Source organism: Nelumbo nucifera, chromosome 3 (assembly GCF_055504915.1).
Source record: "Nelumbo nucifera cultivar China Antique chromosome 3, China Antique-T2T, whole genome shotgun sequence".
Lineage (NCBI taxonomy): Eukaryota > Viridiplantae > Streptophyta > Magnoliopsida > Proteales > Nelumbonaceae > Nelumbo > Nelumbo nucifera.
The window spans coordinates 37,857,877-37,990,656 of NC_142651.1; the positions used below are offsets into that span (position 1 = coordinate 37,857,877).

At 36.8% G+C, this 132,780-nt stretch overlaps 2 protein-coding genes and 2 long non-coding RNA genes across 16 annotated transcripts; 2 read left to right on the forward strand and 2 right to left on the reverse strand.

Annotated features, from left to right (window-relative positions):
- Window positions 1-6,774: 6,774 nt before the first annotated feature.
- Window positions 6,775-73,007, forward strand: EMB2191 (Cytidine/deoxycytidylate deaminase family protein). 12 transcript variants are annotated; one of them, XM_010253952.3, is made up of 9 exons: window positions 6,775-7,197; window positions 10,077-10,141; window positions 10,241-10,299; window positions 31,139-31,233; window positions 35,218-35,255; window positions 44,778-44,844; window positions 46,845-47,004; window positions 47,119-47,215; window positions 72,753-73,007. In XM_010253952.3, the coding sequence occupies exons 4-9, from the start codon at window positions 31,168-31,170 to the stop codon at window positions 72,952-72,954; spliced, it is 630 nt and encodes a 209-aa protein (XP_010252254.1). In that variant the 5' UTR covers window positions 6,775-7,197; window positions 10,077-10,141; window positions 10,241-10,299; window positions 31,139-31,167; the 3' UTR covers window positions 72,955-73,007. The 12 variants fall into 12 exon arrangements, 11 of the variants coding, with proteins under 11 accessions (XP_010252254.1, XP_088757186.1, XP_088757185.1 ...); XM_088901060.1 differs by lacking the exons at window positions 10,077-10,141; window positions 10,241-10,299 and adding exons at window positions 11,200-17,086; window positions 18,059-18,334; XR_016084017.1 differs by lacking the exons at window positions 10,077-10,141; window positions 10,241-10,299 and adding exons at window positions 48,969-49,072; window positions 49,375-49,476 and having other exon boundaries at window positions 6,780-7,197; window positions 72,753-72,978.
- Window positions 7,535-10,115, reverse strand: LOC104593913 (uncharacterized). The gene is made up of 2 exons (XR_734656.3): window positions 8,262-10,115; window positions 7,535-7,864 (listed from the first exon to the last, which is right to left on the reverse strand). It is a non-coding gene; the product is annotated as an uncharacterized LOC104593913 (long non-coding RNA).
- Window positions 73,008-99,056: 26,049 nt separating the features above from the next.
- On the forward strand, window positions 99,057-99,739 carry LOC148801128 (uncharacterized). The gene is made up of 2 exons (XR_016084677.1): window positions 99,057-99,444; window positions 99,555-99,739. It is a non-coding gene; the product is annotated as an uncharacterized LOC148801128 (long non-coding RNA).
- Window positions 99,740-102,852: 3,113 nt separating this feature from the next.
- LOC104593938 (cytochrome b5) lies at window positions 102,853-108,896 on the reverse strand. 2 transcript variants are annotated; one of them, XM_010254043.2, is made up of 4 exons: window positions 108,821-108,896; window positions 108,556-108,659; window positions 103,723-103,789; window positions 102,853-103,566 (listed from the first exon to the last, which is right to left on the reverse strand). In XM_010254043.2, exons 2-4 carry the CDS (start codon window positions 108,640-108,642, stop codon window positions 103,319-103,321), a joined length of 402 nt encoding a protein of 133 aa, XP_010252345.1. In that variant the 5' UTR covers window positions 108,643-108,659; window positions 108,821-108,896; the 3' UTR covers window positions 102,853-103,318. The 2 variants fall into 2 exon arrangements, with proteins under 2 accessions (XP_010252345.1, XP_010252353.1); XM_010254051.2 differs by having other exon boundaries at window positions 108,556-108,655; window positions 108,821-108,876.
- Between the last annotated feature and the right edge of the window lie 23,884 nt (window positions 108,897-132,780).

The window sequence follows — 132,780 nt, forward strand, 5'->3', positions numbered from 1 at the left end:
GAAACCTAAAAAATAATGAAAGATCTCACTATCAAGGATTAAAGTGTCAGTATCGGGTATCGTATCAAATGACTCAGATACGGATACGTTTTGGAAGACACATGAATACGGACGAAAAATATAAAGACACTTGGATACGCTAGAAAAATGAATATTAATTCCATAGATATATACTAACAATAGGTATAATGTCAAAATAGATACAAATAATGTATAAATATATAAGAATTGTACATTTTGGCGGTATATATGAAGAAATATATTACGATTAATATAGCAGGATGTGTACATATCATACAATTTTATTGATATGCGTTAATCAATATTTCAAAAAACATATTATATAGATTTTTACAAATTAATACACGCACAAAGCCATTATTATCTTATTTTATATTAAAGTCCAAGGCACAAAACATACACAACTATTATATTTCAATTATTATATCATTTTTCTATTTTACTACTTATAACTTTTAACATTGACAAAAATGTTAACTAAAAATTAATTCTCAAAATTTTGGTAACCAATATTTTAATTTTTGTAAACAATAAATATGTTATTATAAAATGAAAATCAAAATAAATTGATAATTTATCAAAATATATAATCCTAACTTAAAATATATCGAATCTATTTAAATTTCAAAGATATATATTATATGAAAATTAACAAATTTTAATTATTACAATAGTTAGTTCATTATTAATATTTTTATTTTTATAAATTTCTAAAATAAAAAAATATTTTTTTAATATAAATATAGATTAGTGGATTTGATAGGTTAGATTTATATTACATTTTTAAATATTTTATAAATAATATTTTTTATTTTTTAAATAATAAATACATGGTTATTTAATGCAAATTAAAATATTAATTAATAATTTATAAAAAATTCAAGATATATATATATATATCATGTGCAAATTAGTGAATTTTAAGTATTAAAATAATTATTCTATTATTAATATTTTAAAATTTATTTAAATTAAAAACCAACTTTTTTATATAAATGTGGATTTGGTAGATTATTTATTCTATTGGTTTATAAAATATTAATTTTAAATATTATTCTTTTTAATTTTTAATTGGAGTTGTTGAAGATAAGTGTATGTTGGTTGTTGAGATTTTATGTGAATATAGGTGATAAAAGGTAATATATTCCAATTATTAACATGAAAGAAATGTTGTCTTAGTGGCTAATGACGGGTCACTAATTGGCATTAGGTGAAATGCGGTCTTGGGTTAAAGTTGCGTTAGCTGCAAGTTTTTTTTTTTATATCGAAATTGCCAAAAGGAGGATCGATACGCTTCCGTGCATATAGGACTGTATCGACCGACCGATATTACATGATACACACCGATACGGTGCCGTACAACTGGAAGGATACATTTACAGTCCTAGCGTATCCCGTGTCGGTATGACCCGATACCGATACGATACATCCCATATTGGGCATATCGTATCGATATTTTAATCCTTACTCACTATTAATTGAAAAAATAGAAGAATAATAAAGAAAATATTTTTTATTATATAAAATATATTTTTATTATATAATACATTATCAAGTTGGACTTAGGATTTTTTAAGAAAGCTTGAGCTTGACTCGAAAAAAATGTCGGTCCCGATGTTTTAGGCCCAAGCCCGAGCTTGTGGGCCTGAAATTCCTTGATTTTACTATTTTACCCCAAGAATAGACAGCTTGGTAATTTTGAGCTCAACTTGTACTATTTCATATAAAATAATTTATCAAAATCAAAATAATAATTAATAATTAATAAAAAATTGACAATTAATGATAATTAATTATTAATACAAATAATTAATAATTAATAAAAAACATGAATACAAATTTATAAAAAATAATCATCAATTAATAATAATAACTAGTAATTAATAAAAACAAATAAAAATTAATAAAATTAATTAATAACTAATAAAGTGCATTTTCACATTTAACCACACCCTGACAACCCATTCAAGTGCATTTTCACAATTTGTTGCCAAAAGAAAACTCAACCACCCTAAAATGCTACAAAAAGAATTACAAAAATAGAGGAAAAAAATCAGCAAAGACAATTAGGTCCTTCAATTTTGAATAAGACCACCAAATTATCTCCTTCAACCTTTAAAAGTTAAACAGATCCTCTACATCATAGCTCTTGAAACCACCAATACTAGTTCCTTTTCAAAAAAAGAAAAAATATAAGCAAATTAACCATAAACAAATAGAACAAATTAAACATAAACGAACCAAATGAATATATTATTATCAACATATCAAAATATTTAAACATAAAAATATCAAAATAAAGAAGAAGATACCTTTCGTCATTTGAAGAATAATAAGAAGAAAAAGATGATACATTCGCCACTCGTTAACCATTGACTAAGCACCCTGCGCAATAATGATCCTAAAAAATGAAGAATATAGGGAAATTAGATGTGTGCAAACGAAGAATAAGAAAGTGAGATAAGAGAAAAGACTTGCGGCCATGAAAACATACCTGGAGCAATCTGAAGCAAAACTCTTCTTTCCCGTCTAGAAAACACATATGTCTTAGGTTTTTTTGTTTGGGGTTAAATAGGGGCAAAACTGCATCATTTCGAAAATATTGGGGAGGGGGTATTTTCGACCTTATACTAACTCTAAAAATGCGTCTAAGCGTGTCAAGAGCTAGTCCGTGCACTTTCGATTTCAAATCTAAAAACAAAATTCATATCGGTTTTCAAAAGCAACACCAAACGGGTCTGGTGTCTGAAAACACTAGACCTCTAAAAAGTGTTATCAAATGCCCCTAAGTTAGAAATTTCAAGGTTTGGGAGAATTCGAGCTCTGGTGACTTAGTGAGTAAGCTGGGCATTGAAACCTCACCTGTGGGCCTAGGGCTATAAGCATATTAGATTTAGCAAAATCGGAGTTTGATTTGAAATTGATCAGACATGTGACAAATGCATTCGAATTCACATTTGTCGAATTGTCAGATTAATCCAACTCCAATTAATGGTTACGAACTTAGGGGTATTCTACAATGTGAATTGTAGACTTTTTTTATAGGGTATATAATTGTATTGGGATTAACTAAACGTGATAGCCGCTTAGGGCGTTATGAAACCAAACATAACAATAAAGTAATGGGTCTCGATGTGAGAGGTGTGGGTCCCATCTATTTATTATTGTCATGGAGAGATATCATTTGTTTCACAACTTGGTGAATAGCTATAGTGTTTAGACTATCATTTCTCATATGATGACAACTTATGGCATTTGACACCCGAATCAAACAGAGATATGTCTCAAAGAAGAAGCTTAAGCCACACCATTGCAAAAGTCATTCAAAAATAAAGTCGGTTGTTCACTGTGCACAAAGTAAAAAAAAATCCATAAATAAAAAAGAAGAGATAATAATAATAATAATAACAACAACAACAACAACAACAACAACATAAGTAATAAAAATAAAAGTGCAAAATGTGGTAAAAATGTGGAGAATTTATTCCCAACAAAGAGAATGATCAAGTGAGAAATGACAAGTAATCTAAATTAGACTTGTTGATGATAATAATTATTGAGTTTTTATTTTTTATTTTTTGCATTCATTACAACTGGCGTATTATTGGCTTTTTTGAATTTTTAGTATTGCCATAATTTCACCAGTTTTGTGATCTTGTGTTAATTTAATGTCTTCTTTCTTGTGCAATACATTTCAAATCTTGGGTTTAATCATAATGATTACATTATTCTCATCATGAATCGTAGTTTTTAATTACATCAACGACTTTGTTGTTTAATCGGGTCATTAGTTTTTTTCCGCTATTGCATATTATAGCGCATAAACCTATTCGCGTTATTGTACATTAATTTTTTTGCTTTATAGCACATAAGTTTATTTGCGCTGTTGCACATAATTTTTTCTGCTCTTTAGCACAAGTTTATCTGCTCGCACATGGTTTTTCTGCCTTTAGCACATCCTGAATAAGAATTTTTCGCTCTTTAGCACATGAGTTTATCCGCGTTATTGCACATGAATTTTCTTTTTCACTATTACATATGAGTTTTTTTCGCTCTCTAGCACATGAGTTTTTCAACTCTATTGCATATGAGTTTTTCCCACTTTATAGCATATGAGTTTTTCTGTTGCACAACACATGGATATTCTGCCTTTTGGCACATTAGACATCAGAATTTTTCTGCTGCGTAAGACATAAATTTTTTATCATCTAGCACATCATAAATCGGGTTTTCTGCTAAGAATTTTCCACTATCTAGCACATAAGTTTATCCGCGCTATTGCACATTAGTTTTCTTTTCTGTTATTGCACATTAGTTTTCTTTTCTATTATTGCACGAGTTTTTTTCGCTCTCTAGCGCGCGAGTTTATTTGCGCTATTGCACATGAATTTTATTTTCTGCTATTACACATGAGTTTTTTTAGCTCTCTAGCATGTGAGTTTATCCGCTCTATTGCATATGAGTTTTTCCCGCTTTATAGCGCACGAGTTTTTCTGTTGTACAGCACATTAATATTTTGCCCTTCGGCACATCAGAAATCAGAGTTTTCCAATTTTTCGTCATCTGGCATATCGTAAATCAGATTTTTCTGTTGCATAGCGCATAGATTCTCCGCCATATGACATGTCATGAATCAGATTTTTCGTTGTATATCACATGATTTTCCACAACTTTGGCACATCACAAATTGGTTTACATAACACAAATTTTATGTTGTCTAGCACATTGTAAATCAAATTTTCCACTGTGTATCACATAGATTTTCCGTCACTTTGGCACATCACAAGTCAGTATTTTCTGCCATTTGGTACATCGTAAATCAGATTTTCCATTGCATAACACAATTTTTTTGCCATCTAGCGCATCGTAATCAAAATTTTCTACTACATAACACAGATTTTCCGCCACTCTGGCACATCGTAAATTTTAATCAAGGCTTTATCGTTGCTTTCATCACTGCATGGTACATTATTGTTTTCAATTTTATGCCTTTCTCACCTCACTGCGAATAGCTGACCTCACTCCACAAGATCATCCCATACTTGCTAGAAAGTTCACTATTGACAAAGTTAAACAAACTTTATACTTTGAGTTGTTCTTATCGTTGTTTTCAATTTGTTTTTAATGCTTTTCTTTACAACAAATGTACCCTGATTCCAAGGGTTCTCGATACAAAATATGTCACTTTGCCAATGATAAAATGGCTTGAACATGATAGAATGGTGTTGCATGGAAATTCCTCTCATTCGCTTTAATCCTCCTCCCTCATCTCATTCTTTTGGTCTTTGTTGTTTTGTAGTCTTCTACTTTACAACAAAGACGGGTAGTTGTTAGCACCCGATTTTTGCTTGGTCCATTGTTTGAACGCCAATTCACCCCAAATTCTTGATCAAACCCTTCCAACCTCTCCGAAACACCTAAAAGCCACAAAACCCAACTTCCAACCCTTAATCCACCGTTAAATATACCGATTTGATGGCCCCAATTGACCCCCATTTACACCTCAAACCATTAGGTCAGACACAATCATCAGGCTCAATACCATATAGAACATATGCCCAAAAAATTTAAACCCCAAATCCCTTCCATTTACCCTCTTAATAAACAAAGATTTCATTTCGACTCATATCGTAGACCTAAAGCACCCACAACACATATCCACTTGATCCAAACACATCTAAACCAATCAAATCCTGACAATCACCACAGAATGCCAAAAGACCCCTACATATGAATTTTTAGCTCAAAATTCATTCATTTACTCTCTCATAAATTGAAGATTCCATTTCGATGCCTATCGTCAACATAAAACACCCGCAACCCGGATCTCCTTCATTTTAACACATCTGAGTCAATCGGACCACACCATTAAAGTCCAAACACACCAAAACACATGCCTACAAAATTTCAACCCCAGATTCCCCCATTTGCCATTTCATTAAACCAAGATTTCGTTATAGAACATCCTATTGACCTAAATTTTTACAATCTTGACCCTCCAAGACTAAGACTTTACTAATCACCTCAAATTACCCAAAAAACCTATGCTGTGTAATTTCACCCAAAATTGCCCTTGTTTGCCTTGCGATCACACCTAGATTCCATTTCAAGGCTCTAGATTGACTAGATTCTGTGCCCTTCCGATCCAAGCCTAGTTGGCTAAATCAAACTTTACTAATCACCTCAAACTACCCAAAAACTCTACCATGTGAAATTTCACCTAGAACTGTCCTTGTTTGCCCATCCATCACACCTAAATTCCATTTCAAGGCTCTAGATGGATCGGATTCTAAGCCCTTTTGATCCAGGCCTAGTTGGCCTAATCAAACTTTACCAGTCACCTCAGACTATCCAAAAACCCTTCCCTGTGGAATTTCACCCAAATATGCCCTTGTTTGTCCCTCAATCACACAAAGATTTTGTTTCTAAGCTCTAGATTGGTCGAACAATGCCCCTTTTAGATCTACCCAATCCAGATTTAATTGGGCCAATCCAACCCTTCCAGTCAACTTACCAATTTTCAATAAAAAATCCCCCATTTATCCATTAGAAAGATTTCATTTTGGCCGATCTCATTGGCCTGCATATGCAAGATCCTTCTCTGCACTCTACCTATCTCAATCATTTCCATTTTGGCCCAAAAATTTCGGCCGTCAAGCCAAGACCGCCGGTTTAACCTCCTTAGACCCGGCTGGTCCAATTTGACCCGGACCGCAAATTGCCAAAAACCACCCCTCCCCCTCAGAATCCAAAAAACACAGCTCTTATTTGTTATTTTATTCGAATGGGAGAGGAGAGAGGGGACTGTTCACTGTCTCTTACATTCGGACCAGCAGGTAGCGGCGGACAAGGCCTCCCATTCTCAGGTTTCCTTCGATTCCTTCCTTTTATTTAATATTTACTTCTCCCTCCTCTTCCCCTTCATCTCCCTTTCCGTCCGTAGCTCCTCTGTTCATTCTCCCCGCCGGTTAGAGAGGAGAAGTTGCAGTACCGGCGCATCTGGTCTGACCTCGCCAAGTCTGGAAAATAATCGCCCTCACCCTGGACGATATTCACAATTGAAGTCTCCTATCTAAACCGGCTCTCATAGACCGTTCTTCAACCTCATTTCCACACTGAAACGGACTGAGATTCCCCTGCATCATCAACCGAGTGCCGACCAGACATTCGAACAAGGTAAAACTCGCACATAATTTTTTTTCTCTACTTTCTTCTGTGATGATCCAACTCTCGTTGCTGGGTATGCTTACTTCTGAAGCGAGGTCGAGCTCCCGTATATCCGATGTTCACCCAAGGCCGATGTAGCCTGCTCCAGAAATCTCAGTAGTTGCGTGGAAATTTTAATTGAGAGAAGCCTGTTAAATTCTTGAGGATATTTTATCATTTAGATTCCCGCATAGCAATAGCAATACCACCAGCCTTCTGATGAGGGAGGGAGGGAGAGGGAGGGAGAGGGAGAGGGAGAGAGAGAGGGAGGGAGGAGAGAGAGAGAGGGAGGAGAGAGAGAGAGAGATTAAAAAATAATTACCTGAACTTTTTTGATCAGTAAAACAATTAGCATACTTAGTCCACAAAGAAAAGGGAAAGAAAAAAAGAAGAGTTTGAGGTATAATTGGACAGGAAAAATTGAGAAAAAGCAGAAGGCAAGAAAGAATCCAAGTTTTGCCTCCAATTGTCTGCTTCTACAGCCACTCAGAAACTGCAGAATCATAAGAAGCAACATGCTGGAAAGCCTTCCAAGCAAGTTTCCCGCGGAATTGCTGGTCATCTTGGTTTCCTTTCAGAATTCCAAAAGTGCAGGATAGTCACTTGAGTCAACAACCACCAAAATATCCTTGTGATTCTGTTGAAAATAAATAGAACATAAAATATGAATGTTACTAAAGGAAGCATTATTTTTTTTTAAATGTTTTCGTTATATTTCCTTGACAAACAAAGCACATTAAATAATTGACATCAAATACTAGGAGGATAGTATAGACTACATAGTATAAATATGTACAATCCATTTTGCAGATGGTTGAACTCATTAACATGGATTCCATCTTGATGAGCTTCAACTAGGAGATCTTGCTCCAAAATCATCCTGATAGAATAACTTTCTGGAAATTACAGTCCAGGAATTCCTACTTGTAAAATGGACCATTGAGTTTTGTATATTTTGGTTTAGGAGTGGGTGATTTGTCAGTCGTAGAGCATATATGTTGTGCCTATTGGAAAATTACCAGACATTAACTTACCTCTCCAATATAATGTCATTATTGTGTCTCAGAAAACAAACTTTGCAGTGGCTCTGATCATGCCAGGGCCACCGATGTCGATGCTTTCTATTCCATCCTCAAATGATATTCCACTAGCAGTAGAAACCTTGTCATAAAAAGGACACAGGTTGTCAGGTTCACCACCACTATATCAAATATCCCTGCAAGCTAAACAGTGTCAACATCAAAATTGGTAAACTGACATGCACTTATATACTAGATCCAATCTACCAAGAAAAAGAATTAAAGGACATTGACATGTTTCTTTGCAAGCCTTTATAGATAGGCCCAATATGCAGAGAGTACTAAAACTAGAACTCACCAATCCCATGCCCATTTAGAGCTTCCATGTGATGCTTTTGGTCTCTTCTAGCAAGAATATCCCCATGAATATTAGGATGTAAAGTTTTTACATGACCATCCAATTGTAAAACATAAAAAAAATTGTAGAGTTCACTAACAACATTTTGATATAAAAAATTAACAAAGAATTATATGATAGAATAAAAGAATATAGGACTAAAGGAACAATTTGTATCCTTCGGGGCATGTCGTATCGGCATTGTGATGATCCTCATCCGGTTCCTTGCGAAGCAGATAGAACCGGGCTTATCACAGTTAGGTGGGCAACATGTTACCATGTTCTCTTTTTTTGGATCAATAACCGCAGATTTCATTAAATGGTAGTAAACTTACAAAAAATAGGAGCTAAGGTATCTTAACTCCCCTGAAGTTGGGAATGCACCCAAACTAATAAAAACAACAATTACAATTGAGCCCAGAACCCAAAAACCCTATTAACCCCTTGCCTAGCTAATCCATCAGCAAAGGAATTGGCGTTTCTCTTTACCCAAGTACATTGAACTTCCATATTCTTGATCAGCCATTTGAACTTTCTCTTTTCATCACTGTAGCTCCACATCTTAGAGGTGTCTTCTTTTAGCTAGTCCACTACAATCACAAAATCTCCCTCTATAATCAATTTCTTGACATTAAGGTCTTTGGCCCTTTGTACCCCTTCCAAAGCTGCTAACACCTCAGCCCTCAAAGAGTCTCCCACTCCAATTGGGCCAGAGAACATAGCTATTACATTGTTACCATGTTCTTAGGGACCAATAGTTGAGGTGAGTGGATGAGGTTGAACACGTCACATAGGTCGGTACCCCAGAGGTCGGCTAGTCATGCAGGTTGACAGTTTCCTGGGTTGGGAGAGACAGGTCTGTTGCTGGAGTCATCAACTTATGCCTTCAAGGTGATGTGCTCCAGTCTGTTGTCGAGCGGTCTGTAGGTCTCCCATTGGTTGAGGTCTGATTCGTAGAGGGTGGCTTAGGCTGGCCAAGTAGGATGAGGTCCAACGACATGTGGCACCGAAGTGTCATAAAGCGGTTCGGACTTGCCACGTAGCATGGTATAATCGGAAGGCCAAATCATCCCTCATCAGGAACCACTCTTGCCACCATTTTCTAGGTCAATAGTTCAACTGTTTGCATCAAACAATTTGACCCGTAGCCATAAGGCCCTGTTTGATTTCACTTGTAATAAGTACTTAAAATAAGTGTCAGGACCACACATTAGGTGGAAAGTAAGCACTTGCCCATGTTTGGTAAAAAAGTAATGAAAAGTGCTTATTAAGAAAGCAACTTCAAAGTGGCTTTTTTTAAGCACTTCTTAAATAAGTGAATGGTCGAACTTTTTGGGACGGTTCAATCCCTGATATTTTTTAAAATTCCCAAAATTTCTCCATGTGTTCTCAAAATATCATCTTCCTCATTTGACCAAACCTGAGCATACCAGTGGTGGAACCTGTACTTTGAGCGAGCAGCAACCACCGAACCACCTACGAACTCACTGGTGATCAGGTCGGTTACATGTTTTGAACCATTTTTTTTCATGTTTTCAAGATTATTATTTTTCAAGTATTTACCACTTGAAACACTTTTCTCGATGTTGCTTACTAGATTTAGGTTTTTGGGTGGATTTCATGCCATTCTCACTGTAGAATCACCGAAGACATCAGGTTGGCCATCCTCCTTCCTTGTTTTTGATCTATGATTACTTTTTTTTTGTAATATTTTGCTAAAAACTGGATTGTGAGCAAAATATGTGAAAAATATTTTGCAATATTATTTTTCTTTAATCAACATGTTGATTGTGGTTTTATTAATATGATTTTTTTTGTGATACTATGTTCTTTTTTGGATTTTTATTGCACATTGTATATGCTGAAATATGTGAAAAATAATATACTGAAATATGAATAAAAATTAGGCTGAAATATGTAAATAATAATATGTTGAAATATTTGAATAATAATATGCTGAAATATGTGATTACATTTTGGTGTTTCTTGATTATTATTATTATTATTGTTGTTTTTATTATTATCCTATTATCATTTTTTGTTAATATTATCACTATTATTGTTGTTATTTGTCATTATTATCATTATTATTCCTTTTTTCTATTAATGGGACGTGGTGGTCGACGTGGCACTCAATGTGTGGGCCCACATAGATTCCCATGTGTCATGGCATGGTGATGTGGTGAACTTCCTTCAAATGTATAATATAATATTGAAAAGCATTGTTTATATGGGTAATATGGGGGTTAAAATTGTCATTTATACTAAAATAAGTGCTTGTAGGGAAAGTATCTCGCCAAACATCCCCACTAGACCTATTCATGGTTTGGGTAGCCCGACAGCCCGACCCTAGACGGGCTTGGACATATTATTAGGCCTGTGCGCCCGAGCTTGGGCCTAATGATCTAAGCCCGACTTAATTTCGGGCTAGGCTCTGAAATTTACATGATAGCCCGACCCAAGCCGACAATATTAATATATATATATATATATTATTAAAAATATAATAATATTTTATATTTTCTAAATCTAACCCTTTTTTTTGATTGGAAACAGTGACTTTCATTAAGGATATCAAATTACATCTTGCACTGTCAACAACCTGACATCAAGGATTACAGTACAACCCAAAAAAAGTTTTCCCCGAAAGTCCCCTGTTTTGCCAAGCTATCTGCCACAGAATTTGCTGATCTCCTGACCCATTGGAAAGTTACTCCAACTTCGCTTACCAAGCAGATTATTTCCCTTATTTGCTGTCTAAACTTCCATACACCCAAACTCTTTGTTTGCAGCCATCCTATTATCAATTTAGAGTCCCCTTCCACCTCCAAGTTCTGAAATTCCCATTGTTTTGCAAATCTCAGGCCTTGTAGTATAGCCAAAATTTCAGCTCTCATAGAGTCTCCCACTCCTATGGGACCGGAATATAGTGTGCAACCATTTTGTCCTCCCCATCCCTAAAGACTCCCCCAACACCCGAGGGTCCTGGGTTACCCATGGAGCTTCCATCAAAGTTTAATTTGGCCCTTTGTTGTGCTGCAGGTGTCCAAGAAGGCTGAGGGACAGGCTGTTCGGTTGAAGAGTTTGCCACTGCTGACCATCCCCTTTATAAATCATCCACTGAAAAGTCATTAAATAAGTCACTTACTTTCAGCCAATGTATGACTTTAATGGCTACGCAGCCAATAATTTGTTCTGTTGTTCTTTGTGCCCCTTGGAATATTCTGTTATTCCTTTCTTCCCATAAAGACCAAAGAATGGCTGCTCTTGTTGCCCTCCACATCACTCTCCCCCTTTTCTTTGATAGGAGGAAGAAGCTTGGGTTGAAAAGACTTGCCACATCTGGAGGAGAGGTCCACCTGCAGCCAAATAAGGAAGAGAACCAATTCCACACACAAGAAGCAAAGGGACAAGAAAGTAATAGATGCGTAACTGTCTCACCATTTCCCAAACAAAGGCAACAAACATGAGGGGAGAGGCAATGATTTGGCCTTCTTTTTTGTAAATTATCCAGAGTATTAATTTCTGGAGCACCACCTCCCAACAAAAGGCTCTTATTTTTGGGGGTATAGGAATACACCAGACTTCCTTTGTAGGAAAGGAGCCTCCTGGGTGCGGGGAATGAAGGAGGGCAGAGAAGAAAGAGGCACGGGTATAGGAGCCAGAGGTGGACTCTGACTAGATTCTACTATCCTGTCTAGCTGAAGGAAAGACGGTAGCAAATCGTGAATTCCGTTCCAAGGAGAAGCCCTTGTTGCCCTAGGATCAAGGCCAGCGTCCCATTCGTTGTTTGCCATGCCATGGATGCTTACAATGACCTTATGCCATAAGTTGTCTTGTTCCAAGGGAAATCTCCACAACCATTTACCCAGTAGTGCCAAGTTCCTAAGTTTAATGTTTCCTACCCCTAGGCCTCCACTATCCCTACTCCTTGAAACCACCTCCCATTTTACCAAATGATCCTTTCTTGTATCCCCTGGCTCCCACAAGAAGTCTCTCATCAGTTTCTCCAGTTTATTGGCCACTTTTAAGGGGATCCTAAAGGTTGAGAGGTAATAGATTGACAAATTAGTCAATGTTGACTTTATTAGGGTTATTCTACCCCACATTTCTCTTCCAACCAGCAAGCCTTTTTGTGAATCTTTCCACTACTGGATCCCAGAAGTTGACAAAAGTCGGGTTCCCTCCCAAGGGTAGACCAAGGTACTGTAGAGGCCACTCACCTACTTCACAACACAACAATCTAGCTAAGCTTTCAACCTCTCCTCTCTCTTTAGCCTTGCTACACAACTTTTGCTCCAGTTTACTTTGAGGTTGGAGACCTTTTCAAACAGGGATACCACCCTCTGTAAATTTGTCAAGTCCTCATTTTCTTCTTCACAAAAAATTAGAATATCATTTGCAAATTGTAAATGAGTAATCACCACATTATTTCTTCCAATTCTCCAACCTCGTATCAAATTGTTGGCATCAGCCCTTGAGATCAAATCACTAAACACATATGCTATTAGAGTGAAGAGGAAGGGGGATAGGGGCTCTCCTTGTCAAAGGCCCCTTTTGGCTGGAAAGAAATCTCTGGCAACTCCATTAACCAAGATGGAATAATGACAGGAGGAAATACAACCCCTTATCCATTTGCACAATCTCGCTCCAAAACCTCTCAACCTTAACACTTTTAGAAGGAAATCCCAATCCACCAAATCATAGGCTTTCTTCAGGTCCAATTTGCAAATTAGCCCTTTTTCCTTTCTCCGTTTTTTAAACTCCACACACTCATTTGCAATAAGGATTTGGTCTATGATTTGTCTTCCAAACACAAAAGCTCATTGATTTGGAGAGATTAATGATGAAAAAACTTTTTTAATCCTCTCAGCTAACACCTTGGAGATAATTTTATACATGCTACCCACAAGGCTTATGGGTCTAAAATCTTTTTGGTGGGAGGCATCTAGGGTCTTAGGGATCAAAGTGGTAAAGGTGGCATTTGCCCTTGAGTTGAATTTTTCCCTCTCAAAGAATTCAGCAAAAACTTCCACTAAATCAGCACCCACAATTTCCCAACAATCTTGAAGAAAAGCCATCGTAAAACCATCTAGGCCTGAGGCTTTGGATCTTTCCATAGAGAATATAGCTTCTTTTATTTCTTGGACTTCAAAAGTCTTCTCCAGGGATTCCATCAATACCCTACGACCTCTTCTCCAATCAAAATTTTCTAGGGGCTCTCTGAGACCTCCCTGACTATTAAAAATACCTTTGAAGTGATCCACAAAAGCTTGTGCTATATCCTCCTCCCTAGTTAGGGTTTGTCCATTCCACACTAGCTGAACAATAGAGTTTCATCTTTTTCTCCCATTTGCTACTAAGTGGAAAAAACTTGTATTGCCATCACCTTCCTTTAGCCACCTACATCTAGACTTCTGTCTCCAATTAATCTCCTCTTTCCTCAAAATCTCTTCTAGTTCATGCTTTAGTCTCCACCTCTCAGATTTCTCTTCCTCTCTTATTATCCTTTCCCCTTCCAGCTCATCTAATTCCTCTATTCTATGTGAGATGAGTGTCTTTCTTTCCTCCAAAGATCCAAAAACTTTCTTATTCCACTCTTTGATCCTGCCTTTCAACCTTTGCAGTTTTTTGTTAAATCTAAAACCATTCCATCTAAACTCCACTTGGTCTTCTTCCCACCATTCTTTCACTTTTGACTTGAAATCCGGATGTAGCAGCTACATGTTCTCAAACCTAAAAGGGCAGAGCCCTCCTCCCACTCTTTTTTCAGAGATGCTGATAGGATAGTGATCTGAAGTAGTTCTAGGTAAGGCCCTAACTATTAGACTCCGTCACCCTTCCTCCCAATCTAGAGAAAAGAGAAATTTGTCTATCTTGCAACAAATAGGTATCTCTTGAAAATTAGACCAAGTGAACTTTGCTTGGAGAAGGAGCAGCTCTCTCAGTTCATTTGTATCTACAAACAGATTGAATTTTCTCATGCTGGAGGTAATCCTATGGCTAGGGTTATTTGTTTTCTGAAGGAACCTAATCACATTGAAATCACCCCCCAAACACCATGGGCCCTCCCACAGACCCCTGATTGCTGCCAACTCTTCCCAGAAATCTTCTCTCTCCTTGTAAGAATTCGGCCCATAGACATTGGTTAGAACCCAAACAAAACCATCTGTCTTTTTTTTTTGTCTTGATTGAGACTGAAAAGTTTCTTATCAGTTCTTCCATACATTCAAAATTATTGTTCTTCCATATAGTGATGATTCCTCCAGAAGATCCCCAAGATTGTGAGAAGGCCCAACTAATTCCCCTAGCAGTCCAAATCTGTCTTATCCACCTCCTTTCCACATCCATCAATTTGGACTCTTGAATCAGCACAAAGTCTGGCTTCTCCTTTCTTAACAGCTCTCTTATTGCTCTTCTTTTATTTGCTCTTCCCAAACCTCTTACATTCCAGCTTAAAATCTTCATATAGAAACAAACTAAACTCTGTCCCCCTTTTTATTCACACCCTCTGCTCTACCTTTTCCTATCTTTTCTTCCAACGCTCCCTTTATCATACACTACATTACATTGCAAACTCTCCACCTCAGTTAGCTTCTTTTTCCTTTTCTTGTTTGAGCCTCCTATGTTCTTGCTTCGACCCTTTTGCTCACTCAGCTTTTCCTTTCTGACCCTTTTTCTAACCCTATTTCTCCTATTATTTTTTTGTGATCATTTTTTCCTTGTAGTCAAAGCTTTTAAATCCTTCCTCACCTCTTCTGGCCTAGAAAGAGGACTGTCACCCTCCCCACCCTTTCTCTTCACTTTCTAGTTCATCCTTCACCATGATCCTAAAGATCTCCAAAATCATCTCCTAGATTCTTTCACCTTCTTCCCCATCAACTGTTGGCATCTCATCACTACCCACTACTTCTGTTGAAGCACTAGCAGTGGCAGACTTGGATGTCGGGCTGGTCTCCCCTGTGAGTGACTAGAAGAAAGATTAGTACCCATCAAAACCAAAGGAGACATCATACCTTGTGATTGAGAGGGAGACACACTAGGATTCGGAGAATTCTGGTTTTTGAGACTTAGCCTTTTGCCAGGGGTGACACTCTTTGGATCAATACTTGGATAAGAATTCGGGGGTATGGGGTATGTCGTTGCCTTGCCGAGAGCCAGTGGGAGAGTTCTACTACAGTCAGTCTTGTTCTTGATCTTGTGCATTTTCTGGTTTTCCGTCCCTTTCTGACTGAGTTTCCCCCTCCACCGAAGGACTTGCCTTTTCCACCGACATTGCCTCTACTTCCAATCCATTAAAATGCTCTTCAAATAATAAGGCTAGACTGTTCGCCTCCACCGAGTCCATCAAAGCTTTTGATTTGCTTTCCACACTTTCTGGACTAGGGGAAGCTGTAAAAACTTCATCCTCTGTATTCTCCTCATCGCAGCTGATCCAATCCGTATCAAACACATCGTCCTTTTTCCTTTGCCGATCGTACCTTGGGTTTGGTTTTTCTGGGCTAATAGAGTAGGAAACCAGCCTGGGTTTCCATGTCCATACTCCTCCCTCACTGTTCTGGTCTCGCTGCTTATCCAGTTGGTTTGTCTTGGGTTGGGATGAAGATAGACCGGGAGAAGCGTCTGGTGTCACTCGATTCCTCCCTCCTATCACATGACTTATTAAGAAGTCACATGACGTCCTCAAGTTTGGTCCACCTTTGTTTGCTGGCCCAACTGGATTTGGCCCAGTTACTTTCGGCCTTAAAGCTGGGCTTTTTTTACCTGGCCCCACGTGCCCACGTGACTGTTTCGGCCCATTAGCTTGCAGTCCTGTTTCACCAGCTGCCCCCTTCAAACCACAAAGCCCAGTGTCCAGCTATCTTCAGATTTTGACGCAACCACCTGGGCAAATGATCTGAATTTAGCCGTTGGGGTTTGAACTCCTGAGCCTGATTTGTTGATAAGTAGAGGAAGAAATTTCTCTGTCTTTGTCTTCTCCAGAGTCACAGTTTCCTTACTCGTGATACTTTTCTTTTCATTCTGTCGCTGCCTTTGACTGCACTGACCTGGTAGACTTGCCACGTCATCGTCGTCTTCCTCAGGACGCCCTTCCTTCCACCACTGAGCTTCAAGGACGTAGTAATCCATGCTTTGTATTCCACCGCATCTGTGTAAACTTCCAGAAGACGAGGGATTAACTCAGGTTTTTCTCCTCCTAGTTGGACTACGGCTGCTCTCAAATCATCAGCAACGAAGTCTAGCAGTTCTCCTCCACAAAGTTTTGCAATTTTTGTAAAAACTTCCAAGTTCCAGAGATGAAATGGCAACCCTAGGATTCTCAGTTCAATATCCTTTATTGGCTTGACAATTTTTTCATTAGAACAGGGAGACCACCTCTCTACTATCACCATGCCTTGCTTAGTTATAGCCGACAAGGGTACATCCACCTGCACTTCTTCAGGTAATAATAACACTGCTTTCTTCCCATCGGAGGGTTTTATTACTACCCTGCCTGAGACCTTTAGTAACTGTTTCACTTCTTCCCCTAGGCCAGTCCAATCTCCTACAATTCCTTTTGCTGAAATAACCACCCTGTCTTCTTTGGAGGCGTTTACCCACATTTTAAGCTTTCCCACATGTGCAGCTAGACATACATCTTTTACTTCCTCACCCAGCATTTCATCTTCGCTCCAAATCTCCTTCTCCTTCAACGCTTTTTGTTTCTCTTCTTCATTTGACATTTTTTTCCTTCCCTTTTCTGCCTTTCAAAGCTGTGTTGGAGAACTCCTGAATTGCTTGAATAACCTTATCCCAGCCCGAGGCCTTTCTTCCTTCCGGGAAACAGGTATATTGTTTCAAACCTTCACGAAAATACTCATATATTCCAACGTACCTCCCCTTTTTATTTTCTCTCCTATCTGCAACATATTTTCTTCCTACTTCAGTATGGTAGTTTTTTTGTGCTTTCACCTGTGAAGAGTTCTTTGCATCTTCTAGCACACCCCTGAACCAAAAAACAGCTTTTTCTGGAAGGACGAGGGGAGCTCTTCTTAGTTCAACTATCTTCAGTGCTTGGGCTCCCCTAATCCACACCTCCTCCATCACAAAGGTTTTTGCTTCAACTTTCAACATTTTCCTCCACCTTCTCGCCGGTGAGAACTCCATCTTTTTTCTTTCGTGAAATAGTTTCTTCACATGCTCAGAAGACAACCGTCTTCACCTACCCTAATGGGTCATAAGAAATTTCCCTACAGAAAGTAAAGAAATCCCCTCCCCCACCCCACCCCCACCCCCACCCAAAACAACACCCCCAGATAATCTAACTTCTAACCCTATTTCACTCGATACTCTCTCCCCAACCTGTTTCTTACTTTTTCATTCGATAGCATACTCTCTACTTTTTCATTCCTCAACCCTTTTACGCAAGCGACAGATTGAGCGACCAACTGGGTACCATTGTCCATCAACAGCGGCAAGCCGGCGACCCCATCTTCAATAGTGACGACCGTTGAGCTGAGCAACTGGATACCATCTTCCATCAACAGTGGCGACCCCATCCTCAACAACGGTGAACAGCGATGCCATCTCAATAGCGGTGATTGGGCTCAGGCCTCAGGCTTTTATGAGGGCTGGGCTTAGAAGCCTAAGATCTAGGCCCAGTGGTTGGACTGGGTTCCGGCTCGAGCTTGAAGACCAGTTATACCTAAAGGTATCTCCTTGAACTTCTCCCACTTAAGAGCTTATGTAGAGTTCTCTAGTTACGCCCAAGAGCATGAACCTTAGATGTACCTGAACTGATCATCAAATAAATATTGGGGAAGATGGAGAGGAACGAAGAAGAGAGAAGAAGAAAAAAAGGAAAGAAAGGGAGAGGGAAAGTGGACCGGTGGTTGTTATGTGTAGTACCAAAAGGTACTTCACCATGCAACTATGCCTGCTTCATGTTTACTGTAGAGGACACAATTGGAATTTTCAAATTTTAAATGAGTCATGTAATGTCACATGTAAATGGAATGTGATGGCCAACTAACAGAAAGGTAGCATGTGTTATATCATGTCTAAGGGTGCAAGTTGGGGTGGGTTAGATTGGGTTGAGGTCAATCCTAACCCAACCCAAGTTCTTGAGCCCCCAATCCTAACTCAAACCCAATCCTTGGGTTCAAGTCGAGCTTGGGTTGGGTTTAGGTTTAGGTTAGTCTCAAGTTGGCCTGACTTCTCTGTTTCCTTTTGCCAGATGTACTTATTTCTTAGACTTTTAGAGTTCATGTTAGTTCACTATTAGTATTTTATGTCTAAAGGAACATGATTATCATGTTTTAGAAAAAATGCCTTTAACTATAAATTTTTAACATACAATATAGATGCACACATACATATACATAAATACTATATGCATAAATACATAAATACTTGAAGTAAAAAAAAATACATAAATATATAGATATATACATTTATAGATGCATGGTTGCATGCACAAACTTGCATGAATAGTGAACACACATATAATAAGTACTTACGTGCATAAATACATATTTATACATGCAAATATGAAGTTAAGTCAGGTTTGGGTTGGATTGGTTAATTCCTCAACCCTAACCCAACCCATAGTTAAGTCAAATTCGTACTTTTCAACCTTAACCCTAACCCCAACTTCAAACTACCCGACCTAACCCTACTTTTTTGGGCTAGGTTCAAGCTAACTTGGCCCAAGTTGCAACCATAATCACATTATACCTTGGGGGTGTAAGTATATGTAATTCATTGTAACTCTAATCACAATGTCTGCATCAAAATAAAATCACAATAACACGTAAAGGACCGCATCACAACAGGATCGTGAGCTATTGCGGAATACACGCCAAATGAAAAGAGACCGTTGTGCGATTGCGATTATGCTCAATATTGAGTAGATGACGAAGCCTTGGATAAGACACGTCGAGATTGTCCTTGACAACACGTTGACATAGGAGACCCGCAAAAGGAAGTAGTACACATGCACTGTGAGAACCCCCAGACGAAAGGAAACCTCGTCTCGGGAAGTTCTCGCATGACACGTGGCGAACCCTCAGTAGTGTCCTGGCAACAAACACTGAATTGAAGATTCCCTTTCCAAATGGGAGTCAAATCCCTTTTTGGCTCCTTCCCTTAAGGACCTTGGGATCTCCCCTTATAAAAAGGTGGGCATAGAGGGACACAATTCTATCAATCCTAGAACCCTTGCTCATCTCCGCTACCCTGTTACCTCTAGCCTTTCTTCGTCCTTCAAGGAGACCACTATACTCAGCCTTACCACACCACTTACAGGGGGTATTTTAAGTAGTGTTTAAATCTTAGGGATACTTTAGATAATTGTCAGATGGTTCAAGTGTATTTAACCCATATTTTTATTGGACTTTTTTTGATGAATGATAATAAATTTATTAATTCAGAAGCTGATTTAGAGTGAGTTCATACAACATCCCAAGGAGAGGCGCGAGCTGCAGCCCCTCCTTGAATCTTACAAGTAAACTAGGAAAGAAAAGCAAGAATCACAACTGAGCCGAAAACAATTCTTCCCTATTTACCCCTTGCTTGGCTAACACATCTGACAAAGTATTTGCTAATCTCCCCACCACTGTACAGTGACCAACATATTCCTTGTCAACCAACTAAATTTCTTCATTTCATTCTTGTAACGCCACATAGCCTCTTCAGGATTTTTCAACCAACCCACCACCACTTTGGAATCCCCCTCAATCGTTAGGTGTTGTACCCCCAGCTGGTTTGCAAATTGCACCCTTGTACAACAGCTAAAAGTTCTGCCCTAACGGAGTCCCCAATTCCCAAGGGACCTGAATAGAGCAACAAAATTTCTCCCTTCTCATTTCTCAAAGCATCCCCATTTCAGATAATCCTGGATTACCCAAGCTACTTCCATCAAAGTTCAACTTCAGTGAGCCTTCGGATGGAGGAGACCAGCTTGTAATTGATTTGTCCTTTAGGGATGAGCACCTCGCTACTGCTGACCAATTTCTCCAAAGGTCATTAAAGGAGAATTGATGAAAGATTTCCAAGGTCTTCAGCCAAGGTATTGCCCTATTTAACACACAGTCTTTCAATTCCTGACTGCTCCTTTCCTTTTCTTGAAAAATTCTGGCATTCCTTTCACCCCAAAGAGTCCAAATCAAGGCAGCACGAGCACATCTCCACATAATTCTCCCTATTTTTGTAGGCCAGTAAAAGGTAGAATGGTTGAACAACATGTGAACTTCTGCTAGTAGACTGCAACTGCTCCTAAACAACGAAAGTAGCCAAGCCCAAAGGTCTGTAGAAAAGGGACAAGATATTAATAGGTGGTAACAATCCTCACTGTGAGCTCTACAGAGGATACACCAATTAGGAGAAATACAGAGGAAAGGTCTTCTCTTTTGTTTATTGGACTTTTTTTTGTTAATATAAGAATTTATTTTTGGGTTTTGGCTCAAGGGGTTGGGTAAGCTTATAGGCCAATTATATGAGAAAGGATTGGGTAAACACAATAGCTATTCACCAAGTTGTGAAACCAATGATAACTTTCCACGCTAGTAATAAAATAGATGGGGCCCCACTCATCTCACATTGGGAGCCATGAATTTATTACTAGCATTGAGTGTTATCTTTGGTTTCATGACCTCCTAAACAGCCATCACGTTCAGCTAATTCCAATACAATTATATACCCTATCAAAAAGCAAAAAACACATTCGCAACTAAGAATATATTTTCATTGTTTTTTTTCCCCCAAAACAATCCATTTTCAAACGAGAGCTAGTTTTGATTAGATTTTGGAATCAGAAACAAAAACAATTCACGTTGTAGAATGCCCCTAAGTTCCTAACCATTAATCGAAGTTGGATTAATCCAACAATCTGGAGAATTCAACAAATGCGAATTTGAATGTATTTGTCACATATCCAATCAATTTCAAATCAAACTCCAAATTTGATGAATCCAATCTGCTTACAACCCTAGGCCCGCACATGTGAGGTTTCAATGCCCAGCTTACTCACCAAAGTTGGGATTCTTCAAAACCTCAAAATTTCTAACTTAGGCTATGTTTGGAAGTAGACTTGTTCATGGGCCGGGTAGCCCGATAGGTTGGCCCGGCTCGACCTAATCTAAGTTGGGGTTGGATAGGATTTTCGGCCCACGAGCTCAGACTTTCTCAAAAAAGCCTGAGATCTACTTGATAATGTATTATATAATAAAAATATATTTTCTATAATAATAATATTTATATATATAATATTTTATCTTTATTATTCTTCTCTTTTTTCAAGTAATAGTGAAATCTTTCATTATTTTTTATTTTTTTAGGTATTGAGGTCTTTTAATATAAACAAAAAACGGTTTTTTTTATTGAATAAAAAAAGAAAAAAAATCTCTTTTCCAATTTTCTGGTTGGGCTAGGGGTTGGGCCTGAGCTTCAGGCTTTATATATGGGTCGGGCTCAGATTCAAGACCTAGGCCCAATGGTCGGGCCAGGCTCGGGCTTAGGCCTAAACATATTTTGTTAATGCAGAGATAAGCCAGACCCAACTTGTGAACAGGTCTATTTGGAAGTCCTTTAAAATAAGCACTTATTCGTTTGAATATAATTATAAATTTTAATTTTTTATATTTTTAAGATATTGAATATTTTATTATAATTATTTTTAAGATATAATTATAATTATTGAATACCTTATTTTTATTAATTATTAAATATTTTATTACTTTTTAAGATATTGTTTTGCTAATTATTAAATATTTTCATTGCATCATGGAATTTATTAGTATTTCAGTATTATTTTTATTTTTAATAGTTTATTTTTAATTTTTAGTTTTTTTGAAAAATTTATTTGTATTAATTATGAAATATTTTATTTTTATTAATTATTAAACATTTTATTAAATTTTCGTATATTATTTTGTTATTTATTAATATTTTTATTATTTATTAATTTATTTTTGTTTTTAAAATTATTATTTTTTAATATTTTTTAAAACTTTATTTTTTTAATTTTTTTATTCATATTAATTAGTAAATAATTTATTATTTATTAATTATTATATACTGTATTACCTTTTAAATATTATTTTTAGAATTATTAAATATTTTTCATTGCTTGATGGAATTTATTCCTATTTTCAATATTATTTTAGTTTTTAGTAATGTATTTTTAATTATTTATTTTGTTATAATTTTATTTCAATGATTTTAATATTTTCTTTTGGTTAATGATTTTTTGAATGATAATGTATGAAACAGTGCTAAATGAATTCAAAATTACCAAATAGTTTATTCTAGGGGCAAAAGAGTGGTTGATTAGTCTTTTCCATTCACCGATGCGATCTCCTGTAGAAAGAGAGTTTTCTTGTATTCAACATGTGGAAAAACAATAGACATAAGTGAATATATATATATATATATATATATATATATATATATATATATATATATAATTATTGGCATATTTCCTAATGTTTCCATGACAAAAGTGAGCGTCAGATAACAAGTCACTTGGGCTGATACAGAGTCACCACCCATCAATCAAAGAAAATGGAGGTGATGGGCCCTTCAAAAATTGGGCATGAAATCATTTTCGTCCAATAGTGACTCCAAACCTAGAGCACCGGTTGAACCAGTCCAAGTAAGACTCAGATGGGGAGAGTGAAGGGGTTAAACACCCCTTTCCTGTTTTAGTAGGTGGGGCCAAGCATGTGGGGGAACCCAAAGCAATTACAAGCAAACTAAGGAAAAACACCAATTATTGCAAGAACAAGGATTATACGATCATGCATGAACAAGCATTTTGCAAGTAACATAATGAATTATTCACACCAATTAGCAGTCATAAGCATTATCAGGAATGAAGACTACCTTCATATCTGAAATGAAATTTCACAAAAAAAGTACCATTCCACAACATGCAACGATGATCTTTCGATATCAAGAGATTAAATCGCTAACATAAAAGAAAGTAATGTTATCCAATAACATAAGGGCAGAAATAATCAAAGACCTGAAACAATAACTACCATTGAGGATAAAAAAAAAGTGATAGAGATTATTCAAATTAACTAAAAAGACAAATGCTATGAAGGAGGATTGGGTGAAAACTGAAGAATATTTTGAAACGATAATTATGAGAGGCATGCATATAAAAAAGAAAAAGACTATTTACTAATATATAGGAAGAACTACTCAATAGGCTACCAATCATTCACTAGAACAAAAAGGATTACATGATACAGTCACTAATGCAATAAAGTAAGCATCATCTAACACTTTAAAATGGCAGTTGTGAACATCGGATCGACCCCCTCTCACCTCTAATGGGAGAGTTTCTCTCTCGCCATTGTGTGAGTTTTATTTTTTCCCCTTCCTAGTTTCTTTCTTTTTTTTTTGTTTTTCCTATGCTAACTCATCTTTGGCCTCTCTCCTTTGGTTGAGATGATGGCATAGGGCTATTATTTGAGCCTTTGTATCTTTCCTTTGGTTTAGAGGGTGGAACAGGACTGTTACTTGACTGTTGGTGCTGTTATTTTCCGAGATCCTACTATGTAGATTGGATTCAATAGGGGATTGGAATGAAGAAGGCTATGAATATAGTGTTGAGATTTCAACTCAGATCGGGCATTAAGGGGCTTAGTGTGAGTACCTTTCTCGTCTGAATTGATTTCTATGTTGCATGTGTTCCAGATACCCATTCTGGTCATGGGACACCCGCTATAGGGTTTGGATGTGCCGCTAGATTTTTAATGCCCTCTGGTCTTGGTACTCGCCTAAGAATTCATATTGTTGTGGGCTTCATGGTGTGGGTTTCAGTGCTGTAATTCATTGTTTTTCTGACGAACCAATGCATTCAGTTGTCTCGTTTGTTGGCAACGTGGTTGAGGGCGAATTTTCTGGATCCAAAATGGACGTTATGGGATTCACTATACAAATTGTGGAAGTGACATCCATTTTGGGCGGTCAACCGTTTCAATATGGGTGCCTTTTAAGGAAAGCTCTTTATAGTGGATTATCATTACGTTGTCTTGTTTTGTGCTTCCCTATGCTATGCCTTATGTTTGGGTGTGGAAGCTTTGTAATGGGATGACTTGATGATTGATTGGGGTGTTTTGTTATGGATGTTTTATAGGAAACTTATAGGGGTTTTTATTAGTATGTTTCATACACTGTCTCATGGAGAAACCCTTGGCCTCTCCTAAAACTACGCCATTTCTATTATTATCTTTATATTGCCATAGTTGGGATGGTTTTGGAAATCCTACTCCTTTTAATCTTGATTTATGGGGATTGGTAGTTAATTTCCATTCTTGTGGGAGACTTTCTCATTTCAACTTTCTCTGTTGGAGGCAGATGCCCTCTTTTATTTGGCGTTCTCCAGTTGTTGACATCGTGCGCAAAGGGTTCATGAGTTTTCTCTCCCGATGCTTGATATCTACTTCTTCAGCATTTTTTCTACTACTTAGTGATGGGTTTTTCTTATTGTTTTCTAGTCACTTTGTATTGATGACTTATTTGCTGTTTGTTACTTTAGGGTTGTATTGTGAGCATTTGTTTGAATGGTATGATATGGTGGATTGGTCCTTCCTGTTGAATCTAATGGAAAAAATGGTTTTAGGTGAAAGATGGAGGATGTGGATTAAAGAATGTTTTAGCTTGGCACATTTTTCTATTCTGATGAATGGGGTAGCAAAGGATTTCTTCCAGGCTAAAAGAGGACTCAGACAGGGTGATCCTTTATCCCCATTCTTATTCACTTCTGTGGTTGAGGTCTTGCGTAGACAAATCACCAAGGCTGACCAAGATAACTAGTTTAAAGGTTGGAGGATGGGTAGATCAGAAGTGGTGGTGTCTCACTTGCAATTTGTTGATGATATAATCATTTTTTGTGAAAGTTTGGATGAATCCAGTGTAAGGAACCTGAAAAGATTGGTGGATAAGTTTCAAAAGGCCTCCAAACTGAAAGTGAATTGGGGAAAATGTTGTGTAGCTGGAATAAACATGGGGGAGGGGGACATCCAAGCATCGGCAAATTTGCTAGGCTGTGAAGTGAAAAGCTGGCCTCTAGAATACTTAGGTATGCCCTTGGGGGGATCCGAAAGCTGAAAGCTTCTGGAAGCCAGTGTTAGAGAGATTCACAAAGAAGTTGGCAATGTGGAAGAGGAATTATATTTCCTTGGGGGGAAGAATCACCTTGATAAAATCTACCCTAGCAAACCCACCCACTTATTTCCTCTCCACCTTTAAGATCCCGGTGAAAATAGCTAGGAAATTGGAGAAGATTATGAGGGATTTTTTGTGGGAACCTGGCGATGAAAAGAAGGATCATTTGGTGAAGTGGGAGCAAGTTTGTTACCCTAAGGAGCATGGTGGCCTAGGTATAGGGAACTTATTAAAGAAAATTAAGGCCCTTCTAGGGAAATAGCTGTGGAGATTCCCTTGTGAAGAATAGGCTGTGGCACAGGGTCATTAAAAGCATTCATGATGAAGTAGTTAACGGATGGGATGCAAAACTAGCCTCCAATGCAGCTCCAAACTCTCCTTGGAAGGCAATCTATGAGGCATTACCAACCTTTCTTCAATTTATCAGATTTGATGTTGGATGTGGCAATAAAGTTATATTCTGGGAAGACCTTTGGGTTGGGGATATGCCTCTTATGGTTAAATTCCCGGATCTTTACTCTTTATCAAACCTTAAAAACAAACCTGTTGCTAGGTTTGGTTTGCTCTCAGACTTTTGTTTCTCTTGGGATTTTGGGTTCAGAAGAGGATTGAGGGAAAATGAATGTGAGTCTCTAGTGCTTTTAATCTCAACACTTGAGAGGGTCTATTTAGACCAATCTATAGCTGATAGTAGAGTTTGTACCCCAACTCATGATGGTTTATTTTCTTGTGCATCTTTCTTTGGTTTGCTCACTCACTCTGACCCAAGGGTGGTGAACTTCCCCTGTGAAAGAAATATGGTGTAAACCGATTCCTCCAAAAGTACAAACTTTTTGTTGGGAAGTGTTCTTAGGGAAGGTAGACACTTGTGATGTGCTACAAAAAAGGAAGCCAAATAAATGCCTCTCTCATGTGTGTGTCCTTTGTTTGGATTGTGGTGAAACCCTACCCCATTTACTTTTATCTTGCTCCTTTGTTTCTGGTATTTGGAATGTTGTTTGTTCTCTCTTTGGATGCAGATGGGCTCCCCCACAGGATGTGGTAAGTCTTTTCAGCCCCTCCTTCCTGAGACAACATAAGAAAAGAGGAAAATGCTTATGGAAGGCAGCAAGAGCAGCTACAGTATGGACTATATGGGAGGAAAGAAACCTAAGAATTTTCTTTGAAAAAAGTAAATCAAAGGAGGAAGTGATGAAGCCATAAAAATCAGAACTGTACATTGAGTGAAGACCTTGGAGCTATTAAAAAATTTCTCCATGAATAAGATTTTAAGAAGTTGGGCTGAAGTAGCACTAACAGATGCACCCAAAGTAATTGTGAGTGAGGAATGAAAGCCTGGCACTGAACAAACTAAAACTAAATTTTGATGGGAGTTCTTTTGGTAACCCAGGAAGGGCAGGCATAGGGGGTGTGATTAGAAATCATCAGGGTGTGGTGGTGGCACTCTTCTCAGGACCAATAGGTATTGGTGACTCAATACAGGCTGAATCTCTAGCCCTACTTCTAGGTCTAAAGATGGATGAGTAGATAGGAACAACAAACTTAGAAATAGATGGAGACTCACTATTGGTCATTTCTTGGTTTAAAAACATCACCTCAGTACCTTGGAAGCTCAAATTTATCTTTAGAGAAATTGACATGCTTACAAGGAAGATCAACTCTCAGTTTGGTTGGGTCAAACGGAGCGCAAATGGGGTGGCGGATACCCTAGCAAAACAAGGGGCAAATAGATCTACATTGTACTGGGCAGAACTGTAACTGATTGTTTGTGGGTGCAGATTAGGTTAATGCTTTTCTACTACCTATAACTTTTGTAACTGATTGTAACCTTTGCTACTTTATTAATAAAATTTCTTGCTGATAAAAAAAATTGCCTTATTAGGCTTCAAAAAAAAAAAAAAGAACTTCAGATCGACCATTCACTTCATAACCGAGCAAATAGAATTGCCATCCATTAGAAAAAACGAAACAGGGAGTGTTGGGTCTCCCAGACTTGAATTTGTAAGATGACTCCATGCTCCTCAGCCTAGACAAGACTTGTCTAGGTAAGTTGAGAGAGAGAGGGAAGGGATTAGGCACCCCTCTCTCGTCGGAGTGAATGTCAATTCCCTACTTGAAGCCAAACAAAATCAAATTAGGAAGCAGGGGGACGACCTACACACTCATCTAGTCCCAGGAACCTGAGCACAAGGGTGAGGAGGTACATCCCCACCCCTTTTCTATCAGGACTCCATGCTCTTACTCGACTGACCAATTGGACAAAACTAGAGGAGCTTCGGCTACTTCCCCTGGACTAGAGGAGATGCAGATACTCTAACTTCAGAACGGGGAAAGAGCAAAGTGCCAAAACTAGTGAAACCAACAAAATGGCCTTATCAAGAAACAATTAGAAATTTTTAGCATAATTAGGAGCTTGAGCACTTCAGCTTATTCTAATCGTGAATTGAAAAGAGAAAAAAAGATATATCTTACATCTTGTTGGTGGTGGGATATCACCGGTGGTGATAGTAGAAATAGATGATGCATTCAATGGCTGGAACGGAATGAATAAAACCCTCTTCTCCTCTACCCTTCCAATCTCTCAATCTCTTCCCTATTCTCTTTGCTCTCTTCACTCTCTCTTTTTCTCTTTGTTCATTACTCTCGCCTTATCTTATAAGAAGATAAGCCTATCTTATAAGAAGATAAACCTTATCTTTAATTAGGGTCCAGATCAGATTTGGATATGGATAATCTTCTAATTAGATTAGGAGATAACTCCATAAGATATTATAAAAGAGGAGGGGGCGGACCAGTCCAAAACAACATATTTTTGTAGTTTATGGTTCTCTTTGCACCATTTTATCTCCTAGTTTTTTCCCAGTCCGACATCAGCTATCTGGGACTGATTTAGGTTTGTTTTCCCCTGATTTTTGCAAGAAAAATTCAGGGAATATCACGCTTATCATCCTTAGTTCGATCCAAGCAGTTGGATCTCAGTTTTGCAGAAAACTGTGATGCTGAACCGGCTTTAGGTACATACTGTGCCATCTTCAGTGGAGGCTAGTTTTAGGACTGATTTGGGCGTGAACTTCCACCTTGGGATCTGCATTTGTGGTATCTGTATCAGGTATACATCTCCCTTTTTATTTGGTTTCAAATATGGTCTAGTTCAATGCAAGACCGTTTCGGAAAAACGCAGTTTTTCAAAACATAGGGAATTCGAGTCCTAGAAGGATTAGGAAATTTTGAAATTTCGCCCAACCATCTAGTATGGTTTGGACATCCATGTGATGGATCCTAACCCTTCAAACAGAAGCATAGATTAAATTGAATGTTGAAACTGCTTTTCTCTAAAAAACAAGCTCGTGCCCATAGATGGAGGGACAAATTGATTGAAGTATTTGATGGAATATCTGAACCATGTTCCTTTAAAACTTAACAATAAATTCCAAATCCCCATCAAACATCTTTGTTGTGCTAATGTTGGCATTATTATCTTGCAAATCTTCCAATATTGACATGGATTTGGAGTTTATAATCGGAAAATAAAATATAAACACCTGTAACATTCTAACATAAAAAGTCTAGCCATTAAGGCTTAAGCACAACCACAAAACATAAAAAAGTCCAAAAGCCAGGACTTGCGATCTGGGTTTTCAGCAGAGGAGAAAACACTAAGGCCCTGTTTGGTTTGCAGGAATAGGGGTCTGGAATCAGAATAGGAATGGGCTATTCCGATTCCAACTGTTTGGTTGGGCGGAATCAGAATCCCATTCCCATTCTTGCTGGAATGTCATTCCCCCATTTGAGGGAATGGCCATTCCCTGCCCCTCCCTTGGGAATGAAATCCTATGCTAATTCCAATTCCCATTCCCATTGTTGTCTGAACCATTCCCTGCCCCTCCCTTGGGAATGAAATCCTATGCTAATTCCAATTCCCATTCCCATTGTTGTCTGAATCAAACAGACTATGGGAATAGGCCATTCCGATTCCAATTCCATAGGATTTTGATTCTGATTCTGACTGCAAACCAATTGGACCCTAAAACCGTATGGTTTAACAAAGAAGAAAATGATTGAAAGAGGAAAAAAGCTAATCAATACAATATATATTAAAGAAAACACAATATTTTACCTGGATTTCTTAAGGTAGGTTTTGAGTAACTAACAAAAACAATAAATTTTGTAGATGGCTGAAATATTTTGAGGACAGACGCAGAGAGAAAAAGAGAAAAAACGAGAGAATGGTGAGATTTTTGGGGTCGTATTTGATTGAAAGAGAAAAAAATGGGATGAGATTTTTATCTAAGATCCTATGAGTTGCAGAGGGCCGTTGGAGTGCGGAGAACCGTTGGAGGTAGGAGAAGATAAATGTGAAATCTGAAATATGAAAAGTTAAAAAGATATTATTTGTTTCTGAAATCTTAAAAGAATCATAAATGCTTTTCTACTTTTTAGAGAGGTGACAGTGTGCTGTTGAGTCTTTCCATGCCTCTCATAATTATCATTTCAAAATATTCTTCAATTTTCACCCAATCCACCTTTATAGCATTTGTCTTTTTAGTTAATTGGAGTAATCTCTCTCTCTCTCTCTCTCTTTTTTAATCTTGCATGGTAGTTATTGTTTCAGGTCTGTGATTGTTTCTGCCCTTATGTTATTGGATTACATATCTTTCTTTTATGTTAACGATTTAATCTCTTGATATCGAAAGATCATTGCATGTTATGGAATGGTACTTTTTTTTGGGAAATTTCATTTCAGATATGAAGGTAGTCTTCATTCCCGGTAATGCTTATGACTGCTAATTGGTGTGAATAATTCATTATGTTACTTGCAAAATGCTTTTTCATGCATGATCGTATAATCCTTGTTCTTGCAATAATTGGTGATTTTCCTTAGTTTGCTTGTAATTGCTTTGGGTTCCCCCATATGCTTGGCCCCACCTACTGAAACAGGAAAGGGGTGCTTAACCCCTTCCCTCTCCCCATCAGAGTCTTATTTGGACTGGTTTGACTGGTGCTCTAGGTTTGGAGTCACTATTGGATGAAAATGATTTCATGCCCAATTTTTGAAGGACCCATCACCTCCATTTTCTTTGATTGATGGGTGGTGACTCTATATCAGCCCAAGTGATTTGTTTTCTGACGCTCACTTATGTCATGGAAACATTAGGAAATTTGCCAACAATTTGAACCATACATACTGTGCTTGTTCCTTCTTTATGTTTGTTAAACTCTAAGCATATTAAATCAGTGATACTTATTGTTAATCTTGGAAAAACATTATGTGGGGAAAATATATATATGTATGTATGTATGTATGTTCACTTATGTCTATTGTTTTTCCCAAATGTAGAATAGAAGAAAACTCTCTTTTTACATGAGATGGCATCAGTGAATGGAAAAGACTCATCAGCCACTCTTGCATTTATGGAGCTTGCAATACAGCAGGTAATATGTAAAATATTTTGGAATATAAGCTTAACTACTAAATGGGTTGTCATTTCTTCTATTGTTGCTAAGGATTTACCATTAAGCAATGATGGTGATGTAGAGAAATTTAGTTGCAGAGTATAAGAAATAAATGCGTAAAAGATGCATAACAATATTGTTTCTTAGCATCATATTGGTCACATATGAAGCATCACAGCTTGCACATAAACATAGCAGCATCACACATTCACACTCTGCAGTTTAACATCAGAACAAACAATCACTGATAAAGCATCAAAACAGAGCTAGAAAGTCTATTTTTCCTCTTTAAAAAGATCACTACCATCTGTCTCAATGGCTGTTGATATTATATTAATTATATGGCAACTATCATTTTGCGATGATGTATAACTTTTTGGGCCAGTATTGTGGATGAATCTTGTGGTTAATGAAAAACATTCACTTGACAGGGGACTCTGGATTGACCATTTTTTCATTCCCAGTCTACACCTTGCGGAATCCCCCAAGTTCTACAAGTGTCCTTTTTTTGGATTGGTAACTAATCATTTTTCTAAGAGAATCAAAGAATAAAAGAAAGTAGAATGAAGAAAGGCACCTTAAGCCTTCCCACACTATGGGAATGTGAGTCAGTCCCACTGCTGCTCTTCTCTACAAGACAAAATCCCTATAACATGAAAAGATGGCAGAACACTAATCTGGAGGATTTCTGTAACAGCATTCTATACAGCTTTGGCAGTTTTCAATTGGAAGTTGAAGGAGTCCTAAAAGCTGATTGCTGAAGAAGGATGATGTACTTTGGGTCTACAAGAATGAGATAAAGCGATTCAAGTGGTTCACAAGGAATATGCAAATTACTATACAACTGGTACAGCGATAGCCAAATACTTTGCCTGATCATCTAGCAAAACAAGGGGTTAATAGAGGACAACTTTTTTGGTCTACATTGTAAAATGATCTAATGGGGAAAACTGCATGGAGTTTATCCAATCAAGTTTCACACTCACTATTTGCAACCTGATGTTTTCAAGAGTAGAGAAAAGAGTGTTTACACTCTTTGGAACCTCTTTAGTGGTATCACCATCTGATATATTGCCTCAAACCATACTAACAGTTTAAACAAAGACTAAAGGCAAGCTGTACCAATCAAACATATGCCCAAAAGACGAGGAAAACATCAAGTGGTGATAACAAAGCTCTTCAACCAACAAAGGAACTTGACCTTCACATCCCAAAACAGCCTACCACACTTAGAAAAGTCCTGGACAGTAAGCAAGCAGTCCAAACAGGGGACTTTCCAGGCTGGGGGTAAAATATTGGAGGAAGAAAAATTATAGAAAATGGTGATGTCCCTAAAAAATGGTAGACCAAATATGGATTGTTGAAGGTTTGAGAAAGCTGGTTGAAGTTAAGCAGTTACCTGGAACTTTGTGGAGGAGATGGTTTTGTTCTTTGCTAAATAAATTGGTAGAAGAGAAGCAGTTATTTAGAACTTTGTAGATGAGAAGATGGAGAGAAGGTTCGAGAAAGCTGGAAAATGGAAGGAGGTTGCAATACAAGTGAAGAAGATGTTGCTCAAGGAGATCAAAACTAGGGGAGTGGTGACACTTAAGGAAAGAGAAGACAAAAAGCGACCTTGCTGTTGGTTGGGGATCTGATAATTTGGTTTAAGGGTGTTTTGGATGTTGCCGGCTACACTATTAACAGATTCAAATGGGGGAATAATTTGAAAATGGAAGGGAAGGAGTATGTTGTAGAGATGAGGAAGAATCAAAATGGGTGGTTTCTAATACTAACCAAGTTATTTGCAATGGCGGAAAGCAGATGATATGCATACCTGAGGGTAAGAAGAGTGGATGGAAGACTATGTTGGAGACATTGCAAAGGTTCCTGTCAAGGTACAAAGTATTGGAAATGCAATTTTAAGAGATATGTTGGGATATGATTTGGATAGACATCGATACAGATGGAAAATCAAGATACGCATGAATATGCTAGGAAACTCAAATAAATCATGAAAATTTATAAGTAACAACAAATATAAGTTTCATATGACTATACATAAGTTATTTGAACATAAAAAACCATACTTTAATGGTTTATGTAAAGTGTGAAATTAGCGGGGCACAAATGGTTCCATTGAAAATTGATGGAAGAACTAAAATGTGTATGTATAATGGTATATACCTTAATTTTTAGAAAACCAATATAATTTGTGTTAATATTTATTAGTATATATTGTAATAGTCAATGTTTGCATTTATTGACAAACATCCCTAAGAAGAGAAAGTTTAGTTAAGAATCAAAATGCATATGGTTATAACAAACATTTTGAGTATGGCATAGTGGTGGGCTTATGGTCATTACAAACTAATGACCAGTGTTCAAATCTTCTTACTTCCTACTTGTGGTTTTATATTTATAGCTAGTTTAATGACACATCAAATTCAAATTTGAATATTGTCCTAAATGTAGGAGTTAGTTAAAAGTGAGATAGACAAATTTGAATTTGAAAAGTTGAGTTAATTATAGGAGTTATTAGGAGAGAAAGGGGTAATTATAGGGGTTATTTAGGAAATGAGAGAAAGATTAGGAATTTGACAAATTTGAATTTGAAAAGTTGTCTTAAATATTGTAGTTATTAAAGAGAGAGGGAGTTTGGTTATAATAATAAAAATTGGAATCTATTGGCGGCCTATTAGACTTGTTCATTTTCGGGCTTGGACATTATTTTAGGCTCATAGGCTTGGGCTCAGGGCCAAAATACCAGACCCAACTTTTTTTGGGCTAGACTCTAGCTTTCTCAAAAAAGCCTTGCCCGAGCCTGAGCCCAATAATATTTTATATAATAAAAAATATATTTATATTTTTCTTTGTTCCTCTTCTATTTTCTCAAGCCATAGTGAGAGATTTTTGGGTTCTAAGGTCATTTAATATAAATAAATCAGTTTTTTTTATTGAGTAAAAAAACAAAAAAAAAATATTTTTTCCCAATTTATAGGCTGGGCTTCAGGCTTTATAGAAGGGCCAGCTCGGGCTCAAGATATAGGATGGTCGGGCCTGAATGTATTCTGTTAATAAATAGCAAAGTGTAGCCCGTGAGCAGGTCTATGGCCAAGACACTCAGAGATTTGGTCTGTATTGGCCAACCCGAAACAACTTGATATGGGCCCATATTGGCCCAATACAGACAAAGGGAATGAAACCCTGAGTTTCTATGCGTTCAACATATTGGGCCCTTGATGGAAATATACATATTGTTGCAAAATTTTAAAACCTGGCTGTTAGCATTCGCATGGCCTAAGAATGGCGAGGTCTATTTGAGGGATATTGTAGTGGAGGGGGACTCAGATGTGGTGGTGCAATGACTGCAATAAAATGAACAAGCCCCTGGCATTATTGTTATTACTTGAAGGAGCTCTGAACCTGCTGAAGTAACATGGACTTAGATCAGCAAATGTGCTAGCTGATGCAACACGGCTAGACAAGGGGTGAGCAGGGCAAAATGTTCTGGAGCAATTTGTTGTAAGAATAAGAACCTAACTGTAGGGTGAGGGATGCCTCATAGTTATCAATGAAAAAACCTTGAGCAACTAATATTTGGGATTTATATGGGTAGTATCTTAATGGAACATGTTTCTTTAAGATATCAAGGCTAAAAGATTCAAAGCTGTCAACATTCAGATGGGTCAAAGTGTCAGGTCATTGCTGGTTTTGCTTAATTTTTTGGTCAAATAATAATCAGAGTTCGTTCATTAAATTGTTAATCCAGAGTTATCTTTCAACTAATTCATGTTGAAGAAGGATTGATTTAAATATTTATCTTCTTACTTTTACATGCTTTGTTTTACTGATCATTTCATTCTTGGCATCTGCATTTTACACTTTCAGAAATACTATTATTTGATTTGTTTCTCTAGCCCTGACTCCTTGCAAAAGTGTTGTTTCGCTTACTCTTGTAGTTCGCTTCTTTCCCATTCACAGGCCAAGCTTGCGATGGAAAGCCTTGAAGTGCCTGTTGGGTAAGCAAATACTTATTTCTCTTATTATAAGCTGCTCCCTATTACGTATCAGCTCCAACATCTTGGTATATTTGTGACCTTAGTTACACTGCATTTATAAGGATTGGTTGGGTATCTTTAGCTTTTTAATAGTCTTTTATTACAATCTTCTGCTTGTGAGATGAGATGAATTGTTTATGTCCTGGCATTCATAAATTTAACTTTTCAAGATGACCTATCTTCGATAAATATTCCAAGTAAATAAATTTAATTGTGCATCTGTTCTGGGAGAATCCCATTGCTTCATCTATAGTATAAGGTGGGAAAAGTTTTTTTTTTTTTTTTTGTGTGAGTAACCCATCACTTAAAAACCAGTTGTGCTGAATTTTCTTAAGTATCCTATCCATATTGTGATATAATTGGTGTTGGGAGTATTGTCATCATAGTTGTTTCTTACTGTTTATGCTTCTTTCTTATTCATTCTTGAGGCTGTTATATTTAGGGGGTATAACAATCTATTTAGCCTTTTTACTTAAGTAGGACACTTTAATCAATTCCGTGTTATTACCAAACAGCTTATTGCTGTAATCTTATTTTCTTTTTGAGAAAATAATATAAATACAGATCTAGGCAATTGGGGGAGTGAATTTTTCTCCAACCAGCAACTCCTTTTCTTCTCTATTCATGGCTGCTCTCTTCTTTCTTTTCTTCTCTTTATTGTACATCTTGGGCTATCTCCTCCCTTCATCTTGGGGAATTTTGCGAAGTAATGCAGATATGATTACTTATCATTTTTTTGCCTCTTGTTGTCTTGTTTTTCTCAAGTATAAGTGATTCTGAACTGAATTTTCTCCCTCTATTTGTTCTATTACAAAGAGGGAGTTGGGAGTTTGATGTGATATGCCGCTTGTGAGTCAAGGAAGGTGGTGGATATGCTGGTCATGTGGTGTGAGAATGGTGATTACCCATAATAGATTGTTTTAGCTTGGCAATGTTTTGTATGGATACTTGGGGTGGCCGTGGTGGGACCACTAAAACAAGGTTTTGCACATATTGCAGTCTTGATGGCCATATAATTGGATATTGTAGAAATTGTCATGGAGTACATTTTTGTTCACATTGTGGTCCTGAGGGACACGCTTTAACTTTTGCTGGCTCTTTAAGAAGTGCTATTCATTAGAGATACATAGTGTCTTTGTTGTCTTATTACTAAAGAATGGGGCTGGCAACTTTGATCCCAACCCACTTGATCCACCCAACCCACCAACTTGAAAACCCACCCATACCCACCCACATATCATGTGGGTCAATGTGGGCCCAACAACTCATTTGGGTTAGGGGAAAAGGGTCAGGGTGGGTTGGTCAAGTAATACCCATTGGGTCATAACATCAATCATTAGGGTTTGAATGGCTTTGGTTTACATTAGGGATCGGGTAGCTGGAAGAAAAGAGTAGGAAGATGACATTGACGACGATGATTGATGTTCAAAGTGTTGAAGATTAATTAGTTTTATGATGTTTTTCTGAGTAGATGTTTTATGTTAGTTGTTAGATAGGAGGTGGGGACCACAGTAGTTATGTGAGTCCAAATTTTATTATGTTTTTGAGTGTTATATATGTTGTTTTATGTTTTGCTGCCCTATAAGGGCATAATTGTCTTTGTACTGTTTTATTATTTTAGTATAAATAATAAATGAAGGGGGCGACCAGATTATTGCTCTCTTTTCTTTTCAACTTCTCTTATTCTCCTTCTCTCTTCCTTCTCTCTTCAAGAAACTACTTTTCTTTCATATTTTTTAATTCAGCAGATTTCTACTTGGTATCAGAGCATCGGCTAGGGTTTCTTGAAGCATTCTCATGCAGCCCTAGATCAGCCGACTGCATGAAGTAGTAAAGGGCTGATCGATCTGCTATTAGATTGCCCAGTTCTTGGAGTTTTTGGTGGGATCTAGACATCAGGAAGGTGATCTACTGTTCGACATCAAAATCAGGAAGAACTGGAGTATGGGGAAGAGTCCCAGAAAAGTTGGACTCTTTGTTTTCGATCTGATCTTGGGCGCCCAGGTATTGTTAGTTTAATTTTGATTTTCTTAAGAGGGTGGTTTGGTTTCTAGATTTTTCTGGGACTCCCGGAGTGATTGATTCACTTTTCTCTCTGTTGGGAGGTGTGGGGAGGAGAGAGATTTCCCTCCAGCTAGGGTTTTCTTCTTTCGGAAGGGTTGGTTTCAGTGTGTGATATTAAATTATTTTTTGAAGGTCTCCAATCTATTTTTTTTTTCTTACTGTTGAATTGTTTTGTAAAACAAGAGTAAACAGAAGAAGAAGAAGAATTTGTTATATACAAGTTACAAATTCTATGTTAGGAAAGAAGACTAATTAAATTCCTACAAATCAGTCCTACAATCAAGGTAAATCATATCTCCCTAGTATTTACTTCCTATTCTGTAACAAGTATTTACTTTCTATTCTGTAACATGTTTGAAGTAAGATGGAGAGTTGGAATACCGAGATGAAATCTACCGATACTGTGGGACTGGGTGTTGGAGGTAGTAGTGATATTTTTGGGTTTGGGATCATTACTACAGTAAAACTTGATGGTACAAATTATTTGGAGTGGGCACAATCAGCTAAGATGGCTATTGGTGCATGTGGAAAATTAGGGTATCTCACTAGGGAGGAGAAGAAAGCTAATACAGACTCTTCCCGATGGGTGCAGGAGAATTACATGGTAATGTCCTGGCTGTGTAATTCTATGTTACCTCATATTGCAAAAAATTTCCTATGGGCTAATACTACTAAGGAGGAGTGACTGAAACCTACTCTCAGAAGCAAAATGAAGCCAAAGCCTATCAGTTAAGAAATCATGTGATAAGTATGAAACAGGGAGAAAAACCTCTTGCTGTGTATTTCTCCATGCTGAAAACCCTATGGCAGGAAATAGATCACTTAGAAACTGTGGTATGGGAAAGTGTAAATGATGCAGCAACTCATCACAGACTGGTAGAGAGGAATAGGGTTTTTGAGTTCTTGGCAAGGCTGAACCCTGAATTTGACATTGGTAGGCAGCATATTCTTTCTAGGGAGGGCGTGACACTCTCTCAGGCCTATGCTTTTGTCTCTGGAGAGGAGAGTAGGAGGAATGTAATGCTGAGACAGCCCGGGATTGACCAGTTGGCTATGGTTGGTACAACAAAACCTAAGATGAATGGAGACAAGGGGAATAGTGAGTCTAGAAAGGATGATAAGAACGACTTGGTGTGTGATTATTGCAAGAAGCCTAAGCATACCAGGGACACTTGTTGGAAGCTTCATCCAAATCTTATGCCTGCTCGGATAAGAAACAAGAAGGGAAATGCAAATGTAGCCACTACAGGAGACTCTTCAGCCCCTCTCTCCCAAACTGATTGGGAATCCATTGCAATAGCAGCAATGAGAACAGAATTGGAGAGGTTTGGACAGCTTATGAGTAAGAAAGATTCACCCAGCTCTAGCCTTCCAGATGGACAGCAGAATGCAAGAGCCAACTACACCACTTCCTTTGCACATACAGGTAGTTCGTATGCAACTGCAAATCTTGCATCCACTTTAGGTAAGGAGGGACCTCCCTGGATTATAGACTCAGGAGCATCTGAGCATATGACTAATGCCTCTATCATTTTGGTTCACATATGCCCATTCCTGGGAAGGGGACAGTTAGAGTGACCAATGATATAACTCTGTCTTCCTGGTAATTTTGTTTTGTAGGATCTGGAGTCAAAGAAGATGATTGGGAGTGGTCGTGAGGTGAATGGAGTCTACCTTCTAGATGAGATTCCGAGACATCAGGGCCATCATGTTAGCAACAACAGTAGTAGGGGGTCAGAGTCGGTGAACCAGATTAAGCTTTGGCACAATCGCTTGGGACATCTTTCTTTTAGTTCTTTGAAATGTCTTTTCCCAATGTTGTTTGAGTCTGTTCAATTATCTACTTTGGAGTGTGAGAGTTGTCAGTTAGGAAAGCACTGTAAACAGTCTTTTAAACCAAGTAATAAAAGAAGTACTTTTGCTTTTAATATTGTTCACACCGATGTATGGGGGCCATATCAAATCCCTTCCATGGGAGGATTCCGTTACTTTCTCTTGTTTGTGGATGGGTATACGCAACATTCTTGGGTATATTTGATGAGATCACGTGATGAGGTTCCTAACTTAGTACGACAATTCCACCAGATGGTTCTCACACAATTTGGAGTGAGAACTAAGGCTTTTAGATCAGATAATGCTAGAGAGTACTTTGAGAAGGACCTGACCATGTATCTCTTAGAACATGGTGTAGTTCATCAGAGCAGTTGTGCATATACACCGCAACAGAATGGAGTTGCTGAGAGGAAAAACAAACACATTGTGGAGGTGGCAAGGAGTCTTATGGTGTGTGCTTCAGTTCCTGTGTAGTTCTGGGAGATGCAGTTCTTACATCCGTGCATTTGATTAACCGTGTTCCTTCATGGGCTTTGGGGTTTAAGGTGCCATTTAGCCTTCTTTTTCCAGATGGAGAGGTTTTATATACCTCTGAGGGTTTTTGGTTGTGTTTCTTTTGTTCACATTCTTGGCCCTCATCGCAAGAAATTGGATCATAAGGCCAAGAAATGTGTTTTTCTTGGGTATGCTTAGAACCAAAAGGGGTATTGCTGTTATGACCCAGTGTCGAGCAACAGATTATTCACTATGGATGTTACCTTTTTTGAATCCGCATTCTTCTTCTCGAGTGGTTCTCCTCAGGGGGAGAGTTTTGGGGAGGAGAACTCACAATTTGTTCCTCTTCCTATTTCTTTGGTGCCTCCATCAGTTCATCTAGCATCTATATCAGCTCAGTCAGCACCTGCACCTCCAGTTTCATTACCTGGGCCACTACGAGCAGCCTCACAGAAATATCAGCGCCGGCAGATGTGACTTCACACATCCTCAACCCACACCACTCTCTGTCAGTCCTTCTGTAACTCCAGATTTGGTAGATACAGTTCCAAGTATTCCTCTTGAACCTGAGCCTGTTATGTTTTCTGATGATAATGTTTCTGTCCCTAACACCATTGTTGCAGCTGATCCCACTGACCTTGATCTTCCCATTGCACTTCGTAAGGGGAAGAGAGATTGTACAACCCACTACATTTCATACCATTATTCCTACAGTGCCTTATCACCCTCCTATCGTGCTTTTCTTTCTTCCTTGGATTTTGTGCCTATACCCAGGAATGTTACCGAGGCTCTCTCCAAATCTGAGTGGAAAATTGCCATGCAAGATGAGATGGATGCTTTGGTCAAAAACCAAACTTGGGAAATAGTTGATCTCCCCCAGACAAGGAGACAGTCTGATGTAGATGGGTATTCACAGAGAAGTATAAGGTCGATGGCAAGATAGAGAGGTACAAGGCAAGGTTGGTAGCAAAAGGGTATACTCAGACCTATGGTGTTGATTATCTGGAAACCTTTGTACCAGTAGCTAAGATGAGTTCAATTCGTATCCTTTTATCTCTAGCAGCCACCTATTCATGGTCCTTGTTCCAGTTTGATGTCAAAAATACTTTCTTCAATGGTGATTTACAAGAGGAGGTATATATAGACATTTTAACAGGCTTTTATGAAAATGCTGGTAAAGGAAAGGTGTGCAGACTCAGAAAATCTCTGTATGGACTGAAACAGTCACCTAGGGCTTGGTTTGACATTTTCAGAGGGGCACTCATCCGTTTTGGATACACACAGACACAGTCTGATCACACCCTCTTTGTGAAGAGGAGAGATGCTTTGGTGTCAATTCTGATTGTGTATGTGGATGATATAGTGGTGACAGGAAATGATCTGGAGGAGATTGATGATCTCAAAAAATCATTGCATCAAGAATTTGAGATCAAAGATCTTGGTGAGATCAAATACTTCTTAGGGATTGAAGTTGCAAGATCCAAGCATGGGATCTTCATTTCACAGAGAAAGTATGTACTTGACCTACTGCGAGAGACTGGGAAGCTGGGGACCAAACCAGCAGACACTCCTATTGATCCAAATCACAGAATTAATGGTGTGGATGGTGAGTTGGTAAAGGATGTGGAGAGATACCAAAGAATGGTGGGTCGACTGTTGTATTTGTGTATGACATGACTAGATATTTCTTATGCTGTCAGTGTTGTGAGTTAGTACATGCATGCACCTCGGGTTTAGCATTGGGAAGCTATTGAGGGAATACTTTCATATTTGAAAAAGCACCCTGGCAGAGACATTCTTTTTTCAAATCATGAGAATCTGAAGCTAGAATCCTATACAGACGCAGACTGGGCAGGATGCTTAGATGACAGGAGGTCTACATCAGGAGTGTGTACCTTTGTAGGTGGAAACTTGATCTTCTGGAAGAGTAAGAAGCAAGCGGTTGTGGCAAGGTCAAGTGCAGAGGTTGAGTATAGATCCATGGCTCATGGTGTCTCAGAACTTCTTTGGGTTAGATCTCTTATGAGTGAGATTGGGGTGAAAGCAGAGGAACCTATGATGTTATACTGTGACAATCAGGTTGCAATCAATATTGCCCACAATCCAATTCAGCATGATAGGACAAAACACATTGAAGTTGATAGACACTTTATAAGAGAAAGGTTAACAACCGTCGAAGTTTGTTTGCCTTATGTCTCTTCAGAGTTGCAGCTAGTTGATGTTCTCACTAAAGGGGTGGCAAAGAACAAGCTTGAACATGATTTACTTAAGTTGGGAATGTGTGACATTTACTCCCAACTTGAGGGGGAGTGCTGAAGATTAATTAGTTTTATGATGTTTTTCTGAGTAGATGTTTTATGTTAGTTGTTAGATAGGAGGTGGGGACCACAGTAGTTATGTGAGTCTAAATTTTATTATGTTTTTGTGTTATATATGTCGTTTTATGTTTTGCCGCCCTAGGGCATATTTGTCTTTGTACTGTTCTATTATTTTAGTATAAATAATAAGTGAAGGGGGCGGCCAGATTATTGCTCTCTTTTGTTTTCAACTTCTCTTCTTCTCTCTTCCTTCTCTCTTCAAGAAACTGTTTTTCGTTCATATTTTTTAATTCAACAGATTTCTACTCAAAGCCTCTTCTACTCTTCTTCATCACTCACCATTGAGGTATTGAGATTGATGCTATTTTCTTCTTCCTCTATTTTGGTTTTTGTTTTTTCTTCCTGTCTCTTCTTTAATTTTATTTTGCAATTTGCAACTCTCCATCTCTTATGATCCCAAATTATGGCTCTGTTAGCAAATATCAACCTATTCAAGGACCTCACCTAACAACTTAAGCTTTTAGGTTGAATGGTTCTTTGAGATGGTATTAGAGCTACTTTGACCGAGTGGTTTAGTGTTTGATCCTTATTACCGCCATTATAATTAATTAAGTTTCAGCACAAGGTATGGGTGGGCCTATGCTTGTTCACACTTCAAGCTCAATGGGCTTTCGTGTGAGGGGGCGTGTTAGAAAATATCAACCTATTATTGATAAAAAAAAATATAAACTTATTCAAGGACCTCACCTAACAGGCTCTTCTCCACTCTTGATCAAAATATCCTCTCTCGGATTACATACAATTAGAGAATATATTCTGTCGTTCTCACTCTATGTCATACATCCTCAATTTGTTTGTTATTGTGGAGGTGATTATTTGTTCTTCGGAACAAAATTACAAATGTGCCCAAAACATGTGTTCTTTGAACCCCTTGCTTTGCTAAGCTATCTGCCAAACTGTTGGCAGATCTCCTAACCCATTCCACCTGGATTGACATGTTCCTTGAGTCCTTGACATCCATTTAAGTCTTCGGAATTCATTCTTCAACTGCCATGTCACCCCTTCCCCTTTCTGCAACCATTTTATCATAGTTTTTGAGTCTCCCTCGATGATCAGTCTAATACCCAATTCTTTAGCCTTCTCAACCCCATATGCTGCAGCTAGAAACTCTGACCTTTCCACATCACCCTGCTCCACAGGACCGGAGTATAGAGCAATAGTGTTTCCATTTTCATCTCTAATGCGCCCCCCAATGCCTGAAGGGCCTGGGTTACCCACACAGCTCCCATCAAAGTTCAGCTTTTTCAACCATCTGTTGGTAATTTCCTAGTTTCTCAAATATATATATCTATATATATCTATATATATTAAATTTTTATCATTTTCTGTATTATGGTATTAGATTAAATATATATTTTTAATTTTTATCATTTTATTTATTTTTCGACAATTTCTTAATTTTGGTTGAAGTATATACGTTTTTTTGATTTTTGATTATTTTATGTATTTTATGCAATTTCTGCGTTGAAACATATTTGAATTTTTATCAATTTATATGTATTTTATGTAATTTCTTCTTTTTTGTTTAAGTATATATATTTTTTAAAATTTTATCATTTCCATGTTTTTTTGCAATTCTTATTAATTTTTTGTTTTTCTGCAATCTTTCATGTTTTCTTTTCTGCAAATTTATCTCAAATTTTGTGTTATTATTTTTGTGATTTTTGTATTTTCAGTAATTTTATTAATATGTGTATTTTTTGTTTGGCTACAATATTTGTATTGGATTAGCGGGTCATATGGGTGGGTTCTGGTGGGTCAGGGTCAAGGTGGGTTGTGACCCAATAACACCCAATAAATATGTGGCAAATGAGTCAGCAGATCAATATGGGTGGGTTGGTAGTCAACCCACACCCAACCTAACCCAACCCTCCCATTTGCCGCCCCAACTAATGAAGGGCAAAGTTGTAATTTTATATTTTAATCACTCTAATATAAATAGAAGAGTGTGGGCTGACCAAATGGCTAATACACCCATTTTGTCCCTACATTTTCCTCTTCTTTTCTCTTCTTCTTCTGGAAATAAAAGAAAAGTGCCCAACAATTCAAAGGCCATGGTTCTTGTTTGGCACAATGATGGAGGAGGATATTCTAGCTGGGAGTGAGAGAATCCTGGGTGTGTTGACTTTGCAATTAAGTTTAAGAAATAGTAGAGTTAGAAGTGTGTGTTAGGAGAGTGTTTTACAGCAGGAGTGTTTTTCAGAAAGGTTGTTATATAGTTGTTAGGAGTTATTATTTTCTGTCCAGTTCAAATTAGAATTCCTAATCCAACTAAGAGTAGGATTCCCAATTTAGGACAACCAGTTGCTATTTTATGTTATAAATATAGGTGTATTGGTTGTTTCTCAAGACAGTGAATAAATACAGAAGTTTGTTTCTTTATGTGGATCTGTGATGCTTCCTATGTTTGGGTTTGGGGCCTAAACCCTGTACAAGTGAATCCTAGATTTCTCTCTTTACAGTTCTTTGTTGTGCTGCATCACTTTTGTCATGACATGATTCTTAGTGTTGTGATTGGTAGCTGAAAATTATAATTTAGAGCCTTAATGAGGGGATGAAATGTAACAGTTTAACTTCACTCTCTATGTTATGAATCTATATTAGTAGTATGTGTTGGAACTATCCTTTTCATTAATTTCTGTCTCTAGCTTCTTATTGGATAATACTGTTTTTGTTATATGTACTCATGCAAGCTTCATATTTAATTGGACAGCTGTGTGATAGTTGAGGATGGAAAGGTTGTTGCCTCAGGGAGGAACCGGACTACTGAGACGCGGAATGTACATGCCTGGCCTTTTTATTCTTTTCATAAAAGTCTGACTTCTTTGTTTATTGTGCTTGATTGTTTTCAAACCTCCTAGTTTTTTAATAATTAATAAACTTGTTATAATATACCAAAGAAGGGAAACCAAAAGGCAGCTTACAGTATGCCAATCTATGCACCCGAAACAGCCATCCAATTGAATACAAAATCACACTTAGCAAAGGATCTAAATTTTTTAATCCCAAAGGCCAATTCTTGCCAAAGTTACTGGCATCCTCCCAAAGTTGAGGTAGATATTTCTCTTTTATTCACCTAGTATACTCATTCCAAGAATTCTTCTCACCTTGCATTGCGAACATAATTGCTATTAACTTTACACATACATGAACTTTACTGTCCTTGAAGATAAGAGTGGCACTTCAGTATTTTGCAGTCACGTTTAATGGTGTTTCAATCTAAAATATCACTTGATCTAATTCTTGTTGACCCAAATGTTTCATGTATTTAAATCTTTGAAGGAAGAGAAGTGTTATAATCTGTTCACTTTCTAAAGTTTTTCTTGCATGCTATGTAGATTCAGATGGTTGATTAGAAAGCTGCCATTTAGAGGTGCAACTTAGGATGGGTTATCCTGGACCCAGCCCAAAAATGTAGTTATGGATTTGGGTTTTGAAAATATGAACCCAATGTCTTACATATAAATATGTTGGCGTTTGGGCAAGGTGACCCTCCAAGAATGCCTTATTGCCTAGTCGTTGCCTAGGTGCCTACCTAGGCATTGCCTTGACAACTATGCACCTCCCCATCAATAAAGCATTTAAACCAGTCCAGAGATTTCTTGATCAGAATCACCATAGATTTCCTGTCCTCTCTAATTTTTACCCGTTAAGCCTCCATTTATTTCCTTGAACAGAAATTTTTTTCTTTTACACTGTCACCTCCTTTCTCCACTTTGTCGCCAAAGTAAAGCCTATGGCTGCTTTTGAGTGTTTCATTCATCTCCCTTCCTCTGATCTCACTCATATTCTGGTTTGCATACTCAAAAAACTTTTCTCTGTTAGGAAACCAAACATTTCTCCCTCACTATCACCAGAGACATTTCCAAATAACCTTATAACCTCCTTGCATCTAGTCTATCCTCCTGCCTTTCCAACTGCTTAAAGTGGCATCAGCAACATTACTACCTTGGGATTTATCTCTCCTTTTTCTGCTATGTATCAGTCTATCAATGAAATTCTGTTATAGATAAAAAAAAACATTACTATATTGGGAAAAGTTTCTTGAGTATGCAATTCAGGTTGCAAGTCTTTTTCCAAATCTTTCTATCACTAAGTTCCATAATAGATCACTCCTGGAATCCCCCCCCTACCATGACTTTGTCGTTCACCCAAGGATCCATGCTACAGTTTCTACCTCTCTATCCTCCATGTTGACCCCAGCTATACAACTTCTTTCAAAATTTATTCTTAAGTTTGAAAATCCTATCAGAAAGACTTGTCAGCAATCTTAAAATTCTTGTTTGTTGGGATCTTCACCATCACAAAAAATTATAATATCATTTGCAAATTTTAGGTGAGTGACTACAACTTCATCACTACCAACTCTTGCAACCTCTAGAAGGACCTTCTTTATCTTCTCTAGAGATTAGCCTACTTAGAAACATCCGCAACTAAGGTAAAAAGGAAAGGTGATAAGGGATCTCCTTGTCTTTGGCCTCTAGAAGCAGGAAAAAAAATCCGTAACTACTATCCAGTATTGAATAGTGGCAAGTCCCAATGCATCCATAAATCCACTTGCACCATTTTTCCCCAAACCCTTAATTTCTCATCACCTGTAATAGGGAACATGGTTTAAAGTATTCCTAAATTTCCTAATATTTCCCCAACATATTTCCCTTTCTATGGGTAGTGACATCAAATTTTACTAGAATTGACATATTCCTCAGTGAATGCTACCAAGAGTACAAGAAATGGTTTCCACTTTCCATGACATATTTCCATTTCTTTGGCTGAACAGGCTACGAGACATGCAGAGATGGAAGCCATTGATGTTCTTCTTGAACAGTTGCAGAAACTTGGACTTTCTGAGGCAGAAGTTGCGGAGAAGTTTTCGGGATTTGACTTTTATGTTACATGTGAACCATGTATTATGTGTGCCATGGCTTTATCAATCCTTGGTTTGCATATATAACCTATATTTCTCATTATGAAAGCTAATTTTCTTGTTAAATTTTATGCAATGGTTACATGCTCACAACACTTTTTGTTTTTTCTCTCTTTTATTCTTTTAGGAATCAGGGAAGTATATTATGGCTGTGCCAATGATAAATTTGGTGGATGTGGATCAATCTTATCAATACACTCAAGTGGCTCAGAGCACCTTTCCAGGTTTTCTTCTAAACCTTTGATATTAGAAGCAAGTGGTTATTCACTGCTTAATTTTCATTTTTTTTTTCGTTCACTGGTATCTATCTACAAGTGATATCCTGTCCCAAATTTTCTTGTGCAGATTTTACCATAGTGGATGCGTGATTTCAATCAGATAATAAGGAACAGTAATAGGTCTTAAAATTGAACTGTTCTTTGGAAATTTAGATGAAAGAAAAATTGTAAGATTGATTGAGAACAAGTTCCTCTGTCAGATTGACAGTCTGAACCTGGCACATCATCCCTTCTAGTGGTGGAAAAACGTAGGTTGTTTAGAGCTAATCTCTATTTGACCTGGTTTGCTGTAGGGAAGCTTCCTACTTGACTATCTATCTATCTATCTAAATGAAAAACGACATCCTCAGAAGTTAAATCCATGGGCTAAGCACAAAATATAAAATGGTCTTCCTCTTGAGCCCTTTCCAATGTGGCTTGTTTCTTCTAAGCACTCGTATTTCAATCTTCTTTTCACTCAATGGATGCAGAATAGAAGGATATATTTGGGCTTGTTTCAATAAGTGTTTGAGTTTTTTCTCTGAAAGGTTTCTTTACTCTCTTAGGGGACATTAAAAGGGGGTTATCATCATTATCATCATGCTTTATCCCAACTATATGGGGTCGGCTACCATGGGACATTAAATGGGGTATATTTTAATATTTTATTTGATATGTGCATTTTAGACTTTGGACATAAGAAGGGGATTTTGAACAAAATTCCAATGTGAAAAATCCTTGCTGTTCTTTTTTCTTCTTTCAAAGTTGTTGACATAGGACTCCAGAGGAGAGTTTAGTTGAGTGATTTTGTATGAGAGGGCACTATTGCCATATCTTCTTTATATTTTAATCAGAATGGGAGAAAATTTTAAGGGGGTTGGCAGATAAGGCCTCATGTGGAATCTTCTCGTTTATTGTAAATGTGCAAGCAGGTGAGTCCATACATGTGAATGGGCCGAGAAGCACATGGGAAAGAAAACTGCTTTGGTTGTAGAGAACAGTTCTAATTCCAGGTCTTAATTATAGCATTATTCATAAGAATCATATTGTGAAATGCCTTAAAATAAGTGAACAGTTCTAATCTCCCACTCATTCTTTGGTGGACTGCAAGCTGTCTACTTACTTCTCCATCTCTATTCATCATTGTTAATCACCCAAGTTACCTTCCTTTGCCTTAGACAACTACTAGATCTGATAGTTTGAGGACCCTCTACTTGTCTTCTTCCATTAGCAATTTACGGCTTATGGGATCAGAACTTTGCATTGTATTTTAATCTGAAATGTACATATGCTGAAGTAGTGAAGAATCATTTTGAGGCCCAGAATTTAACCGTGAATGAGATTGTTGCAATGGTGGGTGCGCTTGGTGCAACAGTTGGGGTGCTCCATTGCGACTTGGGTGATCAGGGTTCAAATCTTGGAAACAGCCTCTCTGTATGTGCAGGGGTAAGGTTTCGTACATCTGTCCCTCCCCAGACCCTGCATTGGCCGGGAGCCTTGTGCAATGGGCTACCCTGTTTTAGATTGTCCCAATGGAAAAACAGGATTCATGTAGCCAATCACATATAGTTGGGATATGCTTTATTCTTGTGTGATTGTTGCAATGAAAAAACAGGATTCATGTAGCCCAATCACATATAGTTGGAATGTGTTTTGTTCTTATCATTGTTATTAGTTATCCACCTTGCATTTATCTTAAAATTCTGTATTCTTTGGACAGTGACGACACTTCAAAAGGGAAAGGTTTCAAATGTACTGGAGGGATAATGGCATCAGAAGCCATCTCTCTTTTACGAAGCTTCTATGAACAGGGAAACCCCAATGGTATCTATCCTATATTCTAAAATGCAGTTGTTCATCTCAGATTCCTCATATTTCTTGCCAACCCTTTTAGAATTTTGTGTATTTTTTTTGAATTAAATAAAAACTAAATATGAGGCTTAAAACTAAACTTACGTATAACAAGTTCAGTTAAGAAAGTGATTGTAACATTGGCATCTTTTTAACACTGGATTGTGCATCGCATGTGTCCCTTCTACTGCTTTCCTAATATTCATTTATGTACTCTAAAAACTCTGTTTGCATTGACATAAAATATGTTATGTTTTCTGTTGGTTGCTGTCAAGGACTACATGCAAATGTGTAACTGGTAAACTGAGCATTCTTCATCTGATTTGACGACAAGATCTGATTTGTGCTGGTTACTTACTAATCAGGGATTGTCTGAGGTATTTCCAACTTTACTAGTGCTGTAAATATATTGGCTGGGTTTACATTTCCAGTACAAGTGTTGTAGTTGGCTTAGATTTGGGAGTTGGGATTTGGGGATCCAACCAATTTTCAACTGTTTTCTTAACTGCATCCTTTGCTTGGTTTAAACAAAAAAATCTCCAACAATCCTTTGTTTCTGCCCCACTCATCATCAGCTCATTTGGAACAAATATTTTATGGATCTTATTCGAATCCTCAAGCACTAAAGGTTGTTTAAGAAGATGCGGGCTTCATCGGAGATTGTGCACATGCAGTCTACTAATGTTGCCATTGGGGGTGTAGTCCGTTCTTAACAGTACAAACTAATGTTGCCATTGGAGTAGGTGACTCTCAGGGGGTGAGATTTTGGCTTCTATGGAAGGAGTACAAAGAGCTAAGGAGCCGAGTATTAGTAAATTGGCCATAGAAGGAGATTTTAAGGTGGTAGTGGGCTGGCTAAAGGAAGATATGAATGGGCTTTGGAACTACAGTAATGAATAGAAGAAATTCAAATGGCTGACACAGGACTTTGTTGTAAAATATATATGGGTTAAGAGAAGTGCATATCTTTGGCTGATGGGTTGATGGGTTAGCTAAACAAGGGTTGAATAGGGACTCTTTATTTTGGGCTCATTTGTAATTGTACCTTCTTCTTTGGGGTAGCCTTCAGTTTTCCATGGGAGAGTTAAGAAAGCTTTTCTCCCCTTTCATGTACTCAAAGCTTAATTTTTAATGAAAAGTTACTTGTTATTGATAAAGAAAAAAAACAGTACAAACTAGTGAAGATAAGTTCCTTATTTTTTTCCTTTTTGTGTGCATGCATGTTTGGGTTGCAGTAGCACTAGTAAATCACATTGAACAATAATGCCCAACTAGGGAAGTTGGACTTTAACCTCATGCCTGACAATATTTTTCAGTATAATATGTTAAGTGGCATTAGTAGTTTCCCTTATGCTAGAGGTTCTGTTCTCAAAGACAAATGCAAGAAGATGGAGCTAACTGGCCTTGTATCATTTGGGATGTTAATTGTTTCATACTTCACAGAGGTCCAAAGAATTATAGATAACTGCTTTCACAGAGGTCCAAAGAATTATAGATAACTGCTTTCACAGAGGTCCAAGGTTTAAAATGTCAATGTCAGTGGAAATGTCCTCCAGAGTAATGGTTTTGCCTTTCTCATGGAGGCTCTGTGCTTGACCTGTTCTTATGATCTATTCTTCTCTACTCATTGCTGAGTTTTTTCATAGCTCTTGTTCATGATGGAAGGACGCATTGAGGATGATTTGGTGAGGTGTTTGGTTTCTTTGAGTGGAGAGGAGAATGGCGTGGATATGGAGGAAGATTGTGGAGTGACCAAAGTAAATGGAAAAAATGCCTGCCATAATTGTCAAGGCATCACCTAGGCAACTAGGTGCCTGCCTAGCTGACTAAAATGACAAGGTGGGTGCCTTATTACAATACCATTCATATTGTTGCATCTTACTAATATGTATGTTACTACATTCTATTATATACTATATGTATCATTTATACTTTGTTTTAAAATTTTACCATTGAAATTTAAAAGATCCAAAGGTTTTGAGAAGAGGAAAAGAAAATAAAAAGAATAGAAATATAAAGAAGTTTCTTTCCTTTTTGTTTTCTTTTTACTTTCTCTCTCTCTTATATCAAATAAACTGACACCTACCCTTGTTCTTTTTCTCTTTTACTTTCTATATTAAATTTTATCATATAAAACTATAGCCTTTTTTAGTTGCTTATTTGATATGAAATTGCCTTATGAATTTTTTGTTATATTAATATTATTTTTGAAAGTATTGAAATTAATAGAACTAAAATCATATTGTCCTAGATATGTTGATTTTCCATGTTTTGAGAGGTAGTTTTTTGTTTCTAATAGAGAAAATTGCTATTTTCCCAATCGAATGCATGCTGAATTGTATATAAAACTAGAAAACTAGGAAAAACTTAGGTGCCTCGCTACCACCTAGAATCGTCTAGGCGCCTTAAAAACTATATGATGCCTTCATGGAAAAGTTTTTGGGGAAAAACTATGTTGGTGTTTCAGTGAGTGATGTGGGTAACTTAAATCAGGAACCCTAGCGTGAAAACAGCTAGAGGCTTCCCTGGGGATCCCCCAGGTGGCAAACCTTTTTTTGCTTCAGTTTTAGCATCTTCTTTCCCTTGTCCATTCTGTTTGTTGCCCCCAGCCATCGATTTTCCAATCAAATTTCCTTCTCTAAGGTGTGGAGAGCCAGCTTTTTTGTTTTATGAGGTTGAGATACAAAAATCAGTTTCTCCCTTGCAGTTCACCCTATGGATGAGATTCGGGAATTTCTTGTCAAATCTGTCAAGCTACAAGCCATCTTGGTGGTCACAGCAATTGATCCTAAGAATGTAGTGATTCATTTTGTTGATGAATCATATTACCTTCGGGGTTGGATGAGAGACTTTCAGGATCAAAAAGTTCCTCTTCTATCATTCTTAAATGAACTCTGTGCATGGAGCTTGGGTGGGAGCCATTGGTGGTGCCAGCTTGGATCTTTCAATTGGACAACTCGACCCCTATGAAGGCTGATGATTCAGCTGGGTTGAGCTCTAAGAACGCTTCTGTTCACAAGGCAACTTTGACATTCAATCCTAGAGTTTGTTCAGATGATGATGATTGCATTCCGAGGAGAAAATATGATCCCTTCAAGCCTTTTGATTCTGAATGAAGGATGTTCTTGGTGTTTTAACAAAGAAACCTGTTTGTTGAGGCATCCAAAAGACCCTGAATATGTGGAAGGCTCCATTCCTCTCACTAGGGCAGGTTCAGAAGATGAAAAACTGATGGTGGTGGTGGTGAGGATGAAGGTTTTCAGCCAGTTAGGAAAAGGAAATCTAAAAAGTTTCAACAGGATCCTAATCTCATCCGAGTCACTAGATCGCAGACATGACAAGGTATGAAATTATGAATTCTAGCCATCCTTTGTCAGGTATGATTTAGTGTTGAATGTTAGGGAGATAAATAATCCCTCAAATTTTGTGAAGAACTAAGAATTTAATCAAAAAACAAAATGTGGGTATTCTTGCTATCATAGAACCTATGGCCTCGGTTCAATTGCTCGAGATGGTTAGTAGGAAATTATGGTCAAATGGTTGACTTAGTAATAGTAATTCCAATAATAAGAATATTGTGTTTTGATGGGGTCAGTTTTCTTTTAATTTATTGTATGCCTCAGCACAGTTGTTAACCGTTTCAGTTTGTAATGATGCTGGTGATTCCTTTTTGTCTATTGTTCTAAGTGTGACAGGATAGAAAGGTCAATTTGGCAGGACATTGTGGATATTTCTCTCTCTTCCACCGGTACCTAGATTGTTGAGGATTTTAATGCCATCCTTACTTTGGAGGACAAGATTGGTGGAAAGGATCCGGATTTGTCTTCAATTTTTGACTTTAATGATGCCATTAACTGTGCTGGTCTTGTTGATGTTGGTTATAGTAGCATTTGTTTCATGTGTTGCAATAATAATTGTGTGGATTGTGTTTGGGCTCGTTTGGATTAGGTGCTGGTTAGTGCTAGCTCAATGCAATTTTTCCAGTTAAAGAGAGCATACATCTGAACCGGTCATGCTCTCACCATGCTCTTACTCTTTTCTCATTGGCTGAGGTTGTCTTTCAGAGTCCGAAACCATTCAGGTTTCGGCAAATGAGGAGTTATCATGATGCTTTTCTTAGTTTTGAACAGAAACTAATCCTCTTTGGATTTCGTTCTAAAAGATTCACTGTCTCAGGGTTGCTTTGAAAACTTGGAATCGGGACTGTTTTGGGAATATACATCAGAAGGTGAAGGATGCAGAAGATTTGGTGTTGCATGCTGAAGCAAATTATTAACAGTTGAACACAAAGCAATCCTGGATGCATCTCATTGATTGTAAGAGAAACTTGCAGGAATTCTATAGAAGAGTAGATATTTTGGTGCCAGAATTAAATTCCTCTATGACAGTGACAAAATTACTAAGTGTTTTTTTTTCCACTTGTCAGTTAAGTTGAAGAGAGCCCAAACCTTGCTCAACTCACTATGTTGAGAACTTCTTCACTTGCCTCCCTACTTGAATACCCTAGTGAACAGCTGCTGCTTGGGAGGTGGACTGTGATTGCCCTCTAGATCCTGATGGTATTGATTGGTTTTGTGAGCGGGGAGGTAAGGTAACAGTAGGGGTCTACCTGAAAGACGGTAGATGGTCTGAGAGGAAAAATGAGAAGGCAGGGTTGCAGAAAGCTGTAATGGAGGTTGTAAGAGAGTTAAGAATGTAGTAGAGCAAAGCTTACGCACAGGGATGGTAATAGATGCATGTAGAGGGCTTCGGTTCTTCTCCATTTATAGACCCTACTGAAATGGGAAATCACGTAATTAGCAGCTGCAGCACCTTTGGTAATGTATCATCACAATGCAGGAAAACACTGCACTGGTGTATTAAATCGCAAGTATGCTAATGTCTGAGGCTTGATCAGGTCTACTGCTGTGACAATGGCTTACTTCGTCTCACCACAGGAATGCTGGTTTGTTATGGTTTTCATGCCGAGTGAAATTGTGTTGTAGGGGTTTCCTCCAGGTTTTAGTTGCAAATAGGTATTCTTCAGCACAATTTGCCCATTATCCGGGTGGAGATTTGGGTTTGTAATGTGATGTGATTGCGCTGTGGTCACATGGGTGTTTACAGTGCAATCTTTATAGGGTCTAAATCCATGTACTTACAAGTTTTTTACTAGTTGCTTGGAAATTATTAGCTCAATTTTTTGTGAAGAAGTTAGACGTTTTCTCAATGGAGGTGAGTGTTAGACAGTTTTGTATGCCCTTAGCTTCAATCCGATTTGATGTACTTTTGACATTTAGTGTAAATAAATAAAGTGCATGTTTGATTCATGTTGATTGGTATGATTCTGTGTAAGACCCTAAAACTGGACACTTATAGAGACTCGTGTTAGTTTTAAATGTTCACAGCCATTGGATAAGTCTGGGGAGATTTATCCTGCCAAGGCTGATACTGGTGTGCCACCAAGTGTTGGGATGGCCTGTCTCGGCCACCGGGGTAAGACCCAAGGCACATGCAGTATGGGATTACTCGAATCCTTGAACTGGACCAGATTTCCAGTATTGCCCTGGACCTTGGAGATGATGGGCAAAACTGGAAAGTTACACCTGACCCCTAGACTCGATTATGACACTTCACTAGGTGTCGGATCAGACTGTCTTTGATATGCCAATTAGTGAGATCCTTAGATGGGGATCAAAACCTGGGTATGTTGGGACAGTCTGAGAATTCATCTGAGTGGGTGATCATAGTGACAGGATCAGCCCCTTTGTCGGACAAGGGTAATGATCGGGAATGCACTCTCTCTGATGGAAACCAAACTGCCGGCAGTTGATTTCAATCGTTGGAATTTTGTTTTGCAAAATTAATATATATATATATATATATATATATATATATATATATATATACGGTTTCGAAATGTTTGCAAATGGTTTTAATTCCCGGGATCCATGTGAGTGGAGAGTGCAGCACTGTTCCTTGCAGCCGAGGGAGAGGTCCTCTCTTGTCGGGCAGTGCTTGATCATTAAGGGCTGAGAGGTTAAGTGTAAGACCATTTAGGATAATGCCTGATAGGCTAATCTTGCACCTGCCTACAGTCCCTGGGTTTTTATAAGATGGCTTGGCCCAGGAACCACTTAATGTAAGTGTTGGGTCCATAGGGTCCATGTGATGGGCTCAGGGGTTTACTGAGTTTTTCAGTGTATTCGGCTGGGCCTTGTAATAAAGGCTGGGCCGAACCCATGTGGCTGGTGTGTAGATCAATGCTTGGGTCCCACGCCATACAAAGAAGCCCAACTGGGCAGTAGATTGGAAACTAGTTAAACACTGAACACTTAATGGGCCAAAAGCCCATTTCGAGCTGGGCTGATATGATCACCCATCTATGGGGCGGATCTGAGATTAATGTTAGCAAAAGGATAGGGCCTTTTAACCTTATCCACTCTGGGATACCAAATTCAAATCAGATTTGAATCTGGTAACCTCCTGATAAGAACAGGAGTAAGCTAACTTAATCTGCAGATAGGATTAAGATCATCCCCTATCAAAATACTGATTTGGGTTGGGATAACTCCTAATTAGGAGGTTTCTTAATCAAGAAGAAAAGAGGAGAAACCCTAAGAGGAACATATCAGATTTCGAACAAGGGGTTTTTGGAGAAAGCAAGAAATCTTCCTGCGAACAGAGATTAGATCTCACACACACTCCAGAGAGAAGAGAAGCGATTTCAGCCATCTTCGTCCTTGGAGTTCTCCTCCAGCCGCCGCCATTCCTTCTTGCAAGATTTGATCTTTGAAGAAGAAAGAAGTCAAGAAATCAGTTCTTGATATCAGTCTTGCAGAAAAGACTGAAAAGGATTCGGTGTTCAGAGTTTCCAGAGGATTCTTGCGAAGGATCCAGTGTGTAGGACGCACTCTGCTAGTTCTGTTCTACCCACAGCTGTGTCATCTTCAGCAGGAGCGGATCTTGGTGTCTTCTTTGGGCGTGAACACCAACTTTGGGAGATACTGCTTCTCCGGATCAGGTATATTCCTCCCTTTTTCCTTTTGGTTCAGATCTGGTTCGATTATGGTTCAAGTAGGATCATTGAATATTGTATTCTAAATTTAGGGAATATGATTCCCAGTTGGAAGAAGGTAGAAAAATTTTTGAAATTCACCCACCCATTCCGCAACCTTCTTGGTGTCCATTAGATGGATCCTACCATTCTTTCAGTGAGTTTTTTTTGATAGGTAATTTGGAGGTGACTTGCCTAGAAGTTTTACGTCGTCTTTTATTACATTAATCTCTAAGTGTAGTAATGTTGATGGCTTCTTGGAGTTTCACCCTTTTAGCCTTGGAAATTTATGCTACAAGATTATTGCTAAATTGATTATTAGAAGGTTTGCTAACTTCCTCCCAAGTCTGATGTCCACTAAACAAGGTGCTTTTTGTCGAAGGCCATAATATTCATGACAGCATTACCTTTGTGCAAGACTTGGCTTTGGATGTGGATAAAAGGTTAGTAGTCATACAAGACTACAAATATCTCTTAGGTTTTGGACAAAAAATAAAGAAAGGAAGAGAGAAGGTGAGAAGAAAAAAAAAGAGAGATGAAGAGGGAGAACTCGTGGAGAGGTATTAGAAAGAAGAGAGTGGTTGGTGTGTTTAAAAACAACTGCCCCACTCCTTAATTTAAATACATAGTTTCCTAATTGTAAAAGAACTTTAATGCTTACATGGCAATAAAAGATAAGATTAAAATAAAACTAATCCTAGATAAGATAGAATAAAACTAATCCTACTAGGAAAGTTGATCCTAATCAATTTAAATCTAAGTACATCTCTGGGTGTCACACGAATACACATAATGTGGGGTCCACAGTTTCCTACACTCCCTCTCAAGTTGGATAGTAGATATTTGTCATTCCCAACTTGCATAGATCTTCTTCTAACTGCATGTCGGAGGTGATGTAGGGAAGGCATACTTCTTGAGTTGTAACCCTTTCTTTGATAAAATGCCGGTCCACTTCAATATCCTTAGTTCTGTCGTGCTGTATTGGATTATGGGCTATATTGATGGCAGCCTGATTATAACAATACAACATTAGGGGTTTCTCATAAACAATACCCAATTCCTCAAGTAATGATCTCAACCATAGAATCTCAGCCACACCATTTGCCTTGGACCTATATTCAGCTTCAGCACTTGAACGAGAAACAACACTTTGTTTCTTACTCTTCCAGGAGACCAGATTACCTCCTACAAAGGCACAATATCCAGAGGTAGATCTTCGGTCATCAACATACCCAACCCAATTGGCATCTATGTAGACTTCTATCTTCATGTGGTCATTTTTCTTGAACAAAATTCCTCTGCCTGGGGACCTCTTCAAATATGCTAATATCCTTTCAACTGCAAGGAGGTGAGTAGTTCTAGGAGAGTGCATATATTGTGTTGAGACCCAAACACCCCCTCCAGAACCCACTAGGGGAGTGGAGCAGGCCGCCACCTATCAGCCATTCACAAGAAGACAGAGGAGCTAGGTGGCAGAGCCCCAGAATTAGTTACACTCAGAGTTGTTACTCTGCCACCTGAAGATTTTCCACCCATGTTATCTGCCAGAGTTAGTTATTCAAAAATCAGAGAATATTCTCTATGATATTACACCTGTAGGCCAGCTATATAAGGCCATCATCACATAATGAAAGCAATGAATGATTCTCCCTTAATTTTCCTCTCCCTGATTCTAGTTTTTTCCTTCCCTCCCTTCTCTCTTTTCTCTCCATCTTCTGTTTCAAGAGGTCAAGCCTCCCTCGAAGAGGTTTTTTCCGAGGTGAGCGGAAACTCACCAAGTTGGTATCAGAGCAAGGTTGCAGACCAGCTATGCCGCAGACAAGATCCTCTACCATGGAAGACAGAGTCGACCAACTTGAGATTGGGTTCCATCAGGTACTGAACGAACTCAAGGATCTCAAGGTGGTCATCTCTAACCTCGCCTCCCAACAACAATCCGGCGAGACCAGCCATCCAACAGGGGCCGATGCCTCTGTTTCCGGTAGCCAGGGAACTGGGGGTTACCCCGCCGGAAAGGTTACTAAAATCAATTTTCCCAACTATTCCGGTGGAGATCCCATTCCTTGGATTTTTAGAGCAGAGAGATTCTTCGAGTATCATGAAACCCCTGCACACCAGCGTGTCGCCATCGCTTCCATTCACCTAGAAGGAGATGCTATTCTCTGGCTTCAGTGGTATCGATAAACCCATCCTCAGGTAACTTGGGCTTCAGTGGCACAGAAGCCCTGTGCATTCGTTTTGGGCCGACGGCGTTCGTGGATTACGACGAACTCCTCACTCGACTAAAACAGACCGGGACAGTAGCAGACTACTAGCTCGAGTTCGAAAGAATGGCGACCAGGGTACATGGATGGCTGGAGAAGGCTCTGGTAGGGTGTTTCGTGGGAGGTCTCAGAGAAGACATCCGCCTGAAAGTGAGAGCTCTTTGACCAGCGACAGTCATGACGGCGGTGGGAATGACTCGCCTGCAAGAAGAGAAGATAGATAGCATGCGCAGAACCAACAAGCCTTCCTACCCAAATGTGAGGGCTCCCCAGCGGACCGAACAACAACCCATGAAACAAATTGGGGATTCTTAGAAGCCCATTCTGTCCAGGTCCACTGTGCCCTTCAAGCGCCTCTCATGGGCTGAGATGCAGGCTCGACGCGAGAAGGGCCTCTGCTACAATTGTGATGACAAGTTTGGACCGGGCCATAAGTGTCGAGTCCAGCGAGTGTTTCTCCTACAGACAGAGGAAGAACCGGAAAAAAACGTAGAAGACTGTGAACTGATCTCAGTTGAACCAGAACTGGGGGGAGCTGAGATCTCCTTACATGCCCTCATGGGCCTCAACCCTCTTCAGTCCATGCGAGTAGAAGGAAGGTTGGTGGGCCGATCTGTGATGATCTTGATTGACAGTGGCTCAACCTTGAATTTCATCACTTGCCGATTAGCAAGGCAACTAGGTATGTCTATACAACCCACTCCACTCTTTTCAATCTATGTGGCTAATGGAAGTCAGTTGACATGTGATGGTGTGTGCAAGAAGGAAAGGATCCTTATACAAGGCCACTATTTCGTGGTGGATCTCCACCCATTGGATTTCTCAGGGGTTGATATTATTCTAGGAATTCATTGGTTACGTGGCCTAGGGCCGGCACTATGTGATTGGGCCAAAATGACAATGGACTTTTATCAAGATGGTCAAACTGCCATCTCCAAGGGGTGCGACCTCCGAGTCCCCAAGGTGATACTGTAACTTCCATATTATGGGCCTCCAAGGATACTGGACAGCCCTTATTTATGCACTTAGGCATGCAGCCTACAGCTCCAACTTTAAACAATCAAGGCTGTGACCAACCCACGGAAGCCCAACACAAGGCACTACGATCGATACTCGATCAGTTTGTTGATGTGTTCAAGGAACCAAGCCAATTACCTCCACCCCGGGCCCATAACCATCAGATACCCCTCTTACCAAATTCTAAACCGGCCAATGTGAGGCCATATAGATACCCCTATTTCCAAAAGCTAGAAATTGAGAAGGCGGTAAGAGAGCTAATGAACAAAGGGCATATACAAACCAACACCAGCCCATTTTCATCCCCTGTACTCCTAGTAAAAAAGAAGGATGGTAGTTGGCGGTTTTGTGTAGATTATCGGGCCCTGAATCAGATTACAGTGAAGGACAAGTTCCCGATACCCCTCATTGATGAACTGTTGGATGAGTTAGGAGAAGCACAGGTGTTCTCCAAACTCGATCTGCGATCCGGGTACCATCAGATCCGGGTTCACCAGGCCGACATCCACAAGACAGCTTTCCGAACCCATGATGGCCATTATGAGTTCCTGGTTATGCCGTTTGGGCTCACCAACGCCCCCTCCACCTTCCAGGCCCTTATGAATGACATTTTCAGGCCTTTCTTAAGGCAATTTGTTTTAGTATTCTTCGATGACATTCTGGTTTACAGCAGGGACTGGGGCACCCATATGGAACATCTGAGACTTACTCTCACCACTCTAAAGGAACATCAATTACATGCCAAAATGACCAAGTGTTCTTTTGGACAAAAACAAATACAATACTTAGGCCATGTGGTTGCAGCAGGGCGGGTCATGGCAGACCCAGAAAAGATAGAGGCCATCCAAAAATGGCCCAAGCCCACTACTGTTAAGGCTCTCAGGGGTTTCCTTGGGCTTACAGGGTATTATAGGCGTTTCATTAAGGGGTATGGGCTCATGGCCGCCCCTCTAACGCGTCTGTTGAAGAAGGATTCTTTCAGATGGGCTGATGAAGCCCAACGGGCCTTTGAAGACTTGAAGACAGCAGTTTCGAGCCCTCCAGTCCTTATTCTTCCAGATTTCACTCAGCCCTTTGAGATTGAGTGTGATGCCTCAGGTGCAGGGGTGGGGGCTGTCCTGATGCAGAAGGGACAGCCCATTGCTTACTTCAGCAAGGCCTTATCAGCCGCCCACCAGAACCAGTCCACTTATGTCAAGGAGATGATGGCAGTGGTAATGGCAGTCCATAAATGGCGTACCTATCTATTGGGACGCCAATTTATCATAAGGTCAGACCAACGAAGTCTGAAATATATAGCAGAATACTGGTACAACACAACTTATCAGTCAGCAGCAGGAATGACACCCTTCAAGGCTCTATATGGCAGAGAACCTCCTCCCATATTACCTTATGAATTTGGGTCGGCTAAGATGGCAGAAGTAGAGACTCGCCTACTGGCTAGAGATGAGATCCTTAGACTGCTCAAGGCCAACTTGACTAAAGCCCAACAAAAGATGAAGGCCTACTATGACTCTCACCACCGCCCACTAGAGTTTCAGGTAGGTGATTTTGTCTACCTTAAGCTCCAACCTTACCGCCAGGTCTCAGTGATGAGACGGGCTTGGCACAAGCTAGCTCCCAAATATTATGGGCCCTATAAGGTGCTGGAGAGAGTGGGCCTTGTTGCTTACAGATTGGACCTCCCTGCTACCTCGAAGCTACACCCGGTGTTTCACATTTCACTTCTCAGGAAAGCTGTGGGGAATCATACCCCTATCTCACCGAACTTACCCCAATTTACAGATGAAGGGGACATTTACACGGAGCCCGTCAAGATTGTGGATTTCCGATGGGTTCGGCGAGGAAGGCAGGTGGTGCCAGAAGCCAAGGTTGAATGGGCCGGTCTGCCTCTAGAAGAGGCCACATGGGAACCTTATCTAAGGCTGAATGAGAGGTTTCCCAACCTAGACCTTGAGGGCAAGGTCAGTGCTAAGGGGGGAGGAACTATTGAGACCCAAACACCCCCTCTAGAACCCACTAGGGGAGTAGAGCAGGCCGCCTCCTATCAGCCATTCACAAGAAGACAGAGGAGCCAGGCGGCAGAGCCCCAGAATTAGTTACACTCAGAGTTGGTTACTCTGCCACCTGAAGATTTTCCACCCATGTTATCTGCCAGAGTTAGTTATTCAGAAATCAGAGAATATTCCCTATGATATTACACTTGTAGGCTAGCTATATAAGGCCATCATCACATAATGAAAGCAATGAATGATTCTCCCTTAATTTTCCTCTCCCTGATTCCAGTTTTTTCCTTCCCTCCCTTCTCTCTTTTCTCTCCATCTTTTGTTTCAAGAGGTCAAGCCTCTCTCGAAGAGGTTTCCAAGGTGAGCGGAAACTCACCATATTGACTAACTACACTGACTACATAACTGATGTCAGGTCGTGTGAGGCAAAGATAGAGAAGCTTTCCAACTAACCGTTGAAACATAGCTTTATCTTCAATAGGCTCTCCACCCTCTGCACTAATCATGTGGTTCTGTTCAATAGGTGTGTTCGCAGGCTTAACTCCCAACTTTTCTGTTTCTTCTAGCAAATCAAGAACATACTTTCGTTGAGAGACAAAAATCCCATGCTTGGATCTAGCTACCTCAATGCCTAAGAAGTATTGTAGTTCCCCTAGATCTTTTACCTCAAACTCTTGATGAAGGAGTTGCTTAAGGGACTCAATCTCACTAGTATCACTCCTGGTTAATACAATGTCGTCCACATACACGACAAGAAAGGTTACGAAGGAACCCACTCTCTTAATAAACAAGGTGTGGTCTGACTGAGCCTGCACATATCAGAACCTATCAAGGGCTCGTCTAAATCTGTCAAACCATGCTCTGGGGGACTGTTTTAGTCCATATAGAGCTTGTTCAACCGACAAACCTTTCGTGTCTCTGTACCATAAAATCTTGGAGGCAACTACATGTAAACTTATTCTTGCAAGTCTCCATTGAGAAAGGCATTTTTAACATCCATCTGATACAATGGCCAAGAGTAACTAGCTGCAAGAGATAATAGTACTCTAATAGTGGTCATCTTTGCTACTGGTGCAAAAGTTTCTAAGTAGTCAATACCATATGTCTGAGTAAATCCTTTTGCAACTAATTGGGCCTTATACCTTTCAACAGAACCATCAGCATTATGTTTCACAGTGAATACCCATCTACATCCAACCGGTTTTTTTCCTTTAGGTTGATCAACTATCTCCTAGGTATTGTTTTTGATGAGGGCATCCATTTCTACTTTTATTGCATCTTTCCATTCTGGTACTTCCAATGCTTCTTGTATTGTTCTGGGAATGGGAATATCAACAATGGATGCCAGAAAAGACTTGTAGGAGGGAGACAAATGATCATAGGATAGGAACTGAGAAATGCAGTGAGTTGTGGTGCAACAACGTTTGCCTTTACGAATTGCTATGGGGAGATCAAGGTCACTGAATGAAGCTGAAGGCTCCATGGATGGATGTCTCTCATCTGTAGTATCTGTGGTACTTGGATCTGGATCTGCAAAAGGAACTGGGGCTACTGTGGTACCTGGATATGGATCTGCAGAAGGAACTAGGGCTACTGTGGTATTGGGATCTGGATCTGCAGAGGGGACTGGGATTGGCCTGCACTGCTGCTGTCCAAAATCGACCTATCTCCATCGTCTGTGATAGACTCTCACATCCTTGCACCTTTGACATCCTTCCCCATTACATCATTCTTCACTCAATGGGATTGGAAAAGGAACTTCCGATGAGATACGCCCGACTTCACTATTCTCCCCGTGAGGAGAAACCCTTGAATAATAGGGTTTATCCTCAAAGAAGGTGACATCCATTGAGACAAATCTTTTTCCAGAAGTCGGTTCATAACAGCAATATCCCTTTTGAGTTTGGGCATAACCAAGGAAAATGCATTTGGAGGCCTTAGGATCAAATTTGGAACGATGAGGGCCAAGGATTTGAACGAAGTAAGTGCACCCAAAGGTTTTGAGGGGAATGGTAAACAATTCTTTATCAGGGTATAAAAGGGTGAATGGAATTTTCATGTCAAGAACCCATGAGGGAATTCGATTGATAAGATAAACTACTGTAAGAATGGCATCCCCCCAGAAACGTACAGGCACATTTGAGGTAAACATAATGCCTCTGACTACCTCCAATATGCGTCTGTTCTTTCTTTCAGCAACCCCATTATGCTGTGGTGTATGTGGGTAGGTACTCTGATGGATAGTCCCATGATCAAGCATGTAGGAGGCTAATGGGTTTGAAAAATATTCTTTTGCATTGTTGGATCTAAAAATTTTAATTTTGACCCCAAATTGGGTTAAAATCATTTGATGAAAGATCTGGGTTAATGCTGGAACCTCATCTCGAGAACACATAAGGTAAACCCAAGAGAACCGAGTATAATCATCAACAAATAATAGGAAATATCTGCCCCCCCCCCCCCCCCCATGGCAGTGGTATGATAGGGCCCCCAAACATCAGTATGCACAATTTCAAAAGGAATATTGCTTCTGTTATTACTTAATGAATAGGTAGTCCTGCAATGTTTTGCAAGCTCACAACTTTCACATTTCAAACTTGTCATTTGAACAGATTCAAATATACTAGGAAATAAAATTTTCAAAGCCTGAAAGGATAAATGACCCATCCTATTATGCCAAAGCATCACCTGATCAACGGACTGAGAAATAAAGGATTTCTTAGTTTCACCATCCTCCTGATGAGCACTTCCTTCAAGTAGGTAGATTCCATTTGTCTCACGGCCAATCCCAATCACCTTCCTTGTTTCCAGATCTTGAAAAAATACATTGATCAGGAAAAAAGTTTACTAAACAATTATGTTTTTTTGTAATGCTACTAACTGAGAGCAAGTTAGTATTAAGCTTAGGAACATGTAGGAAGGAGGATAGGGAAATTGCATCAGACAACTTGATGTCTCCTTTGCCAGAAATAGGAACAAGGGATCCATCAGCAATGGATACTTTGTCTTTACCAGAAGATAAATGATAGGTAGAGAAAAGTGATGGCAAGCCAGTTATATGGTCAGATGCTCTTGAATCTATTATCCAAGAATTTTCTGTATTACCTGGAGCTGAAGCATGATAAGCTGAGGCTCGATTACCTGATTGAGCAAAGGATGAGGTTGAAGGAGCTGATGATGGCTGAGGAGATGATACTGAGTTACTGACTTCACTTTCCAATTGTGTTAGAGCAACTCGGACAACAGGTAGGGTGTCTAGAGGAGTGCCTCTCGAGGCCGTTGAGGCTGCACTATCAGTGTTGACAACCATATTGGCATTCCCCTTTTTGTTTCTGAGTTTTGCTGGAACTAGATGTGGATACAACTTCCAACAAGTGTCTTTTGTGTGTTTAGGTTTCTTGCAATGTTCACAAAATAGGTCCTTTTTAGCCTCTTTCTTCATATCCCTTTCCTTTTCTCCCCCGGGTTTGGGTTTAACTGCTGCCAGGGCAGATTCTAAAGGTTGCTGCTATAACATAACCTTTCTCCTAGTTTCTTCACTGTGCACTAGGGAATAAGCTTGAGATAGAGTCACATTTTCTCTTGTCAATAGCTGCTGTCTTACAATATCATACTCAGAATTTAAGCCAGTCAGGAACTCAAATACTCTATTAGTTTCAACTTGCTTTCTGTAAGTCTGTGCATCTTTCTGACTCTCCCATTCAATTGTCTCAAGGTGGTTAATCTCATGCCACAGAGATTTTAGGGTTGAAAAATAAACAGAGACTTGTTTCTCTCCTTGTCTGAGATTTTTAACCTCACATTTCAGCTCATAAGACCTAGCAACATTAAGAGGTTGAGAGTAGGTTTCTTTCACAACATCCCATATTTCTTTAGCTGTTTTTGCCCATAAGTAATTTCGGCTGATGTGTGGCTGCATGGAGTTGCACAACCATGTCATCACCAAATAATTTTCTTGAATCCACTTAGCATAAGTGGAATCCTCCTTAGTTGGTTTCTTCACATCTTCCAACAAATAGTTCAGCTTTCCTCTTCCCCCAATGGCCATCATGGCTGATTGGGCCCACTCTAAGTAGTTTGAACCATCAAACTTTACAATTGTAATCTGGAAGGTGTTTTCAGTCATGCCACCTGAACCAGTCCCAAAAACACCCTCTCCTTGGCCCTTAAACTCCGTTCTTAGAAGTTAAATTAAAGGGCACTTACTGTACCAGTCGGCCTATTGGGTCTGTAACTAGTAGTAGGACTAGATGAAGAATTCTGATTCAGTAAAAGAATCCTCTCTAATTACTGTGACAGTCGGCCTATTGGGTCTTGAGACTGATAATAGTAAAAAAAAATGATTCAGCTGTAACAGTCCTGCTGATACAGCTCTACTGGGTCTTCCAGAGAGTAAAGAATAACTTTAAATCGAGGGAGACAAATCTGATTACCTCATTGAAATAATAACAGTCCTGAATCTCAAGGGTTTTTCTCTTAAACCTCAAAAGAAAATATAGAAAGGAGAAAAATTTCTAACCGTACCTCTTAGATCAAGTTATTCTTGCTGCCGATCTTAAGAGAGATTGAAATCTCACCAGGGAAAGAACTTCTGAAATTCTGATTGTCTCTTCCAGTCTTGAAGGCTGATTTCAAACCAAAATTCCTTTGAAATTCTGATATCGAACCAAAATTCCTCTGAAATTCTGATTGCCTCCAGTCTTGATCAAGAACTGATTTCGATCCTCTTATCCTTCTTTGATTCTTCTTGGTTATCAAGGATCGATCCAATCTTTGGACTGCTGCTGTAGATAACCTCCAAGAATCAGCCGAAGAACTGATCTTTCTATTTTTCCAGCCTTAGGCAATTCTCATGTGGTCGGCTGGATCAAAACCACATGAGAAGCCCTAAACCTGGCTCTGATACCAAGTAGTCGTATAAGACTACAAATATCTCTTAGGTTTTGAATAGAAAATAAAGAAGAGAGAAGATGAGAAGAAAAAAAAAAAAGAGATGAAGAGGGAGAACTCATGGAGAGGTATTAGAAAGAAGAGAGTGGTTGGTGTGTTTAAAAACAGCCGCCCCACTCCTTAATTTATATACATAGTTTCCTAATTGTAAAAGAACTTTAATGCTTACATGGCAATAAAAGATAAGATTAAAATAAAACAAATCCTAGATAAGATAGAATAAAACTAATCCTACTAGGAAAGTTGATCCTAATCAATTCAAATCTAAGTACATCTCTGGGTGTCACACGAATACACATAATGTGGGGTCCACAGTTTCTTACAAGGTTGAATAGTTATGTGATTCTAAAGTTAGATATGGCTAAAACCTATGATAGGATGGAATGGTGTTTCTTGGATAAAGGTTTCACTGAAGTTTTAATTTACTCGTGACTGGTCACTATGATTATGAAAATGTTATCTAATTGTTGGTTTTTGATCAAAGTACTTTGTTTTGAAAATGGCCCTGTACTCAGTTTCAGCATTGGACCTAGCCACACCTGTCTACTTCTTGCTTCTCCAAGTAACTGGATTCCCCCGATAAAGGTAGAATATCCTGTTGTAGGTCTTCTATTCTCAACAGACCCTGCCCAATCAGCATCTACAAAGCCCTCTATGACCGTTCTATCATGTTTCTTGAGCAGTAGTCCCTTTACCGGGCATGACTAGCTATCTCAAAATTTGTTCGACTACTATTTTGTGAGAGACTCTAGGAGCATGCATATATTAACTCACAATATGAACAACATAAGCTATATCTGGCCTAGTAAGAGATGAATACAGAAGTTTGCCTAGTAGGCGTTGTTACCTCTCTTTGTCAGTAAACAGTTCATCTTTTTCCCCTTCTTGCAATCCATGGTTCTATTCAATTGGAGTGTCACCAGGTCTACTCTCCAACTTTCCTATTTCTTTTTGTAAATCCAATGCATATTTCCGTTGGCATATATAAATCCCTTCCTTTGCAACTTCTATTCCAAATAAGTACCTTAGAGCATAGTTCAAAGTATCGATACACTTTTGTGTATCTTCTATTCGAAGGTCCTTAATTTCAAATTCTGATGCCAAAAAATCCTTTAATGCTCGAATCTCTTATGTATAATTTCATGTGATCATCATGTCATCAACATACACAATCAAGGTTGTCATTTTGTCCAAGGTTTAAAATGTTGATGTCGGTCATCCAAATTCAAGAAACATGTCGGAAATATTGTAAAAATTATAGACACGGTGGAAACATTGTAAAATATGCAAAATATAGAATGGCATCTTATGAAATGATAGGCATTGAGGCATAACTTTTAAAGTTATTGTCTTGTTCCAAATCATTAAAAAAAGCTAAGAAACTAAGGTTATAGAAAAAAGAATATATGTTTTGAAGTTGCCTTGTAAACCTTATGATTCAAAGCTTCATGATAGAATTAGTTAAAGCAAAATTTTAACTCATAGAAAATGTAAATGGTTGTAATAGATCAACCAAATAATCTATTACACAAACAAAATACTAATATGTAACTTCATGTTTAAAATGGATGTTGAGCTAGCTCCAAGTGGTAATCATGTAAGTTAGGTAGACTGAAGGAAGGGGAAATCCATCATATGGATGGTCGAACCATGCTGGATGGTAGGGCGAAATTTCAAAAATTTATTTTACCCTTCCAGGAATTGTATTCCTAGTTTTAGAAAAACTGCATTTTTCAAGGATTGTTCTTGCACCGAATCAGACCAGATTTGAAACCAAAAGAAAGGGAGAAGGATACCTGATACGGATTTCACACGAGTAGCTCCCAAAGTGAGTGTTCACGCCAAATAGGATACCAAAACCAGCTTCCATTGAAGATGGCGCAACTTGAATTGAAGCCGGTTCAGCAACGCAGTCCTTCAGCAAGAATTGCAATCCAACAGCTTGGATCGAGCAAGGGATGTGAGCACGATGCAAATCTGATTTTTCTTGCAAAAATCAGAAACCAAGAGTGATCAAAATCAGTCACCAGATGGAGAACGAATTAGGGTTTGGGCGGCAAGAGCAGAGGGAGAAAACTGAGAGCAGAAAGGTGAAGTCTGGAGCAGTTCGCCCTCCTCTATTTATAAGTCTTAATGATCAGCTTCTCCTAATCCAAATCTTTATTTGGATTTGGACTCCTTAAGTGATTGTTGATCTAAGCCCATATCCATACCCAAATTCGCCCAAGTCACATGACTGCTTAAGCTGTCATGTGACTTTTTAATTAATCCAATTAATTATGGGCCTTAGGCCCATTAAGCAAGTAGGCTCATGTCCCCTTTTAGTTGCTAGCCAATTTGTCTCTCTTTGTATGGCATGGGACCCCAACAATGACCTCACAAAATCCCATATGGATTCAACCTAGCTTGTGACAAAGCCTGGCCGAATTCATTGCTAAGCACAGTGAACCCCTGAGTTCATCAGTATGGGCTCTTAATGGGCCCAACATTTACATTAAATGGTCCTTGAGTCCAGCCATCCTATGAAGGCCCAAGGACAATGATCTTAAGTGAGATTAGCCCATCAGGTATAACAACCCTAAATGGTCTTACACTTAACCTCTCAGCCCTTAATGATCAAACATTGCCCGACAAGGGAGGACCTCTCCCTTGGCTGCAAGGTGCAATGTTGCGCTCTCTACTCAGATGGATCCCGGGAATTAGAACCTTTTGCAAACATTTTTCTTAGAACATAATATATATATATATATATATATATATATATATATAATATTTTCATATAAATATATTTTGCAAAACAAATCTCAAACAAGTTTGAAATCAACTGCCGGTAGTTTTGGTTTCCATTAGAGAGAGTGCAATCCCGATCATTCACTTTGTTCGACAAAGGGGCTGGTCCTGTCACTATGATCACCCGCTCGAGTGTATTCTCAGACTACCCCAATATACCCAGGTTTTGACCCCCACTAAGGATCTTATTGATTGGCATATCAAAGACAGCCCAATCTGACACCCAATGTAGTACCATAATTGAGTCTAGGGGTTAGGTGTAATTTTCCAATTTTGCCCACCAGTCTCCAAGGTCCAGGGCATAATTGGAAAATGGTCTAGGTTCAGTGTTTCAAGCAAACACACACTACATGTGCTTTGGGTCTAACCCTGACAACTAAGATAGCCTTGGCAGGATAAACTTCCCCAAGTCTATCCAACGGCTGAGAACATTCTAAACTAACACGAGTCTCATAAGTGTTCGGTTTAAGGGTAATTACATAGAAACTCATCAAATATAACATAAGCCAATTATGTACTTTTATTCATTTATAATAAATGTCAATCTGATTGAAGCTAGGGGCATACACTGTCTAACACAGACAATAACATTGTTACTTCACATATCTACAATATTGTCACCAACTTATGTTGCTACCCATGGAAGTGGAAATGGAAATATATCGTGGAAACTCTCTTGTATTCCACATAGTGTTGGTAGTGTTCATTGGGAAAATGTCGATTCCAGTAAAATTTCATGTCGCTACCCTTGGAAATGGAAATATGTCATGGAAATATTAGGGAAATTTTAAACCATGATTTTGTCATCTTTCTTCTTATAAAACAAGGTGTGGTCAGCATTGCTCTGCTTATATCCCACATAGTTCATGGCTATGCATAGTATCTCAAACCATGCTCGTTGAGATTGCTTTAAGCCATACAAAGCTCTTCTTAAACTTCTTCTTGGAGATCACCGTTTAGGAATGCATTCTTGACATCAAGTTGATGTTATTCCCAGGAAAAGTTTGCAGGTAGAGAGAGAACCCATATTGTATTCAGCTTTGCAGTAGGAGCATATGTCTCCTTATAGTCAATGCCCTCTTTCAAAGTGAACCCCTTAGCAACAAGTCTTGCCTTGTACCTCTTTACTAACCCATCTGCCTTGTATTTTATTGTGTAGACCCACTTGCAACCCACATTTTTCTTCCCATGTGGCAAAACCCACTAACTCCCATGTTCCTGCCTTGAACAGAGTTTTCATTTTTTCATTCATTGCTTCTCTCCATTTGGGATCAAGAGTAGCTTCTGAATACTTGGAAGTAGTAGTGGAAGACAAAGTAGATAAAATAGGAGTGATAGGCAGGGGAAAGATGAGAGTATTAAACAAACTTTGATGTTGGGTGCAAAGTACATGAGTGAATTTGCTTACACAAAGCAATGGGTAGATCTAAATCAGATTTGAAGATAAACACTGACCAAGTTGAGAGCCACCCGATTAATCATGGACTTAAGCTAGAGGATCTCTGTCATGAAGCTAATAAGAAACCATTTTTGCTCTTTCTTTTATATACACTCATCTCCATTCTTTCATGTGTCGTGGACTGAGTGGTGACAGGGTCAGGAGCCATAGCAATCTTTTCATGGCAAGATGGATTAGAGGACGGTGGAGAGGATGGAGGTGAGGAATTAGGATGAGATTGAGAAAAAAAGGGTTTACCTTAGGAAACCTCTTCCACCCTACTGTCTCCCCTTGAAGAGGATCCCGGGGAGGCTCAAAGAATGACTGGGATTCAAAGAATGTACTTTCTTTGGTAAAAGCTTCCTTTCAGTATGGGGGATGAAGACACTTATAGCCCTTTTGAGTGGGGGAATAGCCAAGGAAGACACCATGAACAGCCTTGGGGTCCAATTTGGTACTCTTTGGATCTGTGACATGGATAAAACACACACAACCAAACACTTTGAGTGGTAGAGAAAACTCAATGTTATTAGGACAAAGAATTGGAAGCGGAGTCTACATGCCCAACACCCTAGATGACCAATGAAGGATTCCTTTGTCTTCAAGGAAGATATTCAAGGAACTCTCTAAGTATTCATCTTCATTCTCTGACCGAAGCTGCTTTACTTTCTTCCCGAAATGTGTCTCAATCATTTTGTAAAAAAATTACAGTAATTCTGGGAACTTCTCTCCGTCATCAAATATATCCACCTACATCAAGAGAAATGATCAATAAAACCAACAAAATAGCGATAGCCATCCAAAGAAACAACAGGAGAAGGGCCCCATACATAGTCCCCCTTTCAACTAGTGTTATGCGTTCTTCATTCTTCTTAATGTGAAAGATTTTTATTAAAAATAAAGAAAAGTGAGATTCTCCTTTCTCTTCTTCCTCCTCATCCCTCTCCTCTTAAGGAGGCTTACATCTCCTTGTGTTTGGGAGGCTTACGCCTCTAGGTAGTAGAACGCCTTGTGTCATGCCTGTGTTTTAAAACATTGGTTACAATGTTGCATGACATCTTTGTTCTTAAATATAGGCACCATATTCTTTTATTATTTTATTAAATAGCTTGGTCAGCCATACTAAAACTACCCCTCCCATACCTTTCCACATGTCTACTGGAATTACATGAGGTGCTAATGCCTTTCTCTTCTTCATCTTATTTAATTCATCTTTTGCTTCAGTAGGTCTAACTCTATGAAGGTATGTATTATTTTTAACATTATTAGTATTGTTAACTTTTCCTACATTAGCACCATTTCCTTGTTTATTTAATAATTTTTCAAAATAGTTTTTCCATCTTTTTGGTTTCCTCATCTTTTACCAACTCTTTGATCTTCATCTTTAATGCACTTAACATGGTTTAAATCTTTGCCTTTCCTTTTTCTTGACTTTGCTAGTTTATACATTTCTTTTTCTCCCTGTTTAGTGCTTAGTTTATGGTAAAGCTTATTATAAGCCTTATATTTAACTTCATTCTCTTTCCTTTTAACTTCTCTTTTTATGGTTTTATATATTTTTTTTTCTAAATTTCTACATTTTTAACCTTTTGCCATTCTTTGTAACATGCTTGTTTTAATTTGATTATATTTTGAACCTCTTCATTCCACCACCAATTCCTTAGTATTTTTTTTTTGATAAATGTGGTTTCCTTGTTATTTCTCCATTTCCTTTTAAATGATTCTAATAGATCAACCAAATAATTTATTATGTAATAAAATGTAAGATTTAACTTGATAATTGAAAAGAATTCCAAGCTGTCTCAAAGTTATAATGATAACAGTGATAATACTCAACATATCTAAAACATCAGCTCCAACTCATTATAATACTCTCTTGTATTCTGCATAGCCCTGGTAGATTTCATTGGGGAATGTGTTGATTTCAAAAAATATTTAATGTTTACTCATGGAAGTGGAAATATGTATTGAAAATATTAGGAAATATATGGACATTTTAAACCATGAATTGCACACACAGAAACTCTGCAGTCATTACTCTGTTCTTTCCTAGCTTCTGCTAGTTTGGAATATTCTACTTGCAGTATTAATTTCATAACAGTAAATTATCTGTTTGAATTCTTACATATGGTCTTTTTTTATTTATTTTCAGCTCCAAAGCCTCACCGACCAGTTCAGCTATCTTAGTGAAGCTCCCACATTTAAATTATTTCACTGAGCTAGGATGTCATGTTATCTGTTCGTTTATTTATGTTCATTCTCTCAATTGTGGATTAGTATTCTATCTTTTGATAACTTTGGACCCATTTACCAATCAATTATCCATGGTTCTAATTCAAGATAATAAGAAATAAATTAAAGATAATATTGCATATTAACGCTTGTCTAAGGATATTGACTCTTTTAATGTCCTCTAATTGTGTTTGAGATTTTGGCCTGTCAACCAAATGATTAAATTTCCTTGGCATATTTTGCACTGTATGTTCAAGTTCATAAGATAGGTTGTTGAAGATACATGGGAAGACCTTCCTGTTGGAATAGGGATCTGGAATTGGAACCGGAATGGGCCATGCTGATTCTAACTGTTTGGTTGGGCGGAATCGGAATTCCTTTCCCATTCTTGGTGGAATGGCTTTCCCCCATTTGAAGGAATGGTCATTTTCTCCCCTTCCCTTGGGAATGGAATTCCATTCCAGTTGCTTCCAATTTTCTTTCTGATTCCTATCTGAACCAAACAGACTATGGGAATAGACCACTCTGTGACTGAACCAAATGGACCCTGATATGGGAAGACCTTTTTATTTGAAGCTCATTGTTAGATGGTATATGATGACAGATGACGCAGGTGCCTGCAAGGCAATGATCTCATTAATGGATTGTAGGGTATACTGGTTTTTGTTTTTTTGGTAATAAGGGTATACTGGTTAGAACGTGGCATTTGACATGGCCTCATGGGACTAGGTTTCAGAAGCTTAAACATTGGATTTGAGTTAATGATTTTATTTTGTTCGGACGATTTTTGGATGGTATCAATTGAATAAAGTTTCAAGCAGAAGCTATAACAATATGAGAAGGGTGGCTGGATCATTCTCAGTTACTACATTTCTAAAAGTTTACTATCTGAATTCTGAAATGGAGGAAGTTGACCACAAAAAAGCTCAAGGCTAAGATGCAAGGCTTCAAAGTGATACAACTCATGAATGAATTCTAAAACAAATCAGGGGTCTGGTCTAGCAGATTTGTTCACCTCAAGTAGTTTTCATGTGTTGAGAAGGTTCTTTAAATCAAATCGGTTGAGGATTTGATTGCATCTTGAGTCTGAATGAATTTTATGGATTGGAAGGGTTGGAACATGATGAACCTTGGAAAATATCTACACATTTTCAATCAATAATTATTCATTCATGTGAAAATACTTGAAAAGTTTATTCCTTCTTTCGGGATTTGATTGCAAGCAAGGCTTAGAATATTAGTATCACAAGGTAAATATAAGAATGAAACGTATCATGATATGCTTTGGATTTGGATATGATATATTGATATTGTGAAATGTTGATTGTATTAAAAAAAATATAGCATTGAAATTCATATAAAACCCAAAAATGTATAAATAACACTAAACCCGATGCTTAAAAATCTATATATTAGGTATGTATACATGAAATATTCTTATTATAGTAGTTTATGTGAAGTGGGTTATTGTAACACTTTTAAATGATAAAAAATAGTCGAAGAATTAAAATATGTATGTATATGTTTAGGAAAAACTTCATTAATATCTATTAAGCTTCAAAGCATAGTTTAAAAAATCAGATCAGACCAGACGGTCGGATTGGTTGACTTGGGAACCGTTCAGACAACCAGTTCCATTTCACTCTATAGTTGTTCGTAGGCCAAAAGCCATTGACTTGGTCGGTGACCTGCTGATCTAGACAGTCAAAAAGTTGACCTATCGACCAGTGGAGGTGTAGTAAGAAACTTTATAGGGTTTTTTTTTCCTTGCTTTCCACAATTTTTATGGCGAGAGAACCTCTATTAGAGCTGAAGCTCTCTATGATGGCCTTCTGATTTGCTCACAACATTTTAGAGGTAGAGATTGAGAGTGATAATCAATCTTTGATTGATATTCTCCTTCAAAAAATTCCCCACCCTTGGCATCTAACTTATATCCTTCAGAAAATAAAGAAAACATGTGCTGGTATGCACCTTTCTTTCTCTCATAGATTAAGAAGGTAATAAATGCGCTAACTTCTTTGCTAATGAGGGTATTAGTGAAGGAAATTTCTATGCTTACAATTCCATCATTGAAGTTCCAAGAGAGGCAAGATTACTGCTAGGGGTGGCTACGAGCTATTCGAGCTCAGCTTGGCTCGGTTTAAGCCAAGTTTGGAGATGAATTCGAGCCTGATATATAGGGTCATTTGCTAATTGAGCTGAGCTCGAGCCCAGCGATGCTCGACTCGTGAGCCTAGTATTAAATAAATCTCTTAAACTACCCCTAATGTTTGCGAAATTGACTAACTCTACCCTTACTATTTATATAGTCTTAAAGTACCCTTAAGTTTTCTGAGCATTGACATGCCGTTAAACACTAACAGAAAAAATGAAATATCGAATTTGCCCTTCACTATTCATCAAATTTTCAAAATAAAACCCAACTGATGAAAAACCCTTGATTTCCAATTTTTTCCAAATGCAACCTCAAAAACCCAAAACCGTATTTGAGACATCTCCCTCATGCATCTAATTTCAGATTGAAAATCTTGTGGTTTTCTATAATGAATCTCAGGTCTAAGTATCAGATACCAAAGGACCAAAGTTGTCAGAGGTGGTGGAATCGGGTATAGAAATTTCGCCGACCTTTTCCTTTTTCTTTCTTTTCTTTTCTAATTTTGATTTTGAACCTTCTCTTTCCACAAACTTGCTTCCCAACATCATTATGTAAATCCTCAACCTTCTCTTTTCCCTTTCCTTCTTGAGTTTTTCTTTGTTGATGGTTTACATCTCCATCAGCTTGAGATGAATTTGTTCTGGACTTTATCAAATTTCCACAGAAATTGTTGGCTTCTTGCACTTTTCCCTCTCTTCCTCAGAGATTGTGTACTCATAATCCGAAGATCCAGAGCTCACAAAATCTGAATCTGAGTGCACAACATTCTTCTTTCTTTTCCCAGGCTTCCTCTTACTCTTCTGCAAAGACCCTCTGTCAACTATGAATTCATCACCAGAGCTTATTACCCTCTTCCTCGATACCTTGGACCTCCTCCTTTTTTTCATTGGCTTTTTTGAAACCTTGGACTTCCTTTTCCTTTTTCGACTCCTTAAAAATATCTTTTTCTGTGTTGTATGTTTTCTCCCCTTACTCCTCTTACTAACCTACAACTCTTCCTCATCATCTACATAATCAATTTCATCTGGCCTAAATTCCTTGTCACCATCATCACAATCGTCGTCTCCATCCTTGTTGTAATCATCTGACAACCTGATTCTTCTACCTAACCGTTTGAGCCTAGTTTTTGACCAACCAAAAGAACCCTTTTAGGGTTTTGATATGGAAAGTTCCATCTTCTCTTCAGCTACAAAATCAATTCCATATGGAATAAATTCCTTGTCACAACAATCATCATCTGTTTCTTCTTCTTCTTTGTCTTCACTTGCACCTCTACTAGTTCTTTTACACATTTGCTTCGACTCACTTTTCCTTGAACGAGAAGAACTACTTTGGTGTCTCGATTTAACAAACTTTTGTTCCTCCTCAGTCCCATCTGACATGAATTCGCCATCTTCATCAGAATAATAAGATGAAACTATAGTTCTTTTACAAAATCATTTATTAATACTTCTTTTTTGACCAGAAGAACCTCTTCGTGGTTTGGATCTAACCATCTAACAAACCTTGCCTGATGAATGCATCTTGGAGATCTTCAAGTTTCTTCCATCCTCTAGAGACCGCTGCTCTTGCACTACTGTCTCGAAGAAATGACTTGCCTTATAGGCCACTATGCAGATTTTTGAGTTAAAATTCGAGCCAAAATCCCGCAACAATAAAATCTCGAGTTGCTTGGAAGGAAAAAATGCAAACGATACACGATTACCTGCTCGGAGATTCTAGCTGACAACATCCTTCTCACCAAACTTTTGCCGTTCAGAAGTTGTAGTGGCTATTGTCGCCTACGATGATGATACCAATATCACTACCACCGCTGCAACTTCCAACAATGGCGGTAAAATAAGGGTATTTTAGAAATTTTAAAATAATTACCACTCACGTGATGTTACATGTGAATGGAGTGTGACGGAAAATTAACGTCAAGGGAGGTTTTAGACAATTGTCAAAAAACTTAAGGGTACTTTAAGACAATATGTAAACAGTAAGGGTAGAGTGAGTCAATTTCACAAACAGTAGGGGTGGTTTAAGAGATTTTACCCTAATTTTTATTATACATACATACATACATACATACATACATACATACATACATACACACACATACATATAAATATATATATATATATATATTTATTATATATAATAATATTTTTATTTTTCATGTATAATAGTAAATAATTTATATAATTATTTTTTGTATGTATAATATTAAATAATTTTTATAGTTCTTATTTTTTGTTTAAAAAATAAAAAAATAATTTTATACATAATTTTTATTTTTAATAAAAAAACATGGCTTGTAGTCGACCTTGAGCCGAGTCGAGCTCGAACTTGTGAGTTATGAATCGAGCCAAGCTCGATCTCAAGTCTCTAGCTCAAATCGAGCTCGAGCTCGAGCTTGATACTATTCCTGCGAATCGAGCTCAAATAGCCAAGTATTCAGCTCGACTCAACTCGAGTCCACCCCTAATTATTGCTTAAAGAAGACTATTTTGTTATTCTGTCTCTTTGAATAGGTTAATGGTCTTTGTTTTTTTATTGGTTTTTATTTTTCTAGTTTTTGAGCCTTGTATTGGGTTGGGATGAGAGGGTAAGGTTGTGTGTTCTGTTGTTGGGTTTTGGGGCAAGGTGGGCTATGTCCTCCCCTATTTTGATTTACCTCTCATATGATAATGGTTAATAAAATTTTAGGTGGCCACCCCTCCACCTGGAGTAAACTTAGGGGTATTAAAAAAAAATCAACCAACAATGAACGAATCTGAAAAGATCCTTTTACATGTCACTAAGCACTTGTATCTTCCTAGTTATGGTTTAAGTGTTGTTCAAGGGAGTTCACATCTCCGCCCCACAAGAAGCCGCCCCACAACGCCCCACAGCACATCTCCGTCGTGTATTGGGAACATTTCCCGATGATAATACCAGTCCCAATGATGTCATCATCAGGAGATGTTCCCAATACACGGCAGGGATGTGCTGTGGGGCAGCTCCTTGTGGAGCGGAGATGTGATCTCTGTTCAAGGGCCTCTTCCATTTTTTTACAAAGCCTGATTAGACAAATTCGTTAGTCATAGCTTAAACTACAGTGCTCACAAATACAATCAATGGAAAATTGTAGACACATGGACCAAGTCTATATGCGAGTAGTGTGCAAACCAATACCCGATGTGCTGCTTTGGTTGATTAGCAGATTGAGGGACAAATCTGATTGAGCTATAGAGGAATTCACCAAACAAAGCTTTGCAAGAAACTGAGAAGAAATTGATTACATGATGAATTCACCACCAACAAGACAATCGCCTTTGTTTAGCTGGTGATCTAGGTGAGAAAGCCATAGCACTATCATAGTCCATAGAACAATTGTCCATCATGTCCCTTGACGATTATACCCAGTGCTAACAAAGAGATGAAGAATCATCACAACTCACCTTCCAAAGATTAATTAGGGGTCTTTGCCACACTGTTGTTGAATACCTTAAATATAAAACTTAATGAGAAGAAATTAAATGAGGTAAAAAGTAGTAGTTCAAATTATATTTTCAGTTCTTACAAATAGAAGGGGGCTAAATTCAAAAATAAGAATATTTTAGAGAAGAAGAAAAGTTTTACACCCACGTGGACTCATTAATACAATAATAAATATAGATATGTTAAAAAATATAAAATAGTAAGGTTGTATAGGCCTGGAAGCCTGACAAACCCTGCATACGACCAATCTCAGGCTTACATTTTAGGCCCCAGGAGTGGGCCATGCCAGAGCACATGTTGTATTTCTTATTATAGGTGCTAAATATCGGCCCATAATCACCCCAGATAGCACAATTCTTTCTGCAATAAACGATACACGATTATGTATGACTAAGAAAGTTTAGGGTCTCAAAATTCCTCTAGAGGTTTGAAATTTGATACTTTGTGATATGTGATACTTTTGCTGAGACTGTTGATCATTTTTTATTCTGGTCTGGGTCTTGTGGCTTTTTCTTTTGACAAGTAAATTAACTCCATTCAGCCAAAGAAACAGTTATAAAGTCCGTTACATTCGCTAACCAGGAGGTGATTCAAAAAATTCAAAAGACTGATCAAAAGATTTTGCTTTCTGGGCCAGTACATTAGCTCGGTGATTGTACTTTTTACGTACGAAACAAAAGGTTATTGGCCCGATTTATTTATCTCTTTTGTTTGTATTAGATTTGGCAAAAAGTTGATTCAACCCGTCAATCTGATCTAATCCAACTGGTTAGTGTCTTATATTTAAATACCTGAACGTGAGAATGACCCGGCCTGACCTAAAAAAAACTGGGTTGGGTTGGCTCATGAGTCAACCCGCTGATCCATTGTTAAATCTAATTGAGACTATTTATGCATTGTTAGAAGTTTCCATTCTTTAATTTTTTTTTTTATTTAGTCTTTACTCTTTATTGTTACTTTTTAAATTGTTAGATGTTCAAGTTTTTTGTTTTATATTTGAAATTTTAAGGTTAATTTCTTTAATTTTGGCATTTTTCATGTAGTTTTGTTTTATTTATTTTTTTAAAATTTAGTTATTTTTTAGGATGATCCGAATTGACCCATGGGTCAACCCTAACCCGAACATTTAGAGTTAGGGTCTAACATTTGATAACCCAACCCAAAATTCAATCCGACTCAAAATCAATAAAAAGTATCTTAACCCAATCCGAATCCGATCCACACAACCCAATTGCCAGGTCTAAAGAGATGTAAACAGTTCCTGGAAAAAGACGAAGCAGTCTGTAAGCTTTGAAGAACGATTTGAGAATCAGAACAGATAAAAAGATTATGCCTCTTTTCAGTCTTGCGATTTGAGCTTGTTTGGGCTCCCGATCACCTTATGGGGTTTCAAGTTTCCATCGATCAGTTGCAATAGTAATTGGTGGTTAGACTTTCATTCGTGTTTTATAAAAGATTTTGTCAATACTAAGGCTTAGTTAGTTTGAAAGGAGCCCAAGTACAAATATGTAAAATATAAATATATATAAAATAATATAAAATACAAAATTTTGCACTCTTCTAATTTTAATTTGATTTTATCCGTGGATAATCAAACTAATGATGTATCAACGGTTGCATATCGACTACTTTTTTATTAACAAAAAAGATGAATTTAAGTAATCATGAACAGAAGGAATAATACAAATGGTCAAAAAGGTCTTGAAAAGCAATGCAATCTGTTGACTTGCCAAAAAGTCAGTAATATTATTGAGGGATTTATTAACGTCATGTTTGAAACAGATGATATAATATTCTTACAAACTGGTGTCACATTGATGTCATGTAGAGGCGTCAATTCGACTGTATTTGGTCCAATCCGGTTCAGTACAACGTGAATTAAAATATCAAGTTTAATCCAATCCAATGAATATTCTGGACATTTTGGATCGGTTCAATTTAATGTTTGAACCATTTAATCTGTTTTAATTTAGATTGATTTCAATCCAAATCTGGTCCATTGACACCTATATTCTTATCTTATATCAATGAACCAGATATTGTTTTAATTTAACCCAATCTAATATAAATTTATTACGGACGGACCAGATCCAATCCAATCTAATAAATATTTTGGACTGGATTGGTCTAATCCAATATGTCTTGTTGGTCCATCCAATCCATCCAAATTGATTTTGGACTGGACGAGATTTGGTGCTAGGAAAAACCATGCCTGTTTGGTTGTTTTTCAAAAAATATTTTCTTAGATTACATTTTAGAATACAGGGAAAACGCGGTATTAGAAAAATCCCTTTTTAGTTTCTCACTTTTATATCATTGGTAGCAATCAGGGGTGTCAATTGGACCGGATTTGATCCAAAATGATCCAGTCCAATGTGAGCCCATTACAAATAGACTAGGTCCAATCCAATCCAATGAATATTTTGGACCAGTCCAATCCAATGTCTGGACTGTCCAATCTGTTCAAGTTCATTATAATTTAGATTGGTTTCAACTCAAACATGATCCATTGACACCTATATTCTTATCTTATATCAATGAACAAGATATTGGCTTAATTTAGCCCAATCCAATATAAATTTATTATGAATGGACCAGGTCCAATCCAATCTAATTAATATTTTGGATGAATTGCTCCAATCCAATATGCCTTTTTGGCCCGTCCAATCCCTTCAAATTGATTTTGGATTGGACGGGTCCAGTCCAAAACCAGTATGTTGACACCCTGACTAGAAATGATTTGCAATAGTCCCAAATAAGAAATGGCAAATTTCTTAAACTATCCCTAAAGTTTAGGAAATTGACTAACTATACCCCAATATTTCAGTATTGTCTTAAAGTACCCCTATTGTTTCTAACAATTGACTAAATCTTCCTTGCTGTTAGTGTTTGTTAGCGGAAGGATTAAAAAGACTATTTTGTCCATCATTCTTCTCTAAATTTTCAAATGAAACTTTTGACAACTTATTGAAAATGAGAACTTCAAACAAAACTCATCTGAGGAGGCAAACATTGGTGATGGATGAATTTATAAATCTGTTGCATAGCTTTTAGCGGCCCTTCTAACCCTCTCCTCACCGACAATGGCTTCTCTGAGTGGAGAACCTTCCCAAATGATTTGGGCAATGGGCACTCGCCTGTAGTGAATACCCAGCTGTAGTGATGATGGTTGAACAAACCAGATCCACTTTCGCGGTTGTTTTCCAAAAATCAATGGTTAAACAAACCAGCATCCAGCTCTAATGGGCCCAATGAACTGAAAAAGATTTGGGGTTTTTGATATTTCTTTGGTACTAGTAATATGCATATAAGAAAATTTTCTTCATATTAATTACTTAAATTTTAGATATATCATAATTAAGATAGAAATTGAAAATTAATAAAAGTAAAAATATGATTAAAAATAAACTTAAATGCTTGTAATAAATGTATACATACATTGTATGTGAAAATTTTAAATTACAAACAATTATTATTATTATTATTATTATTATTATTATTATTATTATTATTATTATTATTATTAAATTCTGTTTTCATTGCTATCAACCTATCATAAATAAAAATAATTTTTATTTTAACAAGTGCTTTTATTTAATATGATGTAACATTAGAAATGTTCCAAAATGTTTTATTTCAATTATGATATCATGAGTTTCTTTGAAAAGTTGGATCGTTGACCCACCATGTAGATAAGAAAATATATTAATTTGCTTTGGGATTAGTTTTAAATTATATATTTCATCTACAATAGATAAATGTTTTTTACTTATTACACTTAATTTTTGTTTCAAATAATTAATTAATTTTTTGTATCATATATTTTATTTATTTTAATTTTTATTATTTATTAACCAATTTGACCCTAAATGGTTAAATTGCTTATCCACCACCGAGAGAAAAGAAAATGGTTTTATTTTCAAAATATTTATATTTATACTATTAAAATTAATGTTGTGGATTTAATTAATAGAATTTAATGATGAGAAAAATATATCTTAAATATAGGATTTAATAAGAGAATATACCTTAGATATGAAATAATTAAGTATTTCCAATTGGTCTTAAATCTTACATTCCATTTTCATCATTAATAAAAATATTTATTATTTATCATACTTATTATTGTTTAATATGTCAAATAGATGATGTTAAAAATGTTCCCTTTTTTTAATTTCTATATTTTTGCATTTTATCTATTTTTGAATTTTATTATTTAATTGTGGTAGCATGGATTGGCACATTTGACCCAAAATGGTTTAATTTCTTACCACTGCTTAGATGAAAACACTATTTTTTTTAGGTAGATTTTAAAAGTATAAGTTTTTATTTTATTGGAATTATTTACTTATTATGTATGGATTTAATTAATAGAATTTAATGATGAGAAGAAACAAAAATGCCTTAAATATATGATTCAATTAAGATGAATGCAATTTAATACCTTAAATGTTGAGATTTAATGAGAGAGAATTGAATGTTGATTATCTTAAAATTACCTATTTTCAACTCATTTAATATCAAAAACCAATTACCCTATTTGTTCTCATTTTTTATCAATAAATTTAGATATAGAGGGATAAATTTTGTCCTTAGGAAATTCTAAAAATATTATTGAGACTACTGATACTTTTTAAAGCAGTATAGATATAGATTCCTGGGTTCTTTTCCAGGTTGTGTTTATGTATTTCTCCTCCGCAAAAGAGCTACAAATCCAATCGACACTTGCTACTCCCTGAATGTTGACCACCCTCTTGGCTCACGCTCTCTCCCTATCTGTCTCTCTGTGTCACAACTTACAACAGGGTCAACCATACATTTTCTGTTAACAGCATTCGGCAACCCCCTTCTAGGAAATGGACCAGGAGTAGGTCCCTGAGGAGCCATTTGTGATGCAAAATCAAGTCTGTCCACAAAGTTGAATCTAGAATCATGTTGATTCCAGGGGCCAAAACTCCTTCCTCTTTCCTCTACCTATGGGAAGGCGTCTTAGATGTAGATAAATCAAAACGAGTACCAGGGTCACCGCGCAATGGCGGGTTCACTTTGGTCCTCTGACCTAAATCCAAAGTAGGTCGAGACAATGCTGCTAAACTAGGACGGCTTTTCTCGAATTTTGCAGATAAGTCCCTTTCTGGAGGAGTAGGGTTATACTGTTTTCGGACTTCACTTGACTGAGGATCACCATCCAACAACAGCTGCCCATTTTCAAAAGGTTTGTTACGCTTTCTGTTTGGACTACTTTAAAAGTTGTTCGTCCATATTTGTCAAAAGAATGAGATCTAGTTTGCCGCCTGTGATGCTTATGATTTGTTATTGACACACCGCCCGGCAGCGCACTGCGGTGCGGTCATAGGCAGCAGCACGCACAGCGGGCCGCCCAGCAGCACGCACCGCCCGACAGCGCACCGCACGCACCGCCTGGCAGCACGCAGCACGCAGCACGCACCGCCTGGCAGCACGCAGCACGCACTGTTCGGCAGCGCGCAGCACACACCATCCAGCAACGCGCAACATGCATCGCATGGCAACAGCACTAGGCAGCAGCACGCACCGCACAACAGCAGCACGCTCCTCACGACAGCAGCATTGCGAGACGCGCGCACCGCCCGACAGCAGTAGTAGGGCGGGGCCCACATGACAACTCATCAGGGTGGGCCCACACTTATCTTACCACATCAGCTCTGCCCGCCAACTCGCCACCAGCTACACCATTCCTCATCCCTTATCCTCATCCCTTATCCTTATCCTTATCTTATCTTAAGTAAGAGTTGTGTTACCATTAGGAGTAGGTAATTAGGAGTTTGAGTTCAAGTTGGAGTGAGTTTAATTAGGAATTTCCTTCTGTAATCTCTTATTTAAGGAGCCACGAATTGAAATAAAGGCATTCAATTTTCCAATCAAGAAAAGAGTGAGGAGAGTTCGGGTGGTCTCTTGGACAAATCACCCCAAGGGAGAGTTCGGGTGGTCTCTTGGACAAATCACCCATTCAGTTTCCGCAATAAAGTCTACACCAAGGGAAGGCGCAAGGGAAAGTAGGGCTTTCTCACCGTGGACCAACCCGTGACGAGATCCTACGCACAGGGCCCATAACATTTGGTATCAGAGCCAAACGTCACGGGCGATATGGAGCAGCTATCATTCAAGGTCAATGAACTGGAACATAGGCTAGCAGAAACCAGCATGGAGGTTCGTGAAGTCAGGGAAGATATCCGAGAGATGCGATGCCTGTTGGAATCATTCCTCTCCAACATAGAAAGGAGTTCTGAGGGAATCGCCAACACAAACAGTTGCCGTCCGGACTGGTCAGAGGCATCCAGCGAACAACAGATCGCTGCCCCTATAGCCGCAGTTATTACCAAGGATCAGCGCACGGAGGATGAGACTGTAAAGTCTCCTCCTTTGGCCGGGGACAATGTCACGAACATTATATTGGTACCTACAGAATGCTCTCCTTGTCGAAGACAGGTGGACTTGATGATGTTGCTAGGGCTTTACCGAAGGCTTTGGCTCGGCGTGAACATAGAGTTATGATTGTGGCACCACGGTATGATAACTATGCAAAAGCCCAAGAAACAGGAGTGCGCAAAAGATATAAGGTGGATGGGCAGGATATGGAGGTAACTTTCCTTCAAGCTTATATTGATGGCATAGATTTTGTGTTCATGGACAGCCCTATGTTTCGCAACATTGAGAAAAATATATATGGGGGAGGCCGAGGGGAAATTTTAAAACGCATGGTTCGCTTCTGTAAGGATGCTCTTAAGGTTCTCTTCTGTAAGTATGCCTGGTGCGTTCCTGTGTTCCACAACATAGCACATCGGGGTCGTGGTCCCGTACGCGATTTTCGTTATGTGGATCTCCCACAAAACTACATACATGACCCAGGAGGTGGGGAACACTTCAATATCCTTGCAGCTGGCCTGGAAGCAGCAGATCGTGTAGTCATTGTAAGCCATGGTTACGCCTGGGGGCTGAAAACTAAAGAAGGAGGCTGGGGTCTGCATCAAATAATAAATGAGTGTGATTGGAAGCTGAAGGGCATCGTGAATGGGATTGATGCAAAAGAATGGAACCAACCTTATGCACTGAGCTATGGGACAGTCCCTGTTGTTCATACTATGGGTGAACTGAGAAATAGTGTGCGGCTGTTTGATCCATTCGCAGAGTTCCGAGCCACGTATCCGGAATTCGAGCTTGAGGACAAGCTCGTAGTCCAGGAGGGGTGTGATGTTATGGACACACCGCCCGGCAGTGCACTGCGGCGCGATCATAGGCAGCAGCACGCACAGCAGGCCGCCTAGCAGCACGCACCGCTCGGCAGCGCCGCACAACCGCCCGACAGCGCACCGCACGCACCGCCTGGCAGCGCGCAGCACGCACCGCCCGGCAACGTGCAGCACGCACCGCCCGGCAGCGCGCAGCACGCACCGCCTAGCAGCACGTAGCATGCACCGCCCGGCAGCGCGTAGCACTAGGCAGCAGCACGCACCGCACGGCAGCAGCACGCACCGCATGACAGCAACACGCACCGCACGACAACAGCACGCTCCTCACGCAGCACCATTGCGAGACACGCGCACTGCCCGGCAGCAGCAGTAGGGTGGGGCCCACATGACAACTCATCAGGGTGGGCTCACACTTATCTTACCACATCAGCTCTGCCCGCCAACTCGCCGCCAACTACACCATTCCTCATCCCTTATCCTTATCCTTATCTTATCTTAAGTAAGAGTTGTGTTACCATTAGGAGTAGGTAATTAGGAGTTTGAGTTCAAGTTGGAGTTTGAGTTTAATTAGGAATTTCCTTCTGTAATCTCCTATTTAAGGAGCCACGAATTGGAATAAAGACATTCAGTTTTTCAGTCAAGAAAAGAGTGAGGAGAGTTCGGGTGGTCTCTTGGACAAATCACCCCAAGGGAGAGTTCGGGTGGTTTCTTGGACAAATCACCCATTCAATTTCCGCAATAGGGTCTGCACCAAGGGAAGGCGCAAGGGAAAGTAGGGCTTTCTCACCGTGGACCGACCCATGATGAGATCCTACGCGCGGGGCCCATAACATGATTGCGATCATCATCATCATCATTACTGAATTTTTTCTCTTAGTATCACTGGAGAGATATGAACAAATGTGGTGATTCAACCTGCTTGATGGCATCTAAATTCTTTCTCTTCAGTATCACTGAGTTCTTTCAATACTTGTCAAATTAAAAGTTGCTTTTGGATCCTCTGATATGAACGAATTTGGTGGTTCAACCTTCTTGATGGCATCTGATTTCTCTAGACACCACAAGTGAACCATCTTCTAAGGCCTGGAACAACTTCGTGATGAAAGACTCTGTGCCCTAACTAAGAAATTCAACCAGATTCTTAGCACAGAGCTTCTACATATATGCAGTTCTTTAAATGGTTTGTCCTTCTTTAACAAACCAGATCCAGGTATAAAAGCAAAACCGGTGGCTAAAATAATGGAAGAAAAGAAAGATGGAAAGGAAAAGGTAAAAATAGGGAGGGAGGGATGGAGGGAGGGAGGGGGAGAGAGAGAGAGGATGGAAGGTTAGCCGTTGCTGCTGGTTTGAGTAGAGGAGACGGTGATCGCCGTCGGAAAGCAGCTCGAAGATGGTAATCGTCAAAGGGTGTTTTGAGTATATTTTAACACTAAATCAAACACATGAAGTTGCGTGTAAACGGTCTGTGACAAGACAATACTGAAACATAGAGATAGAGAGAGAGGATGGAAAGTTAGCTGTTGTCTTTGGTTTGAGTAGAGGAGACGTGATTGTCGTCGGAAAGCATATCGAAAATTGTAATCATCAAAGGGTATTTTGGGTATATTTTAACACTAAATCAAACACATGAATTCACATTTAAACGGTCTGTGATAGAGACTTAACAGAAAAATAGTTATGTGACAATTGTTAGAAACAATAGGGGTATAGTTAATCAATTTTCTAAATTTTAGGGGTAGTTTAAGAAATTTGCCCAACAAGAAAATGCCATTTTCTAAAAAAATGATATACCAATAGTGTTAGAGAAATGACATCAGTTCTAAACATTACCTTATAATGTGGTAGTTGTTAATGGACTTCGAAAGTTTAATACCCAATTTGACCCCAAACCGATTACCCCGAATTTTTTTTATACCCCTAAGTTTACTCTAGGTGGAGGGGTGGCCACCTAAAAATTTTATTAACCATTATCAAATGGGAGGTAAATCAAAACAAGGAAGCATGTAGCCCATCTTTCCCCGAAACCCAACAACAAAACACACAACCTTACCCTCTCATCCCAACGCAATACAAGGCTCAAGAAACAAAAAATTAAAAGCCAATAAAAAATAAACAAGACCATTAACCTATATGAAGCGACGGAATCCCAAAATAATCTTCCTTAAGTAGTAATTTTGTCTCTCTTGGAACCTCATTGATGGAATTATAATCATTAGCTAGCAAAGAAGTTGGCACATTTGTTACCTTCTTTTAGCGGCTGTCACCACATTAGCACCACATCAGAAAAAATGGTGGTTTAGGAAACGGGCATTTGTTTGGAACCATTTTTTCATAAAAAACAATGCTCTAAGTCATGCCTCAAAAATTGGGAAGCCATGGCTTGGAGCAACTCCTAATTTGGCATTTCCTGGAGCTGAAGCTCATTGCTGCCAACATGGTAGTGATGTGGCACTGATGTCAAACTGGATAATGGGTTCCAGTGCTGAAAATGTTTCTTGGAGCATTGGTACTAAACAGAAAAAGTTGTTGCTCTGGGAAACGTCCTACCTGACAGCAATGATTCCAAACAAAAATAAAGAACAGTGCTTCCAACCACACATCAGCAGCACCGTCAATGCCAAATATATACTTAATGTATTATAGAAAGAAAGGTGCATAATAATACGGCCTCGTTCTCTTTTCAGTAAGTTACTTACCCAAGTAAATGCAGTTACTTAGGTAAATTTTACCTAGAAACACTTACCTGGGTAAGTGCATTTATCCATGTTCTTTAATTTCTCATGTAAATAAGGTAATGACCCATTTTAGCCATAAAAATCCATTATTAAAAGGGACATTTTTGTCCCATTCAAGTGTTGGCAAATTCCCCTGGGTGGGAAAGCTATTCACCCACCTAGGAGATGGGTATCACTTTCCCAAGTAAGTGAAACCCAGAAAAATAAACTTTCCTGAATCCCCACATAAATCTGAAAACAAACATGGGATTCTTGGTCAATGGGAACCAAAATCCCATTGACCAACTTTCCCCCCTCTCAAAATCCAAAAAAAGAACACTCTCTACATGTTTTCTCTATTTTTTGAAGGATATAAGTTAGATGTAGACCTGTTCATGGGCTGGGTAGTCCGATAGCCTGGCCCGTATTCTGGTCGGGCTTGAACATATAATTAGACCCACAGACCTGACCTTGGGCTCAAAACACCAAATCCAATTGTATTTCAGGCCAGGCTCGGGATTTGTCAAAAAAGTCCAGCCTGAGCCCGGCCCAACCCAGCTATTTATATAATATAAAAAGGACTTGAATACTCTACACCACCGCGCGCCAAGTGCAAATAAATAGTCAAATATACGCCAGTCAAATACTACGAGATGATCATGAAGTACAGTAAGCGATCAAACTCATAATTCTGTATTCAGCAACCTTAACGCGCCTTCGATGACAGCACCAAAAAAGGGTCAAAGTAAACACTTTCTAAATTCTAAAGCCAGATAGCACCAAAAAAAAGGTCAAAGTAAACACTTTCCAATTGCATTAGTATAAATTCTTACACGTCCTTGGTCATAAAGACGTCCCAGTCCCAAGCATCAATTGTTGAGTTGGACTCGGGTTTGGGATTTAAAAAATTCTATTAATAGAGAATGAAAGTCCGACCCAAGCCCAACTTGGCCCAACCCACGACAAATTTAATTAAAATTATCACTTTCAATCTCTACCTCTAAAATGTTGTGAGATAGGCAAATCTAAAGTCCATCATAGAGAGCATTAAATTCAGTTCTAATAGAGGTGCTTTGGCCATAAAAGTTGTGGAAGGGCAAAGCAAAAACCCCCCTATAAAATTTCTCACTACACGTCTACACCTCCTCCATTAGTACCGGGGTTCCCACGACAAGCACCATCTACATTTAATTCTTCCCTTCCGTATAGGTAGTAATGTTGAAAATATCAAATATCAAAGAATTGCCAATGTTAAACCATTTATTCTCATTTGCAAAGCTAACTTCCCTCAACCATTTGTTTATCCTAAGAATAAGAGACGAAGGAGATTTCTTACCTCCAAATTTACGACAACACCTTTCCTTCCAAATAATGAGAGAATGAAAAATCCTAATGAGATGGCGAATTTAAGAATCACTAGAAGCTTGATTCCACCACATGAGAATTCTATCAACAGCATGCTGAGTTGAGAAGTTTGGTAATTCCAACAAACTTCCACAATAATTCTAAGCTTTCTTGGTCATAACGCCATGAACAAACAAATGATTGAAACTTCCAACCTTGTTATAAGCACAGCAACATTTTGAAACAAGATAAATTTCTCTTTTTTTTTAATTACCTCATCAATAGGAATAGCTCCATGTAATTAAAAGTCCGATAAAAATTATTATTTTATGCATATTTAATATGATTATATAAAATTTATAATCGATAAATTTAATATTTTATGTGTACACACATCTATTATATATGTATACATGAAAAATAATAAACTTTTTAAATTTTTTTTTATTTTTTGATCATTTTAAATATAATAAGATGATTGCCATCTCATCCAAAATCCAACATACATACGGAATTATTACGGATACGGATGCAATTGGATCCGAATCCGAATCACCGATTACAGTCGTGTCCTATATGGCAACACCTCACCGATATGAATTCATGCATATCTGTGCTGATGTTGTCCGGGCTCAACAGATTGACTTGTTGAATGGTTAACTTTGAATTCTGTTTTAGTAGAAAACATTATTGTGAAATCATGAAGCAAAGGTTGAGCCAATCATTCGTAAGAGCTGTGGGCTTCAGCTGGGTCGGGTCAATCTCTGTTTTATGGAGGGTAAAATATTGACCGCTTCTCCTGGCGTATGAGATGAGCACGAGACTTGAAAGGAGAGTACGGATCAGTTACAATACACGGTGCCAACAACATTCCAACTTCCAACTAGCTATTGCAGCCGTACGTCGGAAACATCTCTCCCTGATCTGTTGGTACAGGATTGATAGCGCTTTGTTGGTAGCAGATTCCTATTGGAGGAGGGAATTGTGAATAAATTCCAGGTGGATCTAGAGTAGGTCTAGGATCCACGCATATTTCCTCGTTTCTTCTAGTCTTGTTCAACTGCGACTGGTGGGCGTCTATCTTACGCGTACGCAATTACCAGAGGTGGACTCCCACCTTCCAGAATCCTTTTCCCCTTCCAATTCTTCAACTTCTAATTCGTATATATACTAACTTATTGACATCCGTCCTCCTCGTGTTCCAATTGATTTTCAATTTTATCAAACAGTTTGTGGATTCACTTTACGCGCTCTGTCTTGATCTTCGAAGGGGATGTGAAGGTTCGCTTCGCTCTTTGATATTATCGAATCATTCGATTTTGATCGGGCGATTGGGTGAGGATTCAGTCATGATGTCAATTTTCAGTTCTTTCGACGCTGTCTGTGCAGAGTTTTGTGGCCAATCAGTTAATTCTTCTCCGATCATGGTTAAAGAGCAGAACAATACAGCAAGGGAAAGAAAAGAAGGGATGGGAACGAAGAAAACAATGATAGAAGAGAAGAACTCGTCACCCCGTCCTCAAGTTCGGCCACCGTCAAAGCAGCAGCTACAGGGGCCACCGAGGTTCGCTCTGGAGTTGGACGGGTTACACTGTTTCGAGACCCTAGTGTCTCACTAGCTAGAGACCTAGATACAGGTGTTTGAAAATTTTCAATTTTGTAATTTTTTTGATATGTAATTTCAATTTTATTGGTATATGTATAGGCTGATCATTCAATTATTTTGTCGATTCAATCTTGTCGACATCCTTTTATAACACGGAGTTAGTAAATTTCAAAATAATGGATGGCCATCCCTTCTTCTTCTTCCTCAGAGCGAAAATTAACTTTCTAACAAGTTCTATCATTCTTTAATCAAATTTGGGATCTTCACAGGGGAGGTGGACTGGTGGAGTGTGGAGTATGGAATTTTCTCAATAACAATCCCCCTTTTTTGATATAATAGGAGGAATGAATCTGGTGACGCGGTCGCTCCGAAATTTCTCTGTTTGTTTGGGAAAAACACTGACTGGGCTGTTTTGGGACTTTAGGAGCCTTTCATGTGTCATGTGCAAAACACACCCAAAGAGTCTTGGTTTGGGTGTAAGGTTGGTCTGGATTTTATTCAATGGCAGGTGTGTGCATGGGATAGATTCATAATTATCAAATTTGTTGATTTTTCTTTTCAGTGTAATTTTAAGAAATATTTTCTAATTAATTTGTCAATTTTTCAAAAACCGGGCAATCAAAAACCAAAATAGTTAAGTAATTTTTCAATTACTGATGCAACTCTAACGTGGCATCGACCCTAAACACAACTTATGTCTCTGATATATTATTAACTAAGCTTTGAGGGGTGAATAAATGGGTAGGTTTTACAATGGAATCGATCTTGAATTAGCTTTGAACTGATTTTACCCAATTTGGGTTTGGTTCCAAATTCTTGGAACCGATTCTTACCTGAACCAACCCGATGAATCAACCTGATGAACCAGTCTTGATTGGCTTTGGCGGAATCTACATTGGAACCGAACCTGCTTTGAAATAAATCTTAGAATACTTTTGAGGATGTAAAGATTTGAACCCAAGCATTCATGGTTACAAAGGCCATGTCTCATTTGACCAATGAGTTACTTTAAGTGATTTGACCATTTGTTTTCATGTTAGTATTTGTATGTGTATAATAAGTAATGTAAAAGGTAATATTTATGAAATTTAAATTTAAATTATAAGTTTTAAACTGTATAATGATACTCTACATGTTAACTTGGTCAATTTAATCAATAAAGATAATATAAATTTTAAACTATTTATCTTATTTATCGAAAATTAAATTTTTAAAGAACATGTTTTTTTTTTCAAGGGGGAGAATAAACAAAGAACAGGTTTCACAGGTAGACCTTGGAACTGATCCCAAAACCACTAAGGCCAGAACCGGCTCTAAAACCGACCTTCACAAGATATGTTCTAATTCCAAAAACCTGAAATCAATTCCTATAGGATAAGTTCTAGATTCTACCATGAAACCAAACCGAACCAACCCATACTCACCTTGTGAACTGGTAGGCAACATCCTCGCATCCAATGTTAGTCTTACATATAATGGTGTCATGAATCCGACCAGCATTAATTCTTTGGTTGATTCATCTTTTTCTTGAAGTTTTTTTTTTTTCTTTCTTTCCAGCTTTGTACTAAGTCATGATGTTCCAGTTCATTGTTTGATCTGGATTTATTCCAATTTGAGCCTGTATCCAGGTTGCTCCCACAGGACAGTGGAAGAATACATGGGTTGGTGTTTCTTGTTATACATTACAAAATTTACGGGAGCTTTTCATCTCATTTCCTCTTTCCAAGCCATTTCCTCTTTTGTTAGCACTATCCCTGGATAGACATTAATTCCACATGAAGATTTGGTACCAGGCTACCAGTATGGTATCTTTTAACTTTCCATAAATCTCCTCCAGTTGACACCCCGTGCTGAAGAGTAAGGTCTCATATAAAAAGGGAGAGTTCATCTTTTGGTTGTTTATTTGTCCCTTTTGTTTTTATTTTAATATTTTACTTGTCCTTCCTTCTTTCTCATTTATGTAGTTTTTTTACTTCTTTTTTTTACCTTTTTCCTAAAATTACTCTTACTTACAATGGCAAAGTCCCATCCCATCCAATCCAATCCCAAAGTTCATCCGATATTTTCATATGAGAAGTTATGTTATCAAAGCATGTGGCACTCAAGACAGCCTTAGTTGATAATTATAGTGATTTTGCCTTCCAAAATTGTACCAAGATCAAGGGGGCGCATCCCGCATTCCCCACAATAGGGGCGGATCCCAAAGTTAGTAAACATGGGTAGGGGGCTAAAGTTGGATTTAAATGGATGTTGTGGAGATTTTCAAGGCATGGGGACCATGGCTCCCCTCTACCACGGTGTCACTCCCAGCTCCATTCTTTCCCCATAAATCATTTTGTTTAACTAGCCTAGTTTTAGGAGTTGATACAATATGAGATTCGCATCAATTGAGTAAACATTTATAAAGTTGGTTTTCGAAGATTCATTTTAATATATATAAGGGGAGGATGATACAGTACAGAAAAAAACTAATAAGTTCTATACAACTTGGGACCACTATAAGACATGTAAAAGATAAAGATGACGACATCAATCCAACTTGGTAAATATTACCAAGTTAGTATCGTCATAGAATTTCTATTTTAATTAATTTTTACCAAGTTAGCATAGGATTTTTATCTTAATTCTTATTTACCAAGTTAGTGTTATAAAGAGATTTCCAAATTTATATTCAATTAGGACATTTTTTGAGAAACTTTAGTAGAATTATATATATTATTGAGTATTTTCTTAGATTAGAATTGCTCAATTAAAAATTTCTTTTTGAGGAGTTTTAGTAGGAGTCTATTATAGAATGTTTTTATAGAGTATGAAACTCTCTTGTAGGAGTTATAAGGGTGTAAGTCTATATAAATATTACATTGGACAAAGCTATGGGAGTTTTATGTTGATTTTCTTTGAAGTATTTAGTGAAGAGTTGTTCTTCCTGTTTATTTCAGCTTTTGCTCTTTTCTTTGAAGTTTCTTTGAACGTTCCATACTACATCAGAGGTAAATATGATTCAATTAATTCATGAGACTATAGAATGAGGGGTAATCCTTTACAAGATGCCAATTAACTGATTGGTATGGGTTGGGGGATGCCCATCCCTATTCCCTTAACCTTCTAATCTTCATTCCCTTAATCTCCAACCTTGAGGGCAGTGGAATTTGATCGCAGGTCTCTATTATAAAAAGTTAGAGATCCTAATAACTGAGATGAAAAAAAGTTACAATGGATTACTAAGAAGCTCTTTAATTTTCATTTTATCCTGAACATTGTTTTCTTCATCAAACAAGTATCTTGACTTTCTTGTTAAATACATAAGATGAAAATTTGTTTATTGCCCCTTAAAAGCTAAACATCATGGAGTCTCGGAGTCTTCTGGGCGTGTCGTCAACGCTCAACACACCACAGCCGACAGGCGAACAGAAGAATTGTTTGTTTAAGTTAGGGCGGAAGATACAAATGTGAGCCAAAAACAAAGTTGGGTGAAATGAATTGGATAAGCATTTTGAGTGGAGATGTAACAACTCCATAATGAATAATGAAGACCTGGCTGAAGCTTATTAGTTCCATTTTCGTGGTGGCGGTGCATGCAGCCATTAGCCAACCCATTTACGAGTTACAAGTTTGCGTGGAGACCACGCGAGAGTTGAAAAGTTTATCATCAACAATAAGGCAGGAGAACTTTCAATCTGGTCGGCTCAGATGGAGCGTGGCCTATTTTGGCTTTTCAAGGCTCGATTGACGCAATACCTCCAGTCCTCATCGGTGGACGGTAGATATTGGATAAGCTTCCCTTCCCTTCCCATCAATCTTGTGCATGTCTTAGGCTAAGTTTATTTGAAAAACAAGTATTTAATGAAGAAGAGATTACAAGTGTTTGGTGAAAAAGCATTTATTTTAAATAAGGATAATATAAATACTTTCAAAATAATGTAGAGATATGTCAAAAAGTAAATAAACATTTATTTAATAAATACTTTAAAAACAAGTTTAAAATTTGAACTTCTTAAATAAATATTTATTTTCAAAATTAACACTTATTTTAAGCTTATTTCTCAAATAAAAATAAGTGTTTATTGATATAGTCTCGGCTAAAAATAAGTACTTATTTGAATATTTCCAAACTTAGCCTTAATTCTCTTCATTTAAACGGGATTGCTTTTTTCTGTAAAATGGCTGTTGTTAAAATTTTCCAGCTGAAATATTTCAGCCATTATTTCTGCATCTTTCTACAGCAACGACTTTATTTTTCATCCCTTCTTTTTTGTTTTTTTTTTGGCAAAAGAACAAAATATATTACATGAGGAGATAAGCGTGAGTTGAATTGTAACTTAAACTGGCCAATTGATTATACTGCCTATGTACATGCTCAAAAGATATAGAAATAAAAGTAGATATTAGTCTTTTAAGTTGAATCTTGTGTAGTTGATCAATCCAATGTCTCGTTGTGCCAAATGTTGTCATATTTACTAAATATTCATTATCAGAAAAGACCTTCAGATGAGAGATGTCATGCGCTTGGGCTTCTCGCAATCCTTTTAAAAGTGCTCTAATTTCAGCATCGTGGCTGTTGATAGCCCAGCAAGGTGCTCCTCTTGCGAAAATCAGGTGGTGATTGGAGTGGCTGATGTAGAACCCACATCTTGCATAACCAAGTGAAGGATCAAAAGAGCCATCTACGAAAAGTGAGTATGTATCCATGCCGGTGAGAGCTCGATTAGCTACATCAGGAAGGATTTGAGCTGATGGTTCATTGTACTGGAACTGAGACACTAGGTTGGCTACTTGTTTCAGGTCCGACACCACGAGCTCAAATGATTTTTTATTTCTAGCTTTCCAGATATGGTAGCTTAGGATGCTGAAGCAGACTAAGCTATTTATAACTTTCTGCTTACCAAAGTGGATAGTTAACTCATGGAACCACTCCTTTATGACCTGATGTATGGGTTTCATGGGCAAAAGTGATAGATTTAACCTGATTTGAGCTTCACACCAGACTACCCTAGCAAAAGGGCATTTGCAGAGGACACATATTTGATCCCCTTCCCGCAACCAAGCATGGCGTTTATTCCTAGTTGATATGCCTTCCCACACTAGCTTCCATAGGAATAGTTGGAAACTAAATGGAATTCTGAGTTTCCATATGAGCTTCCACTCAAAAATAGTTGTTGATGAGGATCCCTCTTTAGAGACGAAGAGCCTGTAACCTGATTTCACCAAATAGATCCCCGAGGAGTTACCTTTTCCGATCAAATTGTCATTAGATGAGCTAAGCTCTGGAGTGATGTTTGTGATGTGTATTATAGAAAGATCTTGAAAAATATGTTGGAACTTATGGATGTCCCAGGAACCATCTGGGTTTAGAAGATCAGAGACTAAAAGATTTGTAGATGCCGGCTGTAATAATGGATCTTTTGAAAGTGGTATATTCCCAACAAGGGAAGGGACCCATGGGGTCTGAAATTGTATTAATGGGGTTCCCATTGTGCACTACCCAGAGTAGGTTTTTCCGAAGTTGTTGTAGTAATTTGAAAGCATATTGCCACCATTTAGAACTCCGATGACCTTTCTTGGCTGTAAATAGTGAACTATGAGGGAAGTATTTGGCTTTAATTTGGTAGCTCCAAATGCTTGAGGTGGTTGTTAGCAGTCTCCATGTTTGCTTCGAAAACATGGATTTTATTGATCTGAAGCCTAGACCTCCCATATTCTTAGGCCGACAGATTTTATTCCTTGATATTGTATGGGTAGATGCTTTAGTGGAGTTCCCCCACCAAAATGATCTTATGATTTTTTTTCAGCTTCACCGAAGTTGATTGAAGGATTAATTATGTGGTCATGGTGTACACTGGTATAACCTGCAATACGGAATGAACTAGAGTAGTTCTCCTTGCTTGAGAAAGAAGTGAACTACAAGATGAGGCTTTTGAAGAAACCTTCTCTATGATATCTTTGTGTGAGGAGCATTGGTTTAAATAAATATGGGTACCGAGGTACTTAGAGCCAATCATGGATCAGGATACGTGGAGCATGTGGGAGAGTATTCTTCGGTGATGTTTGGGGACATTGCGGCTAAAAAATAGGCTTAACTTGGAGTAGTTTATTTTCTAACCTTACATTTCTTCAAATTTTTGTAGAACTGAAACCAAAGGTCTTGCTTGCCCTACTTCTGCTTTACAAAAGATGATACAATCATATTGGCAAAGAGAAGGTGAGTGATTGGAGACCCGAATCAGATTATTTTCACTCCTTCAAACTGACCCAATGACATTGCTTTGTTTAATAGTTGAGTGAGAGCCTCCATCCCTAGTATGAACAAATACGGAGAGATTAGATCTCCTTGTCTTAATCTTCTTTTCAGAGAAAACTGGCAATGAGATTGACCAACTATTTTTATAGAGGAGGCTGTAGATATACACTGGTGAATTAAATTGCACCATTTGTTTGGAAATCTCATATTGTTGAGATTTCATCTTTTGTAGAATCTCCTTCACTAGCAAGACATTGTCTGAGATTTGTCTTCCCTTCAGGAAACCCAATTGATTTGGTGATATTAAGTCTTGCAGAATCGGCTTTAGACGCTACACCATCCATTTTGTGATAATCTTGTACATAACATTACATAAGCTGATCGGCTTGAAACTAACGATATCCACAGGCTTGTTGTTTCCTCAAAGGTAGGGGAAACTAAGAATGAGTCATTCTATTGAGGAGATAGAGTTGGGGGATTTAGGCCATTTAGTTGAGCTGGATTAAAGACTTGCCTCCCACTTGTAGAAATACTTCTTTGAAAGTATTAATTATATAATCTCTATTAGAGGTGTAGGAGCCATCCGAACATTTTAGCCAATCAATGGTATTCTTGGAGTTTTTGAAATTAGCCGTGTGATGAAAGAATTTTGTGTTTCTATCCCCTTTCTAAGCTATAACTCCCTTGATTTCACTTTCCCAATTGCTCTTCTTTAACAAGCCAATAGTTATATTGGTCTTTAAGAAAATGCAGTTCCTGCTGCTCTTCCCTTGACCGAGCCCTCAGTTGTAAATTTGTTATTTTCTCTCAATGGAAAGAACCATAAAAACAAAGCTTGGGGTATAACTAATTATAGCTCAAATGCGAATTATTTCAGCCTTGAACTCAATTTGCATTTAAACACGTAGAACCATTCTGAGCATTGGAATTTCTATTTTTGTTTTTAGTACACGTCTTTCAAATGAACCATATACAGGGCATCCGGAATATTGTATCATTTCAGGCTGAGTCCTCCATATGGGTCCAATACAATATTCCAAATGTACAGTGTAAGATGGAATTGTATGGTCTACAAGAAAAGAAATCTGTATATATGTTTATTTAAAGTTGTTTCATTTTACAACAAGTACAAGAAAAGAAAAGCACCATTCGACGAGAGATTGAAACAAACTGTGACCGCTATCTCAGCACTATATCTACATTGAGGCCTTTAAAACAAAACCATAAACTTTGGTGAACCCGACAAAAATCAGGTTTACCGGCTGCTTTGATTTTGAAACAAACAAAAGTAAATGATTTTGGTGAACCCGACAAAATCATATTTCCGAGGATAATGGTCTCGTGAACATCTCAGAGCATCTCGTGGGGGCAGATGTTAAGCTTTTGGTCTCTGCTTCCAAGGCCCAAGGATTAAATAAACTATAAAAGCCCAAAACCTGCGCGCCTATTGCTGTGAACAGAGAGGTCTTTTACTTTTAGACTTTTATCCTTCGACCTTTCTTGATTTTTTTCTCCTTTTTTTTATGATTTTACTTTGAGTATGAAAAGAAATTAAGAGAGATACCTTACTTGACTTAACCACCAAGGCATCTTAAGGTTCCTTCTTAGCTTTTTATCCTCTCATCATCTTTAATTATTGCTTTAATTTACAGTTTAGTTTATATGGATTCCAGAGCACTCTGTTTCTTTGAACTTTAAATTCATATAAAAAGCAAATCGTTTCTGAAAGGCTCTGAAGTTAGCGATCTTCTCTCATCATTATTAAATGGCGATGGGTACCCTGTATATGACGGTGCCTGCTGTGGCCGCTGCAATTGGATTCTATTTCCTGGAGACCACCCAATCCAAATCTAAGAAGGTGAATTATATTTCTCTCATTTCATCTTGATCCTATATACATACACACGTACTTTTGCCATGTTAATGGATTTCTAAAGCGCTAGTCTTCTGTTACATGAATTAATTCAGCATTTCGAGGGTGGATTTCAAGCCTCTCTGGAGAGGTTGGTTTCCAAAGCCAGGGAAGGGATGAAGACGGTTCGGCCACCAAAATTTGCACCTGAGTTTGACGGATTGCATTCTTTCGAGACCTTGGTGACTCGTTAATTTCTCTCACCACGCTGTGCATAATAAATTTTAATTTCGAATTTAAATCGTTTTTTATTAATAATTTAGAGGCATATATTTTGTGAATCTGCGTTGATTGAGCCGCTTTCAAGAAACTAACCAAGATAAGATAGTTTCACCCCAAAGTCGATTTTGGGTCTCTCTAAACAGGCTCAGTTTGGAAGGACTATAAATACATGTACAGTATAAATATATACAAAATAATATAAAATATAAGATTTTGCACTCTATATATTTACATTTGTGCTCCTTCCAAACTGAGCTTAAGCTTATTTTCAACTTTCCAGATTTTTACCAAATCTCAGCTTAACACCTTTAATCGTTGCATGGAAAGTGGAAACCCTCCCAAACGGCTACCCAATATCTTGATTCTTGAGAAAAGAACAAGATCCTTAACATGTTTATTATCGAACAATCAGACACTGACAGGCAAGCAATCAATTATAATCGGGTCACACCGGTTAGGCCTAATAAGTCCAATTAATAATGGGTCAATTCTGCGTCTATTTGGTTTGAGTAGGGATCATGTCTGTTCAATGCAAGATTGCAAGAGACTGTTCTAATAGTGTAAGCATGTACTTGCACTTAAGTTTCAAAGTATTGAAAATGTAAGATGTATCGGGAAGACAATTTTAAGAGATGTATCAGGATACACTTTAGATATGCATTAGATATATATATGAAAAGTTAAAATACCTATAAATGTGTGAGGAAATTCAAATATATTATTAACAAATGTAAAAATCCATACTTACAATCATTTAATTGTAAATGATTACAATTAATAACTGTTGAAAAATGATGGAATAAATAAAATGTGAGAAAAAAAAAACTAAAATATGAATGTGTATACATCAATTTTCAAATAACCAATATAAATGTTATGTGTGTATATTAATTTATATTAATATTTATTAGTATATAAATTTTAAAAATTAATTCTAGCATTTATTAATAAATATCTATGAAGAAAAGAGAAAATTTACTTAAAAATCATAATGCATATCACCATAGCAAACAAATGGGCATATGGCATAGTGGTGACTTATGGTTGTTAAAACCTAGTTACTAAGGTTCAAATTTTGCCATTGTTTAAAGACTATAGTTTTTATACTAAGTTACTAACAAAATGAAATTAATGAGACAGGATCATTAATTTGCGGAGTTAATGAGAGAGTATCATTAGTTTGTGGAATTAATAAGAGAATTTGAATTAGGCGCTAAAATTTAAATTTAAAGTAGGAGTAATCGACTAATTAATGAAAGAAAAGTTAGAATTAAATATAAAAATAATTAAAGAGATTAATGAATGAAGAGCACCCGAAAAAAAATCAAATGTATCGGCCTATATTGTGTCAGACATTCGGATTGTATTGTATCGGACTGTTTTGGGCCCATATTGATTGATACAAAGCGAAACAACTCATATTGTACCAGTGCGATACATACGAAAAGAAACAAAATGGACGATTTCTACACATTCCACGTATCAGGCTCTTGTCAGAACGATATGTATCAACTTGTACAACCCAATATGTTGCAAATTTTAAGCCTTTCTATCACTGACCAAAGCCAAACTCATCTTCATCTACCCAAAGCCAGCAACCTACCTCGAACCTAATCTACAGGCTCAGTAGGCTAAGAAAAGCACAAAACTAGACACCCTATAATTAGAGTCCATGACGGCTCAACCATCAATGTCGAGTGTAGACGATGCTACCGTGCTCAACACCCAATTACCTGAAGGACTTGTTCGCTTTTCATCAGGAACCTCCTTTCCTGGGCAAGTACATTTATATGGATAAGGAAACATTTATCCTAATTACATTTACCCATGTTAATAAGGAAATCACTTACCTAGTAATACCATAAATAATACCTCTAAAAATCGATTTTGCCATAAATACCACACATTTCTAAAATAAGAACATGGATAAATTGATTAATGGGAACGCAATGCCATTTACCAACTCCCCCTACCTTTTTTAAAATCCCAAAAATAAACGAGGCCTGAAAGTGAAAATTCTCTTTGTTTGAAATTTTTAACCCAATCTAGAAGCTTTTGATGGTTCGACTGCAAGCTAACCTAGCTAGAGCTAGTTGCTGAACCATGTCCGTGCAATTGCACATGCTACACCTTAGAGATTTCGATTGTTTGGGAAAAACAGCTCAGGCTGTTTGGAGAGACAAATAAAGCATGGCTATCTTACGTCGCCCCTGCTTGAAAGCAGTTTTATTCCTAATATTTTTTAGATAATCTTCAATGCAGTTTGAATCTAACAAACTAGTGAAAGCAACAGGTGATTACTTTTAAGGCTGCATTTGACAAGAGAGCAAACAATGAACTGAAGCAAATTTATACTCAAGTTCAACTTTTCAAACATTTGGTAAAAACATGTGTATTGTAAATGACAGCAATTACAAATCCTAAGACATGTTTCCATTCAAAATGGGAACATCCAAAATGGATGCAAGTCAATGTAGAAAGTGGATTACAGTCTTGGAATACGTATTTGTACAAGCTGAATTTTAGACCAACTCATCTCAGGACCCATATGATGTTCTGATGTTTCAAACATGTGACTGCAAATTGCGGGTGCCATATCCTTAAAACCCACCTTTAATCATCCTCTATTATTTGAAGTATGAATTTTCCAAATCAAGCCAGCAGAATCTGAAACTCACTCGACTAAGCAATGTGAATGACTTTATAGTACTAGATCAACACCCACACAATCATCACCTGAACCAGCCATGGACATTGCACAATTCTCTTGGTATCCAACCTATGGAGGAGGGTTCCCCATCTCGCCTAAACACCAACCTTTGGAAAAGGTTGAACCATAACAGGATGAGCCCTAGTTTAGCATCTCCCTAGTAACCAAACCTCCAGTACAGACAACACAAAACGTGGTTTGCTGATTACCACCTTAAAGAGAATAACAAGTTTTTCTTTTCTCACAACCAATCAAAAATTCTGTCTAGTTTTGGAAGTTTAAAGAATGAAACTGTACATCATTTCAATAGACAGCATATACCTAGAACACTCTATGGTTAGACCGAATAGGATGTAATCCATATAATCCAGTTAAGAGAGTTCCAACTGCCTTCTATTTCTTTCTTGCAATAACAATGCACATCCACCAAGTAAGAAGCTATTATTTTAGAAATTTCAATTACCGATGACATAAATAATCCATTTATTGTACACAAAAAAAAAAACAGATATATGATTAAAGAAAAGTGATCAGTGATTCCATGTCAGGATGCCAATGACATTAACTCTTAAGCATTTAAAATTTTAAATTCCACTACCATAGGCACCAAAGAATCAAATCTCAGCCTTAAAATAATAACACAACTCCTAGGATATCGGTGGATCCTAAACTTTGCCCTCCAAAATGAGGGGAAAAAAAAGAGAAAAAGAAGACTGACTGATTAAACCATACTGCACACGCAGCAAACCCACACGGCAGTTCCTAGATCTTAGAGAATCTATGGGCATAAAATCGCAGGAATAATTGATCTAGCAGATACAGGCATCTCAAACTCTACTCAATCTACTAATGCAGATGGTTTCTGTGAGAAAGGATGAAGAGATTTGGCTAATCTCTTTTTGTGAAATTTCGGACAGCAAAGGCTAAGGCCAAAATCAAGATGGGTACCAGGAACTGCATTATTTTAATCACAAACTGAGTTTTATCGGAATTATAAGGTGTCTGTTGGGGTGGAATGTATGTACGCTTCAGTGGAATGGTCGAGCTGTCAATCTCACCAATGTAGTATTTTTCCATTATTTCTCTTGCCGAATCACTGTGACCAACATCTTCAAAATCATTAGTTGCATCTTTTCCTGCAAGATTTCAGAAATTCATGAGCTTGGTCCGATACATTTTGTCTTGGAAAGAGCTGCTCATATGACAGTGACACGTTTCTAGGAAGTAAGGACCATCAACTTAAAGACTTTGGTAATATTCAAGGTTCATAAATGTAATATTGTAACCATTACCAGTTGCAGCCAGCAAGACCTCATCGCCACCAGGATGATCGTCCATAAATGAAGTAACATCATACACCTAAAACAGCAAAATCAGAAATACAAGTTATTTGAAGGAAAGAAAGAAGATGATACGAGGAAAGCTCACATATCATTACATGAGAAAAGCTACTCCCAAATTGTCCTTTGAATTTCATTATATTCCATGATATAGTTGACCTAGTCATGCATATGATAATAGTCATTGACATAGCAATATAATTCCTTCTAGTTTCAATTCTTTAATGAGGACTCACCTTTTCCAAGATCTCATCTTACATGGGAAATATGGAATTCAAGAAGCAATATAAAACCACCAAAATTGACTATAAAATTTAACGTTAATGATGCAGGGAGCCAAAGAGCCAAAACTGAACTTTTATGAATTTTTACACATTTCTATTTTTTTAGGTAATAGGTGTATTTTGGATATTTTACATGCTACATGTGGGGTTCAGCCTATTAGTTTGATTTGTCCAGTTGTAGTTAAGTTGCATTTAAATTCTCAAAATAGTCATGGAATTACTCATTTATTTTTCAAGTATGAAATCAAAATCATAATTTTGAGTTTTTTCAGTTTGAGGAGTTCCCTAGACAATCCATATTGTGATATGTGGCTAATGAACTTTGGAGATTATTTTCTATTTGAGAGATATTATATTCTTAAAGCCCCATAATGGTTCTAAGAACCTTATGATTGATTCCTAAGTTCTTCTTCTTCTTCTTCTTCTCTCCTTCTCCTCTTTGTCTTCTCTTCTAAGTTTTCTAAATTCAGCCACTAACAGCCATCAAAGACCTCTGAAAAAGCAATTAACAACCATTTTTCAACATTGAACAGTTCCTTGATTAAACCTATTCAAGAGCCTCACCTAACAGCTTAAGCTTTTAGGTTGAACAGTTCCTTGAGAAGTCTTATTCTTAAATCAATTTCCTCCAATTTTCAACTCTCATACACTTTCTCTAGAAGAGGAATTCCTTTCTCTCTAAGTCATCCATACAAAATCTTGGCAAAAATCAAGTTCAATTCAGGTATTCCCTATATTGTAGGTTTGTTTTCACCCCATTAAAATAGTTTTCTAAAATTCCCACTAAAATCCTAGTTTTCAAAAGTTTATGATTTTGGGAATTCTCATCTTTTCATGCTAAATCGTCTAAGAATCCCTCCAAATACAACACCTTCTTTAGTTTACCATTGTAACCACTCCTTTGAAATAATTTAATGAAATTCCATATCAATATTAAGATATTGACTTTTTGTTTTGTCTCTAGAAATGTCGACATTAGCTCCCTATATTTTAAGTTCATTTTCATCCCATTAAAATAGCTTTCTAAATTCCCACTAAAACCCTAACTCTCAAAAGTTTATAATTTCAGAAATTCTCATCTTTTGTGCCAAATCATCTTAGAATCCCTCCAAATTCAACCACTTCCTTAGTTTAGTATAGTACTCCATTGAAATAGTTTAATGAAGTTCTATATCAATATTAAAATATTGACTGTTTTTGTCCTGTTTCTAGAGATGTCTGCATTGGCTTCCTAATCAAATCATACAGCAACATAGTCCTAGACAATGCCTCAATTACGATCCACTTTGCCTGGACTTGCTCCTAGTCCCACCCCCAAAAACCCAAACCTTGGACTTAAAACCCTTGAAATCATCATTTGCTTTTCAGTTTTCCCTCAAACTTTTTACCAATCTGGCCTTGGATCATCATCTATCATTCTATCCTACATTAATTCGTATTAAAGCATGTCATCTTACATCAATTGGTATCAAAGCAACCAGCCCTACATCAATATGATATCACAGTAGTTGATCCTATAACGTAGCATACCTTTTACTATTAACCCTGATCATGATGTCACATTGATGATATCACAGTAGTTGATCCTATATCATAGCGTACCTTTTACTATTAACCCTGATCATGATGTCACATTGATGAGTTATTTCTGGAAGACATTCTGGAAACTTCTTAAAACCAAGTTGAAGTTCTCTTCTTGATATCCTCAGACCAAAGGCCAAACTAACATGATTTATATGATATTGACAAATTGTGATGTTTCTTAGTCAATGATCATATTTTTAGATGCGACTTTATCTTGCCTATAGCTCAATTTTCTTACAATGAATTAATCAACAGATCTACAACAAAGAATCATTTTGAGATGGTGAATGAGATACAACCCAGAAGGCCTGTTTTTGCTTAGGTCTTCATGAAATTCCCAAATATTGATAAGTTTTTAGGAAATCCCATCAAAATTCATACTTTCAACATAAACTTCCCCAAGAAAAAAAAAAAGAAAAAAAAATATCCTTTGCATGAAATCAAATGCACTTATTACATACATCAAGGGCATGGAACCTCAAATATCATTTTTTTCAAGTAATTAACTTCTGAAGATCATTATAATTTGCAACCAAAATTGAGCCAAGGTTGATGTTAGGGGTGTAAGCCAGGTATCCAGTTTAAATAGCTTACACAGCATTGGGCCCAGGTTCCCAGGCTGGGTCAACTAAATTTTAAAAATTTTCAACCCAAGCACCCAAGTTGCACCCCCTAGTTGGCATGGGTAGTGTTCCTGCAACCACTGAACCTAATTATGACCTTATTGCTCAGTATCTACCTAAGGGCAGACTACTTGTATTAACACAATAAGCTACATACAATTATGTGCCCATTAAAAAAAGAGCTTCATACAACTACATACAATAATGTTTGAATTGTAGTGTTATAGCTGCCAGGTCAATCAGCATTGGCATTAAGGGTGACGGAATGTAATGTAAAATTCGATTTAGGTTTATCATATTTGCATGCCTTTGTTCTGTGACTCTTAGGTATAAGAAATTTGGATTTTGATGGAAATTAAATATACTTTTTTTCAACATCAACTGTCTTGTTGTGCATTTATTTTTTTGGTAATTATTTTATGCATGGATTCTTTCACAGTTTTTGTGACGAGATTCAATAATTTAACTTCCTTTAAAACATATAGTGTTTGTCTTAATCCTTCTCAAATTTTCTTGAATATTTAATCCAATATGTGCAATATATCATGAAAGCACTCCTCTTAGCTATATTTGCAGCTATTAGAATTTTCAAACTTTGCTTACCACAAATATATTTCAGATCTTTACTATGGATTCCCAACTCAACTAAGCCTCGTCCCAACTGTACGGGGTCAACTACAGGAATTGTTTTCTACTATTCCACTCTATCTTTACCATGAATTCTATGATGTAAAATGTCATGTTTAAGTTGGGACTGATGTTAGATAAGTTTTTTAACTAGTTGTAAACCAAAAGAAATATAGAGCTTATTCCAAAACAAGATTCTTCAATACAGTTTGGCTTCCTTCCAAGAAAAGGAAAACAATTCCATCCACATTTAACATTGTGGAGAAAAGCTTTAGATGCGATTCTTAATTTTGCTCACATGGTAAAATTGATATACTGACTTTCTCATGTAGATCAACTTTATAAATGTATGCTTAAAGACAAGTTGCAAAACCCTTGTAATTCAACAACCAAAGAAACTAATCCATATAAACAAATAAGTAAAGGTTTGCTATTTCAATTCTCCAGATAAAAGATCTAAATGACCCAACAACTTCACACATGGTTACATGGTGGGGAACCCAAACAGGTTGTGTAATTCTTTCTCGGGGAAGCCAAAGTTTAAGTCATCTAGAGAATACACTGAAGTAACTTGTAGGAAACATTTTTCCGAATACTTGCTAGATCATTTCAGTAGTAACTAAAGATGCACAGGATGGTGTTACAAGATGACCATGTTTTACAGGGGAGTGACTACAGGTTCCCTGATAAAAGGGAAACTGAATTAGTTGTGAGTAGCCCTTTTTTATTTTTTGTAAAATAAAAAAAAAATACAAAATTCTAAGGGGGCTAAACTAGTAAGGAAGCAAGAGAGAGTAGGCTGATGTGGACAACTGCATTTAGAAATATAGTAACAGATTTTAGTAGGATAAGAAACGTGTGTGCTGTTTCAAATAGTAAAAGGTGTCTTGAACTGTTAAAAAAATGTAATTGTACTATTTAATTATTCTCAGGTAGAAAATAGGAGATTGCTGAATAACCAAATGCTTTGAAAGAGAAGATAACAAAAAAAAAACACCTGGAAGTACCTATTCTGCATAATATATAAGCAAGATACCCCAATCCAAAGCATAGGTTGGAAATGCATACTCACCGCTTACTACAATGCGCATCTCACCAAATACCTACTTATATTTGGAGTGAAACTTCTTTCCTGGTTTACTCCCCCACCCCAAAAAAAAGTTCCTTTCATCTTAACCGAGAGCAGTGGTTCAATTGAGAAGAGAATTCAATCGGATCAACACTCTAAAATAATTGGAAGAAAACTAATATATCTGCCCCATTTCAAACCACTTTTCCCGCATTAGAGTTAGTCGCTCTTATCTATATGCCTTGAAACCCTAAAAACTATCAATTCCAGTTCATCCCTAACATACCAGAAAATCCTTTATAATTCTACCATTATCATAAAAGACTTCAGAACAAACTGGAATAATAACGCGCTGAAGGCATACATAATCGATCACGAATTCATATTAACAATGAAAGATCAAACTGCTAGTTCAGCTCCAAATAGTGGATTTTTTTTCCATTTTTCAGAGATTGTAAACAACATAAAGAATCTCTTTACTTCAAATTAACTACAAAAAATAAACTTCTAAAATTAAATAGAGATAAGGAAGAAAGATATTGAGAAGGTCCAACACAAAATTAACACACACAGATTAACAAACATAGAAAAAACTGACCTTCCCAGAGATAATAAGCCAGCAATCTTTAGTTTTATTGTGCTCTGCGACCTCTTCAAACAAGTAAGTTTTGGAATCTGAAGCCATGACTACTTTGATACTTCCTTAAACAGAACAAAATTTCATATTATCTATTAAAATCGATCTTCGACATCGTTGAACAGAAAAACAAAATACGAAATAGACAGATGAAAGACAAGTCGGGGATTTGAGAAAGATGAAAGAGTGAGACGTTGTTGTAGTGGCTGAAACAATAAGCTCTTACCAAATCACCAACCCTCTTTCCCCGACCTCCACAGTCCGCAGTCCGCACGAAGAAAAGGTTGTTTCAATGTATGTGCTATTTATATACATATAACTTGATGTGATATTGTACATCTAAAAACCAACCCCAAACTTCAGTTAAATTACTGTCTTATCCTGATGGAAATGACCAAAATGCACTTGGCACTTGCAATATTAAAGGCCCCATTTCGTTTATTATCTATAAATATGAGACTTACGAAAATTTTATTTTGGTAATTTACCTGAAAAAATCATATACTCCTTTGTGTATCGTTTTTTTTTTCACTTTTATAAAAAAAAGTTATTTTTTCACCGAGAGAATAAAACAAAAGAAGTTTTAAAAAGTAAAAACAAAATGATTTAAGGATAAATGTGGTAATAGAAAAAAATTATCTCAATAAACTTCAACAAGAAAAAACGCAGTGGGTAAAAACTTACCGATAAACAAATCGGGAGTGTTTTTGATAATTTTGTTGCCTGGATAATTTGACAAATGACTAGCGAGTGGCGACATTAGACGTTATACCTAATCGAATCGATATCTGCTCCTCACATAACGCAGTAACGCACCTAATCTCACAGCCCCATCTCACCATATATGTTTCTAATATGCGGTGGGATGGGACTGTGAGATCGGTGTGAGACGCGCTTTCTAAAGTGTAAATCCGGATTTTACCTAACCCTCTTCACTCTTTTTCTTTTTCTTCTCTTTTACCCGATGCACCGTACTTTAAAAAAATGTCTGAATCTTCATTCAACAAAATATTTTTAACACGATGATTCCAATTTCATGACGAGATGTGCAGTGTTATAGATGTTGGAATTTTTTCGACAAGAGATCCCAACTCGCTTGAAACTCGTGAATAGAAAAATTTTAATCTTGTTGCGATTAAAGACTTAAGAGTCTCGTGAAGAACACGGATGTGCCTAGCAATAATAATTGTTGACTCTTTGACACTATACATGCTCAAAACCGCGGCTTGATCAAAACGGGGGCGTAGCGTAGCGTATCGTATGAAAAGTTGGAACTTGGAACCAGACATGCAGAAGAGTTAACATCGGCACCCAATACCACATTCCAACCATGTAGTGGAAACATCTCCCAAATCCCAATAATAAATACGGGAGATGTTCCTAATCCATGTTTAGATGTACATGTAGGCCGCGCCCAAACCGAAGGAATCGAGGGAAGGAGACTCGTTGCACTGCACGTGCGGCGTGGTATTGATTATCGAAGTGGAGACTCCATTTGCGTTTTTCTCGTGGTATTGATGATTGATGGGACGTGCTTTTTCTCAAGTGAGATATGTTTGTTTGTGATTGCTCCGAAACGGGATTCAGTCATATCTAATTTCATTCGAACAGTCATCATAGCCTTATGGAATATTTTCGAAGTACGGAGATATTCTGATGCAAGATTATAAAAGTTGTTCGAACAGTGTTTGAACGGATTTTGCCCTGATTGACTGAAGTCGATCTCATTTACATGCGTTTTCCTCGTGAAAAGGTAATATCAAGAATGGAATAAATAGAAAGAATTAAATTAAAAACCTCTCCTCAAAAAACATATGTTTGTTTATAACTAGTGCTGTTCATGGGTCAGGTTGGATCGGTTTATTGAGGTTTTTTCAATTGACCCGATCTGGTTGGGTTATCTGAACTTGAAACCGAAATTGACTCAGTGTTAAACAAAATCGATCTAGTTGGTTTGAGTCGGGTTGGGTCAATTTGGGTCGGTTTGGGCTCTTAGTTCAATCATGCTTGACAGAAATTCAACTGCAATATATATGTGGGGATTGTGGCACCACAGTATGTGAGGTAGTGAACGCGGGAAAAGCCTTGTTTTTGATAAATAGGATATATCTCTAGTCCACAGTTTGGAATTTGGAGAGGAGAAGAGCAAAATCCATATATAATAATAATGCCTATTATAGAGGTATATATGTTATATATCTTTTCAGTAATTAAGTTTTATCTCCAAAACCACCAACCTATCCCTTTGATTATATATTCATTTTGAAGTTTAATTGTCTTAATTGGGATTTGGGTGAATTCTGTAGGGAGACTTCAGGACAGTTAATTACAATCATTAATCTAGCCAATGTAATAGATTTGAAGAAGGACAATTAGTTATGGGGGCTTAATTAATTTAAACTTCATAAAGGGACAATTAGTCGGTTCGGTTCGGGTCGATTTTGGTTTTCACACAAGAAAACCAAAACCGACCCAAACCATCGGTTTATGATGTTTTACAACCCGAAACCGACCCGTGCTGAAGATAACCCGACCGACTCGGGTTGAGTCGGTCTGGGTTGGTCGGTTTGGTCAGGTCGGGCCTTCTTATGAACAATCCTATTTAAAACAGTGTTTGGCATCGATGCCTTTGCTCTAGAAAATGGTGACATATCAGTGCCACGTTGGAAAAAATGGTATTCCAAAAAACATATATTTGTTTAGAACTGTTTTTTCATAAAAAATGGTGTTTCAAATCATATCTTAGAAGTTAGAAATGAGGAAGGTGTGGCTTGGATCAATACTAAATTTGACATTTCTTAGAGTTGTAGCTCGTTGCTGCTAACAGGGACATGACGTGCAGTGACAGGGACATGACGTGGCACTAGATAATAGGTACAAGTGCTGAAAACGTTTCCTGGAGCATTGGTACCAAACAAAAAACATTGTTGTTGCACCAGGAAACATCCTACCTGGCAGCAACGTTTCCAAACAAAAAAACACCATTTTTCTCAAAAAACGGTGCTTCCAACCCACACATTTACAACATATATACTTAATTTTCAAAAAACTTCAGTTACCACTACGTTAGTTTCATGTATTAGTGTTTTTAAAATACAAATTCTACCTTTATATCCAACAATTCATATGAAATTTTACTAAAATGCAATCAAAAGGATTTTTAACTTTTAGATAAAAAGTTGTTTGGGTCAAATTGAAAAAGAGTAAAGTAATTTTATTTTGTAAAATTGTGAGGTAAAGGGAATTCCTGATGGGTAAATCTAACATTTTGAACTATGTAAAAAGATTCCCTATTCAGTAATAAGGGTAATTTAGTAAATTTTAAGTTTAACAATGACAAAAGGAAGGTTATTGTAGGTTTTTTTTTCAAAACTACACAGGAGGCTTTTATTTAGGAATGGTAATGGGGCAGGGCCAGGCTGGATTTTTCCTACCCTATCCTTGACCCTGAACTTAAATGCCCCACCTCGAACCCTAGCAGGGCTAGAAATCCTAACCCATCCTTGTCCCTTGGGAAACAAAGATCCTTGTATACTTACAAATTTATTTTTTACTTTTTTTCTAAAACCTACCTAGATCTATTTAATATTATATAACACTAGTTGGGGACCCATGCTATGCACTTGCATACTCATCAATCTTGAGCTTATATTTAATACAAATTGTCAAACAAAGAGAGAGAGAAGTAGGCCATGAAATCAATACTATTTGTGGCAAATTTTTTAAACTACCCTTATGGTTTAACTAATTGACTAATTCACCCTTACTGTTTACATATTGTCTTAAAGTACCTCTAATGTTTCTGACAATTGTCTAAAATCTCCCTTGCCGTTAATTTTATGTCATACTCTCCATTCACATTTGACATCATGTGACTGAAAATTTTTATAAAATTCCTAAAAGATCCTTATTATAACCTATTTGTCCTCAACCTTGATACGAAGAATAGAGCAATGTGACTAGCTCAAATCAACATTTTCGACATTCCTCAGCTCAAACAATAGATCCCCAATATGTGCCCAAAGTCCATTGGAATGCAAATCCAAAACCCTCAATTGTTGAAGGTTTCTAATTCCGCTAGGGATTGGCCTATATAATAGATTCCTGGATAGATCCAAATGCTACAAAGAAACCATCGTGGAGGTTCAGTATGTGATATGCTATAAGAAACCATCGTTTTATTCATCCATTATTATTTGTGAATATACTACGAGATGAATATCAAGTGCATAAAAAATAGTATGCTGCAAAGAAACCATCGTTTGGTTCATCCATTACTAAAGTACCCAAATTTTTATGCACATGCTGCAACATGTAAACAATTTTGATTTTTTTTACACTCTTCAGTTAACTTAAGGTGTTTGACTCAAGTTCAAATCGCCATTCAAGTTCAATTCATCAAGAGCAATACCAGTGCAGAGCTTGACTCGTCACTAGAGAGAAATCTTAATTTTTCCTCCATTGAGAGATTTCTCAAAACCCTAGAAGTACAAAATTTCCTCAAACTAAAACTGAAGGGCGGAGTAGAAACCAGACGACACACACGACACCAATTCTTACAACAGAATCACACTTGCTCAATCGAAGTTGCAATGTTCCTTGAAAACTCCGCCTTCATCTCTGGGCTCTGCAATTTCATCATTTTTGTGCTATTAGTAATTAAGCACGTGCCTTGAACGTATGGATTTTTTTTCATATTAGTTACTTGAACTTTAGATATATCATAGTTAAGATATAAATTGAAAATTAATAAAAGTAACAATATGAATAAAAATAAACTTAAATACTTGTATTAAATGTGCACATGCAGAAATTTCAAATTACAATTATTATTATTATTATTATTATTACACTATTAAAGTTTGTGTTTCATTTTTGTATTAAATAAAAATAATATCTATTATTTTTATTTAATATGATGATTATATAACATTAGAAATGCTCTAAAACATCTTTAACAAAACTCTACTTTTTTATTTTTTGTGTTCAATCTTTTTTTAAATATTTATTATTCAATTACGACATGAATTTCTTTAAAAAGTTGGGATCATTGACCCATCACTTAGATAAGAAAATAACTTTGCTTTCAGATCAGTTTTAAATTATATATTTAATCTACATTATATAAATAATTTTTAAATATAACACTTATTTTTGTTTGACATAATTAATATATAATTTTTTTATATATTCTTTTGATTACTTGTACTTTTTTTATTACTTTTTAAATATTTGTTATTTAACTATCATGTCATCAATTAATCCATTTGACGTAAACCACTAACCCACGACCCAAAAAAAGTTTGATTTTTAGGTTGACATTAAATTTTGTATTACATTTCTATTATTGATAAAATTATATCTTATATATAATATTTATTTTTGTTCAATATAATAAATGTATAATATTATAGATGTACACAATGTTTTATTTTTTATAAATATATAACATTATATCTTATGTACACAATTTATTTTTGTGATTCTCTGTATTTTATGTTTTTTTTTTAAAAAATATTATTTGATTATGACATCATTTCATTTATATTTTAATTTTAATTTTGGCATCTCATACTTATTTTTGTTAAGTATAATGAATATACAATATTAGTGATGTTCCCAATTCTTTTTATTTTTTATATTATATATTATATTTTTTATATTTTTTATTATTTAATTATGACATTATTTATTAATGCATTTTACCCCAAATGGTTGAATTGCTTACCCACCACCAAGAGGGAAGAAAATGGTGTTGTTTTCAAATTATGTTTCAAAATATTTATTTTTATATTATTAAAATTAATGTTGTGGATTTAACTAGAAGAATTTAATAATAGAAAATATATCTTAAATATAGGATTTAATAAGAGAATATATCTTAGATATGAGATTTAATGTGAGAAAATAGGAAAATAGTTTTAATTTCAATTGGCTAAACATTAAAATGTGGGGGAAAGTGGTGCCACTTGGCTAAACATTAGAAAAGCAAATCCCTCTTTATTTATGGTTGCTAGAAATAGTTAAGCCTATGCTATTTTCTCATTGGTTTAATGGGTAATTATGTGGAATTGAAAAAAAAATAAAAAATAAAAAAAAATAAATTAGAAAAAAGCGGGGAGGGGTGGACCCAAAGTTGGGGTGGGGTGGACAATTATCATCTCTGCCCCAAACCCTGACTAGTGGTCATAAAACGAAATTAAATTAAAATCATTGGATGTCTAAGTTCTAAAATGTGAAATAATATATTTACATAAAAGGCATAAAAATTCTCTTCATATCACTACCATTCTACTGCATTTGCATATTAAATGTTAAAATATGATACACTTGGATCAATAAACACCTAAAAACTCATAATAATGAAATAATAAGGATGCACTGTCTATAGCCATTCGGTACAAAATAGTAAGGATGCACTTAATCAACACTTATTATTGAACTTGATCTAGCTGTAGAGGCAAAGCCAATAACTATTTTCCAATGTCTATATCCATTGGAACTCATTGATGTTGTGGATTTTTTATATTTCCTTCAACAAAAAAAAAAACTAAAGAGGATGAAGATAAATTTTTTACTTTATACAAAATAGAGAGAGAGAGAGAGAGAGAGAGAGATTTATGTATAAGTGGCAAAAGAAGTTGGTTTTGGAAAACATGATTCAACTATATAGTAATACTTTTTTTTTCAAGTGATAACACAAACCTACAATGGTTCTTGTAAAATCAATCATTTTAACAAATTTTATAACAAATTATTAATAATAATGTATAAGTATACTTACATAGTTATAGCAATGAAAGAGAACTAACTTGCAATTAATAAAAAAGTTTACTATGAACCAAACACTCTTATCCATAAAAAACATTTCTTATCTTTTTTCTTTCTCATATTTTGTGTTATTGATGTGGGACTCACATTGTTGATTGAAAAAAGAAATGACAACAAAATTTGTAACCAAAGAGATCAATTATAAGTAGGTTTGGTTCATAGAAAAGTTTTTCTCAATTATAAGTAGGTTTTCTTTTTCTGATATCAAAATCTTGATATTTGAATTGCTTAACAATTTTGTTGAATAATTATTCAAATGATTGTTTTGGCAAATGCTAATGTTTAACATTCTTTTTCTAATTTATTATGTTTCTTTTAGATGGGTAAAAAAAAAAGAATAGCCATCAGAGGTCAATACAAAATTCAATAAAAATAAGAAATAAAACCTACTATCAAGAAACAATGAAGATGGTGAAAACAAGTCAACAAGACATAGGGATACTCATATTGAGTATTCAGAAATAAAATGCCAAACATGTGGCATAACTTTTAAGTTTCTACAAGAATATTATGATCATTGAAACCCTACAAAAACCAATATAACAAGAATTTGTCTATGTTAACGATATGAGAAATTGGTTTATACAATTTAGTTTTATTAAATTGTATAGTTTTATAGTTTTGTAGTATAGTTTTATTAAATTATCCAAGAATCAAGACATAGGAGGAAAAAAAAGAATTAAGACTCATAATTCTGAGTATGAAAAAAATTAAAATTTGATATTTTTCAATACTTTATTGTTTTTTTATGGAAACAAAGAGAAGCTAATAAGGGGGGAGGGGGATAACTCTTCCCCACAAATCCGAAATACAAATTAAGCTAAGATCACAAGGAATAATACTTGAGGTGTTTCGTTAACCATCAATCTTCTTACGATCCAGCCAATCAGCTGCTTGATTCGCCTCTTTGATGCTCAAGTTTAGCATGGAAGTCAAGTTGAGTCACTCTCTAATGATACAGTCCAATCTCCAAGTGTGTGTGTGTGTGGGGGGGGGGGGGGGGGTAATTCTACCACAAAGGCAGTTGATAGCTTCCTAGTTTTCCCAAGATTTATCATAGTATGTCCAATAGTATATTTCTTCGTTTCTAGGATTTCACCCTGATGGTGCACAATCTGGTCGGTCTTAGCTGTCAATGATCTTGCCTCTGAACTGAGTAACAGGGACCTGAAACAGAAGGAGAAGAGAAGCTCCGGGGAGAACCTGGCGTAAAGGCTCCAAAGCTCAAGTTAGAATACTTCAAAGGCAAGATAAACCAGATAGCGCAAAGTTAGCATACCTCGTTCCTGGTGGGTAGGAGCCTTTTATAACCACCTCGCGCACTCACTTCCAGGCTTCCGTCAGATCGGGCATGATTACTTTTGAACTCCTGCCAGTTCGGATGTCATTTCCTCTGGCCGGACAGAACCGCCACTGTTCCTTTTGTCGGAGCCGTCTCTGCGGCTGGTGACGACGGTTGCAGGTGGCGGTGGCAGGAAGCCGTTTGAAGTGCGGCTGTCAGGCGTCAGATCCCAAATCAGTCAGGTGCATCGCCCTTGGATACGGACGTCCTTGGTGTCGGATACGTTTGGTCAGCCTGGTGTTTCGGAAGCAAAGTGTTGGAGTGGCGAGCGAGGTGTCTTGAGTTCGGTTTGGAGCGTCCCGAGCTGCTTTGGGCCTGCTCGAGTCAGCTTTGTGAGGCTTGGGGCCCAGTACAGTTCGTGCTCAGGGAACTCGGGTTCTCCGTAGGAAGCTCCGAGTTCTTAATAGGGAGCTCGGACTCTTGGTAGGGAGCTCGGGCTCTTGGTGGGGAGCTCGGGCTCTTTTCGGGGAGCTCGGACTCCTAGTAGGGAGCTCGGGTTCTTAAGCGAGCTCGGACCCCTAGTAGGGAGCTCGGGCTCTTAACAGGGAGCTCGGGCTCTTAACAGGGAGCTCGGGCTCCCAGTAGGGAGCTCGGACTCTTGGTAGGGAGCTCGGGCCCTTGGTGGGGAGCTCGGGCTCCTAGTAGGGCGGTCTGGAGTTCGGGCTCAGTAGCGAGCTTGGACTTTGCTTTTGGTGCTTGCTTCGGGCGCTCTATTGTCCCGACTTGCTTGTTTCTGCCACGTGTTGGGTAACTGCGAGGTCGGACCAAATTTCCCTTCATCACACCCTAATGATTTCTAACAATGCAACCAATGGCACATTTACCATCATTTCTATAGGAAGCATCAAAGTAAATCTTGATGATACCCGACTTAAGCTTATACCAACCAGCATAAGTCCAATCCTTAATGTTGCAATGATCATCACTAAGCACATTATCCTTAATCTCACTCCATAAAGCATAAGATCTATTAATAACAGTTTATGCTACCCGGCTTAGGCTTATACCAACCAACATAAGTCCAATCCATAATGTTGTAATGATCATCGCTAAGCACATTATCCTTAATCTCACTCCATAAAGCATAAGATCTATCAATAACAGTTTGAGGATTAACAGATTTATCATTTCTAATTTTCCAAATGAGCCAAAGAATATAGGCAAGTTTTTCTTTATAAAATTAAAACCGATCAATCAAGGCGAAGGAGCAATTTGAAAATTTGGCCCACCAACCATTAATCGAAGAATCCTCATCCAGGGGCATAGGAAGAGTCCCATTGATAATCCTCCAAACATGACTTGACACTTCACATTTCAAGAACATATGGCCAATGTTTTCACCCTCCCAACAAAGAGCACATGATGGGCTTAAATTAACACCCCTAGCAATAAGCTTATTTTTTGTTGGGAATTTATTATTAAATAAAAGAAAAGAAAAATTTTAATTTTAGGGGCATCTTAAGCTTCCAGAAATTCTTTTCACAATTATTTCTAGGAATCTCTTTCCCCTTAACTCAACATTTCTCAATATAAGCTGACTTAACAGAAAACCTTCCATCTGAAGTATATTTCCAAACTAGCTTATCTTCACAATCCCCCGATGGGATCAGAATAGACCTAATATGGAGCCAAATATGATTGGGAATAATAGATCTAATCAGGTCCTTTTTGCATATTTTTTCTTGGTCGATCATGTCGCAAACTAGCATATCGAAATCAGAAATGGAATTTGAATCAACTTGAGTTACCAGCCCATGTATCTTTCCAGAACTTAACTAGCTTCCCATCTCCAATTCTCCAATGCATTCTCTTGGTAAGATCTCTAGACCTCAAAACCCCTCTCCAGGCCTAGGAGATGCCATTCTTAGGTTTAATTTCCTAGAAATCATGGTTATTAAGATATTTACAACTTACTACCTTAAACCAAAGATTCTCTTTACAATTGATGACTTTCCAACCCAACTTTAGGCGTATTGACTCTCTTCCAATTAACAAGGTGGATGGCATGGAGGCTTCCAGCCTTAGACCAAATAAAGTCTCGTAGGGCTCTCTCCAAATTTTCAATGACATTACTTGGAATCTTCAATGATTGCATGACAAATTGGGGGACCATGGAGGCAGCCGAGTTAATCGAAGTAAGCTTCCCAACAAAGGAAAGATAATTTCTCTTCCACCTAGCCAACTTTTTTTGGACATTTTCTCATTGAGGATTTTAAACACCTCATTAGAAACCCAACCATCTATAATGGGAACCCCAAGGTAAACTTTGTTTTTACTTTCAAGGGGGATTTTAAGAATCATAGACCTAAATTTTTTATGCCTATTTAGGACGTTTTTGGAGAAATTTATAGTGGATTTTTGATAGTTTGGGAGTTGCTTAGAAGCCTTAGCAAAACCATCCAAAATATCTTTGATTTTAAGGCATGCACTAAGTGATGATTTGGCGAAAATTATACAATCATCCACAAATTGAAGGATGAGAATGAAAGGGCCCCCTCATCCAATCAAACCTTTACTAGTTAAAGTTTCCACAATCAATTTTCTAGTTAGGGCCTCCACTCATAAAACAAAAATGTAAGGGGACACAGGGTCCCCCTGTCTAATACCTCTACTAGTTCTAATAGTCTTACTGGGGGAACCATTTACGAGAATTTGGAAGATGCACTCTATCAATCAGTGAATCCATAGGCAGCCTTTAAATTTTTTTTTTTGTAAATTCTCAAGGCACAACGGCGTTGACCTTCTGTACGTTATTATTCAAATTAGCCATATTTTCTACATAAGGTTCTTTGGCATTAATTCCGCATGCATGCCTATACGACCGAAACTTGTATTGTATCGACACTTTGAACCTTGCTCATGGATGGTGGGAGAATTTTCACAACCATTAAGGGGGTTGAAGTCAACCACCAAAGTGTCAAAATGAACATTTTTATCATCCATTTTAATGCTTTGAACAACCCTTTACTGTTTGGGCTTGAGATCCTAAAAGTGGCCTATTCCACTATAGTTATGAAAGGATCTTTTAACAACTGGTGGGAGACTTACTGTTTGGACTTGAGATCTTGAAAGTGGCCTATTCCACTATAGTTATGAAATGATCTTTTAACAATTGGTGGGAGACCTTTAAGACCAAGGTTCAAAGTATCGGAAATGCCAAGTATATTGGGAAGACAATTTTAAGAGACGTAATGGGATACACCTTGGATATGCATGTATATCGAAGAAAAACTAAGATACGCATAGATATGCTTGGAAACACTATAAATACTTTAATAAATCATAAAAATACATCAACAATACTAAATATAAGACCTCAATGAGAGTTGGGAATATCCAGCCATAAAACATGAATTGACACAACTTCTATGTGAAATATGATTAATAATTATTTATTATTTATTATTCATTTCCAAAAACTATAAAAAATAAATAAACTTTATATAATATATTCAAAAAAAAGTTATTAGAGAAGAAATTTCAATTGCTTTGTAGATATGATATATCACCCATAGAATTATAATATATTCAATCATTGTGATCAAATAATAAAATATAATTAATTAATTAATTAATTAATTAATTTTTAATTCTAAAAAATATAAAAATAAAAATTTATTAAATAAGAAATTTAAATTGGTCTATGGATATGATAGATCATCCATAGAATTATAATATATTCAATTGTTGTGATCAAATGATAAAATATAATTAATTATTATTTATTTTTTAATTCTAAAAATATTAAAATAAAAAATATATTAAAGAAGAAATGTCAATTTCTCTATGGATATGATAGATAAATCTATAGATCTAAAACAAATTTAGTCTTTATAGGCAGAGAAAAAACTACATTTTCAATTTTTTTGTTAATTTATATTTTCCCCAAATATCTTCATGAAATTTCCATAAATCCACTGATAACACAAAAAAAATTGTGATTTTGAATGTAAGAAATATAGATCAACATAAATTTAAACATTCAAGAAAAAAAATCATAAGATATTATAAAAAATTGAAAAAAAAGCTACCTATGTTTGCCATATTTTTCAAAATTTAAAAAATCTTTTAAAAAATTAATGATTCACACTTATTTTTTGCAAACTTTTGCAAATCTAGCACTCTATGAATGTAGTTTGGAGTTTTAGAGTCATTTGGGGGGTGAAAGAATGCTTATTTTGGGGAAAAGAAGCTTGTTTTCCCCCTTTAATTTTTTTATTAGATTTTGGTTGTATCTTTTTTGTTGATACACTACTGATACACCCTCGATACACCTCCAAAATGGGTCTAATATGCATGAATGAAATGCTCGATTTTCATGCATATCTCATATATATTTTTCAAAGATATGATGTGTCCTGTATCGCGCGTATCGTATCGAAATTTTGAACCTTGTTTAGGACCTGGTCTCAGTTTATTTTTATTTTTCTTTTCTGCCAAAGGACCATAATATTTGGCAACCAGCGGTATACAACCACAATTTTGTTAATCTAAACAGGATTGCTTAGAGTTTTGGAAAGGACTCCACACTTGGAAGTAAGTTGCACATTCTTAATCTTCTCATCAGTTTTTTGTTTCCGCTTTTTCCTTAGCCCTTTAATCCCCATGGATCTAGGTCTTGAAATTTAAACTCACCATTGCACAACCTACCTACACTTGCACAACCATCAAACACACACCAACCTAGAAATAGACAATCAAAGTTGGTAACATTATATGGAAGACAAAACAATGAACTCAAGGTGAGAACAAACAACTTCCCTAACCAAGCATGCTCCATCTCCATCGATATTCCTCTTTTCCCATTACATCAAACCTAAACTCTAAACCCTATATTCTAATTATTGTTTTGTACCTTCTTTGTAGTCAGATATGTGTTGATTGGCATTGTTCAAGGTGTACTTTAGATGTTTTTGATAGTAAATGCTACAATGGCTTCTGTAGTTATGAGTTGAGAGAATAGGAGTTTGGGTTGTTAAGAGGTCGCCATTATTTGGACGATTTTGTTGCCTAATTAGGGTGTGGAATTCAGTTGCTCATGAAGTTGAGATGCCTTTTTATGTTGGTTTTCTTCTTCCTTTGTTGCTTTAGTGATTGTCCAAAAAATTTTTTAGTTGTATAATAAGGTCCTCACAAGTAATGACACAAACCTTCGTATGGTTTATAATGGTTCTAACATACAAAATTACTCATTTCAACAAATTTCATAGCAAGTAACCAATAATATATAAATATATTTATATAGTTATATCAAGTATATCAATAATATGTAAGTATTCTTACATACTAATAGCAATAAAAATCATTCCTAAAATATAATCTTTCGGCCTATTTTGATAGTAAATAACAAATAACAAATTTGTTTGCTTTCTTTCTAAATACATAATATGAGTATCCCCATGTCTTGCTGACTTGTTTTCACCATCTTCATTCGTTCTTGATGGTATATTTTATTTCTTATTTTTTCTTGAATTCTATATTTGACCTCTGATGGCTATTCTTATTTGTTGATTTTCATTTAAAAGGAACATAATAAAATTAAAAAAAAGAATATTAAATATTAGCATTTTCTTAAACAATCATTTGAATAATTATTTGACAATTTTTTTAAGCATTTTAATAACCAAGACTTTAATATCGAGTAAAGAGAACCAACTTATAATAGAGAAAAAAATTACTACAAATTATTTTTTTAAATGACTTCTTTTTTCTAGCAAGAATGCAAATAAATTTTGATTTTTTTTGTTACAAATTTTGTTGTCATTTCGTTTTTCAATCAACAATATTAGTTTCACATCAATAACACAAAATATGAGAAAGAAAAAAAGGATAAGAAATGTTTTTTATGGATAAAAATATTTGATTCATAGTAAAATTTTTTATCAATTGCATGTTTTTTCATTGCTATAACTTTGTAAGCATACTTACACATTATTGATTATTTGTTATAAATTTTTTTAAATGATTGATTTTACAAATCATAACCATTGTACATGACATTAGAGTTTGTATCATCATTTATGAGAACCTTGCTATATAATTAAAGTATTTTTTTGACAACTACTAAAGCAAAAAAGAATTAAAGAACTGAAAAATGCATTAAATTGTAGTCTTTCTGTAAACCTAGAATTTCAAGTCTTCATTTTTTTAAAATTTTTACTACTAAATTTTGATACTTAGACTATTCAATAAAACTCTACTATGAGATAAGTACTTGATTGTATAGGTTGATTTCTTATAACATTAACATGGATAAATTCTTGAGAAACAAGATGTAAATAATATATTTATGCAATTAGATTTTGTTACATTGTCATAGTAAATACTTAAAATATAAATATAGAAAAAAAAACAAAAATATAACAAACAAAATGAAGTCTATAGTTCTTGTTTTTTATTTAATTCTTTGACTTCTTTTCCTTAGTTTCATCTACCTTATCACTTTTTTTCATGTTCTTTCAATCTGTTTTGTTTCTCATATTCTTTTTTGTAGGGTTCTCAATGAGCATAATATTCTTGTACAAGCTCTAACGTCATGCCACATGTTTGGCATTTTGTTTTTGGATACATAATATGAATCAAGATTTTAAAAGGCTAAGGTAGAGGCGAGGCGGTTGGGTGCTAAAGAGGTGAGGCATAAGCCTCAATCCAAAAAGTTAAAATATTATGGAAACATAGAAAGAAATAAATAATTAAAATTTTATATAAATTATTTTTTATTTATTTAACGTATCAATGGTCCAATAAACATTGATTGTGTGTTCAAATCTTTTCAAGATTACCTAAGACAAAGAAACACTAAAAATTCAGTTGCGATACAGTAGTCTTTAATTAACTAATCATTGATCAAAATATATTTTCCTAAAGAAAACCACAATAAAATTGCGTCATGCTGACATTAAGCCACTAACGTGGAGGCAATTATGTGGATTTCATAACCAAGCACCCAAGAACTTAGGTGATGATTGAAACTTGCTCAATAAACAGAAAATAACACTACGAATTCTTACTTTTTATTTACTTTCTAATTTAGTAACTAGCTAGCAACTAAGTTCCAACCCATTGTAACTTATAAGCACACAAAAAAATAATAATGACATTCTGATTTTACCAACTAGGATAGTTGGTGTCAAATGTCAACAAACAGAAGATTGGATAATGGTCATAATGTCTAAACCATAATTTGGAATCCTTTTCCTTGGTATGAGGTTAGGGAACCAAGTATATTATGCATCAGAAATTGGCATCTAACAAAATGTCATGTGTCCATTTCTATTCTCCACCACACACTAGAGCCAAAACATGTATCTCTTGCACAGACATATGGACAACATCAATCCACATTATATTAAAACAATTTGTCATGTTGTGATTTGACTACTAGGTTTACAGGTTTTGGACCACAATAGGTTTACTTTTAGTTTCATTAGCTACAAGGACTTTGAAGGTTTTGGATGGTGGACAACTGAACCTTCATCCACTATAAGGATTATGGTTTGATTACTAGGTTTTCTTCCCTTGCAACTGAAGCCCCAACTCTTTGGAAGCCTTGAAAATGGTGATATTGAAAGGTCTATTGCACATTGTTAATTTCTTATTGAGACGGACCGTCTCCGTCCAACTTATATATAAACCAACTCAATGATCAATTGGGTTCAGTTGTTCCAAAGAAGAAGAAGAAGAGGCTAAAGGCATACACCTTAGTCACATTGATGCTTATACCCTCTGTTTTGCAATAGAGACTACTGAGGCCAGGCAAAATCTAGATGCCTCATCTCAGATGTCTTTTAAAACCATGATATGAATATCCTCACGCCTTGCTAACTTGTTTTCACCATGTTTGTTAACTCTTGGTGGTATGTTTTGTTTTCCTTGAATTTTATGTTTGACCTTTGATGGTAATTTCCATGTAGAAGGAATGTAATAACATTAGAAAATGATTGTTAAACATGAGCATTTGCCTAAACAATAATTTGAAAAATTATTTGGAAAAATTGTAGAGTTATTCAAGAATTAAGACCTTAATATTGGAATAAAAGAGAATCAACTTGCCATTGAGAAAATACTGCTACAAACTAAATATTTTTTTTTTCTAAAAATATTGAATTCTTTTTGTGGCAAGAATGAGAATAATTTTTTTTACCTTTTTGGTTACAAATTTTTTTATCATTCCTTTTTTTTAAATCAACAATGTGGGTCCTACATTAATAACACAAAATATAAAAAGAAAAAAAAGGACATGAAATGATTTTTTTTGGATAAAAGTGTTTAGTTCGTAGCAAAATTTTTCTTAATTGTATTTCTTTTGTCAATATTATAGTTTTGATTATTGAATTACTTAACAATTTTGCTAAATAGTTATTCAAATTATTATTTAAACAAATGCTAATGTTTAGAAGTCTTTTCTAATCTTATAACATTACTTCCAAAAGGATAAAAAAAGGAATCACCATAGAATAATATAAGATGAAAACAAGCCTCAATAACAAGGGGAGAGTCATATTAAATATACAAAAATGAAATGCCAAACATTTAGAAATATCTCAATGGGTACGTGTGGATGATAGCTGCAAACTCAATGATCAGGTGCTACTGTAAAACAGTCCAACATTGAAATTAAAATTATTAATTAATATAAATATAACATACTAAATTTATTATATATATATATATATAAATTCATATATAATATAATATATAGAATATATTTTTATAATTTTTAATATAATTATATAAAATTTATACATTAAAATTAATAAATATTATAATATAATTGGTTTCAGATTTTAATCAGATCATATGGGGTCAAATTTGAATCCAATCCGATTATTAATTGGATGTAGATTGTAACATCCAAATCCAATCCAATTACATAAATACATCATCCAAATCTAAGATAATTGGATTGGACCTCGAATTTTCGGGTATCATTGATAGGCCTAGTTTGAACCACTTGCCACTCCTCCTCCGACCATCGCTACACTAGACCATCGACGTTAAGTATTCCTCCATTTATTCTCATGCTATATTACTCTTCTATATTTGAACAACTCGCCACTACTACTCTTGCTTATTAATTTATATTAATATTATTTTATTAATTATTAAGTTTTGATTATTACTTTTATTAATATTAACTGCTATTGATATTATTACTTATTACTAAATATTATTAATATCATCAATTATCATTAATATTAATACTCATTTTTAATTAATATTAATATCATTATTTGTTATTTAATATTATTAATATTGTTGTTTATATTATTAATTATTTGTTTATATCAATTATCATTATTTATTGTTTATTAACTATTAAAATTTTTACCATTTTACTAATGTTTTTCTATTGTGTATATTACAAAAAGAATATATTATTTTTGTAATGATTATTGACATAGATTATCTCAAATGTTATAGTTGAGATGCATGAAATCAAACACAAAGTGTGGAATGAAATGTCACACCTTACAGAACACCCATGGAGGTGTGGTGTGGATCGGTAGAGGTGGCAATTGGGCGGGTTGGGTTGGGTTCAGTTTGGGTTGAGTTTCAACCCAATCCATCTAACCCGCCAACCCATTAATGACCCAATTAGATAGAATTAAATAAGTTGGGTTCAAACCAAACCCACTTGAACCCAACCCATTTAGATAAAGTAATGAAAATTACACAAAAATAACCCATAAAATGAAGAAAAAAACAAAGAAATACATAGAAAAATAACATAAATTTTGAAAAAAACCCAGAAATTAAAGAAAAATGACATAAATTACAAAAATAAATAAATACATGAAAAATAACATAAATTACAAAAAACCAAAGAAATACACGGAAAAATAACATAAATTACAAAAATAACTCAGAAAATAACATAAATTACAAAAAAAAGTCTAAAAAATGAAGAGGAAATTTCACCTCCACTTCAATGTCCAAATCCCTCCAGCTTGTCTCCAGATTTAAGAGTTCGGAATAATTCCTCTTGTTTTGTTGTGTTGCTAGCCAAGTCTCGAAATTACCCAAGTTCATTGATCCTATTACTCCTCCATCCAATTCCCAGTTGAAAACAGAGGTACTGTAGCTGAATTCTTGATCAATGGTGGCGGTGCACCCATTGCCATTTCATCTGTTCTTCGTGTGAAATGGCTCAAAGTCACCGATCGGGACCTGAAAATGGGTAATGAAGAAGATTCCAATGGCATGATGGTTGATATGCTAGTCGGGAAAATGCGAGGGATCCACTGATAAAATTGGAGAGAGAGAGGTAGAGTGTGAGAAGATAATCAAAATATCATCAAAGGTAATGATTATCCGTTGGGTACCCATGATCCAAACCCACCCAAACCATTAAGTCACTTTTTATTAGGTTACCCAACCCGTAATGATCCAGAATTAAATGGATACAATCCAATCCATCAATTAATGGTTGGGTTGGGTGGGTTAGCGGGTGGGGTTGAAAAGTTGTCAATCCTATGAATCAGCCCATACATTTTTGTTTATGTTGTTGGGGTGTGGTGTGGATGAAAACATACCATCCAATTTCTCATTTATGCTATAAATACCCCCTTAGATTGATGTTCTAAAAAAATGTTTTCCAATAATACTTATACAAATGAGGTCATTTTTTTGATGCAATATTCTATATAATGTTGGTGGTTACGCATGTAACCCATGATTTGTTTTAAGGCAATAATTCATAGTCTTCAGCCATAAAACATTAAAAATGGGAGAAAAGAAAAAGGAAAAAGAAAAGGAGTTAACCATGTGTGTCATTTTTGTTCTCAATGTAACACAGGATGAAATGAGTAGGTTGTACGTAGAATAGTTCATCTAAGATTATGATGATTCCCCCACCATTGCATCCTCAATCTCTTATATAAAAATTTTCCTTAATTATTTTAGCTGCCTAGTAAACTAAGGATAGGAAACTTAGGAGTAGCTCTACTATATGAAAATATAAGAGAAAGTAGACTAAGGGGGTATTTGGTTCATGGTTGTGTTTGTATTTCATGTAGTTCATGAACACGACAAATGCTCTATATGATATTTGTATGCTATTACTTGTTTTGGTACCAACCATTCATGGTTTCGGAATAGGAGTGAAAGTTTGGTAGGATAGGCTGGGTTTAAGCTAAACCCAAGCCCAGTCCTAAGAATTTGGTGTAAGGAGGCCTGATCTTAAATTGAGCCCAAGATCAAGCCTAATTTATTCAATCCAAGTCCAACTTGTATTAAAATTTAATGCACTTGGATTGGGCTCAGGTCTAGTTTAGGCTTAGGTTGGTTGATCAATAAACACTAAAATTTGACATGAATCTGTGTTTATGTATGCATATCTATGCTATTTTAAAAAGCACGAATGACCTCAAGAATATTTTTGGAATTTTCTAAGGACAAAATTTACCTTTCTATATTTAAAATTATTGATAAAAATGAGGGCAAATAGGGTAATCGGCTCTTGATATTAAATGAATTGAAAAGAGATAATTTAAAGATTTTCAATGCATTCAATTCCCTCTCATTAAATTCAATATTTAAGTTATTAACTTGCATTCATGTTCATTGAATCATATATTTAAGTCATTTTTTTTATTTTCATCATTAAATTCTATTAATTAAATTCATAATTAATAAATTAATAATTTCAATAACATAAAAACTTATACTTTTAAAATCTACCTAGCAAAAATAGTGTTTTCATCTAGGTCGTGGAAGAAATTAAATCATTTAGGGTCAAATGGGTTAATCCATGTTTCCATAACTAAATAATAAAATTAAAAAATATATAAAATGAAAAAATAGAAATTAAAAAATTGGGAACATTTTTAGCATACATATTAAACAATAATAAGTATGATAAATAAGAAATGTTTTTATTAATGGTGAAAATGGAATGTAAAATTTAAAATCAATTGGAAATAAAAATATTTTCCTATTCTCTCTCATTAAATCTATATTTAAGATATATTTTTCTCATCATTAATTTTTTGTAATTAAATCCACAATATTAATTTTAATAGTATAAAAATAAATATTTTGAAAAGTAATTTGAAAACAAAACCATTTTCTTCCCTCGAGGTGGTGGGCATGCAATTTGACCATTTGGGGTCAAATGGATTAATAAATATTGTCATAATTAAATAATAAAAAATTAAAATAAATAACTATGAAATATAATAAGTATTTTTATTAATGATGAAAATGGAATGTCAAATTCAAAATCTACCTAGAAATGAAATGATGTCATAGTCAAATAATAAAATTTTTAATAATAGAAAATACAAAGAATCACAAAAATAAAAAAAAAAGATAGTGAAAATTTTGGACACATATATAATGTTATATATTTATAAAAAAATAAAATATTGGGTAAATCTCTAATATTATGCATTCATTACATTGAACAAAAACATGTTTTATACATAAGAAATAATTTTATCAATGATGGAGATGTAATTCAAAATTTAATGTCAACCTAGAAATCAAACTATTTTTCATTTTAGGTTAGTGGTTTGAGTCAAGTGATACCACAGACAAACAAAAATTAAGTGTGATAAGTAAACAATATTTTATATAATGTAAGTTAAATATATAATTTAAACGGAAAATTATAGTCAAAGTTGGGTTGTACATTTAAAATTATGTTGTAGGTTGGTCCAGAAACTAACAAAACTCTAAAAACTCACTCTACATTCCAAATTATGAAAAGCCTTGCCATGTTACCGAAGGCTTATGTGGTTGTTGCCAATATAGGACTCTTAGTCCATGTTGGACACATCAAAAAGCTTATACTGAAAATACGTTTTCAGTTTCTCTCCCACTCCCTTTGTCTTTTGATCCCCCTCCCTTCTCTCTAACTCTCACAGTTATCTCTCGATCTTCCACTCTCTTAGCTTTGGTTTGTATCTAAATCAAAATCTCTCTTTCTCTCTCTCTCTCTCTATCTATACATACATACATACATACATACATACATACATACATACATACATACATACATACATACATACATACATACATACATACATACATACATACATACATATATATCGTAATTCTTCTCCCTCTTGTTCAATATCTCATTTTGCCTTGATATCTATCATTCTCCAATTGGTGTAAATTTTATAGCCAAGAGTTTCTTGTGAATTTTTATCAAATTGGTGTAATGATTTTTGAACCATACCAAGTTGGTCTCATGTTCTTTTATACGATCTGATTAATACGATATAAGTGTGTAAGAAATAAAAACATGAGAGAGGGAGCAGGAGAGAATCTAAGGAAGAACGATAGAAATTAAGGGAGAATGAGAGATTGACCGAGAAAGAGAATGAGGGAGATTAATAGGTAGAGAGAGAACGAGATAAATTGATATAGAGAACGTAAATACAGAAATCGAAAACCATTTTTATTTATTTTCAAATCACAGTCTTTGAGTATATAAAGATGAATGTGAATGTTTGTGTGTGCATGTGCGTGTGTGTGTGTGTGTGAGAGAGAGAGAGAGAGAGAGAGAGAGAGGGACTAAAAACTCTTTTTTTTTTTTAATTTTCCAATCATTTAACATTAAAGGGCAATTTCAGTATAAGTTTTTTTTGTTGTGTCCAATATGTATTAAGAGTTCCATGTTGGTAACAACCACATAAGCCTCTAATGACATGGCGATGGTTTTTGTAATTTGAAATGTAAAGTCGGTTGTCAGAATTTTATTGGTTTATGGACCAACTTGTAGCCTAATTTTAAATGTACAGTCAGCCCCAATTATAATTTTCCTTAATTTAAAACTAATCCAAAAAGCAAAGCTATTTTCTTATCTAGATGGTGGGTCAATGATTCATCTTTTCAAAGAAACCCATGATGTCATAATTGAATAATAAGTATTTAAGTTTATCTTTAATCATATTGTTACTTTTGTTAATTTTCAATTTCTATCTTAACTATGATATATCTAAAATTCAAGTTATTGTGAAAAAAATATATCATGTGCAACACATGTACTTAATTACTAATCACATATAAAAGTATGCATTTATATACGCATATATGTATGTGTATCGTTGGACCAGTCTCAGGTTGGGCTAGGCTCAAGCTAAAGGTTAGGCCCAAGCCCAAGCCCAACCCAAAAATAAAGGTTAGGCTCGAGCTAAAGGCTGACCACTTTTGGTTTTTGACCAGTTTGATTCTTTGATTTTCAGTTTTTATATTTATAATATATGTAAACTGCACTTTTTTTTCAGTTTTCTCAGTTTGGTTTGGGTTTTCAGTTTTTTATGAGCACCCTAAAGATGGTTTGTTTTGTGCATAAAAAATCACTTATAGCACCCATAAAAGAAGCAATTTGTTATAAGTTGAAGGGACTTGAAGGGTTAAGGGCAGACCATTAAGGACATAGGTTAAAGTAAGAAATGATTTTAAGTACTTATAATTCAAGAATGAATATGGCAGTAAATAGAACAGAATGGCAAAACAGGATTCATGTATCTAACCCCATATGGCCAGATAAGACCTAGATGATGATGGTGATGATTTTGGCTGCCTAGTATAATCAATGCTTTCACGTTGCATCTCTATAGTGCTTATTGGGCATTGATCAATAAGATAATACGTAGCAAGTATGCTTGGATGATGAATATAGTTTTTGTTTTTTGTTCTTTCTTTCTTTTTTTTTTCTTGAGAAACAAAATAATCGTACAATATTGGCAAACACCCCCTTAGATAATGGAATTTACAAGCCTCACAAGATTTACAACTAATCTACAACTATCTAAGATATCATCTAAAGCCGATTGAAGATCTCAGGATATATAATTTGATAAAAGCTTGAGACCCCGTTTGGTTTGCAAGAATAGGGGTCTGAAATCAGAATCAGAATGGGATATTTCGATTTCAACAGTTTGGTTAGGTGGAATCAGAATCCCATTCCCATTCCTATTGGAATGACATTCTCCCATTTGAGGGAATGGTCGTTCTCTGCCCCTTTCTTGGGAATGAAATTCCATTTTTGCTGATTTTAATTCTCATTCCCATTCTTGTCTGAACCAATCAGACTATGGGAATAGACGATTCTGATTTTGATTCCAATTATGAGGGATTTCAATTCCGATTTCAACTGCAAACCAAATGGACCCTGAATGGTGACCAAAAAGTATGACCCCACAATCAACTTAGGAATCCCAGAACCTTGACTTCCACTGTTGCTTTAAGGGTATGTTTGGTTTGACGGAAAAGATTGAGAAAGGAAGGGAAAGGTGGGGAAACCTATGTAAGGTTTGTAAAGGTTTTCCTACCTTTCCCTTCCTTTCCCTATTTTTTCCTTCAAACCAAACACAACCTAAGAGTGACCATATTTAATTCAAAAACTCTACCTCCAATAGAGATGCTGCCCCTTGTAGCTACAATAAAATAACCAGAATTATAATGAACAACTACACCATAAGATGATAAGATCCCATGGTTTCACCATCAAATCTACTATAACAATTTATTATAAACTGATCCCTGGGGAAGTTTACCAAGACGAGAGAGACACCAATCATGGGAAACTGGCTTCTAACACTTTGAACCAAGGTTTTCTGACACCTGTTGATAGGGACGGTTGAACCATTTGGACCTGAAACAATCCAGGCAATCAGTTCTGTTTTACCCTAAACCCAGTCCCTGGCCAAAACTGTTGAATTGGTCAACGACTCATTAACCCAGGTAGTCGAAACGTCAACCCGTCCAATGGTTTTTGACCGTTTTTATTTATTTTTGTCAAAACGGGCCATCTATTCAAACCGGACAGTCAACCATCGACCTGAAAACTGGTGGCCAGAATGGTGAATAGATTTCCAATCTTAAGTCTTGATCACCATCCCTTTATTACCTCCTCTTCTCCCTGCAAAACATGAGTGACCTCTTCACCTGAAATCTCTATGCCTTGTTCAAAATTTCGATGCCCAAAGATGATTCCATCATTCATCCTTGGTCTAGTCCTCCACCACTGGCTTCTTCCTCAATGGATCTCATGACTA

Bases quoted from the DNA above. Each gene is read 5' to 3' on its own strand.
- EMB2191 (XM_010253952.3), top strand. From the start codon at position 31,168: ATGGCATCAGTGAATGGAAAAGACTCATCAGCCACTCTTGCATTTATG. The intron at 31,234-35,217 runs GTAATATGTAAA...TCCCATTCACAG, and splicing joins TGGAGCTTGCAATACAGCAG to GCCAAGCTTGCGATGGAAAG. The intron at 47,005-47,118 runs GTTTGCATATAT...TTATTCTTTTAG, and splicing joins CATGGCTTTATCAATCCTTG to GAATCAGGGAAGTATATTAT.
- LOC104593938 (XM_010254043.2), bottom strand. From the start codon at position 108,642: ATGGCTTCAGATTCCAAAACTTACTTGTTTGAAGAGGTCGCAGAGCAC. The intron at 103,790-108,555 runs GTCAGTTTTTTC...TTGCTGTTTTAG, and splicing joins GGCTTATTATCTCTGGGAAG to GTGTATGATGTTACTTCATT. The intron at 103,567-103,722 runs GTAATGGTTACA...GAAATCTTGCAG, and splicing joins GGTCTTGCTGGCTGCAACTG to GAAAAGATGCAACTAATGAT.